The sequence below is a fragment of the Notamacropus eugenii genome, chromosome 4 (genome assembly GCF_028372415.1).
Source record: "Notamacropus eugenii isolate mMacEug1 chromosome 4, mMacEug1.pri_v2, whole genome shotgun sequence".
In the NCBI taxonomy this organism is placed as follows: Eukaryota; Metazoa; Chordata; class Mammalia; order Diprotodontia; family Macropodidae; genus Notamacropus; species Notamacropus eugenii.
The window spans coordinates 85243473-85385642 of record NC_092875.1 but is presented as its reverse complement, the minus strand read 5'-3'; the positions used below and the strand labels follow the sequence as shown (position 1 = coordinate 85385642).

The 142170-nt window shown below is 44.9% G+C and overlaps 3 protein-coding genes across 29 annotated transcripts; all 3 read left to right on the top strand.

The window, feature by feature from the left end:
* Positions 1 to 3817: 3817 nt before the first annotated feature.
* NRBP2 (nuclear receptor binding protein 2) lies at positions 3818 to 16128 on the top strand. Its single transcript, XM_072602612.1, has 18 exons — positions 3818 to 4005; positions 5538 to 5660; positions 5750 to 5851; positions 6123 to 6212; positions 6385 to 6425; positions 6892 to 6986; positions 7109 to 7132; positions 7238 to 7321; positions 7526 to 7581; positions 7853 to 7948; positions 13085 to 13217; positions 13495 to 13597; positions 13763 to 13813; positions 13912 to 14047; positions 14572 to 14625; positions 14823 to 14886; positions 15195 to 15250; positions 15411 to 16128. The coding sequence occupies exons 1-18, from the start codon at positions 3892 to 3894 to the stop codon at positions 15477 to 15479; spliced, it is 1491 nt and encodes a 496-aa protein (XP_072458713.1). The 5' UTR covers positions 3818 to 3891; the 3' UTR covers positions 15480 to 16128.
* A 6227-nt stretch (positions 16129 to 22355) lies between these two features.
* On the top strand, positions 22356 to 58903 carry PUF60 (poly(U) binding splicing factor 60). Of its 7 annotated transcripts, none has more exons than XM_072602605.1 (12): positions 22356 to 22535; positions 41653 to 41721; positions 48489 to 48584; positions 49408 to 49497; positions 50784 to 50834; positions 54504 to 54665; positions 54829 to 54921; positions 55562 to 55775; positions 55901 to 56091; positions 56331 to 56466; positions 56743 to 56978; positions 57407 to 58903. In XM_072602605.1, exons 1-12 carry the CDS (start codon positions 22512 to 22514, stop codon positions 57704 to 57706), a joined length of 1662 nt encoding a protein of 553 aa, XP_072458706.1. In that variant the 5' UTR covers positions 22356 to 22511; the 3' UTR covers positions 57707 to 58903. The 7 variants fall into 7 exon arrangements, with proteins under 7 accessions (XP_072458706.1, XP_072458709.1, XP_072458712.1 ...); XM_072602606.1 differs by having other exon boundaries at positions 22414 to 22535; positions 41656 to 41721; XM_072602608.1 differs by lacking the exon at positions 50784 to 50834 and having other exon boundaries at positions 22382 to 22535.
* Positions 58904 to 61672: 2769 nt separating this feature from the next.
* Positions 61673 to 134349, top strand: SCRIB (scribble planar cell polarity protein). Of its 21 annotated transcripts, none has more exons than XM_072602587.1 (41): positions 61673 to 63161; positions 65158 to 65275; positions 66285 to 66363; positions 66567 to 66656; positions 66788 to 66844; positions 67033 to 67096; positions 67219 to 67293; positions 67791 to 67935; positions 68292 to 68410; positions 68937 to 69136; positions 69274 to 69440; positions 69743 to 69873; positions 70174 to 70299; positions 79742 to 79963; positions 82679 to 83035; positions 84256 to 84318; positions 89134 to 89223; positions 90816 to 90893; positions 100521 to 100841; positions 101280 to 101360; positions 101677 to 101910; positions 103400 to 103510; positions 103905 to 104081; positions 104254 to 104370; positions 104707 to 104895; positions 106606 to 106716; positions 108414 to 108500; positions 113596 to 113655; positions 121325 to 121375; positions 121790 to 121831; positions 122075 to 122194; positions 123000 to 123047; positions 123146 to 123305; positions 123431 to 123557; positions 123925 to 124011; positions 124200 to 124388; positions 126811 to 126953; positions 127206 to 127243; positions 127780 to 127854; positions 133088 to 133139; positions 133321 to 134349. In XM_072602587.1, the coding sequence occupies exons 1-41, from the start codon at positions 63003 to 63005 to the stop codon at positions 133464 to 133466; spliced, it is 5106 nt and encodes a 1701-aa protein (XP_072458688.1). In that variant the 5' UTR covers positions 61673 to 63002; the 3' UTR covers positions 133467 to 134349. The 21 variants fall into 21 exon arrangements, with proteins under 21 accessions (XP_072458688.1, XP_072458685.1, XP_072458687.1 ...); XM_072602584.1 differs by lacking the exon at positions 123000 to 123047 and adding an exon at positions 122722 to 122835; XM_072602586.1 differs by lacking the exons at positions 84256 to 84318; positions 123000 to 123047 and adding an exon at positions 122722 to 122835.
* Positions 134350 to 142170: the final 7821 nt, after the last annotated feature.

Sequence of the window (142170 nt, the reverse complement as noted above, 5' to 3'; positions counted from 1 at the left end):
GAACTGTGAACTAATCCAACCATTTTAGAAAGTAATCTGGAATTACGCCCAAAGACTTGCAAAACTATGTATATATTCTCTGACTCCGCAATAACATGATTAATATTAATTAATAACACAATAACTGTTTCCTGAGATGATCAGGGAAAAAAGAAAAGAACCTATATGTTCTAAAATGGTTATAATTCTTTTTTGTGGTAGAACTGGAAATTAAAGGGATGCCCATCAATTGGGGAGTGACTAAGTAAGTTGTGATATGTGATGGAATACTATTGTGCTCTAAGAAATGATGAGTAGGTTGATTTTAGAAAAATATGGTAAGACTCGCATGAAATAATGAAGAGTGAAATGAATGGTACCAAGAGAATGTCATATATCATTAGCAATAGTGTTTGAAATTCTGAGCAAGATGAATATTCAAATCAATTACAAAGGACCTATGAAGGAAGATGATATCCACCACCAGAAAAGGTATTGTATGGTTGTGCACACACATACACATATATGTATGTATATGAGCTCACAATGTAACAAAAACTAAATTATTTTTAAAAGAGATGACTTTATTATTAGCTTGGCCTTATTTGAGGCTTCTTAAACTTTTTCCACTCGCGACCCCTTCAGTGACCCCATATGAAATTGCGACCCATAATTAAAGAAGAGAAGGCAGTTCCTCTGATAAAAGTCCATATTCTTGAGGGTCAACTAAAAGCAAACCCAGTTACTGGAGAATCATCAGTGGGGTTGCCCATGTCTTCTTAACTAGAGGTTAGGGCACAAAAAAATTATAGATCTATAGCTGGAAGGGAGTTTGTAGGCCATCCAGTTCCACTCCCTCATTTTAGAGGTAAGGAAGGAAGGCCCTGGGAGACTTAGGGACTCACCCAAGGTCACATGGGGAGTAGGAACTTCCATGGAAGGTACTCCCTTACAGCACAGGTCCACAACACATGATCTCATCAAGTTGGTTGGGGAAACTCATTAAACTGATCAGAGGTTCACCTCCCATTACAACTAGATCTCTGAACCAATGATTTCCTCTAGCCAATGACTAGTCAGGTGGACATTTTTTTGTTCTCTACCCAGATTGTTGCATTCAGGAGATAGGAACCGCTACAGTCAGGAAATGAAATTCCAGGGACACTGTCATTAATTATTGTGCCTACCACAGCAGTTAAAAACCCAAGGAACTGGGCTGATTTTGGGACATCAGGCCAGAGAGGAAAAGTCCCATCAGGTGGCCAGGTGGCAACACATGTGAAAGAAGTGACATAGAGAGGGTGAATTCACCCAGTGGTAGGGCAGGGCACTCCATCTCTCCCTCTTTCTCACTGTACGGGAGTCATAATCCTCCTCTGAAAACATAACCAGACAGCAGAGACCTGGGGAAGCAGGGCAGAGATAGTATGACTCCAGTGCTGAGCAAAGTTCACAGGGTGGGAACCAGAAAGCATCTATCTCTGGGGAGAAGACAGCTACTCACCCTAACGCCTCGGATCCCTGATGCAGTATCTTAGGAGCCACTTGGGCTCCTATTCCACCAAAAGCTTCTGGGAGAGTTTAGGGAAAATGAAATTGTGAATTTATCTATTATAGGGGGGGTTGTATGTTCTGGGAATGGAAATGGCTGACTCTATACCTGAGTGGCAGGTGATAGTTAAAAGTTTAAATACTATGTCTTTTGAAATTAGGATGTCTTTTCATAAAGGTATTCTGGAGTGTAATCAGAATGTCTTTTTCTTTTGGTTCGAAGTAGGTGAAAGATATATAAGGATATTAATGGGAAATGAAGTATGAGCTATATTTGGAGACGATCTGACTTGTGATAATTTTGTAACATATTCTGTTAATAAAAATTTTACATTTCAAATCTTAGACCAAGCTGAGGAGGTAGATGCTTCCACATCACTTCTCATCTGCTGCTAGCATTTAGGAAAATTTCCTGAACTATCTGCAGTTACAGAATCAGTCCCTTTGAAGGTATCTAACCCATCCCTTTCCATGTCATTAGATTACTAGGCTACCCCTCCTCATTAAGTGTAAAATTCTGTTGAGGGAGGGTGTAGCAGACCCCAGTTCTGACCCCTTTCTATACCAGGAGGATATAGGAACCAGAGGATGGCTCCTATTGTATGGTCACTTGTGGCTACACAATGTACCGAAAATGTACAGTTGAGAGTAGAGAAGAGACTAGGTGAGGATGAATATTTAGGTGGGAAAAAAAGAAAAGTGTGAGGACCAAATGTGGGTGACAATATCCCCCAGCTGAAATTTTTTTCTATCCTCAAATTTTTCGTCCTTTTTTGGGGTTCCTATCAAATTCTATCTTGTATCATTCCTTATTTGTGCACGTCATATCCTCCTTCCCTTATAAGTTACTTGAGAGCAGGAACTAAATTCATCAGGGTTTCCCTTATCAGTCTTGCTACATTTGTATCCTTGCGATATATAGTAGGAGGCAACTAAGTAGATACAGTAGAAAGAACTCTGGCACTGGAATCAGTCTTGGAAACTTACTACCTGTACAAGCCTGAGCAAATCACTTAATCTCTATCTGTCTCAGTTTCCTCTTTCGTAAGTAGGGAATAACAATAACAAACAGGGCAGCTTGGTAGGACAGTGGATGGAGTGCCAGGCCTGGATTCAGGAAGAGTCATCTTCCTGAGTTCAGCTAGCTATGTGATCATGGGCAAATTACTTACCATGTTTGCCTCAGTTTTCTCATATGGAAAATGAGTTGAAGAAGGAAATGGCAAACCACTCCATTATCTTTGCCAAGAAACCCCCCCATGGGGTCACGGAGAGTCTGACAAGACTAAATAACAGTAACAATACCATCTACCTCTGAAAATACAATAAAGCACCAACAACTGAAGGCTGCCGTGAGGATAAAATGGGATATTTATAAAGTACTTGGGAAACCAACCTTGAAGTGCTACATGAATGTTAGCTACTATCATCATTAGTAAATGGTTTGTTAACTTGGTTTCAGAGGTGCTCTGCTGCTCAACGATCTTTTGCTATCTTATATTGGAAAGAGCACTGAATTTGGAATCATAAGATATGGATTCAAAATCTGATGCTGCCACTTATTGCTGTGAGACCTTGGGTAACTTTGCCTGTTTGGCAAAAGATGAGTTTCCTCATCAATTCACCAATAAGTATTAATCCCCTACTATGTGCCAAGCCCTGTGTCACACAGTGGGAATACAAAGATATAAGTGAAACAGTCCCTACCTTCTGGAAGTTTACATTCCTCTGGGGGATGGGTGGGGGCACCGACATTTGGGGAGATTAGAAAAGATTTCCAGTTACGTTTCAGAAAACCCCCCTGCAAAAGGTGTGTGTGTGTGTGTGCGTGTGTGTGTGTGTGTGTGTGTGTGTGTCTGTGTGTCTGTGTCTGTGTGTGTGTGTGTGTGTGTGTGTGTCTGTGTCTGTGTCTGTGTCTGTGTGTCTGTGTGTCTGTGTGTCTGTGTGAGACTGTGTGTGTGTATACACAGAGACACCCACCAGGCACCAGGGCACACTCAGACACAAGGGTGGGGCCGCGGGCTGGGGGCTGGCCAATGGGAAGGGGCCCCAGGCCGCGACGGGGGCGGGACGAAGTGGCCTAGCCAGCCCGAGGCGGACCCCGCGGGGCGGGACCAGGAGGGCGGAGCTCCCCGGCCGCTCCCAGGCTCCCGCCTCGGCCCCGCTGCAGCTGCGGCCGGAGCGCTGCAAGAGGAGCCCACAGGGGATCCAGAGGAGGGAGGGGCGGGGCCCTGCCCGTGGCCGTGGCCGTGACCGTGACCGTGAGCGAGCAGAGCCCGCCAAGCCTCCGGACTGGCCCGCGCCGGCCCCAGCCCCGGCCCCGGCCCCCGGCCCCGCACCGCTCCCCGGGCGGCCGCAGCCATGGCGGCCCCGGAGCCGGCGCGGCGGGGCCGGGAGCGGGAGGACGAGAGTGAAGACGAGAGTGAGATCCTGGAAGAGAGTCCGTGCGGCCGCTGGCAGAAGCGCCGGGAGCAGGTGGGGCCCGGGCCCCTGGGGCTGGGAGCGGTCGCGCGGCGAGGAAACGAGTAGGACCTGGCCCAGGTTGGGAGCGAGCGCTAGAACTAAGGGGACTCGGAGTCCTGGCAAGGGGGCTGTCTGAAGGAGGGACGGGGCTCGTGGGCCCTGAGTTGTGAACGAGGACTCCGAGAAAAGGAAGACGCTAGGACCCATGGGACACGTGGGCCTTGGGCTGAGGAAGGGGTGCTGTGCTAGGGGGAGATTCTAGGACCCGAGGGGTTCGTGGGCGGGGATCATAGAGCCCTTGGTGAAAAGCAGACTGGACCTCAAGGGGCTGGGTAGGCGGGGCCCAGAGCTTTCCCGGGGCTGCGGCTTTTGGATAGGGGTCTGTAGGAACCAAGGATAGTTGGGGCACTGAGGGCGGGGTCGACGGGTAGGGGGGTAGGTAGCTGCTGTTTGCTGTGCCTTTGGGGCGGGGGTTCAAAGCGCGATGTGATGGGAGGGACCCAGCAGCAGAAGGCTGCCACCGAGGGGCTATGGGGTGGGGCCTTGAGGGGCTCGAGTGAATGGGGAGCTAGGCTTCAGGCTGCTTTGGCTCAGTGCCCAGGACTTGATCCCTCAGTCCTATACCAGCTCCTACTTGCCCCACCTCCCTTCCCCGAGCTCTGCAGGGCCCCTACTTTTTGCCTCACTCCGTTTAGAACAGGGGGAGAAGCAGACAGACACATTCTCCTAACAGAGTAGGGGGCGAGAGGGGACAGACACATTTTTTCAACATGTACAAGAAGGAATTGCTTAGTACCATCGTGGGTTAGAGTGATAAATCTCAGTAAGGCCCCTACTTTTTGCTTCATTCCCTTTAGAGCAAAGGGAGAAATGGGACAGATCTCCCAGGGAAGGGAGGAAAGAGGGGGCAGACAGAAATCTCCATTCCCCACCCCCATGCAGTGTATACAAAGAGGAAAGGCCACAATACCATGGGGGGAGGTCTGGATCTGTCACAGGCTGGGGGATTGGGAGACATATGTACAGCAGACATTCCTAGTTTGATTAATCCTCCACTCCTGCTGTTTTCCAAATCCCTGGATTCTAGGGAAGTTGATGGTTTTGGGGGTGGGGTGAAGGGAAGATGGGTACAACTTGGGGCAGAAGCCACCTTTATGACTGCATTCTCAGTGAAAGGCAGGGTCTTTTATCTAGACGGTATCTTAGGGGACCAAATGGGCCCCTGTCCCTTAGTTACTTCAGCTTTCCCTTTTGGATCAGGCGACTTCTCTGTTCCCTCCTCTCCCCTCCCCTTCCCTTCTGAGTCCAGGCTAGAGATGAGAGGAGCCTTTGTGTGACCCAAGGGGGCCAGGGAAGGGAAGGGGGAGGTGGGGCTGGCATGGGCCTGTGTCTTTGCCCTGCCTGTCCAACTCCCCTCCCCTTGGCCCTGATTCCTGACTTGACTGGCCCCCTTCATAACCACAGTTTGTGCCCCTAACCTGCCAAGCCCCTGCCTTGTACACTCCTCGCTTCTGGTACCATGAATGATCCCACTCCCTCCCCAGGTCAACCAGGGCAACATGCCAGGGATCCAGAGCACTTTCCTAGCCATGGACACAGAGGAAGGTGTAGAGGTTGTGTGGAATGAACTGCACTTCACGGACAGGAAGGCTTTCAAGGCCCATGAGGTGACCCCTCCTTCCCCCCAAATCCACTGATTGGTATCACCTGCCCCTAGTCTGTGCTTCATCTCCCCCTCAAACCTCTGGTCCCCCAGGAGAAGATCCAGACCATGTTTGAACAACTCGTGCTTGTGGACCATCCCAACATTGTCAAACTGCACAAATACTGGTTGGACACACCAGAATCCAAGGCCCGGGTGAGCCCAGTGTCCTGCCCATTACACAGCCTGCCTCTTGACCTGTTCCCTTCCCTCTCCCCCAATCCTTGAGCCACTGGGTGGGAAGGGGCAACACTAGGGACTCAGCCTAGACCAGCACCTAACTTCCTTCTGCTGCTCCTGCTCACTGAATAGGTCAGTCGTCATTAAGCTCCTCCTGTATGCCAGTCCTCACTGTCAAGGAACTCCCCAAGCCCCCTGGGAATATGAGGAGAGTACCTAGAGCTGAACCCTGGTCTTGCCCATCTAGGTCATCTTCATCACCGAGTACGTCTCCTCAGGCAGCCTCAAGCAGTTTTTGAAGAAGACAAAAAAAAACCATAAAGCCATGAATGCCCGGGTATGGGGGCTCTGGGGGAGGGGGCTGTTGGTATTGATGGTGAGGAGCTGGACTCAGATGATTTTAACTCCATCTCTGAAGACCTTCTGGTGCTTAGTGCCTGGTGGGGAATAAGCTAGCTGTTTGCCTGAAGTAGCAAAGACTTAAGCCCTCTTCTTCCCTCTGCCTGCAGGCCTGGAAACGCTGGTGTACTCAGATTTTGTCTGCTCTCAGGTGAGGTGGCCGTGGCCCTCAGCCCGCTTACTTTGTGTTTTCCTCACACTATTTTATAGCCCCATTCACCTCTCTACGTGGCTTTCAGTTGCCCATCTACTCCCTCCAATCTCTCATTTCCCTAAGTATCTAATTCCCTGTCCGACATACAAGCCATGTGACCATGGGCTAGTCACGTACCTCCCAGTGTTCCAGAAAACTCTGAAATAATGTATTATAGATGAGTTGCCGATCTGCATTGATAGAGTTTCTTCACTGGGAGTTCTTCACACCAATGAAATCATAGATTTAGAACCCCACTCGTGGAAAATGCAGACACACATGCATATCACTCACACACACACTCTCTCTCTCTCTCTCTCTCTCTCTCTCTCTCTCTCTCTCTCTCTCTCTCTCTCTCTCTCTCTTTAATACCATATCCCCTTAGCCTCTAGCTCTTTCTGAGGCTGGGTCTGTGTCTCCTCAGCTTTCTTCATTCCTGCAACCCTCCCATCATTCATGGCAACTTGACCAGTGACACTATCTTCATCCAGCACAATGGCCTAATCAAGATTGGTTCTGGTGAGGCTGCACTGGAGGACCATGGAGGGGGGAGAGCCAGAGAAGAGGAAAAGCCTACCTTTTTGCTGGCCCTGTTCCTCCCCACCACCCATTCAGATTTTTCTCTTTTTTTTCTCCCTCAGTCTGGCATAGGGTATTCTCCAATGGTGAGTTTCAGACAGGGGTGGGTGGGAATAGATGGGGGTAGATCAAGTATTTTTCTGGGGAAAGTCCTTTGGGGCCACCTCAGTCTCTCAATTTATTCCCTCCAGCAATTCCAGATGATCTCCGTAGCCCCATACGCATTGAGCGAGAGGAACAGCGAAACTTGCATTTTTTCCCCCCGGAGTATGGCCGTGAGTGACCAATGGGACCCCTGGGGCTTCTTCCAGGCCTCATTTTTCCTTACAGTTCTCCATACCCACTCCCTTGTTCTCTTACCCCTAACCTTTATTCCCTGCACCATTTTCCTCAGTCCCTGACCCTGTGATACCTTCTCCCTAAACTTCAACCCTGTGGTATACACCCTTCCTCCCCTACCCTTGCTTCCTCGATTTCAGAGGTTGCTGACGGGACAGCTGTGGACATCTTTTCATTCGGGATGTGTGCACTGGAGGTATTGGCCCCTCTCCCCTTGATCTCCCCAGCATGGCCTTCTTGCTCACATCCCACCCTGCCCATGCCCTTTCCTCCCAGCATGCCCTTTCCAGTCCATCCCTAGGATTCTCCACCCTCCTTCCTTACCCTGAGCAGAGTCCCTGGTCATTCCTTCCTCTTTTTAAACTCCCATACCTGCCCTCTTATCCTGCTTCCTGCCCCTTCCCCCATTTCTCTCTCTTACATTGATCTCACTCAGGCTCTGCCTCTGATTTCTTCCCCTTCTCAAGATGGCTGTGCTGGAGATCCAGTCCAATGGTGACACCAGGGTGACTGAAGAGGCCATCGCCCGTGCCCGACACTCTCTGAGTGACCCTAATATGCGGGTAAGCGCTGGCATCTCCTCCCATTTCCTCCTTAGCATTCTTCCCATGTTCCACCAGTCATATATCATCTCTAAATTTTATTTGGTGTCAAACATGGCTTAGCTTTTCTCTTTCTCCAGTGAAGTCTCTTTCTGGTTTCCAACATTGGAGAATGGTCACAAGAGGGTCAGTAGTCAGGGATCATAGATTTAGGTCTGGACGGAACCTTAAGGGGTATCTGGTCCAGTCCTCCCATTTTTCAGGTAAAAAAAACTATATCCCAGGGATGTTAGGTGACTTGTTTAAGGTCACACATGTGCAGTCAGGATTTGAACTCAGCCCCTCAGATTGCATTGTAACATATTCTTTTCTCTGACCCAGCAGCTCTGACTCCTCTTCACTTTCCTGCCCAGTTATGTACAGTCTCTGTGGAGTGTTCATGTGATTTATTATTTGCTGAAACGTTGCTGCATACACTTATGTTCCTGCTTTTGGTGATACTTTTTTGTATCTTTGATCACTTCAGTGGTCAAGGGCAGCCCTGTCTATAGCCTAGTCTTATTTGGGGGGTGGGAAAGGCAACTGAGATTAAGTGACTTGTCCAGGGTCACACAGCTAATAAGTACCTGAGGCTGGATTTGAACTCAGGTCCTCCTGACTCCAGATTAGAGTCAGTGCTCCATCCACTATATCACTTAGATATCCCTTGCCTAGCTTTATTTAAGAGTATCATGGCCCAAGTATTTCCTATAATGGTCATTCCCTCCCACACTTCACCTCACTATCGTTCTTTCCTGCAGTTCCTGACAAGACAAGTTAGCTCCTGCCAACCTGGAGAGGTACAGGTACCCTTTTTTACCTGGATCTCAGATTTTGTACTCAGTGTGAAATTAGTTCCTTTGTGCCCTTTTTGGGGTCCCCTTCCCAAACATAGATGCTGGAAAACAGTTATTTCCCACCTGGCCTCCAAAATCCATCATTCGTCTATCCTCAGGCCACCAATATGCATCTTGAAGACACTGCTTTCCTAGAGTTTTTTCCTCTCTTTTCCCCTTGGTTTGTGCTCTCTCCCTACTTCCTGCTTCTTTGGTCCCAGCTTGCCTCTCTAAAAGTCCTTTTCTATTTCTTAAAGTTGGCTGTGATTCATGAGGGTGGTCAGTCTTCACCTTTCATTCTGGGGAACCATCCCAATGCAGTCTGCCCAGAATCCATGAACAAGATCACAGCTTCCATTGTGACCCATTTTCTTTTTACTTTGATAGCTCTTAAGTAGGTAAGAAATGATCCCTTCCCTTCTTACAAAGTATTACCCTTCACAACAACCTTATCAAGGCTGTAATGCAAATGTTACTCTCCTTGTTTTTTGATGTGGTGCAAAGGTCAAATACCTTGTCATTGGTCCCACAGCTATTAAGTGTCAGAGCTGGGATTTGAACCCAGGTTTCCTGACTCCTCAATCCAGCGCCTTTTTCTTCTAGGTTACCTTGATTGAAATATATAGCTCTACTTATTTCCCTAGGTGTGAACTGATGACCTCATTGTCCCAAGTGACTTTTTATACTGCTGCCTTGTTACACTGCCATCATTCCTTGAGCAGTGACTTACTAAGCACTTGTTATGTTACAAGGTTGGAGTGCTGAACGCTAAGAATCCAAGGATAAATAATGATGTCTTACCTAGCCTTAATGAGCTTAAGACCCTAAGATTTTTTTCAGATGAACTGTATTTTCTGATTATGCCTTCCCCTGCCTTATATTTATCAAGTTGATTTTTTTTAACCCAGGTGTAGAACTTGAGGTTTATATCTATTAAATTTCATCTTTTTAGATTTGACTCCTTTTTCTTTTAAGAACTTTTTGGATGGTAAGTATGTGATCCTGTGTTGGTTGGCCCTACCAGCCTTCATCATCTGCAAATCTAAGTCATTGATCAAATTGTTAACTTGTCAAGGACAAGTCCCTGAGTCACTTCTTCAAGTTGACAATCAATGAAACAATCAATAAGCATTTCTTAAGTGCCAGGTACTGTGCTCCAATGTGGTAATACCAAGACAAAAAAATGAAATTGTCTCTGTCCTCAAAGAGCTTACCTTCTATTGGGTGAGACAACATATCCAGCATAGCCATACAAATTAATTAAAGATGTTGAGCACTAGCTGATGAGGTGGCTTCAGGCATGAGACACAGCCAATTCGAAGGTCCAGAGACAGAAAAGCATGTCACCTGGGAGGAACAGCCATCATGACAGTTCAGTTGGACTAAAACATATAATATGTAAGTAGCCTAGAAAGGGAAGTTGGAGCCCGGTTGTGAAGGGTTTTAAATGTCAAATGGAAAAACTTAATCCTTGAGTCTAGAGGTAATAGGGAGCCACTGAATTTACTGAACAGGAGAATGGTATCGTCCAACCGGTGCTTTTGGAATATCAATATGGCAGCTGTGTAGAGGATGGATTAGAAAAGGGAAACACCTGGAGCAGGGAGACCAATTGGGAGGCTACTGCAGTAGTCCAAGTAAGAATCGACAAGGGCATGATTTAGCTGATATAGCCTTGTGAGAAGAGAGAAGGGGATAGATGTAGATGATGTTGGGGAGGGAGACTTGACAAGACTTAGAACTTACATTTATGTGCGCGTGTGAATGTATACATATATATATGTGTGTGTACGTATGTGTGTCTGATGGAGAGGAAGGAAGGGAGACAGCCAATTAGTGAGTAATCGTTAGGGCGGGTCACCCAAGGGGTTCTGAATCTACCTGCCCTTACTATCTTCCGTCTCCATTTGTTTGTCATGGCCAAAAGGAAACCATGAGACACTTGGTTAAGGATGGCGTTTTGTAAATAGAAATAACAAGGATATAAGCTAAGGTTTGCCCATCCCCCTCATGGTTCTGTAACTGTTTTAGTGCTTTTTTTCTCTTTGGCACCATCTTTTTGGTACATGGGATGCCATGTAGGGGCTGCCAGAATGTGCAGGCCTATTTCCACTTCTGGCATCTCTGGCAAAGTTTGGCATCTCTTTTCCTCATTCTCCCATGTCTCCCTTTTTGTTCTTAAATAGATATTTTAGGGGTTTTTTCTGTTACATTTTCCATTGTGTCCCTCCCCCACTCATTCCCAGAGAACTGTCTCTTGTGAGAAAGGGTCAAAAAAGAAACAAAAGTTCCATGACACTAACCAGCATCCCAGAGAAGTCTGACATTCAGTGCAGATTCAAAGGTAGAAGAGGGGTTGGGGACAAGGTATCTGCTCATGTCTTCCTTGGTGCCAGGCTTGGTCGTTAGAGTTTTTGGACATTCCATTTTGATTGTTTTGCTGTTCTTTCCATTTACATTGTTGCAGTCATTGTGTATATTGTTTCCTGGTTCTGCTTACTTGCATCAGCTGATCCAAGTCTTTCCATACTTCTATACATTTATCCTGTTCATCATTTCTTACAGGCAGATAGGTAACATAGATTGGGATTTCATACTGGACTTGAAGTCAGGAAGACCAGAGTTTGAATCCTTCCTTAGTGAATCTGGACAATCCCTTAACTCTCCCCAGCCTTAGTTTCTTCATCTTTGAAATGGGGGTAACAATAACATCCACTTCAAAGGGTTATTTAAGGACCAAATGAGATAACATAGGTAGGGCATTTTGCAAACTTTCAAATCACTCTATAAATGCAGGTTATTATTATTATTGTAACCCAGTAATATTCTAGTACTTTCATGAGTCATGTGCCATTTTCCAGTTGATGGGTGTCTGCTTTGTTCCCAGTATTTTGACCCCTTCCCGTGGGGTCTTTGTTGTATGCAGAAGTGAATGCCTTTTGTGCATGGGTCCCTAGGATTGCCTCCTGAATGAGATGGGAAGATCTTACCTATGAGCCAAGAAGTAAGAACTCCTAGAGCATTAACTTAAAGCTGGAGCCCCCCCTTGATTTCCCATTTCTCCAGCCCTTTTATAAAAAAAGTACTGTCCTCACGACAGCCCCACAAAAGAAGACTGTACAGGTATCAGTACTATTCAGATTCAGAGAGAAGTAATTTGCCCTTGGCCACATGGTAAGTGCTAGAGCTGGGATTTGCACCCAGATTTCCTAATTGTATCTGGACACTGTTGCCTCTAGCACCTTAGAATTCTTTATTACATGTTAAGCCCAGGGAGTACAGGGGTGAACAACCATTTTATAGAGGAGGAAGCCAAAGCTCCAGTGATGAGAACCATGGCTACCATTTATAGAGCACTTGGAGAGGTTGCAAAACTTCTTCCATGCCTTTCATCTGAGCCTCTTAGAGATTCTCCTTATTTTACAAATGAGGAGACTGAGGCTCAGGATTAAATACTTGTTTGTGGCCACCCTGATAATAAATGCCAAAAGTGTATTGGTCAGAACCAAGGTCTTCCTCTCTCCAACTCACCATTCTGTCTCCCCTACCATGATATCTCCTCCACCTGACTCAGGTTACGTAATTGTTCAAATCTGGGCCTCTGACTCCAAATCATAGGCTGTTTCCACTATGCTACAGGGTTACACAGTTGGAGAGAGTTACAGAAGAACAGTCTTACAAAGTCTCTGATGATTATAGTAATACTGACCATTTATACAATAATTTAAAAGGTTTGCAGAGCACTGTACGTATTTTTTTTTTGTTTGACTCACCATAAGCATGTGAATTGGGTATTTTTATCTCACTATTGCAGATGAGGAAACAGGCTAAATTTCAGATTAAGTAACTGGCCCAGGGTTAGTTAGATAGGATCTGAGTCATGATTCAAACTCGAGTCCTCCTGCCTGACTCCATACTGTGACTGTGCCACCTCTTGGTCTCATGGAATAGTGAAGGGAGCTTGGTACCTAAATTATTCTGAGAGACGCAGTGGGAATGGCCCAGTCTCTCTGTGGCTGCCTGACTGGACCTGCACTTTAAGGAAGGTCCCATCTTCGGTTCTTCCAGCCTTTTACCCATGAACACATGTCCAGGAGGGAAAGGCAGGTGCTCATAGATGCCAGCATTGGGTCTTTGGGGACAACAAATTTCATCTCTATCTCAGGAGTCCAGACTATCTATTTCTCTTTGCCTTCCCAATTCATTCAAGTCTTCCAAGTGTCTCACCACTGAGCTTTCCAGCTTTCACTCCTCTGTTCCTCATATGCCCTGTTCCCTGCAGGAATTCATCCTGTCGTGCCTTGTCTTGGACCCAGCCTGCCGACCTTCTGCTCACAACCTTCTCTTTCACCGAGTGCTCTTTGAGGTTCACTCACTGAAGCTCTTGGCAGCTCATTGTTTTATCCAGCACCAATGTGAGTGACATGGGGCATGGGGAAATGTCCAGTACTGTTGAGAATGACCCAGGGATGGAAGGCATCCATCATGGGTGGGTGGGGTGGGGTGGGGTGGGAGGGAGTATATGTGGGTATTTGGAGTGGTGGATATGGGGGAAGGTGACTGGGGCCTGGGGTGGATTTTGGATTCACCTAAGTGCAAGTGACTGAAGGTAGGGAAGGTATTTGCTTGGCACATGTGAGGTGGCAGGGAGTACTGATGGCCTGTGTGAGTGACTATAAAAGGCCTCTTCAGATCTGATGCCAGAAAATGTGGTAGAGGAAAAGACGAAGGTGATTGACCTCAATATGGTAATGGCTGAGATTCATCGGACTGGCCGGCCAAGGGTTCAGTGGCGGTGAGTGTTTTTGCCTTCCTTCTCCATCTCTGCTTTCTTCTGGGCCTCAGGTCCTGACTATCCTGAAGGGGGAGGTGTCTGTTGAGATCTGTTCTTGTCTCTGAGGACTCCTTCATATTTCCATGAGTGTATGTCCTTCCTCTCCCTGGCTCCCCCTTCCCCCAGGTACTCTGAGGTCTCATTCTTAGAGCTGGACAAGTTCCTGGAAGATGTCAGGTAAGTAGGTAGCTAGCTAGCTGGTGCTTTTGATGAGTGGGGGAGGAGATAGGTTAGTGAATTCATTGTCATTATTTGACCTTTCCCTGGTTCCTCAGGAATGGAATCTACCCACTCATGAACTTTGCTGCCTCTCGGCCACTGGGGCTTCCCCGGGTCCTTGCTCCTCCCCCCGAGGATGCCCGAAAAGCCAAGACCCCTACTCCAGAGCCTTTTGATGTGGAGACCAGGAAGGTGAGCTTGGGAGGATCCCAGAATCTCAGAGCTGGTGGGGACCTCAGAGGCATCTAGTCCAGCCCTCTCCCCCTTTGCCTCCGGCAGCATCTGCTCCCATTAATAGAACACCTATTCAGTCATTTTTCAGTTGTGTCTGATTCTTTGTGACTCCATTTGGGGTTTTCTTGGCAAAGATACTGGAGTAGATTGCCATTTCCTTTTCCAGTTTATTTTAGATGAGGAAATTGCAGCAAATGGGGTGAAGTGACTTGCCTAGGATCACACAGCTAGTAAGTGCCTGAGGCCAGAGCTGACCTCAGGAAGATGAGTCTTCCTGACTATGGGCCTTGTGTTCTAGCTACCTAGTTGCTCAAGAGTACTAGAAGTTGAAATTGGAAGTCTGAAAAGCCCTTACAACTACTTGCATTCAGCCATTGTTTGGAGACCTCCTAGTGAAGGGGAATCCACTGGGAGGGGAAGGGGAGAGGGGAGGAAGGAGGATTTTATCAAGAGTACAGTAACTCTTGTACTTCCTCCCCCAGGTTGTACAAATGCAGTGCAACATGGAGATGAATGAGGACAGAGCTCAGTGGCATGTAAGTGTGATCCAGGAGAGCCCCCCTTCCCCTAATGTGGGCAGACACATGGGTCACACACATACACACACACACACACACACACACACGCACACACGCACACACGCACACACGCTTCCCAGCACTCACATGACTGCGGCTCCGCCTCTGTGATCCTACCAACATGTGTCCTGGGCTGACTCTGTCCATTTCTTCAGCTCACTTTGCTCCTGGTCTTGGAAGACAAGTTACACCGACAGCTGAGCTATGATCTCCTGCCAAGTAGGCACTTTGCCCCTATCTTTCTTGTGCTCTGCTCTCCTCCTCTCAGCCACATCCCTCCTCCTCTTCTTCCCCTTGTCCCTTTTTTCCCCTCCCAGCCCAGGCTTGGCCATGGGCTCTTTGGCTCTGCTCCTGTCCAATCCCAGCTTAGCTGTGGGTTCCCTGGAGCAGTGTTGGCACTTTCTCTCCCTACCCCTCTTTCTGCCTGGCTTGCCCTGGTGGGGGGAAGGGGTGGTTCTGGTGGGGTGTAAGGGGAAGGAATTTGGCAGGGTGGGAAGGGGCCTTATTATGTCTTCTGGTGCTTCCAGCGGACAGTTCCAAGGATCTAGCCACAGAGCTGGTTCATTATGGCTTCATTCATGAGGTAAAGGGGGGTGGGGAGGAGCCTGCATCGGGTCTCAGAATAAGTTGCGGTGGGGGTGGGGGTGGGAAGGAACCATGGGAAAGGCATTTACGGGAAGGAGATGAAACTTCTTTTTCCCCTGTCTTCTTCCCCATGGCTGTCCTCATCCCATTTCCCCCAGGATGATTGTGAGAAACTGGCTGCCTTTCTGGAGAGTACCTTCCACAAATATCGTTCAGCCCCACCCTGACCTGGGCCCCATTGTCTACCTGCTGGGCCCCTTCTTCCTGTAGCCTGGGAAGCATTTTCCAAATATTACCCAGGAGTTCGAGGGCACAGGAAGTTCACATCCTGCCCCAGTCCAGGGCCACAATTTGCTGCTCCCCAATTCTGAAAGGGACTTGGGGATGGGGATGGGGGATATAGGGCTATTCTGCTGGAATTGGCTAAAAGAGTGATCGAGATGAGGCAGAGGTGTGTGGGAGTGTCCCCTAGAGGAGGTGGGGAGGGGGTGTACTGATGCTTCCTCCCTGGTGAAAGACTTGGCAGAGGTTAGACTTCCTCTGTCCCCCACCCCCCTCCCAAAGAACTTCAGCCAATGAAGTTCCTGTTCCCTTCCCCCACTCCCCCAATGCACACATCTATTTGGGACCAACACCTCCCCCTCCCTCAAGAACCTTGTTCCCTCTCCAGGCTTCTGCGTGGCAGACTTGGGATGCCTTTGGCCCTATCATTTTATCCACCTCTGTGGGCTCAGGGCCTATCCTGGGGGATGAGGGGGCTTGTCCTTCTCCCTGACAAACCAATGGTGTCCTTTTCCTCCCCCTTTTCTCTCATTCACAAGGGGGTATCCTGTGTATTGTTCACGGGATGATGAATAAACAATGTACCTGCACGGATCCTAAGGCCTGCCATTCTTCTGGGGGATTGGATGGAGGGTCAACAGAAGGAGGAGAAGGGACTGTTGGGCACAGGGGAGCTGGAGACAAGGGTCAGTTCCAAGCAGGTGACAGAGCACAGTGTAAGGAGGGTAGATGTGAGATTCAGCTGAACTGAGCTCAGCTTTGTCACACACCTGTCTCCTCAAGCAAGTCTCCTAACCTTTGGGCCTCAGTTTTCTCATGAGATAATGGCACATGCTCATTCTTGCCCTCTGCACCTCATAGCCAGCTCATAAGGTATTTAAAATCTGGCATATACTGTCAAAAGGGAAGCAGTATAGCATAGTGGGTAGAACCTGGAAGACCTGCATGTAGGACCTGTCTCTGACCCATACTTCTAGTGTGACACCAGCCAGTCACTTAAGCCTCCAATGCCGCAGGCAGCTCTCAATCTGAAATACACAATGGTTTCTGATGAGCAGTAGTGAAGACAGTTGGTGTACTGGGAGGTCCTACCTAGCACTTCTGTAAGTGCAGTCTAGGCAGAGATATTAATTGTACATGTGTTGAGAAACCTATGTGCCTAGCACATGTTTAGCTTCTCTAGGAAAGATAAAATTAAGATAACTCCTTGTTGTCAGGGAGTTAAAAGGATCCTAAAACTGAAAGACTCCTCAAATCTGCCAGTTCAGCCTGCCTCTGAGCATGAAGCCTCATTTGCAGCATCCCTGACATACAGGTATCTGGCTTGAAGACTTGAAGTGACAGGAAGCTTCCTACCACTCAAGCAGCCGATTCCATCTTTAGACCATTTAGATTATTGAAAAGGTTTCTATTACATTAAGCCAAAATCTGACTTCTTATAATGTGTTCCCATTGCTTAGTCCTGCCCTTTGTGGCTGAGCAGAACAAGTCTGATCTGTCTTCCCCTGGGCAGATTTTCAACTACTTGCAGAGCAGCCCATCCCTCTCTGAATTTGCTCCTTTGGCAATGCCCTTCCTGACGTATGGCCCCAAGAACTGGCCACAGTACCCCAGATATGTTCTGACCAGGACTGAATTCCAGTGAGGAAATCGCCTTCCTCATTCTGGTCCTAAATGGAGCTGGTGGCACAGCAGAAAACCTGGAGTCAGGAAGACCTGAGTTCAAATGCAACCTCAGACACTTACTAGCTGTGTGACCCTGGGCAAGTCACTTCACCTCTGCCTGCTTCATTTCTCTCAACTAAAAAATGGTGACTACTTACCTCCCAGGGTTGTTCTGAGGATCAAATAAGGTATTTGTAAAGCATTTAGCACAATGCATGACACATAGCAGAAATCACATAAATGCTAGGTATCATTATTAGCTAGATGCTACCCAAGGTCATTAGTCTTAGGTAGCTACATTGTATTTCTGACAACATATCACATCGAATACGGTACACAAGTGTTCTCACTTGAACTCTTGACTATCCTGCTTTCCTGACCCCACTACTGATATACAGTCCTTGTAGCATGCACCTTTTCCCAGATCCTGCCTTCCCCAAGTCTTCACAAACGTCCCGAACACCCTGGGGAGAAGGATCGACCTGGGCACTATTAGTAAGTAGCATCTTCATGTATTAATACTGTGATCTACAGAATGCTGCACCATATGGTTTCCTTCTATCTCAGGGGGCTCTTGGCAAGCATCCTTATAGTGGGATTATCAGGGCTGAGTTCTGAGACGAAAAGAGATGGGCTAGGGAGGTAAGGGGTGGTTATGAGTATGAACTTAGTTATTAACAAGCATTTTATTAAGCACTTAAAATGTGCCAGGAACTAAGGTGAATACTGAAGATCCAGAGAAATGCAGAAATCTCTGCATGAAGGCTCTTGAATTTTGATAAGGGAGACAACATGCAAACAATTATGTACAGATGTGATATATACAGAGTATATGGGAGGTAAGCTCAGAGGAAAGACACTAGCATTAAGGGAGATGAGGAAAGGCTTCTTAAAAGGATTTTAGCTGAGGCTTGAAGATGTGAAGGGCTATAAGGTGTAAGAACAAAAATAGGAAAGGTCCAGATTATGCAGGACTTTAAAAGCCAAACAGGGTTTTGTAGTTGATCCTAAAGGTAATAGGGACCCACTGGGGTTTATTTTGAGTAGTTGGGGGTCAAAACTTTAGAAAGATCACTCTGGTGGCTGAGTGGAGGATGGAGAGGAGTGGAGCAGAGCAGAGCGGGAAGAGACTTGAGGCTGTAAGTCTAATCAGCAGGCTACTGCAGTAGTCCAAGTATGAAGTGATAAGAAACAGTACCATTACTGTATCAAAGGAGAGAAGGCAGCATACAGAGATGCTACCAAGCTATAATCAACAGGACTTTGCAACAGATTGGATCTGCTATCAGCTTGGTTTCAAATCCATCATGCTCCTCCCAGGGTAAACTTACCAGGGAATTGCCTTCAGCTTTGCTATTCATACCTTATCAGCACCCTAAGTTCCTTCTGACGCTGATTAGATGGTTGGAGGATAGAGCCTCCAGCTGCTGGGCTAGGTTTTGACTCCATCATCATCTTCATCATGACCTAGTCCAGGTACCCTCTGACACTTCCCCCTCCCCTTTTCAGCTTCCTTTTTTTGTGTTGTCTTCCTCTTTTGACTGTGAGCTCCTTGAAGGCAGGGACTCTTTGTCTAATTTGTATCTTCAGCACTTAGCACAGTGACTGGCAGATTGTAGGCTTATATTATGGCGGGGGGGGGGGCGGTGTGTGTGTAAGAGAGTGAGAAGTTGAGGATGACAAGTTGCAAGCCTGAATGATGGAGGATGGTGGCCCTTGATAGTAATAGAAGGGAGGGCTTGGAAAGGAAGAATAATAAATTGTTTTGGATATTTTAACTTAAAGGTATCTATTGGGAAATCCATGTTCAATATGGATTTAGTAGGCAGTTGGAGAAGTGAGTTTGGGGGTTAGGACAGGACAAAAAGATCTGAGAATCATCCAAAGATTATCACTGAATCCCATGGGAGCTGATGAGAATACCAAGTGACGTAGTAATAGAAGGAGAAACAAAAAGGGCTCAGGACAGAGCCTTGGGGACACCTACAGTTAGTGGACTGGACCTGGAAGAAGATCCAGCAAAGGAGACTGAGAAGGAACAGACAGATGGGAGGAGAATCTGGGAGGAGTAGTGCCTGGAAAACTAAAGAGAAGAGACTATCCAATAAAAGGATGATTGACTATCAGAGGCTGTAGAGATGTCAAGAATGATAAATATTGAGAAAAGGTCATTAGATGTCTCATTTATGGGATTATTGGTAACTTTGGAGAGAGCAGTTTCAGTTGAATGATTAGATTGGAAAGCAGGCTGCAGAGTTAAGGAGAATGAGAGGAAAGGTAGTAGAGGCACAAGTTTGCTCAGAAACAATGTGAAACAAACTTCTCCGCAGCCAGTTAAGGAGTGCCCTTCTAATTTACCATCTACACCGTTCACTTAATATCAGCCATTACTTTGGGAGGGATCATTGCTTATCTGATTTGCAGATAACAGGAAGTTGGGAGGGAAAGTTAACAGGGATCATTGCATCTTAGGTAGTGAGCTGGGAGGAACCTCAAAAGCTGTTGAATCCAATCCTCTCCTTTTACAGATGAGGAAACTGAGGCCTATGGAAGTTTAATAACTTGCCAACTTGTGTCCAAGGTGAGATTTGAAACCAGGATCTCTAAATCTAAAGTGATTTTCTTAAAGCTAAAAAGCACACCCCGACACATAAATGCAAATGGCTTTCCATTGCCTCTAGGATCAAATAAAAACCCTCTGGTGTTCAAGGCCCTTCATAACCTAGCCCCTTTCTAGCTTTCCAGTTTTCTTACAACTTATTTGGAGGCACATTCTCCTCAATCCAGTGATATTGGCTTCCTGACTTTTCCACAAAGAATATCATTTATCTCTCACCTGTGGGCATTTTCTCTGACTGTCCCTCCTGCTTGGAATGCTCTCTCTCCTTTTCTCTGACTACTGACCTCCCTGGCTTCCTTTAGGTTCCAACTGAAACCCAGCCTCCTAGAGGATGCTTTCCCAACCCCTCTTCATTCCAGGGCCTTCCTTTGGTTAATTTCTATTTATCCTGTACATTGCTTGTTTGTATTTTGTTGTGGTTTAGTCTTCCCCATCAGATTGTAAAGTCATTGAAGGCTGGGATTATCTTTTGCCCCTTTTTGTATCCTCATTGTTTAGCTCAGGGCCTGGTATGTAATAGGTGCTATATAAATATTTAATGACTCAATAATCAATTGATCAACATTTACTAAGCACCTAGTAGGGTCAGGCACTGTGCTAAGAGCTGGGGATACAAACACAAATGAAAACACAGTCCCTATTATGCCCAAAGGGCTATAAACATGTGCATACCTTTTGACCCAGCACTACCACTTCTAGGACTGTATCCCAAAGAGATCATAAAAATGGGAAAAGGTTCCACATGTACAAAAATATTTATAGCAGTTCTCTTTGTGGTGGCCAAGAACTGGAAATCAAGGGGATGCCCATCCATTGGGGAATGGCTGAATAAGCTGTGGTATATGAATGTAGTGGAATACTATTGTGCTATAAGAAATGATGAACAGGAAGACTTCAGAGAGGCCTGGAAGGACTTATATGAAGTGATGTTGAGTGAAAGGAGCTGAAACTAGGGGAACATTGTACACAGTAACAGCCACAGTGTGCAAAATCTGTTTTTGGTAGACCTAGCCCTTCTTAGCAAGGCAAGGACCTAAAACATTTCCAAAGGACTCATAATGCAAAATGCCATCCACATCCTGAGAAAGAACCATGAAGTCTAAATTCAGAGTGAAGCTATTTTTTTTTGTTTGTTTTTTCTTTCTCATGGTTTCTTCCATTCATTCTAATTCTTTTATACAACATGACTAGTGTGAAAATATGTTTAATAGGAATATGTATGTAGAGCCTATATCAGGTTGCATGGCATCTTGGGAAGGAGGGAAGGGAGGGAGAGGAAGAAAATTTAAGAGTTATATGGAAGTGAATGTTGAAAACCAAAAATAAATAAACTAAAAAAAGAAAAGAAAAAGAAAACACAGTCCCTGTCCTATAGGAGCTTACAATCTAATAGACTACAGGATGATCGGATACCAAAGGAAGTTGAAAACATAATGGAAAATTCCAAAGAAATCCAAAAAAAACTTAGCTGGTGGCAAATGAGGGGTGGGATAGAAGGGAGGAGAAAGAGACTGCCTTAATAAAGATAAAAGCTAGCGTTTACATGGTTCTTACTATGTGCCCAGAGCTCTACAAAATCTCATTTAGACCTCACAACAGCCCTAAGAGGGAGGTGCTATTTATCATCTCCATTTTACAGCTGAGGAAACTGAGGCAAACAGCTGTCGGGTGACTTGCTCAGTACCACAAAGCTAGTTAAGTCTCTGAAGCTGAATCTGAACTCAGGTTTTCCTGATTCCAGGTCCAGCCATGTACCACTTAGCTACCAGGCTAGTTGTAAGGAAAGCTTTTTAAAAAAGAAATCTTAACTCATGTGTGAATGTGAATTTTAAAAAATGTTTTTGGGAAACACTGTCACAAACTGACTGAAGAATAACCTTAGGAAACTTCCCGACCATTAGATTTTGTCGGGATTCTTGACCCTGGCTCCACGAATTCATTCTCTGAAAATATCATAGGTAGCTTTTATGATCACAATTTAAGATGTACAAAGATCTTCACAAATACGAACTCATTTGACGTTCACAATCCTGGAGTAGGGTGCTAGATGAGGAAAGGTAGGCAGGCAAAGGTTAAGTGACTCCCTCAGGGTCACACTGCCACCAAGTTTTGGAGGCTGGATTTGAACTTGGGTCTTGCTGACTTCAGACCAGGGGCTCTCTGTAATCGTGCATCTGAATTTCAATGTAATTGGTGTCCTTTGTAATCCTATATGTAATCTATGCATTTAAAAAACATGATTTTGAGAAGGGGACGGTGAGGCAAAAATGGTGAAGCACCTCCGAATGACAGCCCCCCTCGGCTGCCTCCTAAGGTAGCGAGCGGCCCGCCATCAGAGGTCTGCCAGGGGCTCTGAGTGACGGCCTGGGCTTCTCGGGCTCCCCGGACGGGGGCGGGATGACGAGATCGAGCCAAGGCTCCCTCTCTCTCGCAAAGAGCTCTACCTTCTCCCGGCGCTCCGCCTCCCTCCTGCCTCTTTCTTTGTCCCGCCTGCTCAGAAGCCTTAGCCTTTAGTCTCAGGCCGGAAGCAGGTTCTGGGACATCCTCTTCTCCTTTTCCAAGGCGGAGCCAAGGACCTCTCGCGAGTTTACCAAGTCTCACCTTCCGTTACGTCTGCTGGGAGGAGCTCTCGCGAGAGCGAGCAGAGTAGTGGGAAGAGTGAGGCGCGCGCGGCGGCCGTGGCAGACGCAAGATGGCGACGGCGACCATTACTCTCGTAAGTGAGCCCCTCCCGGAGCGCAGTCAGCGGCGAGATGGGCGCGGGAGGGCGGGGGGAGGGCCGGCTGGGGGCCCGGGAAGGCCATGGCAGGCGTTGCCGCCGTGTCCGCGGGTCCATCGCGTGGATCTCCATCTCTAGCCTCCCGGAGACGGGAAGGCGACGGGGGGGCAGGGCTACTGGCTTCCCGGCGGCGACGACGGCGGCCTGGAACTACTAAGCCCAGACTTCTTTGCGCCGGAGCACTCGGGGCACCGAATCCCTGTCGTTCCGCTTTGCATGCCGGGGGTAGGGGTAGGGGTAGGGGTGTAGTTTTCGCTGGCCATCGCGGGGCATGCTGGAACGAGTCGTACTCTTCCCCCCATCCTCCCATTGCATCCTGGGATGGGCATTGGGTTCTAGGGGCGGGGTCCAATATTGCACGTTCCCGTCCCCCTTACCTCTCCACCCCTTCACCCTCCCGAGTGTGCCTAACAGCTTTGTCTGTGGGATCCCAGTTGCATGCTAGGAAGCTGCAGTGGGGATGATCTTGTTGAAGGCAGTCTGCTGCCACGTGAGCAGCGAAGCTTGAAAGAGGGCTTTCTTCTGGCTGTGTCATTTTCCCTCCATATGAGCCGAAGAGGGAGGCAGATTGGCCTCCTTCTCCCAGCTAGGGAATCCAGGGATCCCCAGCAAAAGATGTGGATTGGCCGTGTGTTATCAATGTAAGCAATTCAGTACAACACCTGTGAAGTGTATACTTTGTCTAAGCCCCAGGAAAATCAAATGAAACTGGGCTCATGAAGCTTAGCGTCTAAACGAGGTGTTATGACATGTGCACACATATGCGATCCAAAAAGTAAAATGCCACAAGGGCAAGGGAGACGTTCATTCGAAGTGATTTATAGAAATGGAGGGAGGTGAGTTCACTTCACAATCAAGGAACACTAGAGGAAAGAAGTGCTATCTTAATTCAGACGTTTATTTCTGTGGTTTGCCTGTGCGTTGATCCAAATCATCCATTGATTTTTGTCTATTCTTTAATATATCATCTGCGGACTAGCTATCTACCCAGTGGATTAGAGGCCTTCTTCAAGGTCTTTTGGTAGTTGCTCAATATCTGCACTATTTAGCACACCTGTTTGTTTAATCCTTCGCTTTCCATACCTGATTGACTCATCTCACGACTAGAAAAAGTTGTGCATCTTTGATGATGTCTTTGTAATGTTACTTCCTCTAAGCCAAAATCTGTTTGCTTAGAATTTTGATTCTGCTGGGATGAGGTTCCATGACTTTCAGACAGTCTTAGCAGCATCACTTGGAAATGCTAGCTATTATTACTGTTGAAAATCAGGCAGCCTAAAAGCATTTATTAAAGTCTTAACTACATGCTGCCAGTCACTGTGTCAAGTGCTGGGACTCTAAAATACAAGCAGAAAGAGAGTCAGGCTCCTGAAGCTTACATTCTGATGCTGATGACAACACATGAAGAGGTGGTGGTAAACGATGGTACCTGGTAAGATGCATAATACAAAAAGTATCGTGGAGACAATGCACAGTGTGCTTGGAGAGGAATGAAAGTCTGGCTGTCCTGGGCTACTTGGGAGGAACCAGCTGATCAGAAGGTGAGTCCTCAGAGGCAGAGAACACTTCCAATGTGAAAAATATTCCAAGTAGAGTGAGCTTTCTGGTTGAAGAGGTTTCTGAGGCATGGAAGATCATGCCTCCTAAAACTCTTCATCTTGAAAGATCACTTTAGCTCTGAAAGTCACATCTTGGAAATTATCTTCAGCCCGCTGGACCTCTTTTCTCTGGATGGCTCTTTCCAAAACCTCTGTTTTTTAAAAGAGTGCCCAGGTTAGCTATCCCTTCGTTTCTCAGTAGGCTACAACCTAGGCTCTTCCATCATGCCTCTGTACCCACTTCAGCTTCCTTTTATGTGTTTTCTTCCCTTTAAAATGTAAGCTCCTTGAGGACTGAGACTGTTTTTGTTTATATTTATATTTCTTGCACTTAGTATAGTGCCTGGGCACATACTAAGTGTTTAGTAAATATTTGTTGACTGACTATTGAACAAAAGCATAACCTTTGTATTAGGAAGCAACTAAGATCCTTCAAAGCATTGAGAAGTTTCCCAGAAGCAATCTCAGGTTGATTTCTTACTCATTTCTTGATGTGTACTAATAGAATAAATGAGTAGACTGTTCATTCAGCTACATGTTCTAATCTGGACAGTATTCATTCTTCATTAACTTTTTTCTTGGTGTAAGTTGCTAATATCCTTTTGTCATTATGGATTGCATTGAAAAAGGCCTTTAGTATTCTAGAGTTCAATATAGTTAGCATATCATTTGCAAACAGGAGCATCTGGAGAACCTAACCACTTAAGGATTCCATTTGCTTTAAATAGGACATCCTCCATGATACTATGTTTACGTCTCCTGTTTTATTTCTCACTTGCTAATTATATTTAGGGAGTCATTAAGTTTCATCTTGATTGACAGTGATGGAAAAGGGGACAAATGGTTCTAATAATCACACAATTTTTTTCGTCCACTTTGTTTTTTCTGTGTAAATTGCTAGGCCACCCTTTTTGAGTGTTATGAATCATATTGAGAGGCCCTGTTTAGCAGTTAAGAATATCTGAAAGAATTTTGTCCGGATTATGCCAGTGAGAGCAATATACACCTGTGGTGAGCACGTGTTCCTCTTTGTTTTATATCTTGCTTGATACTTCTTTGCAGAAATTACTGAATAAAGATATCTCTTTGGTTGAAGTTCCCTTAATGGGGATCTTGAATGATCTAATAGGTATAGGGGAGGCACCACATTGTAATTGAGGCTTTTGGTCTACTAAGTCACTTTGGTTTTTTGTAATCAAAAGGTTTGTTTCCTGTATCTTAACTTTGATAGTGAAGATGAGGTCTGCTCCAAAAAAAAAAAAAGTAGCCTTCAAAAGCCTACTTTTCCCCTTCTCTTACTTTCATCTAACATACTCTCAAGATCTGTATAAACCATTATCATAAAAGTTTTGTAGATATAAAATCATCATCTGGTTTGATAGTTGTTTTGGGGGAATAATATGGTCCATAGTCTTTTTTTGTTCTTTCGGAACATCTTTTATGAATTAACTTGAAAATCAGTCCCTGAATACCATTAAAATTGTTACTTCAAGCATAGATTTCTTCCTTATATATTTGGTTATATCCAACCGCTTCCCCATTTCACTAAAGTGTAGTTGTCATTTTCTTATAGCAAGGACATCAGGTTCAGTAGAATGAGTCCAAATGTGATAATCACACTCTTATCAGTGGTGACAGTATATTAACATAGAAACATTGTTCTATGTATTTCATTTCAGATCTACTGTCTTCTTTTCAATTTCTGCAGTGCTCTTGGGATGGATGATACAAGTCTCTTACCTTCTTTCTTTTGGCTATTTACCCCCCTCAGTTGCTTGTTGCTATTCTGCAAGGCAGCAGTACTATTCATTTGTCATCCTCTTGCATGATATTTTGCAAATGAACTTGTACTGTAAATCAGCATTCCTCTACACTCTTGTAGGGAGGAGTCTGTGGAAGAGCTCAAATGTTTGCTCACTAAGACTGAGTTTTTTTACCCTCTTTGGTTTTGATGTTCCATAATGAAGGATTTCACAGGAAAAATGAATATCTTAAGGAAGTTGAGAATCAGAGGGATGAATACAAAATATATGTGAATAGAGGACTCCAGAGAAATGGGTACAAACAGAAAACTACATGGGCTAGTCAGATAGAGAGGGGTAAGAGATGAAGCTTTCATGCATCTCGATGGCCCTCAGCATCTTGGGTGGTTCACTTGTGAAAGATTTGTGGAAAAAATAGATGAGTTGCATAAGGCAAGTATGATGTATTATGACCTACTTACCTCTTCCTTCTGTTTTTAACTCATTTTGACCTTTGCTATAATGAGTGGATTATCAAGCTATGAAGACACTTGAATATGAAATTATACCAGTGCTTATAAACAGTTGGTTCCTGTCAAGACATTTTTATTTTTGGTGATACTGTTTGGTACTTGCCACATCCATTGAGTACCAGCTCTCCTTAAACAGAGTAGTCATGATAGGTGGGTAGACATGGAGCTTCTCAATTATTTTTCAGGCTTTTTCATTACTTGATCTTGAGCTGTAGCCCATCATTTTTTATTTTTTGTGCTAACTTCATTGAGTCCAAAAGTACATGTTAAATTCATTTGGAGGATCCCATCCTAATAGATTTTATTACCTCATCATCCTTTGCATTTTGTTGTTTAAGTCTGTCATCTTTGTGTTTATGTCTTGAAAACTGAAATGTGAGATGACCAAATGTCACCTAAGAAGATGTTTCTTACTGCCTTTGGATAGATACTAAGATGAACTCAGCCAACTCCGGATCCTAGGATTTAGAGTTTGAAAGTAAATGTGATATTGCCCACCTCTATCATCTTAGAAATGAGAAAACAGGTCCTTAAAGTAGGAAGTCACTTGCTGTAAGGGCACACAAGTGATTATTAGTAAAATAGTCTTTCTACTACACAACATTGTTTTCAGTAGAACATTTAAATTGTTCTTCCATTTAGTTGTACATTCTCTATGTCTTCTGGTTTCATTTATAATGAGAATGATAATGCAGATATCATTTATTTCCTTTAGCACAATACCAGCTTACTGGCCATTTTACAGCATTAAAAGTAAAATTAATGTTTATAGTTGGACTAAAAAACTATGATTCCTAGCACTCTTTACCTTCTTTTCTATCATTATGCTGTTGTAGAAACAGAAGAGACCAAAATGTTGTAGTTAACAGTACCTACACAGAGCTAAGGGATTGTTTTGCATTTTTCTTTGGCCATTGGTTTCCTGCCTTCCCCCCCCCCCCCCCCCCAAAAAAAAAGTTCATCATTTAGTGGTCAATCTGGTGCTAGGCCCTCTTTGTACTTAGCTCAGCTAATCCTTGGGCAGAAAACTATATTTCAATTTGGTGGACCCTGAGTTTATGTTCCAGTGTCAAAGCCTTCAGAAACCCATCTCCACATTATAGTGGTCACCTCCACACCACAATGAGGCCTTGGGAAGAGCTTTGATGGAGGCTATAATAGAAGAGAAGGATCTCAGTGGGTGCAGATGAGCAGAGATAGGTTCTGGGATGGGTCATAATTCATACTGAGAAAATCTTTCTCTTCTAGAAAGAGGTGGTGGGGAATCAAGATGGAGGGGAGTGGGAGCAGCAGCAGCAGTAGTCCAAGTAAATCGCCATCAGACTCTGGTCCTTCTGGTCTAGAATACGCTGAATAGAACGGCCAGTTCAGTTGTTGGCCATTTCTTAACTAACTGTTCAGCCATAGTCATATTAAATTGCTTCTCTTTGCATTAAGAGGAAAGAATGAATTCCAGGCTCTCAGAGCTGGGAGTCAGTTCAGCAAATTCCTGCTTTTCACATCACTCTGCTAGGTTCTTACAGAGATGTAAATTAAACAGTTTTTGCCCTCCACACACGAACTTTTTTATTATTGGGAAGGTGCACAAATAAGTACATCACAAGGAAAATTGAGGAGTCCTTATCCCAGAGCAGGGTTCACTGAAAGCTTCAGTGAGGAAGTAACTTCTGAGGTGAATCAGATATACATAGAGACAGGAGAGGACCCTTGGGAAAGGTAGTAGTCCAACTTGGCTGCAGTTTAAGAGTTCATGAGTAGGATTAGTTTGTTATAAGTCTGAAAAGATGAGAGCCAGATTGTGGAGAGTCTTAAGTGGCAGGCTGAGTCTGTATTTTAGCCTATGAACAGTCGGGAGGCATTGAAAATTTTTAGTAAGAGGAAGACATGGTGAGAATTTTGTTAGAAAAACTGTTTTGGCAGTTACGTGGAAGATAGATTGAAGAGGGCAAAGATGAAGCAGGGCAGCCAGTTGGGAGCAAGCTATTAGAATAGTTAACATGGTACTTGATGAGGATTTGAACTGGCATGGTGGCCATGTGAGGAGGAATAAGGGAAACAGTTGCAAGACTTGTTACAGAGTTAGACTCTGTAAGGCTTGGCAATTGTTGAATATTGGAGAGGGGGTGGGGATGAGTGAGGATTGGGGAGAAGGAAGAGTCAAAGATGATCCTGGGGTTACAAACCTTGATAATTGGGACTATGGTGGTGCCCTGAACAGAAATAGAGAAGTTTATTGAAGGTGGATGGACAGATTTGGAAAGAAGATGAGTTCTCTTTTGGACATTTTAAGTTTGAGATGCCAGATATCCAGAAGACAGTATTCAATAGACAGTTGACAATGGGATTGGAATTTAGGAAAAAAATGAAAGAGTTCTTTGTAAGCCCTGAGGAAAATTATAGAAAATGGGTGATAATTCTACAAAGAAAACATTAGAAAAATCACTTAGTTAGGCAGAAAGTAAAAGCAGTAGCTCTTTGCTGTAAGGGAGAAGAGTGTCCAGAAAAAATAGATGACTGACAGTGTCAAAAACTGCAGTGAGATCAAAATGTCGTTGGATTGAACAGTTAAAAGGTTGTAGGGACCTTTGAAAAGAACACCTTAAGTCTGGAGGGAGGGCTGCAAGTCAGATTGCAAGAGCCATCTTACCTGGCTATCAGGTCCAAGTCAGGCCTAAAAGAGAACTGAGCCCCTTTTCAACAGACCTGGCAGTCATCTAATGTCTGCTTGAGATAGACCATTGCACTTTGGTTAGCTTTATTTGGGGGAAGTTTTTCTTTAAATTAAACCTATATTTGTCCATAAAATTTAAGCTGCAACTTCTGTCATTTGCCTCTCTAAAACCCCATCCTGGGTCCAACTGACCTTTCTAGCCTTCTCATAATATTCACTTTCATTGTATTCAATATTCCAGACAGCTTGGACTACCCACTGCCCTTTATCATAGTGTCCTCTGCTGTTTCTTCACTCCTTTTAATAATATTTCCATGCCTCTTCATCTCCGTCATTCAGTTTTAGTCCATGGGATTTCAGCTATCCTCTGAATCCTTTGAAATCTTCTGTTCCAAAACTCAGGGTGCATTTTAGACTTTTACCCAGTTTTCCTCTCCTCTATCACAAGTTGAGTGCAGGTGGGGGCTTGCAAATTCTTTGTTACTAGAATCCCTTTGCAGGGATAACAGGGAGCTCCCCTTCTTCAAGTTTGAATTTGTACAGTAAGAAATTACTATGTGCCAGGCACTCCCCTGTTTGCTGAATTAGTCAGCCAGCACTTATCACCTTCTTTTTTCCAGGCATGCTTAAAAAAGATAAAGACAGTACTAGCTCTCAGGTTCACAATTTAATGGAGAAGATAACATGAACACAATTATGTACAAACAAGACAGATATAGAATAAATTAAATATATTCAGTTGAGGGAAGGCACTAGTATTCAGGGGGATTAAGAAAGTAGTAGGGAGCACTAGAGTATTATTTAGCAAGGAAGTGACATGGTCATCAGATCTGTGCTTTAGGAAAATCACTTCAGCTGCTGTGTGGAGGATGGATTAAAGAGGGGAGAAACTTGAGGCAGGCAGACCAATTAGGAGACTATTAAAATGGTTCAGGTGAGAGGTATACATCATTAAAAGTTTTACTTTTGATGTTACCAAGAAATCCATAGGCTTATCTTATCTGGTGCTGTCAGATGGGTTTTATGTGCTTTCTCATGAAATCTTTTCTGTAGGACATTTGAATTAACACCTGTTTTGTAGGTTGGTTCTGTGAGGTCACATTGGATTTGGGTATAAACAAGTGTAAATTTCCAGCCACCAATCTTCTGGGTAAGTTTAGCAGTGGAATAGCCCTTCCATCCCCAACTAAGACTGGCTTAGAAATGTTCTTTCACTGTAGTAAAACACAGACAAGAAAGTGTTTCTGGAAACTAACTTGCTTTCTGTAAACTACTGACAAGTGGGACATTTTTGGAAACTCTAAGACATTTAAGTTTTTTGATTACTGAAGGTTTTATCATATGGGTACTTATAGTATTAGCACATACGTAAAGAGAACAGCCAAAGATTTCTGAGTTAGACCTACCCTGGGATGCTTGATCTTCCAGTACTAGCCAAGACAGAATTAGGCAGGCTAGTTCTGTCAGCACAGACCTGTGTATGGTCAGTGATGTGATACAAGTCTTGGGTATGAGCTCTCTGAAACAACTCCAACATGTTTATCTCCTGTTGTTTGTATTTGGTTTTGGGTGCTTTGGTGTGTTTTTTTTTTTTTTTTAACCAGCTAGGTCCAGCCTTCTAATGCTGTGTAAGGTTCACACAGCCTTACTGTGTAAAGCCACCTTGTGGATTATACAACTGAGAGAGCCCCATTTTCTCCAAGCAAGCTTTTGTCTTTACATGAGCAGTGAGTCAGAGATGGTCAGGACACCCTCTGACCTTTTCGCTAGAGGAGGAGTAAAATACGTAGCCAAGAATACAGTGGGGATTTGTTTTGCTGCCAGCCTCCCTGTGTGTATACTCCTATCTGGTCTACAGTACTCTGCTATGTTATAGCTGACCCAGTTTTATCTAATCTAGGACTTCTTAAACTTTTTCCACTCATGACCCCTTCAGTGCTTCTTAAACTGCAGCGTTCAGCTGTGGGGTTGTGACCCACAGTTTAAGATACTGATCTGACCTGGTGGGTATGCCAAAAGTGCCACACTGCCTGAATCCATTTATACTGTATGCGACTGGTGAAGTGAGTAGGACTTGGCTTGCCTTTTTTCCTAAAGATCTCATCCTCTCTATTCCCTTACGACTTGGGGATGTTGGCCTTTGGGAAATGGTACATCAAGGTGTGTTCTTAGTGCCCTAGCATGTACTCTTTGATCCAGTGACATTGGCCTCTTTCCTGTTCTACCAAACAAGACACTCTATCACTTGGCTCCACTTTCTCGCTGGTTGTCCCTCATGCCTAGAATGCTCTCCTTCTTCATCTTTGCCTTCTGGCTTTAAGTCTCAGCTGAAATTCCATCTTTTATTGGAAGCCTTCCCCAACCCCTATTAATTCTGCTTGCCTCTCCTTCTTTGATTGTTTCCTGTTTTTTCTGTATATAGCTTGTTTATGTTTGTTCGCAGGTTGTCTCTCCCATTTGATTGTAAGCTCCTTGAGAGCAAAGACTCTTTTTCGGTACTTAGCGCAGTGGTTGGCACATAGTAGGTGCTTAATAAATGTTTATTGACTGACTGAGATTTGAATAACCACTAGTCTGTCTATTGTGGAGCTATTTTTTCTTGTCTTTCTCACCAACTTTCTGCCATGCTACCAGCTTTTGATATTTACCATTCCTGTTATTACCTTATCATTACATTATCAGTTCTGTTTTCTTCTTTTCTCTTATCTGTCCCCTTTCTGTCTTTAAACTAAATTTTATTTTGTTTTGTGCCAGATCGATTTGGCCTTTCTGCTCTGGCTAATGAAAAGTTTACCTTCTGCTGGCAAGCTGTATTTAGTGGGATGGGGAGGGACAGTGAGCTTAAAGGTTGAGTGTTCCTTGTTGTCACCCATCATATCCTCTGAGATAATGCTTTCTTGTTTTTTTGTTTCTCTGAATAAGTTACGAATTGTTTTGATAGACACTAAAACAGAATGTCACCAATGATTTAATTGCACCCTGACTTTCTTCATCTTGTTTTCTTGGTCTTTTGCTCTCAAATATTTGCTTAACTTTGCAAGTCTGGGGCACTAAGTGCTAGTCCTGTAACACTAAGCACTAGTCCTGTGGCGGAATAGCCAGGGAGATTTGAGCTTGGGCATACAGTGGAGTGGGAACATTAGACCTTTGATTGTAGATAAGTTAGTAGTATGTTGTATATATACATGCTGGTGTTATCTAAAAGAGAATTTCTTTCATCTTGCTAGGTTCTCATTTGACAAATGACCCACATGACCCTAATAGTGGGAAGTGTTTTGCAGTGGAGATGTTAATATTGAGTCTGGATTTGTTTTTGGACTTCCTGTGGGATTCTCTCTCTCTCTCTCTCTCTCTCTCTCTCTCTCTCTCTCTCTCTCTCTCTCTCTCTCCCCCTCCCTTCCTCCCTCCCTCTCTCCCTTTCCCTCCCTCCCTCTCTCCCTTTCCCTCCCTCCCTCTCTCCCTTTCCCTCCCTCCCTCTCTCTCTCTGTCTCTCTCTCTCTGTCTCTCTGTCTCTCCCCCTCCCTCTTCCTCTTCCTCTCTTTCTTTCTTCCTTCCTCTCTTCCCTTTCTGTCTGTCTTATCTCACCCCTGCAATGTAGGTTTTAGACTGTCAGCCCCAGATCTGTTTTTCATGATGGTCCTATCTTCTTGTTCCAGAAAGGAACACCTCCATTTCACTCTGCCCCTGTTTTTTCCTGTTATGTGTCAGATCCTTCTGGAGTTTTCTTTGCCTAAATGGGAATCACCCAGATCTATATGCTTAAGAGGAAGATGGAGAACTCGATTCATGCCCTGGGTTTTATGAAAAGTCAAAAACTATATAGGTTCCCAAACACTTATTTGTTGAATGGGAGTCTGTACTTTTCTTCTTTCATGGGTATACAAAGCTCTGGACCCAACCCATCATAGTCCAAGTAAGGTAATTCTGAAGAAGATAGAAATGCTGAGGGCTTGAAACTGGTCTGGAGGGTATGTGGGGGGTGGGGAGTGGGCACTATTAGCATTATGGGAAATGGCAGGGGCACTATGGGTCTTATCCTGAAACTTCTCAGTGTCTTGGGATTTCTCAGCCTTCATCAGTATACCATCCCCTCAGCCCATTCACCATGGCATGCCCCTTTCTCCCATTGGTGAGTTCCTCATGGAGTCTGTATTTTATGAAGGAGTCAAAGCTGGCCTGCCTTCATTCTCCTTCCCATCATCCGTCACCTTTTTCCTCCCTTGTATTTGTTTTCTTCCCTCTATAGATTGTAAACTCCCTTTGGGCAGAGACTATCTTTTTGCTTGTAATTATATCCCCATTGCTTAACTCTGTGCTGAGAACATAGTAAGCACTTAATAATTGCTTTTTTCCTTCCTTTCTGAGAGCACTGATCCATCCACATGTATATTTGTGACACTAGGGTATTTTGAACCAGGCTGTAAGCCTCTGACCAGTGTTTGCAAAGGCTTCTGGTGGCTTATGCCCAGGTCTTTTCCACAGCTGTTGGTATTGTTCTCTGGAGATTTGTTTGGAGACAGCTTGCTGTTGCTGGAGAGCATTCAGAGGAGTTCTGTGGGCCCCACGTGGGAGCTGGCCTTTTGAGGAAACAAAGCTACTTTCAGCCTTTAGTGATTAGACTGGCAGGGCTACAGAAATGAATGGTTGGAGCAGCCATTTGAATTGCAGTTTGAACTAAGTGACTTTCCCAACAAAGGTATCAAAGGCATATCTTACTCTCCTTGCCCTTCTCATGCCAGGGATATTTTGTGAGGTGTGGTGAAGGATTTCCCCAGGAGAAAGGGACATAGGGACTGATTTGGGTCTGCATGGATTCATTTTTACTAGAAGCTAGACCCAGACCTAGTCATAGAATCTCAGATCTGGAAGGCACCTCAAGGTCATACAGTTCTGTCTTTTGTCTGAGCAGACATCCCCTCTACATCTCTGACTGGTACTCTGTCCTTTTTTGAAAACCTCCTATTCAGTCCATTTTATCTAACACCTTCATACCTTTGCACCTTTTCACTAGCATGCTATGCAGTCTATCTTAACTTCTCTGAGTGCCTAACTTCCTTCAGCCCAAAGTCTTTGTTGATCTCCTTGATGTTTGTGCTTATTCCTTTCTCAAATTATCATGCACGTTCTTATTTATTTACATGTTTTATTCCTTCACCCTTTACAATGAAAGCTTTATTTTTTCTTTGTATCCCCATGTTCTAACGCAGGGAGGATAAGAGAAAACAAGCTTTTATTGCCTACTATGTCCCAGTAATTGTGTTAAGTTCTTTAAAAATATTATCTCATTTGTTTCACAGCACACTATAGGTACTCAACAGTGCATTAGTGTGCCTATTTTCAACTACTCCAACAATGACTATTGCCATATTTTGTTGTCTCCCCCAATTTGCAGGGTGTGAGTTGAAACCCTGAGTTGTTTTGATTTGCATTTCTTTTATTGTTAGTGATGTGGAACATATTCTTTCATGTGGTTAATAGTTTGCAACTCTTTTGAGAACTATTTGTTCCTAATCTTTGACTCCTATCCATTGGAGAATGGCTTTTGGTTTTTTATATGTGTGTGGATGGATAGATACAGATATAAACACAAATATATCTCTACATGTACATGTATCACAGAAATTTTGAAAGAAAGTTTTGTCTTTTATATTGCCTGTGTTCCTTATTTGCTTTATTATATATATCTCCTATCTATTACTGTGAAAGAGGGATATGATCTATTTCTATTTTGATTTTTTTATAGTATGATCTTGAATATATCCATTATGTATCCATTTATAATGTGTTGTAGAATATGGTATAAGGTGTGGGTGTGGCCTAATTTCTGCTAGATTATTTTCTAGTTTTCTCAGCACGTTTTATCAAAAAGGGACTTATTTTGTTATGAAGTTTTTCCATACATTCTGCCAAAATTTTATCTTTTAACTAATCTCTACCATTCTTCCTAATACTGCCCTCCAGAACCAAGTAAGTCATCTAATCTATTTTACACTTCATAGTCCTTCAAGTGTTTTGAAGACAGTAATTATGTTCCCCTTAGGTCTTTTCTTCTCTAGGCCAATCATCCCTTCTGCCTTTGTTTGACTTTGTTTGAAATCGTTTCGTAGTTATTTTCTTCTGAATACGCTTCATCTATGGACCCTCTGTCCTAAAATGTGATACTCAGAACCAAACATAGTAATTCCTGTGTGGTTTTGCTAGAGCTGAGTACAATGGAGCTGTCCACTCCCTTGTTCTGGACCAGTTACTTCTTTTAATCTAATCTAAAATTGTTGGCTTGTCATATATCAAACCATATTAAAACTTCTTTGAGGGAAGGGAGGTAGGGAAGGTCATTTTCACATGAATTGTTGTTTTGACTCATCTTCTTCTGTCCTGTACTTGCACTGTTATTTTTTTGAATCCAGGTGTAGGATTTTATGTAATCCCTTTGAAAATATTTCATACTAGATTTGACTTATCCGTTTGGCTTGCCAAGATCTTACTGGACCCAGATCTTTTCATCCAACGTATTAAGTAATCTACCTAGCTTCACATATGTCATCAAAGAAGCCATGTTCAACATAGCAGTGCTAAGGACAGATCACTGGAACACTGTTATATTAGAAAACTTCCTCCAAAATGACATTGATCAAATGCCCTTTGGGTTCAGTCAAGTCAGCCAGGTTTAGATCTACCTAGCTACTATCATGTGGCCCAATGGTACACATCCTGTGGGCCCCAGACTCCTAGAGACCCCAGAATTACTTCAAGGGGTCAGGTATCTATGTATGAATTCATAGCTAAGCAAACACAACTTCTTTAGATGAAATAAATATTTTACATTCAGATGCTATTCAAGTCCAGCCTCTGACATTAGTCAGTGATCATGGTCAAATCATTTAATTTCTGAGCCTCAGCTCTCTTGAGATTTTTCTAGTAAATTACATAAAATGTAGACAATTTTGGTCTACATTGATAAGAGTTCCTAGACCAACAAGATCACACATTTTTGGTGCATAAGTGCTATAGGAATGACAAACATCCAAATTAAATTGTAAAAGTTATTGCATTTATCTTTTTGTTGGGTTTTATCAGTCAATAGCTATAATTACATGGAGGCTTCTTTAAACTTTTTATACATTTTAAAAGGATTCTTCAACTTGTAAAGTTCGTTAACCATGATCAGCTCATATCTCATCATCTGTCTACAAGTTCTATTTCTGGAATTCCCCAAATATAACAAAGAACTTTGTCAAATAGGGAAATAAAGTTAGTCTGGTACAACTTACTCTTTATGATCCTATGCTGGCTCTGATGATCACCATTTCCCTGTTCAAAAGCTCTTCAAAAGCCACTTAAAAAATAATTACATTCTGGAATTTTCTTAGAGTCAGAGGCAAGGTCACTGGGCTACAGTTTGGGAAAGCTACCCTCTTCCCTTTTTTGAAAATTGGTCCAGCATTTGCCCTTCTCCTAACCTGTGGTCTTATCTTCCTGATTTAGAGAAGATTATTGACAGTGGCTTTATAATTACCTCTACATCGTTGTTCCATACCTTGGGATGTTGTTTGGCCAGGCAAGGTCATTTGAATGGTACTTCCCAGTCTGGTAGTCATTCTCCTTGGTAGAGCAAAGAAGAAAGTAGGTTTGCTTTCTCTCCCCTGTCTTTTAGTATACACCCTGATCAACAGCAAGATAATATCTCTTCTTTGAGCTTTCTTTCTTTTGCCCCTCACACATCTTTAAAAGCCTCTTTGGTTGTCCTTAGAGTTCTTTACCAGCCATTGCTCATTTTGAACTTTCTTAAGTGCTTTTGACATTATACTATTGCGCCACTCTATTGTGTTCATTCTTAGTTTTCTGGTCTTCCATCTCTTTTTACGTGACTTTAAAAAAATATGCATTTATCTTTGTAGCAGAGAGTGACTCGTCAGTTGGGAGGTTGGACATTGAATTCTTTACTACTATTGCTTCTTCTGCAATTATCTCAATTATCATCCTAAGGAGTGAAACAGTACCCAAACATGTCAGAGATGTCTATACCAGTTTCCTTGACAAGTCTACCTGTCTGTTCTGGATTTAGTCTGCTCCTAAAACAGCCTTAGTCTGGACAGTGCTGCTTGCTGGTGGAGTACCTGGGATTAGCCTTGTCCTTATTCTTATTCCCCTATCTTACTTTGATTAGGAGGCAGGTAGCGATAGAGTAGGTAGGGGAGAGATTTCTTGCTTTGGGGCTGCCATCCCTTCTCAGGCCATTAGTCGGGAAAGGATGATATCTACCATAGATCCTGCCCTTTTTGCTTTGTCCCTCAATCAGAAAAGGAGAGGAGAATGAAATCATGTCTCTTGTAGTTTGTTCAATCCTGTCCAATTCTTCAGCACCCTGTGGACCATACTATCCATGGATTTTGTTGTTTTTTTTTTTGACAAAGATGCTGGAGAGGTTTGCTATTTTCTTCTCCAGTGGATTAAGGCAAACAGAGGTTAAGTGACTTGCCCTGGGTCACACATCTAGTAAATATTTGAGGCCTGATTTGAACCCAGGTCTTCCTGACTTTAGACCCAGTGCTCTGTACCCTGAGCCACCTAGCTGCCTCCTTGCTAGTACTGATTTTGTACTCTAGCAGGGAAGATAAAACAGAGAAAAAGTAGAGGAAACTGCCTTGTATTTTTTGAGAAGTGTCAAGTTACAATGATAGTTTAGAGATGGAAGGGAACAGTATACACTAAGACAATCAGGAAAGTTGGGTTAGGAGTAGGGTGAGGTTGGAGCTGAAGGTTGGTCAGGGTTTGGCAAGGTGAAGTAACCCTTCTTACCTGGTGTTGGTAGTTATGGTAGGTCTGTGGATTGATTTTTGTGACTGTCTTCCAGAGGAAAGGAGAGAGGATAGGGACCTGGTGAATTGAACCTGCAAGTTACATGATCTCTCCATCCTCCTTCCACTTCTCTCCACATATATCATTCTCCCTTCTTGCTTTGGCCTCTTGATTCCTCCTACCCCCTCTGAGGTGATCCTGAGCCTATTCAGAGCTATGGACAAGTAAGGCATCAGCTGCCTTGGGGATGAAGGACAGGTAGACTGGAGGAGGATAACAACGAGGTGAGACTGGCCTGTTTCATCATATGGCAGCTAAGTGTATATGTGGGGTATTTTGTGGAGGGATAGTCAGGGGAGGATTAGAGGGGCAAATTCAGCAAACATTTCTTAAGCATCTCTAAGGAAGGTACGCTGCTAGATGTTAGGTCATAGGATTGTCAGTTTAGAGTTGGAAAGACCTTAGAGACCTTAGACCTAGAGTGAAGTGACCTTGGTGGTTGGGTGAAATTTGAATCCTGGTCTTCTGATGTCACATGAATTGTGTGATCTCAAAAAACTTTTAATCTAAAGAGGAGAAAATACATATATACAAATAACTCTAAAATAAGGAGGAATGTGATAAGGGCAAAGATAAGATTAAGACAAAATGCTATGAGAAATTTGAGGAGACAGCGATCTCTTTTGCCTGTGAGGGGAAGGGAGGATGCTGTGGGAGGTTTCATGGCCCAGGTGGGAATTGAGGCAATTGAACCTTAAAGAAAGAAAAAGATTTCAACAGTAGAAATTGGAAGGGGAGGTCCTTTCTAGACTAGGCATGAAAAGCTGTGTTAGTGAAGACACAGAGTACAAGAGGGCAGGATTAGAATGGGGAATAGAAAGTAGTCCAGTTTGGCAGGAAAATGGAATCAATGAACAAGAATAGTTTAAGGTAGGACTAGTAAAATAGCCTGGACACAGACTATTGGGACTTTTCAATATCCACGTCTGAAGTTTATGCTTTATTTGGTAGACATTAGGAGACTTTTGGAATTTCTTGGAGTGACACAATGTGTCGAATCTATCATGGCATTTAATAGGGATGAATGTAAAATCACAGAGCTGAATGCAGAGTCAAGCTGTACAATTAAGAGCAGGATGGAAGGAGGTAAGCTTTGACTACAATAAGCATTGATTTGAAAGTTTCTCATGGTGGAGAAGGGCTAAACTTGTCCTGCTTGACCCCAGAGGTAAGAACTAGGACAAGTGGGTAGGAGTTGTAGAGAAGAAGATTTAGAATTGACATCAGGAAAAGTTAACAGAGCTTTCCAAAAGTAGCATAGGTCACCTAGGGTGATATAGTGGCTTCCCCTACATGGGAGACTGGAAGACTACTTGTTGGAGTTGTTGGTACTGTTCAGGTGTGCATTGGAGGACCTTTGAGATCTTTGAAAGTTCAGATTCTCTCAGTTGGTGATCTGGGTATTGCAGTAGGAAGAGTATGGGGGTAGCTGTTAGAAGGATGAATTGGAGAGAAGAGAATAGAGGCAGGAAGAAGACTGGTCAGGAAGCTGTTGTTAATCAACAAGTATTTCTTACAGCTGTTATATCCCTGGCATAATGCTAGTTAAATACTGGGAATTCAGGTACAAAAAAATGCAATATTTCCCTACCTGCTGTGAACTTACATTCTAAAGAGAGAGGCAAGTCCAGCTAAAAATATGTATGGCATAAATAGAAAGTTTTATACATATACACATCCAGACAAATCTAAGATAATTCGGGAGGGAGAACACTGTCAGGGCACTTAAAATCTGAGGTAAGAAGGGAGTGCATTCCAGCCTTCTTGAGATGACCATTTCAAAGACACAGGAGAGACAGGAAAGAAAGTGGTGTATTTAAGGTACACAGAGAGAAGCCAGTTTGGCTGGATCATAAAGTATATGTGTGTTGTGGGGGTGGGGAGGGTGTTACTGATTGTGGGCAGAGATAATGTCCATTGAGGCTGGAAAGAGAGGTAGGTACCAAGTTTGAAGGACTTTAAAGAGAAATAGGAAGCCACTGGAGTTGCTTGAGTAGGGAAGTTATAAAATCAGTTTTGTATTTAAGAAAAATTACTTTGGCAGAAGTGTATAGGATGACCTGGAGTGGGAGAGGCATGAGGCAGGCAGACAGTTCACGTTTTTATAGCTTTATAACATTTACATAGTGTTTTCCTTATTTACACCCTGTGAGGTCAGTGAGTCCTGAACTTAAGTAAGGTGTTTAAGGCAAAACACAAAGTAAGATTGTGATAAGACCTAAGCCTGAAAGCGCCAGGGTCTCACATTTCCTCCTGGACCATTTCCAGTTGTCCTGATGAATATCATGCCACTGGACCTAGATGACTCAGGAGAAGAAAGTGAGGTTGGTGACCTTGCACAGCCCTCCCCCACTCAAATCAAAGTCAACTGCAAGTCATGTCATCATCTTGATGTCGTGGTCCTCTTTGAGAATGAAGAACAAACACAACAAATCAACAGACTTGGTGACTGGGACAGAGGGAAAGAAAGGGGAGAGCCCAAGGTTACTCTGAGGTTTAAAGCAAGTGGAATATGGTAAAGTGATTTTGGGGGTAGGTTTTGAGGGAAAAATGAGTGGTTTAGCCCTGGTTTGTTGAGTTTGAGTTGCTGATTTGACAGCTAAACTGAATGTGTCTTGTAAGTAGCTGGAAATTTCAAATTGGTGCTTCAGGGAAATACCGTATTTGGAGATAGTAATTTGGAAGTCATTCAATAATTGGAGTCATGGTGATAAATGGAATTTTCCAGGAGAGGGTTTGGTGCAGTGAGAATAATTTACATTTAAAGGTTAAGAGGAGGATAAGGAACTGGTAAAGGAGCCAGTGTAACCCTTTCCCAGTGCAAGGACTCTCAATTAGGTGTGTGTACCTCCTTGCATCTGGCCCATCTTATTATTAGATGTTCTAACTTGCTCCACTCCTTCCCTGGCCTTTTCTGTTTGTTCCTAGACTGTGGGCAGAGGAATACTCCTAGATTCCTTGGCTCCCGAGAGTAAGATAGTTGGGACCAAGAACCAGATGTTATCTGGGATAGTTTATCTATCAGTCTAAACAAAACAGTAAAGGAACACGTTAGTGGAGAGTATTAATTCTTAGGTGTTGTAGGGTCTATGGGATTGTGTTGTCTGTCAGCTTTAAGGGGGAAAGGGGAACTTACTTCCCCTTAAACTTTCTCAGAGTGAGGGGATCGCTGGGGGAGAGCAATTGCTATCAAAATGAGGGACAGGGGACCTGAGTAAGGGAAGTAGGGATAGATAGCGTCTATCAAGATGAGAAGTTCAGGTCTTCCTCAAAGGACGCTGGTATCAATGAAGTCTGTGGTGGCCTTAGTGATCGGTGCAGAGCAGTGAGGAGTGTGATTTTGATTGGGTAGACCAAAGCTCTTCATGACTTGGTACCTCCTAAACCCCTTCATCTGCCTGTGCTTGGGCTGTGCTTGTTTTTGCAGTGGCTGGTATGGGGGGGGGGGGGGTGGTTCATGTGAGTTCCTGAGTGTGGGGGCTGGGTTGGGCTAAGGCCTTCCCTTCCCTGGGGGGGTGAAGTGAGGGGTGAGGGGTGGTGGAGGTGGTGGTGGTGGTGGCGGTGGCGGTGGTGGTGGCAGCTCTGGGTGCCTGGGCTCTGTGAACAGTGATTGAGTGCCTACCTATCACAACATCTCATTCCTGCCTGCAGCAGGTGAATGGCCAGCAAGGAGGGGGGCCCGAGCCATCGGCAGCGGGAGACAAGTGGAAAGCTCCACAGGTATTGCCTTTACCATATTCTCTCTCACTTTGGAGCACAGATTTTATTATCAGTGGGGGATGCTTGGAGGCCTTCTCAAGCTGTGCAGAAGAATGGCTGTTTCTTATCAACCATTGCAGCCGCAGACCATCAGGGCTCTATTAAGTTATACTCTCAAGTCAGAATTTCTCGAAGGACAAATTAAACACCCTCATAGATTCATACTGACTGGATGGTCCTTAAGACTGACACCTTTTCAGGAAGTCTCTTCCTAGAATCTGGTTACATTAAGGCCATTTACTAATACAAGGAATTAAGTTCTCTGGCCTCCAACCTCTTTCTTTTCTGCAGTTCTGGGCCATGCTCTATTCTGTCCTCTTTAGTCTCCTTTTTTGAGCTCAAAGGCTCTAGACTCTATTTCTCTTTTCTACTCTTAACTTAGGTTAGTGCAGCCTCCTAAATTAACCTACACTCCTTATCCCTAGTCATTCCTGCATAGGATTAATCTTCCTAAAGCCCAGATCTGATGGCCCAGACTTCTAGAAAATGACTTACTCCTCATGTGTGAAAGCTGTTGTATACATGTTCTGAACTCCAAAGAGCTACACCCTAAACCCCTTCTGTGTGGCTCCTTTTGGGAATTAATAAGACTGGAAGTTTGCCCTTTTTTGCTCCCTTTTATATATTAGGGAAATTTCTTGTAGCTGTTATTGATTTTCCTGGGACCAGAGTCTGTTTGCCCATCCCCATTAGCATGCAAATGCCAGTGCCTCTCCTTCTGCCTAGCACCATTAGCCCTGGTGCCACCTTGGAGTCCTTTCTGGAAGCCCCTGGACAGCTCAGAGGGAGAGGAGAAAGGGAAAGCCTTGGCTGCAGATGTCTCTTGAGGTCTGGAAGAATTTGAGGCCAAGTGCTTTTTTGTAGGGACAATTGTGAGGTAGGTTGGAACGAAAGCCAGTATGTGGGCCTGGGCTCTTTGTCCATAGGGGAGGGGAAAGGAGAAAGGAAGAGGCAAAGGGAAGTGTTACCATAGGCCTAAACTTTGTAGTTGAGAGACCCCAGTTTTCTGCTTATGGGGGAGGGGACAGCAGCAGGGAGTATCAGTCTGCCTCATCACTCCTCTGACCTCCTCTGAAGCACTCTGTCTATTGGCTGAATGGAGAAGGGCCTTTTGTTTCCCAAGACAAAGGATGAATTGAAGGATTTCAATCCTCCAACCCTATGGGGTTTAGCTACTGGTTACCATGGTGAATGGCCCCTGTCCTGTAGCCCCCACATAGCTGTGAGGGTCTTTTTTTTTGCCTTAGAGCTGAGACTTAGGCTGGTGGTAGGGAACAGTGAAGGGAAGAGGCAGGTGAAGATCAGAGAGGGAAAGGAGAAAAAGGATATAGAGGAAAGGGGAGGCAGAATTGACTTTGGAAGCTGGTGAGGGGCTGGACTGGATGACAATGGAATCTGGCAGAGGCCTAGGTTGGTCCCAAGGGTGCAGGACCACAACCACATTTTTACCACATGGAAAAAGGAATGTACAGGTTGTATTTTTTTGTTTGTTTAAGATGCAGCAAAACATTTTCTGCCTATGAAATGTATGTCCTGTAGGCCAAGAGGCAGGCAGGGCAGTATGTGGGAATAGACAGTGGCTGGGTTGGGTGTGCTCTACAGAGCCAGAATTCTCCTACTATATTACATTGGACTACTCAGCACAATTTCTTTTCAGACAGCTCTTGTTCCTGCTTGAAGGGTTTGGAATTTGAATTTGTGTAGCCTAGGACCTTCCTTCCATTTACCTCTCAGGCCCCAGGATTAGCACTGACAAGAACAATGGTGGCCTATGTTATGATCTACATTTTCATTTTTGACAAGGGTAGCTGATAGTTATTGGAAAGAACCTGGGCCCCACATCACTAATCCACAGTTGCCCATGCCCTGCCCTTTTTTGCTCTTGTGCTTTTTTGATTCATCTGTATGGGATGCTCTTTTCCTTTCCCACTTACTAGTGACTTGGCTGTCACCGAAAAAAGTTCAGATCTGCAACACATGCCTTCTAGGCACTCTGCCTGCAGTCTGGCTATCTTTAAGTATATTGGGCAAGTCAATTTGTCTATTCTGAGTTGCAAAACTAACAGTATTACTATTAATTAAGCATTGATGGCCTAGATTTCTGGACTAACATTAAAAGAAAATGCCATTGGGAGTGGGATAAGAAAAATAACATCTAGACACAGATTGGTACTTTCTTACTTTAAAAGTATCAGTAAATTTCTCATTTACTCTTTTTGGGGTTAGAAATGATGACATGAAGACTTGAGGATACGATCGCAGTGTTCAAGTATATGAAGGACTGGCATGGGGAAGAGGGTTTAAGCTTGTTCTCCTTAGCCCCAGAGTGCAGGACAAGGACTTATTTTTGGGAGTGTGGGATGGGAGGGGTCCTGAGGAGGCCTGTTTGGGGTCAGTAGCAAGAAAGACTAGACACTAGAGCAGGATGCCTAGAGGAGTTTGTGGATAAAGTCGCCATCAGTGGAGTTATTCAAGCAGAGCAGTGGATGGATGACTTGTCAGTGAGGTAGGAGAGGGAGGGGGGTCCCTTTCTAAGAAGGGAACTCTGTCTCACCCAGCTCTCAAAGTCATTCAGGGCTGTCCTCAGTGCTCTCCAGGGTCATGCACTGTGCTACTTTGGCTCGATCTTCCTCCCCCTCCCATTTCTGGTCTGAGTGGACTCAGCAGAGTCCTAGCAGATGAGCTTTTGTTCTTCTACATGTCTGATTAGAGCCAGGTGGCCTGTTGGCTGGCCCACCATCCTGGCTTTCTTCCTATCTGTCCCTCTACTTTCTTTCCTGCTTACAAAGCAGCCCTAAAGAAAAGCTTGGCAAACACACAGAGTACTGACCACTGGCCTGTTCCTCCCTGTTGAGATCCTAGTGTGCTTTAGTTACTTTTTGGACCATTGTACCTCCCTGCCATCCTTTGGAAAGCTGAGAGCTCAGGGAGCCCTGCATTCTGTGAATAACTATGAAAGCTCTCCCTGCTACAAGGCTCCAAGCTAAATTATCTTTTCTTTCTAAAGATTTTTTACTACATTTTTAAAGGACCAATTTTAAATGACTTCCAATATTGATTTCTTCCCATCATCCTTCGGGATCCAAGGCTGACTTCCTCTATGACTACTCAAGCTCACAAAAATCTCTCATTTGAAGGCATAGAGCATTTCTTGGCTGCCTCCTATCATCTAGCCCTTGATCGTATGCTGCCTTGTATATTTAATTTTTCCTGTGGGTGAGGCCTGTGAGCTCCTTGAGGGCTCAAACTCAGTTTCCCCCTCCCTTTTCTCTCATTGTGGTGAAGGCCCAGAGGTGTTCAGTGAAGACATATTTTCAGTCAGCAAACATTATGATGGTACACACGCTACCCAGGGCTCTGGACTAATAAGTATACATTGCTGAGAAAAATAAAGATGGTTTGAGATGGGAACCTCTCAAGTAGAGGGAACGGAAATGTCTAAATGAGGGAAAATGGGACAGTTGGCTTTGGGGGATGAATGTTCTGGGCTCTGTTCTTCATGCAATGTCAACATCAGGAAAGAGGTTGGGGGACAACTGTGGAGCCTGGGAATTGGCTTTTATATATGGTATAAGCCCTAGTGGAGCTGCAAGGATAATATTCTGTTTTACAGTGACCTCACTTGTTATTACTAATACTCTTCTACTCAGGAAGTTTCACTGCCTTGCCACACCCTCCTCCCAGCCCCCCCAAATTCCTCTTAGAATAAAATTAAAATTCTGTTTGGCATTTAAAGCCCTTCACGGAGAGTCATATCCATATGGAGTCATATCCAGCCTATCTTTCAAGGCTGATTACATATTAATCCCTCTCATACACTCTATGCTACAGACAAATTGACCAACTTACTGTTCTATGCCTTTGTATGTCTCCCGTACCAGGGATGCTTTCCCTCCTTATTGTGAGGAGACACTCCTTATCCCTTCAAGGCTCAGCCAACATGGTACCACTTGAAGAGAGAATTTCTGTTTTCCCCAGTTGCTAATGTCCCACCAATCATATTTATTTTGTATTTGCCCTCTGTTTATCTATGACTAAGGATTTGATAGAATATCATCTTGAGAGCAGGGTTTGTCTTCCTTTTGTATTTGTATCCCCTAGCACAATGCCTCTCGACTATTAGATGCTTAATAAATGTTTGTTGATTGATTAATATGGTTATGATAAGGGCATGACCTTTAGATATACAAAGGTGGATCAGATAGGTGAAGGACCCAAATGTTCCAGACTGAATCCAGAGGGTCAGACTAGGAAAAATGAATAGAAGCTTAAGCTCATCAAATTATACATGTATATGTGGGAAATTGTCCTCATAATCTGAACTGTTCAACAGTGGAATGAACAAACCAGGATAGATCACCATCATTTAGGGATATTGCAGACCACTCAGACTAGATGCTTTTGAATTTTGTTTGAGGTCCCTTCAAGCTCTAGATTCCACTAAACTTGAGACCACTGCCCTCAGCATCTGCCCTCAGCTCCCAGAGCAGGTGTGGGGCAGGGTCCTCTTGATGAACTGGAAATGATATCTGGGGAATTAAATGAACAGGAATGAGGCCCTAGGCGTCCTTTGGGCAGTGAACCATTTCCAGGTCTCTGTTCTTTTAGGGCTTTCTATTAGCCATTTGAGTGGTTTGCTCTAACGCTTCCCTTGAACCTGTGTTAGCATTAACCTGAACTAGGTAGGATAAGGAAAGACTCTTGGGGTGGTTCTAGGCCTTCAAGTCAACTGCTGTGCTGACACAAGCATATACAGTACAAGTTAATTTGAGTAGAGACAGACCACTAACACCTGGGCATTTGAATAGAGAAGACCTTCTGAAGAAGGTGGTGTTTGAGCTGAACTTTGAAGTAAGACAAAAGATGCGGAAGTAGTTTGTTCTAGGCAAGAGGGGACATCTTGGGTGGAGGCACAGAGGTAGTCAGTTGGAGTTTGGGGTTCAGGGAATAACTAATAATCTAGTTTGATTGGATTGTAGAAGTTCATGAAAGGGAGAAGATATTAGCTGGAAATCAGGTTTCTGTCCCCTGTTTCCCTGAGGAGATATGTTCCTTTTCTTGTCTCCTTGGAAATTGGGGAGGGAGATGGATGCTTCTCTTTTATGCCTGTTCTTGTTCCCTCAAAGTAAGCTAACTCCTTCTTCTTCTTCATACTAGCAGCCTCCTTCTTTCAGGCCTCAGAGGTGGGAGTCATGGGGAGAGTCATGGACTAAAATGCTGGTTGCCATAGAACACAAAAACCTTCATCCTGTATAGTTCATTTATTTTCTAGCTCTTGAGCTCTTTATTTCAGTGCTATACTCCTTACCCGTCTTCCCTCCACCCACTTTGTCTTTGTGTGCATTCTCTGGGGGCAAGGACAGATGGAAAGAGAGTAGGAGCTTGATCTTTGGGCCAGAGAAGCAGGGAAACAAGGCCCTCAGGTTTGGTCCCAGTTGTCCTGGCTTTAGGCCAAGTCGGGGAGCTTCTCCTAGAGAAAAGAAGGTATCTGGGTGGGAAGGGTTTGAAGTTTTAGGCAGAACCTGAAACCTCCCATTGGAGTGTGACCCTTGGTGGCTTCTTTTAGGTATGGGACTATTAAACTGCTTTTAGAGGGTATGGGTATGCATCAACCCTCTCATTGCTCATTCTGGACTTGTTTTGACTAGGTTTGTGTTATATTTTTAACCTCTGCCTGGAGAATGGTAGGGAGGGGGGTACTTCTGGCCTTATCTTCTTCAGGACTTTGGTCATAACGTTATTGGACCACAAGGGGAGGTGGGGCAGATGTATGAGTTTTTTTTCTCTCAGTCCCATCTGGGTTACTCTGACTTTGTGTGACCTGAAACAGCTTTCAGTTGCCTAGGATTTGGGAGCTGAGTAAAGGATCAATATCTGAGTGTTACCTTTCTGTGTGTTACCCTCCCTGTCCCAGTGCTTGGAGGAGAGAAAAGAAATGGTGCTAAGCCACTTTTTGGTTAGGCTGGATTTCCAGTGTCTGGTACACAGTTGACACTTAATAAATGTTTATTTATTGATTGGCTTGGCCATTGGCTGGTCTGTGTCCTCAGACAGTTGTCACACTGGCTTCATTATTTTCCAAGGGACCTGTGGATGAGGACAAGGAGAGCAACAGAGAGAGAGAAAGTCTGTGTGCTTTGTCCACTTGGCCTGGGCTTCAGCCCTGTGGAATGATTCTGCTGGAGTCAGGGTGGCATGGGCTGAGACTGTATAAAACACATCTAGGCAGGAGGCCACAAGAGGTTCTTAGGTCTGGGTGGGCTCAGCCCTGGCTGAGGTAGAGATGTCTTGAATACTTGGTCCTATTGTCTGGAAAGCTGAAAGAGTGGGGGTAGAAGGGAAGAAAGCAAAGCATCCTGAACATGTTAGCCGGGGGAAAGAAGTGTCCAACGGAAGTTGAAGGAGAGTAAGAAGAGGGGAAGGGAGGGATTGATGTCCAGGAGAGGCACGTCCAGATCTTAAGGATTCTGGTTTTAGGACAATAGAAGGTATTCACCCAGGCAGTTATATTGTGATATCACCTGTTCACATCAATAGAGATTTTTGTATCATTTGTGCCAAGAATATAAAAATGAGGGGAGATGGGGTTGTTAAGAGTGAGAGTGTGTATAGTCTCTTGTCTGGGGGATGGGAGAGAGAAAGTAAGGAAAGCTGCAACGCTATCCCTAGGGTTTGTATATCTGTATGACGAGGGTGGAACAGTTGATCATGACTTTTGTGTCTCCCAGGGCACAGATTCCATCAAAATGGAAAATGGGCAGAGCACAGCAGCAAAGCTGGGGCTGCCACCCCTCACACCCGAACAGCAGGAGGCCCTCCAGAAGGTGAGTAATCCTTTCTTTCCATTCCCCTAGTCCAGAAATGGTGCCTTGTATAACTTATCAAAGCCCTGTAGACCCATTATATGGGCCATTGTTGAACTTTGATGACTTTCCCTTACTCTTAACCTCCTTGATGAAATGGTGGCTCAAGATTTTACATCAACTAGGGAAAGGATGTCAAGGGGACCTTGGGTTGGTGGATACTGTTGACAAGAGCTGAGATGGTAGATCTCTCACCCAGCCAAATTGTGAAGGAGCTGGCCTGGGGCCCCAGAATGGGAAGGGATGGCCACAGTTTATCAGATGAAGGATTTGAACTAGGTACTTTCTAGAAGCCATCTCAACTTTGATGGTCTAGGAGTCCATGTGTCTACATCTGCGATGATACAGTCTTGGCCTCTTAAAGTTTATCTTGGGTATAGATTGGGTAGGGAAAACCCTTAGGAAAGGGATTTTTAACCTTTTCTATATTGTATACTGCTTTGGCAGAAAACCCTTCTCAGAAAAATCTTTTTAAATGCATAAAATATATAGGTTTAAAGAGAAACCAGTTATACTGAAATACAGGTACCAAAATATTAAAAATATTAAAAAAAAAGGTTATGGATCCCAGGTTAAGAACCCCTGCATAAGGATGTAGGCAGACCAGGATGGGATCCAGCTGGTACTGGGGCCTCCCATTCCAGGCCCCTTGGACAGGATGGGTCTTTCTTCAAATGTGACTTTCACTCCTGTAGCTATTGGGTGCCTGACTTTTGGTGCCTGGATCTGTGGGGGGAGTAAATGTTACATACCCTTACTATACTATTGCTTGCTTCTCTGATAGGCCAAGAAGTATGCCATGGAGCAGAGCATCAAGAGTGTGTTGGTGAAGCAAACCATCGCCCACCAACAGCAGCAGCTCACCAACCTCCAGGTGAGATACCCTCCTTCTCATGTTTCACCTCCCTTCCCTGCCCTGAGGAGCCCAGGTTCCAGGGAGCCATAACAGCTGGCTGGCCCCCAGGCCCCAGGCCTCTTATTGCTGTTTCCACAGTAAAATAATCCAAGTGTGCTGTGAAAAGTGTGCCCCAACCACTCAGATTGGGGAAGGGAAGCTGCTGCTGCCTCCTCCTCTTCCTCCTCCCCCTTCCTCCTTCCTGTTGAATCCTGAGAATTTTTACAAACTCTCTTAGCCCTTATTCCTGGAGCCCTCTCTAGCGATTCCTGGGCCTTCCCAGAGATTGATTTACCTACTTGATTCATCTCCACTTCCCCCACCCAGTCCAATGGACTTTCTTCTCCCTGATGTTTTCTCCTTTTTGCCCTCCTTTCTCCTTGTTCTCCTCCCTACTTTTCTTTTTCACATTGGTTCTGCCCTGTATTGTTTGAGCCCATAGTACCCTTGTTCTTTTTCCGTCACTCTGGAGTCCCACTCTTCTACTTTTTCTAATCTCATCTGCTGCCATCCCGTCTTCAGTGCTCACTGCTCTTCCCTTCCCTCCCTTTTCCCTTTCCTGGGCTGTCTGCATGGCCCGCAGGCACACATGGTGTGTGTAATGGCTCTCCTTGCCCCTAAGCCTTGGGCCATAAGGCTGAGTTCTATGTAATGTAGCTATGTCCCTCAGCCTGCCTGCCCCCCTCCCTTTAGCAGGAGGTAGGGCTGTCTGAGCTTGGCCTCTCCCCAAAAGTTCTCCTCCCTGGGATGGGAAGTTCCAGTTTGGATTCTGGGGCCAAGGCACATGCCTAGGAGAGGCAGCTCTGCTCTGCTCTGCTCTCAGGTGGCTGGTGTGGTGGTTGTGATGTCTGTATGAGGGGCTCCTTATAATGCCAGGGGTGAGACAAAGGCTGTGATGACCAAAGGCCATAGTGCCTTGAGGCCCTGCCTCCTTCCTCTCTCCCTTTTCAATCCATCCCTTCCTCCCTCTCTCCCTCCCTCCCCTGCTGGGAGAGGCTACTGCTCCCTCCACTGCAGCTCCCTCCCTCCCTCCTGCCCTGGCTGGGCAGGCTTGGAGAATTGGCATATTGGGCCCGGCCAGCCCGGGGCTCTGGAGGCCCTGAGGGGGCAGGCGGTGCAGGCGGTCGGTCGGTCGGCGGTGAGGGGAAGGAAGGCAGGCCCTTCCAGCAGGCAGGGTCTCCGTGCCGCTGTCTGCGTGAGTTGTTGACAATAGCGGGAGAATGCTCAGCTCCAACAGACTGAACTCTGTCTTTACTGTCTTTCAGATGGCAGCAGTGACAATGGGCTTTGGAGATCCTCTCTCACCTTTGCAATCGGTCAATAGAAATACTCACTTCTTCTGGGGCACATTTCCTTAGTCAGGGCCTAGAGGGGGGCAGTGAGGCCCGCGTGGTGGGGACCATGCTCCCCCAGCCCGCCAGCTCTGGACGAGCCGAGCAGAGAGCCGGGCGGGGCCGGGCCCGGGCAGCAGCTGGCCAGCTGTTTGGGAGCACACCCCCCCGGGACATTGGGGGACAGCCGTTTCCCTAGGGATGCCTCCGTTCTGAGGGCCCGCCTTAAAAGTAACCGGCCAGGTAACTCCGGAGGGGCAGCAGCCGCCTGGGAGGGCAGCAGCCAGCCACGCACGCACTTGGGGCCGCAGAGGGCAGGCTCCCTGCACAACTACGCTCCCTCCCGGCTGGCCTGTCTCTTGGGCCGTGGTTGGGCTTCTGGTGAGAGAGGGGGGACCCCATGGCATCATATTAAGTCCTGGGTGGGAGGGAGGATGGGAGGGAGCAACATAACCAACCCAGGGGCTGGGGGAGGTGGGTGGAGGGTGAGGGAGCAATAAAGTTACTGGAGGATTGACCTTGGGCTTTGTGGGCTTCCATTAATGGGTTGTCATGAACAGAGAGTTGCCTAGCCACCAGAGAAGGCCACCACTGGGCCAGAAGCAGCCCCTCTTTGGGATCTGCCCAGTAAGTGGAAAGCCTTACCTGGCCCTTAGGGGATAGGAATTTATAAGAAGGAAGGCACCTTTTCCACCAGCCATTCCCATCCCCCTCCATGTCCCCTCCATTTCCCCCATCTCCCCTCTGCCCACCCTCCCCAGCCTCAGTATGAAATATGGGCAAAGCCCTGGGCTAGGGGAGCTTTAGAGATAGAGACAGGAAAATATGATAGAGTCCTCACCATCAGGGTGCCCCTATTCTAAGAGGGAAACAGCCCCTGGTCAAATGTAGTTGGAGAGAGCCCTTAGTTTGAGTGATGTGGCCCTTAATTTTAGGGAGCCCACCCAATCTGAGAGAGAATTGTCCCTGCTCTGATAGGACAGCCCCCTGGTTGATTAGCAATATTGCTCCCTTGGGGAGCTCCTGGGCTCAGGAGAGACTGTCCTTGGTTTGGTGGTATAAAGAGAAGGCCCCACCCCAATTTGATAAGAGAACTTGCCCCTGCCCTCAGGCAGCCCCTGATCTGAGGGAGATATGGCCCCTGCCTTCAGGGAGACCTTGCTTCGAGTTGGGAAAGAGGCCTCCTCAGTTTGATGAGAGACTTGGTCCTTGCCCTCAGAGATAGAAGGCATGTCCCCAGCCTTCAGGGAGTATCCCCTCTGAGGAAGTAGACTTGGCTTGAAAGGGAAGTCCTTGCGCTCTGTGAGTGCCCTTAGTCTGGAGGGAGAGACGGCATCCCAGTTTGATGAGAAATAAGCTCTTGGGCCCTGTTCTCAGTAAGCCATCAGTCAGAATGAAGAGTTCCTCTCCTTTGGGAACCTTCGGTTTGAAGAGGAAAAATAAACCCATCTTTGGGGCTTTAATTTTAAGGAAGAAGGCATAATGCATAATGCCTGCCTGCAAAGAGACGGGGCCTTTGGTTTGGAGAATTTACCTATAGTATCCAAACAATTATGTTGGTCACTTTTTCATAATGACCTCCAGGCCCTGGGTGTTGCCCTTTCCCGTTTATCATTTTTCCCCCTTCCCCAAGAACCACTATGGTTTTGTCTCAAGCCCTATACCTTTGGGGTAGGTGGGTCAAGTACCAAAAGCACATAAACAAGACTGAAGGTGAGGAGTGCACTTGAAGGGTTGACCTGTCTGAATTATCTGTGGCTTCCAACTCTCCTGTTCTTCCCAAGGTGGCCCTCCTTAGTCAGGAAAGGGCTAGCTGCAGCACTGGGCCCTTTCATGTCCTTGGAACTGTTCTTTAAGGAGGACAGTGTGCTTCCCTGCCTCCTCCCCCACCTTTCTGATATACGCTGAGTCCTGAGAGAGGAATAAGTACAGCTGGTTCTCTCCAGCCCTTTCCCACGAGCAGCACTGTACCTGGCCTAGGCTGGTGATTTGGGGAATGACGGTGGAAGTTGAAGAGACATTGTGATATCTCAGAGCATGGTGTGCTTGAGTCTATGATGTCTCCCAGTCAAGGGTGTCTAACAGACAGTTCAGCCCCAGTGTTAGTGACAGCCCTAGTCATATCCTAGGAACAAGGCCTTTCCTGTCCTCTTGCTATGGCCACTATCTTATCTGTCTGTCGATCTCCTTAGCCCCACAGCTGCCGGACGGAAGTCCATTGCTCTCACATTGTGAGGCTTTGACCCACAGAGACAACCCTGCCAACCTAGGGGGTAGGATACCAGCTCCTCCCTCCACCTCACCAAAGGAATTCCCCAAGTCTCTTACTGCTCTTGATGCAAGCAGTTGCTACATAGTCATTCTGGGTCACTAAAGGGTGAAGTGGGGAGCCGGCCTATTGGGATTGCATTTGCCCTCCCCACTACCCCCTAGCAAAGACTGATTCTGCTTAATGGGGGCCTGTGCAGGGTTGGTCTTTGGCATACATGTGGTTTGTGCTGTGGACATGAAGAGTCCAAACCCCTTGGCCAGCCCTCCTCCCCATCTCCCCCTAATCCTCCTGGATTCTGTAGCTATGGAATCCTTGGACAGGACATAGCTGAGGGAAAGCCACTTGGGCTCTGCTGCCATGTTCCCTCCATCCTCTCTGCGGGTCTTTCTTCTCAAGAGAACCTGCTACTAGAAGGTGTTGACCAGAGCCAGGGCCAAGACCAGCTCAAGGTTTCTGCTTTGAGCTCCTCTTCCCACTTTCGTAGTACCCTGTTCCTGGATTCTGTCTGTTAAGCTGGGTATAATGAGCCTGGAGGAGGAGCAGAAAGCAAGGGAGTTGGGCCTATGGTTTGCTGAAATCAGAGCTCAGCCTGTAGTGCCCCAGCTTCTGGAGAAGACCCTTGGGGCTCTGGATTCTCCCTTTTAAAGCCTAGGCTATAGTTGTGCGGCTTTCAGAGGTAGCCTCCCAAGGTGGGAGTGCTTGATAGAGGGGATCTCCCAGCCTTAAGTGTTGTAGGGCTCTGTCTAACAGGACTGAAGGATAAGGCTCCTGGGACTGCCCTACACCTCCAAATCCCTCAGCTCCTACTGGCTAGGGCCCCAGCATTGCCTGTCTGTTGCCTGTATTTTAGGCAATCAGGGCCTGACCGGGTGGGGAAGGGGCTGGGGAAGTGGTAGTGGTTGGTGCTTTTGTTGAATTCTCCCTGCCCCCCACCCCCAACAATCTGGTTTTCTTTAGTCCTGGCTTTATTTTCTTGAGCCAGAGCAGTACTGTTGTACTGAATTCCCTATAAATGTGGGAAGGAAGTAGGGAATGGGGGAAAGGTATGGAGATCCCAGGCCTGGCCACCTGAAGCAGACATTGCAGAGGTGATTGGTCAGCATCAATGTGTGACTGGGAGCTGGCCCTTGTGGGGGCTAGCAGGGGGGAGGGTGGATTGGGGGCCTGCCTGCCCGCCCGCCAGCCTGCTGCCACCTTGCCCTGCACAGCCTGGCCAGAGCCTGCCCCTGCTGCTGTGTTTGTGTGCAGGGTGAGCTGTCTCCCACAGCTCTGAAAAAGGGTGTTGGGGTTGGTTTGGGGATGGGGGAGAAATTTTTCCTGGCTCCCTCACTCTTCCCCTGTGCTCATGGGTCAGTGGTTCTTTCTCTTTCTCTCCCCTTTAGATGGCAGCTCAGAGGCAGAGGGCACTGGCAATCATGTGTCGGGTATATGTGGGCTCCATCTACTATGAGTTGGGAGAAGATACCATCCGCCAGGCCTTTGCCCCTTTCGGGCCTATCAAGAGCATAGACATGTCCTGGGACTCAGTCACCATGAAACACAAGGTGGGCCTGGGCCTACTCCTGTTTCCTTACATGCTCCACTTCTAGCCCTGGGTGGATTAAGAAGAAGACTTTGGCTTCAGGGGGTGCTAAGTGTAATGCTGGGACTTAGCTCCAGGTCCAGGGCTTCCCATTCCCCCATAACCCAGCTTTTCCCCTGCATTAGGGTTTTGCCTTTGTGGAATATGAGGTGCCAGAAGCAGCGCAGCTGGCCTTGGAGCAGATGAACTCTGTGATGCTAGGAGGAAGGAATATTAAGGTGAGGAACTTCAGGGGAGTAACCTTCCCCTTAGAGTGGGGTGACCAGGTCCAAGAGGTAGGTGAAGGGAAGCTTTCAGAAGCAAGAAAGACCTGAATAAGACTGAAAGCTCTTTTTCGCTTAGTATTTATTAAGAGTGGAGGGTCGAAGGGAATGGATAGGGTGAATGATAGAGGGCCCTTCCTTGCTGAAACTTGGGCTCTAAACTGGACTTATGTGGGCAAGATCCTTGTTCTTTCATACTGACATTAAATCTCATGAGGGCTTGCAGACTTTCACAACCACAACTTTATATGAAATATCTTGGGAGCATTTTCAAAGGCAGTTAAATGCAGACGTGTGGAGTCAATGTTTCTCACTTTAGCGGGGAACCAATAGGAGAGACCTGAACGGTGGCAGTAGCTTGGACCTGGGCTTTGACATAGCTGCCACATTGATAGTTCTGGGATTCCTTACCGCCTTGGCCTACCCTGATAGAAGATTTAACCATGGGGTTGCTGACTACAAAGACTTGCCCTTTCTGAGTCCTAGTTCCATGCTAGTTGGTGGTCAAGAAATGCATTAGGGGTTGTGCTCTGCTTGGCCTATCAGTGCTTTGAGTGGTCTGCCTAACCTGCCCATTCATGCCACCCACTCTCAGGTGGGTAGGCCCAGTAACATCGGACAGGCCCAGCCCATCATTGACCAGCTGGCTGAAGAAGCCAGAGCCTTTAATCGCATCTACGTGGCCTCAGTGCACCAGGACCTCTCAGATGATGACATCAAGAGTGTGTTTGAGGCCTTCGGCAAGATCAAGTCATGTACTTTGGCCCGGGACCCGACCACAGGCAAACACAAGGGCTATGGCTTCATTGGTGAGCCCAGGGAAGAGTAAGGGGAGGGATAAGGGCCATTAGCAAGGCCCTGACTCAAGGGAAAGGTGGAAGAGGGGGCCATGGAGAAACTGCTACAGTTCTTACTGTTTTTTCTATCCTTGCAGAATACGAAAAGGCACAGTCATCTCAGGATGCTGTCTCATCCATGAATCTCTTTGACCTGGGGGGCCAGTACCTTCGGGTAGGCAAGGCAGTTACACCACCTATGCCCCTGCTTACACCTGCCACCCCTGGGGGTCTTCCACCTGCAGCTGCCGTAGCAGCTGCTGCTGCCACAGCCAAGATCACTGCTCAGGTAAGAGCCATGTCAGCAGAACTAAAACTGGGGCAATGTGATTTGTATGTGTGGGTCTGTTTTGTTTTTTTTTTTAAATCTCTTTTGTCTCATTATTGGAGAGACCAGGGGATGACTTTAGAGTTGGGGAAAGGAGGAGGTGAGGTATGAAGCTGGTCTGGGGCTAAGGAGGAAATGTGGGGTGGTTGGTCATGAACTGTGGAAAATCTTGGCCTGAGCTCTTACTTATTGTGTTGTAGGAAGCAGTGGCTGGTGCAGCTGTGCTGGGCACTCTGGCCACTCCTGGGCTGGTGTCACCAGCACTGACTCTGGCCCAGCCACTAGGAGCTCTACCACAAGCTGTCATGGCGGCCCAGGCCCCTGGAGTCATCACAGGTAAGCACCCCAGCCACCCATATCAGTCTGTTGCAGGATCCCCTGTTTTCTCTGGGCCAGAACTATTTTTTTTTCCCCAGCTTCGTTGCTTTTAATAGACTTCCCTCTTGGCTCCGTTATTATTCCTATCCAGTGTCACCTCAGTTTTCTCTGTTAGGACTTGAGCAAATGGTTATGGGAGAAGATGTGGGGGTGGGGTTGATCAGCTTCCTGACTGGGAGATTGGGGAGAAGGTAACTTTAACTGATAACCCATAGTTATGTTGTTTTGTGACAGGTGTGACCCCTGCAAGACCCCCCATCCCTGTCACCATTCCTTCTGTGGGGGTGGTGAACCCCATCCTGGCTAGCCCTCCAACACTAGGCCTCTTGGAGCCCAAGAAGGAGAAGGAAGAGGAGGAGTTGTTCCCTGAGTCAGAGCGGCCAGAGATGCTAAGTGAACAGGAGCACATGAGCATTTCAGGCAGTAGTGCCCGCCACATGGTCATGCAAAAGCTGCTGCGAAAGCAGGAGGTAAATGAGACCCCCAGAGCTCAACCTTTCCCTACTTCTCTATCCCATCCATTCCCATCACCCTAGGTCTTGCGTCCCTCCCAGATCCATATCCTCCCACTGCAGGAGCCCATCTTCACCTCCATAGATTTTTGTCCTGATTTTTAATGATTCCAGGCACCATATTAGCTCCTAGGAACCAGGTTGGGGATCTTTGGGTTCCATTTGCTGCTCCTTTGAACTAACCATAGCTGTGTAGGAGAAGGGTAGGTGGGGTATGTGGCAAAAGAGTTACAGCAAAAGTAGAGGGGCAGCCTGAAGGTCGGTCTGTGTTAACTGCCAGTATCAGGGTGGGCAATGCAGAAAAGCATGAGAGAAAACCCTCCCCACCTGCACCTGTGAGGTAGAGGGCACCTAGTCCCAGTACTCACATCCTCTTCTTCTCCCAGTCCACAGTGATGGTTCTACGCAACATGGTGGACCCCAAAGACATTGATGATGACTTGGAGGGAGAAGTGACAGAGGAGTGTGGCAAGTTTGGGGCTGTGAACCGTGTCATCATCTACCAGGAAAAGCAGGGTGAGGAGGAGGACGCTGAAATTATAGTGAAGATCTTTGTGGAGTTCTCCATGGCCTCAGAGACACACAAGGCTATTCAGGCCCTCAATGGGCGTTGGTTTGCTGGCCGAAAGGTGGTGGCTGAGGTCTATGACCAAGAGCGCTTTGACAATAGTGACCTGTCTGCGTGACCTCGGCCCTGCTTCTCCCCAACCTCTCACAGACTTGAATTTTCCTCTTGTCTCTCCCCTCCAGTTTGTGTAGAAAGATATATGGGGCTGAATTCAGCCCCTTCCTGGCCTTTTTGTGTAGTTTGGATAAAAGTACGGATGCTGCTGGCCCCCTGTACACACCGTGTGTGAGATCATATGCTTGCCGGCTCTCCCCAACTCTCCATGGACTTTAATCTTCCAGGGCCTCTTCCTAGGCTTTGGCAAGAGCTTTCTGGCCCTTGTGGTGCTTTGAGGGGCCATCTAGCCTCACCCTTTGTGTCAATTTTTTTCAGTTCAGCAAATGTTTGCTCTGTGTTTGGGGAAGACGGGAAGATAGGGTCTTCTCCTCAAGGACCCCATAGCTGGGTAAATGATGCACACACAATGAAACAGAATGATGCAAAATAGTATCTCCTCCCTGTTTTCTGCAGAAAGGTAAGGGACTATCCCTTTGAGGTGGACCCAGTCCTACCTGTCCTGACTGGTTTAAATAAAACCATGAGGGTCATACTTCAAAATCTTAAGGGGGTAACAGTCTGGGTCAATGCTTTACAGAGGAACAGGATTCTGGTTACATGACGTCAGGGTGATATTTGGTTATTGGAGGTTGGAAACAGCATTCTCAGGATAGAAATAGGACAGGTGTTGGTGTTGTCTCCTGGAGGAGGGACACAAGTCCATAGAGAAGTTGACTTCTAGGGGAACAACTCTTTGACTATTACTACCTGTAGCAAAGGATTGCTTTGCCTTATCTAGGTCAGTGAAAAGGAAGAATAGAGAAAAGTTCTTTCCCCTTCCCCCCCAAGAGGTGCTGTATCTCTGGCTTCACTCCTCCTTCCTGCCTTTCCTCCTTTTCTAGTGTTAGCTCTCTTGCCTGCTCTGTTTCCTCACCATCTTTTACTTTCCAGCTGTCAGACTCCTCACTAGAGACCTCATCCTATCATGGGATTGGCTCATCCCCTGTGTATGGCTTTTTTCTTCACTCCCTTTCTGACTGACCCGCTTGAGGAGGGTAGGAACATTGGTTTAGATCCTCAAATGAGCCTCAAGATTTGGTTCTACTTAGGGTTGACCTAAACGTTGGAATCAGTCTACAAGTAATTTAGGAGTATCTACTATGAAAAAGGCCTATTTCTAGGGGCTCAAGAATTAAAAGTATAGGCATACCCAGAAAAATGTTGCCTTGCTCATCATTTCTCTATAGCATTATGTTTGGGAGTAGATGTCATTTGGCTTTACAGAAGCTTTGTCACATAGTTCTACCAATTACTCACTTTGAACATTTCCTAAGGACCTAATTGCCCCTGTAACATCATTTTACCTGGTCAGTTTAAGTGCCTAAGTGCCTGTCCCTCAAGGAATCTACAGTTTAATTGAAGTAATATGTACATACTTGAGAAGTTTTTATGTGACATCTTGTGATGTTGCATTATGTTAACTTTGTATTTCCTTTGGAAACCATTTCTCTTCTCACAAAATCTGTCACCCTTTTTACCTCAGTTTTTCCAGATATAAAGCAAATGCCATCAAAGAAATGTATGGCCAGTAAAGAAAAAGATGGGCTAGTTTTATAAAAAGAATGAAGGACAAGACTAAGGGACATCTTGCATGTTCTTTTCATTTCCTCCAAATTTGAGAACTTGAAAGAGGCACTCATCACATTGGATGGCTCTCACCCGTGGTGAATTTTTAAGAGGGTATGGGTGGAGTGAGATCACATTATTGAAGGGAATACTCATGTTAATGCAGTGCCTCTTATTATAAAATTGAAGTTAAGCAGTAATGTAGCCACAAAGAAAGAAAAATGTGTTAAATAATAATCGTTAGAAGTCTTCAAATGGGTAAGATGACCACATAACAAGGAAAAACATTCCTTTCAAGCATAAGTTGGACTAGATGACCTAGTGAGGTTTCTTTCCAACTCTGCAAAGAATGTCCCTTCTGCAAATACTCCCTTCTACGGTGTATTCCAAGAAGTAATTCAACCTTTACTACACCTTGAGGCTGCAGGTTCCCCATCCCTGGAAAGACTTCTTGTGAGGGAACCCATTCTCTTTCCTTTCCTCCCCTTCCTTCACCTAGCCAAGGGTTCAATCCTCCATACCCTTCACCATTTTTCTTGTGCTCTAGACATTCCTAGTTTATCAATGGCTTTTTAAGACGCACCTGGAACTGAAAACTGTTCCAGATGTGGTCTGTCCAAGGCATATAGTACAGGACAGTTTATTTCCACTGCTTTAGAGACCCTGTCTATATGCAGCCTAAGGTTGTTAGGGATTCTTTTTTTGCCTGAGCACAGTTGATTCATTTTAAGCTTTGGACCTTTTTCAGATAAACTGCCAATTACAATTAAGACCAACATACTAGCCAATCAAGATATGTTTTGGATTCTTATTGTCATCCAGTGCATTAGCTGTCTCTTTTAACTTTGTTTAATTTTCAAAGCGTAGTATGGGGAGAAGAGCCCTGAATTTGGACTTAAGTTCAAAAATCTGAGTCTGCCATGTGCTGCCAGTGTGACTGGGTAAATTACTTCCTAATCTTAAGGGAGTTGGACTAGATTTCTGAGAGTCCATCCATCTCTCTTAGTAAGGATGTTCAACTAGTTAGGAAGCCACCTAACTATTCCACAGTTAGACCTCTAGTGAGGCCATCATTCTGTATAGTCCATAGTTCTTTTGTCCATAAGAGTCACATGAGAGCAGGCTAAATGCTTTATTTTTTTTTTACCTTTTATAGGTAAAACTTAGCCACAGCAGACCCCGGAAGAGTCTAGCAACTCTAAAGGAACATCAGGCTAATTTCAAATGATTTATTGACAAACCCATGAAAAATCATCTCTAATACATTATAGAATTTTGCAGGGAGTTGAAGATGCCACCATCTTTTTAAAAAAGGGGGAGATGACACAAGATTTGTCTTCCAGTCTGACATCATCCCTCCCATTTTCCATGATCTTAAGATAAGCCACCTCATTTCCCAGTACCCTAGGATGGAGAAATGGATCTGACAACCCGACCTTAATCAGAACGCGCCATTAGCCATTTCCTGCCCTTTCCAGTCCAATTTTTAGCAAGATGAAATGAGGAAAATGAATAGTGCTTCGTTCCCTCTGCCCTTTTTTTGTCCCATTCTTAATTTGAGCTTCATCTTTTTTCCCAATACAGCTGTTTTTTTAAAAATCCCATTTGTTGTCCTTGGTGTGTCTCCCATTCTACTTTAGAAAGATGAAGGATCAAGATACTGGTAACGACCAGAGCTAGACTGCAGCCTCTCTTTAACTTGTCTCTTGTCCATCAGGAACTATAGTTCCCATAATGCTCGGCGTTCTAGCTGTCGCTTCCTTGGATTGGCTAGAAAGTCTAGACTACATTTCCCTGCATGCAAAATGAAGAAAGGGCATGGGAAAGGCTTTAGAAGACTTGACAGACTGAGAGTGGGCGGGGGGTTGGGTATGGGTCCCTGGAGGGGCCAAGAATGTAGGCGAGGCCGCAGGGTCTTCTGGGAAATGAAGTCCTCCACTGGGTTTGGGACTGGGACGGCGGGGGAGGGACTCGCCTTCCCGGCAGGCGGCGCGGCGAGCAGGCGGTTGGGCGGCCGGTGGCGGTTCCGGCGGCGGCGGCGGCGGCGGCGGCGGCGAGGACGGACGGAGGGACGCCCGGACGGACGGCTGGAATCGGAGCCGAGACCGAGATCGAGACCAAGGCATCGCCGGGGATCCGAGAGTAACACGGAGCCGAGGGCAGGCGGGATGTGGGAGCGGAGCTTCAGCTCCTGAGCGCCCAGCCGGGGCCGCGCCCCCCGTTCCCCCCCGCCCCAGGCCTCTCCCCACCCATTTCCCGGGCCTCGCTGCGCTGAGCCCAGCGGGCCGGTGAGGAGACGCCCCCGTCCCGCCCCGCCTTCCCGGGGAGCCCCCCTCGGAGACGTCGCCCCGCCCCTCCCCTCCCGGGAGCCCCTTCCCCCAGCTGTCCGCCGAAACCTCGACTCTGATCCCGAGTCCCTGGCTGCCCCAGCTCTCCCCCGAAGTCCACAGCTTGGGAACCCCGGCTCCCCCAGGCTCCCTGCAGACCCTCGCCTTTGCCTCTTGTCTCCTCCAAGACCTGCCCCTTTGTCCTAGACCGAGGTCTCAGCCCCCTTACACACATCCACACTTTCACGCTCTCCACACCCACCCCACTCGCCCTTACTCCGCTCTTGGGCCCCTCAGATACTCCCCATTCCTCCTTTCCCAGAAGAATTGGGAAATCCCTTTTAACTGTCCTCAGGGACTTGCCCACCCCTTCCCCAGGCTGTCATCAGGAACCCATCCCCAATCCCAGAAACCTACCTCCTCACTTTTCTTCAAAGATTCCCTTTCCTCACAGGAATCCCTCTTTCCCATATTAACTTTTTTCAAAGATTCCCTCCTCCCGTCCCCCCAAACAAACATTTCAGCTTGGGGAATTTCTAACAAGGACAGTCTTCTCTCATAGTCCTTTCTTCAGTGGGGATTGATGCCTTCTTCTAAAATCAGCTTTTAGAGGGACTCCACCCTCCTAGAGTAAAAATCTCAAGATTTTTACCCTCGAAATCTAACACCTTGTTTTCATTTTTTTTTTAATTGAGGAGTTTTCTAAGAGACCTGAGTTGGATCTATCATATACAGAACTCTTCTCACTCCACCTCCTATAGAGAACCCAGCCCTTCCCAGGGACTTCTTAGGTCTGCCCTCTTTGGCACTTGAAGATTGTTTGTGGGGATCCTCTTCAGAGATCATTGCCTCACAATTTCTTCCTTCCCCACCACCTATCAGGTGCTTTCAAGAGAACCTTTGAACTCCTATCAGGGGTTTCTTGACCCCAGTGTCCTTTCCTCTGGCCCCCGTGTTCACCTCATAGGGTCCAGCTCCCAGCCGGCTCAGGCCTGGCCCCCACCTGCCCTCCCGCATGCAGCCGAGAGCTCTCTCGAAGCCCCCTGCCTCCCAGTCCCTCCTCAGAGGCTGCCCAGGGCACCTGTGCCCAAGGCAGTACCAACACCAGACCTTGCTGATCCTGGCCTGGCCTCACCTTCCTGCTCCCCGATAAGAGAGGCCAGGGGCTTCTGCTTGTTGCCCCCAGCTCCTATTCTGTGCCTCTCTCCTGATGCCTCCTGCCCAGACCTGCTTGGTTTTGGGTCCTGTAATCCTTGTCTAGGGGCCCCTTGGCTTAAGCCTGTTTGACCTTCCCTTGCCTTCCCGAGTCTCCCTGCTCTCTTCCCTCTTCTCCATCCTGGGGGAGGGGAACCTTCCTGAGGCACCATGCTGAAGTGCATCCCCTTGTGGCGGTGTAACCGGCACGTGGAGTCAGTGGACAAGCGGCACTGCTCACTGCAGGCTGTTCCAGAAGAGATCTATCGCTATAGCCGCAGCCTGGAGGAGCTGCTGCTTGATGCCAACCAGCTGAGAGAGCTACCTAAGGTGAGGGGCTTGGATAGTTATCCCAGGAGGTACAGCATCATGAACTCATTGGGTCCATACCCCTACCACCAGTATGCATGTGGGAGGAGGAGCTACTTGTCTGTTCCTTCATGGTGTCCTTTGTTGTCACTGTGGAACCTAGGCTAGGAAGCTTGGACATCATTTTCTCTCAATACCTGGGACAAAGGGTAACCCATGTGTGATGACAAAGAGCTGTATGGCAGGCAGCACAGTTTTCTGGATCCCGTGAGAGCCATATATCTTGTCTGGAGGGATTCCACTGGTTTTGTGCTCTGCTCACTCAGGACTGGGCTACTGTTGGATTCTCAGAGGCTTTCAGTAGGGAGTTTTCTATTCTCAATAGGGCCTCCCTGGGGGAACTGAGGGTTGGGTAATGGGAGTTCTGAGGAGGAGCTTTACTAGGAAGTTCTCCTGAGAGACTCCTACATCTGTATGTCTGGGTATCTTCTCTGACACCATTATCATGTGTCACTTGTCAGTCATCCACATTTCATCTGGGGAGGAGCCCCTGGAAATCACTTCTACCATCCTCACTTTTACTTAACTGAGGGTCCTTAGGTTGAGTCACTCATTGAGCTATAGTCTGGAAGAAAGTATGTGATTCTGTCCTTTGATCTCTGAGGAGTCTGTAGAAGACACTGGCAGGAGGGTCATCTCCTTGTCTTAGGTGTTGGAGGAGCTTGAGTCAGAGGAGGCCCTACTGAACCAGCCCTGCCAAGTCCAACTGGTTCCTGCTCCACCTGAGCTCCTTCCTTCTCTCCTCCCCCCTCTTCCTCGGGCTACCTGCTGCTGGGAAGGCAGCAGGTGGCACCTGTCACCAGGCAGCCACTGCCCATCTCCCTGGCAGGGGAGGGGAGAGAGGGAACTGAGATGTGAAACCGGAGCAGGAGTCAGTCAGGCAAAGGCTGTGATTGTCCTAAGCAAATCTTCTGTTCAGGCTGATTAAAAGAAGCTTTTAATTTGCTTACATCCAGGGAGGCCCTAAGTCTACTCCCAGTAGTCCCACCCCTTCTTCTTGGGCTGCCTGGGTTTCCCGTCCCTAGGGCAGGGAAGCATCAGCCTGTCCAGGCAGGATAGGGGTTGGGCCCTTGGGATTTTGGCCTGGTTCTCTTTCCTTCTTTACTTTCCCTCCCCCAATGCAGTACCAGCCTTTTCCCCAGTATTCCTATAACTGATCTATCCTGTACCCACTGCTTTTTTCCCTTTTGTTTCTTCTCCTCTCCCCTTGGTGTCATTGTCTAGGGTCCTGAATTCCTAGGCTTGGCTCCTATGTTTTTCTTGTTCTAAACTCTTGCATTTCTACTTATGGTGCCCAGACATTGCCCCCATTTACGTTGTCCACATCCACAGTCCCTCCCTGGAACTCCTATTCTCAGGGCCTACCCTGGTTCCCATTGTTAGAGGTCCAATTGTCCTCTGCCTACTTAGTACCTTTGTCAGGCCATTGTGTACCAGAGATGTGGGTGGGAACTGTTATGCTAGTGTCTTGGGAGGGAGGGGGTACTGTTGGAGAAGCAGATTCCAAAAAGCTTTGAGATTCCTAAGTCTTGGTGTTAAATGGCCGGAAATCCGTGTGTTGTACATCACAATGGACAGCCGACTCCCTGGCCTTGAGCTGGCAATCCACAAACTTCCTACCTTCCCCATATGTGTTCTTGGGGCCTGTGGTCTCATTTCTGTGGGAGTGAGACTGTGTCTGTTAGGAGTAGTAACAAACTGAGAGGGAGAGGAGGAGATCAAGCAAGCTTATTGGTTTATTTTTCTCTAAGATGGGATGGGCTTTAGGGTTCTTCAGGGCATTGGTTCTAGGGGAGCTGGTGGGGGACGTATATGTGTAGGATGTTTGTAGGGTTGGTTGTGAAGTGGGAGAGCCTGAGAAGCTGCCTTTGAGATGCACTTGTTCCCTTGACTTCTCCTTTTAGCCTCACAATCTTGATGAAGCCCCCATGAAACACTCTTTTCCTTCATTTCCTAGCCTTTCTTCCGCTTGCTGAATCTTAGAAAATTGGGCTTGAGTGACAATGAGATTCAGAGGCTGCCACCTGAAGTTGCCAACTTCATGCAGCTGGTGGAGCTTGATGTCTCCCGAAACGGTGAGAGGCCTTGGGGAAGGGGCTCAGGAGTGGGGAGAAGAGATTTATGTGGTAGGGATTACCCTGGGGGTGGGTATGGGGAAGATGTCTGAGGATGGTAGTTATAGTTGAAAGGAGGATCCTGAAATCCTCTGAATTTGATGGGAAAATTAATAAAATTTTGATCTGGGCCCCAGGATACTTAGTGTACAGTGCGCAAAAGAACACTGAACATCAATCCAAAAGGACTTTCCAGAGGAGGTCTTACTTCAACAGTTGTTAAAAAAGGGGCAGGGAACACCAGAGCAAGGAAACTTACAAATCTACAGCTGAGCCTTGGTGCTATGGGCTGTGTTACAGAGGACGACTTTGGGTACCTCAACTCTACCAACATACCATTTGTAGCCACAAACTTTTTTTCAGTGTTGGATTATTTAATATAGTAGTGTTTTGTGTGCTCATCTGTTTCTTTGTGTTTTGTGATTTTCAGTTTTCTCACTCTCTCAGCAAAAAAAATTTTTGGTAAATTTTAACTTTGTCTCAGTTGAAACTGCGAAAATAGAATTGGGTGGGTTTTGGTTTGTTTTTTGTGGGGTTTTTTTTGTTTGTTTTAATCTCTTAAAAATTCTTCCCACAAGTGAATCAGTTTAGGGAAACAGGGTCATTTTACTTTTTGGATTGTAACTGCTAGTGTCAGATCTAATAGAATTGGGAACAGGAGGAATAGGGCCTGGGTCACTTGTGGTTCCTGGATGCCCTTCCTACCTTGGCATTCCTCTGATAGGAATGATAGGGGGTTACTGGGATGACAGGTTCATATCTCACCTCAAACACTTACTATCTGTGTGACCCTGGACACGTCACTTAACCTTTTTTGCCTCAGTTTCCTCATCTGTAAAATGGGGATAATACAGCACCTACCTCCCAGGATATGAGATAATAATTATAAAGTACTTAGCACAGTAACTAGCACATAGTAGGTGCCATATAAATGTAAGCTATTATTATCTATTTATATTCTGTCATGCAGACATCCCTGAGATACCTGAGAGCATCAAGTTTTGCAAAGCCCTGGAGATTGCAGATTTCAGTGGGAACCCCCTTTCCAGGTAAAAGGACTAGGGAGAAGTGAGGCTTAAGATCTGCTATGTTTTTTGGGGGTTTCTGAGGGTTCTGTTTCTATGGGTCAGGAGTGGGATGGGAAGCTAAGGATTGTCTAACCTAGTGGTGGTGTATTTAAGGACCAATCTTTCCTTCTAAAGAGGGTTGTCTGGAGGTCTTTTCTTCCTGTTCACTCTCCCAACCTCTATAGGCTCCCTGATGGCTTCACCCAGTTGCGCAGCTTAGCTCATCTTGCCCTGAATGATGTATCTCTGCAGGTGCTGCCAGGAGATGTGGGCAAGTGAGTGGATGAGGGGATCTGGGCAGGGTAGGAGAATTAGATGATGGGATTCTCTAGGGGAAGGGAGTAGCAGTTTGGCTAAAGTAGGAACCACCTTCCATCTCTTATGCTTACTCTAATCTTTCTTCCAGTTTGGCTAACTTGGTGACTTTAGAGCTTCGAGAGAACCTGTTAAAGTCCCTTCCCACGTGAGTTTCAGCAGAACCCTTATCATATCCAAGTCTTCTAGGCAGTAAGGCTTTAGTTATTTACAGCCCTAGTTCTTTGGGATGCAGTTTGAGCTCTTTCCTTCTCTTTCTAGTCTCCTGTCCCTTCAGTTGCCTTCCACCAAACCCTTAACCTATGCTATCCCACACTCCTGCTCTCCTACCTGCAGGTCCCTGTCCTTCCTTGTCAAACTGGAACAGTTGGATCTAGGTGGCAATGACTTGGAAGTGCTGGTAAGGAGCAGGGCCTAGGCCCCGGAGACTGGAGGTGGTGGTGAGGGTGGAGATGTATGGGCAAAAGCAAAAGCATTCCTAGTCTTTACTTATACATCTTGATTTGTCCTATTCTGTTATAGCCAGACACTCTGGGAGCCCTTCCTAATCTGCGGGAGCTGTGGCTAGACCGAAATCAGCTGTCTACACTGCCTCCAGTGAGCAAAAGGGAGACTGAAATCAGGAACTTTTTCCCTGGTCTCTCTGTTGTTCTGCTTGCTCCCTGCTTTCCCTCACTCAGCCCCTCCCTACCTTTGAGCCTCCACTTTTCCTCATCCTTTACCAGTCTTCTCTCATTTTTCTTGTCCCTTCCTTCTCTGTCTTCCCCATCTTTTCAAAATTCCCTTATTCCGTTGTGTCTCTCCTTCTAAACTCTCTAACCTTTCCTCATTTCACCTGGATCTAGTCCTTCCTATCTCCTCCATTCTTTTCCCTTCTTAACTTTTCATCATTTCCTCTCACCTTCCTGTAGCTTCTCTCTGTTCATCTTCTCTCAGCCTTTCCTCTGTCCTTGTGCCTCCTATCCTTACTTTCAGCTCTCTGTTGAGTTCTTCTCTTCCAACATTCCTCAGCCTGTAGCTTTTCTTTCTCCATTGTCCTTCCAAATATCTTTATACTTTTACTCCATCTCTCGCCATTTTTCCACTTTTTCTAGGAGTTGGGGAATCTTAGGCGCTTGGTGTGCCTGGATGTATCTGAGAACAAACTAGAGCAGCTTCCAGCTGAGGTCAGTGGGCTGACCCTGCTCACGGACCTATTACTGTCTCAGAACCTGCTGGAGCGGCTTCCAGATGGCATAGGTATGTGGGTTAACATTTTCATGGTGAGGAAAGGCTTAGGTAGGGGAAGAGAGAAAGGCAATAAGCATTTCTATGGCACCTTCTCTCTGCCTGGCACTATACTGTGCATTTTACAAATATCTCATTTGATCCTCACAACAACTCTGGGAGGAAGGTACCATCATTATCCCCATTTTACAGATGAAGAAACTAGGACAGAGATTAAAGGACTTACCAAGAAACACAGAAGGTCTGAGGCTGAATTTGCATTCAGGTCTTCGTGAACTCCAGGCCCAGCACTCTATTCATTCTGCCACCAGCTGCTCTTGTTGGGAAAATCTCTTTACTTTATTTACTCTGTACCTTTCTGTCCCCAGGTCAACTGAAGCAGCTCTCCATTCTGAAGGTGGATCAGAATCGGCTTTGTGAGGTTACTGAGGCCATTGGAGAATGTGAGAACCTATCAGAGCTCATTCTCACAGAGAACATGCTGACGGTATGGACCATAGAGCCTGGACCTCTCATACATACCCACCTGATTCCACAGGCTTTAAATCCCCCTTGTGATCCTGGCCTGTCTGTCATCCCTGGATTCCTTGCCCTTGGCCCTACTGATTCTGTCCTAGCGCAGTAATAGGTCTTGCCTTCAGACCCCCTGATTCCAGCCTTGGAATCCTTAATTTCTGTTCTTGTCATTTCCATCCTCATAGTCCATGATGCTTTACCCACTACCCCTGACTCCATAGGCCACCTACATTTGTTCCTGCAATCCCAACTCTGATTCCTGTAATGTGTTCTCCACACTCTTCTTCCTTCTTTTGTCTCTGTGGAAGTCCTTTGCACACCTCCTGCCCTGAACACTCACTTGGGTCACTAGAAATCACCCATGGGACAGGGTAGGAGTTTCAGTGGGGAAGGGGCTGACCCTGTGATCCTACTGACAGGTTAGACAGATGTGTCACTGACCCCTTGAAGAGTGACTTGGAAGCCCTAGGTTCATGGTCCATATTGTTCCTTGCCAGGCACTTCCCCGGTCCTTGGGGAAGCTAACTAAACTGACTAACTTGAATGTGGACCGAAACCGGTTAGGAACGCTCCCTGCCGAGGTTGGTGGCTGTACCAGTCTGAATGTGCTTTCTCTTCGTGACAACCGCTTGGCCTCTCTACCTCCTGAACTGGCTGGCACCACTGAGTTACATGTGCTGGATGTAGCAGGGAACCGGTAAGTAGTAACCCTTCCTGTTCCCAGTTCCCACCTCTTCCTCTTCCCCTTGCTTAATGGAGAACAGGAGAGGTATTAAAGGAGGGGCCCTTGGCTCAGGGGAGCGAGGCCTCTCTCAGTAGACCCCATCCCCTCAGGCTGCAGAGTTTGCCCTTCGCCCTCACCCACCTCAACTTGAAGGCCCTGTGGCTGGCAGAGAACCAGGCTCAGCCCATGCTCAAGTTCCAAACAGAGGATGATCAGAAGACTGGGGAGAAGGTGCTCACCTGCTACTTGTTGCCCCAGCAGCCCTCACCTAGCCTTGGTAGGACATGATAGTATTCAGCTCTCCATTTCACCCCAACCCTGCCCTGGGTCCACACCTCCCTACTATTCCCTGCATTCCTGCCTTGCCTTCCCCAGAGTTGACCCTAACTCCACTCCTTTTTCTTCCCCTGCCCCAATTTCTTGCCTCATCCCACCCTCCCCACCCTCCACCCCACCAGGTCTCTGCCTCACCCCATCTCCCATGTTTTTCCCCTGACTAGTCCAATTCTTATCTGCCCTGGTCCCCCTCCCTTCGTGTCTTCCCCTGGCCCAGTCCCTGCTTCCTCTCTGCTCCTCCAGACACCTTGCTGCAAAGCAGCCTGGATGAGAGCTGGAGTGGCAGCCACAGTCATGTGAACCGGGTCAGCGTAATCCAATTCTTGGAGGAGCCTATGGGTATGGAGGATGAGGAGCCTGGGGCAGAGAAGAGGGTGAGTTGAGGGGCTGGAGTGTTTGAGAAGCACTAATGCTTTGAAAGACAAGTTCTCATTCCCCTTAACTGTTAAGCAGTTGACCCCCAGAGCTACACCACTCACTCAGTCTCCTCCCCGCCCCCTTTTCCTTTGGTTTATCTTTCCCTCAACATTAACACCTCTAACTCTTTTTGGTCACTCTTTTTGCTAGGGTCACTGTCCTCCTTCCATTCCCTCCCATCTCGCTCTTCTCCCCTAGGCTTTATTCCATTGCCCAGGCCAGGGTCCACTTTCCAATTATGGCCACTCTTATATTAGGGTCTGCAGCGAAGAGCTACTCCTCACCCCAGCGAGTTGAAGGTTATGAAGAAAGTGATTGAGGATCGACGTAATGAGGCCTGCACAGCAAAGCCTGATTCAGAGCAGATGTTGCCCACTGAGGAGGTGTGAAGAGGGAATGGAGGGGTGGGAGAGGATAGAAAATTTTGGAAAAGTGTGGGGTTAGGAGAGATGGGAATGAAGAGTAAGAGACATGGAGTAAGGGTGGTTGGGTTTACTCATCCAAGAAGGTTCTGCAGCCTCCCCTGCCGATCCCTTCTTTTTCCTTCTCTGAGCCAGCCTGACCTGAGTCTCCTGATTCTGCATCTAGTCTGATGGCTGCTACCAGCATAGGTAGCTTTCTCTCTGGGATGAAGTAAAGAAATTCTTTCCTTTTGGGTTTCCATCAGGATTGGGAGGTGGCAAAAAGGCTGTATTTGAAGTCAGACATCCTGGATTCAAGTCCATTTCTTTCACTGACTTAGCTATCTGACCTTGAGCAAGTCAACTAAACTTTCCTGTGCTTTGGTTTTTGTATTTGTACTATGAAGTTAATAAGACTTGTGTTGATGGCCTCATAAGATTAAAAGAGGCTTCACAAACCTGCAAGCTTACATTTCTGTTGCAGCATAAACTGCAGTAGAAGTGTGGCATTGTGGAATAGTAGTTGAGTGCTGAGCTTATAGTCAGGAAGACCTGAGTTCAGATCTCACCTTTGACACTGCGTAATCCTGGTAACCTGTCTGTGCCTCATAAAACTCCCTAGGACCAGAAGTGTGCTAGAACTAACTCATCCTATCCTGTGGGAGCTGATTGTTAAATTTTCACTGTGAGCATTTGCACCTTGGAAGTTGACAAGATCTACGCATCAGGGCTTGATTTATTGTCTTGTTGATTGCCTAGACTTAAAAAAGTGATAAAATTTAAATAATATAGATAAAACTTAAAAAATATGTTGTACATTTTTGGAAAGCTAGTTGTTAAATATTTATTTATCAGCATACCCCTTCCTAAGACTGTTGTACACAGATTGTGCTCTGTCTTGATGGAGGGAATTTCTCATGCTAATGAAATCACAGATCTTTCTTTTATTCTGGTATTATTAAAGACAGGATTAGATTTTTTCCAAAAGAAACTTTTACTACAAATCAAATGGAGCCAGAAAATAACAAAAACATAGACATGGAATTAGAATGATTTTTGGCTATATTTCAGAAGAAAAGGAAACTAGGTGGTACAGTGGCTAGAGCTCTGGGCCTTGAGTCAGAAAGACCTGAGCTCAAATTCAGCCTCCCGACACTTGCCAGCTATATGATCCTTAGCAAGTCACTTAATTACTGTCTGCCTCAGTTTCCTCATTTGTAAAAATAGTACCTACCTCCGAGGGTTGTTATGAGGATCAAATAAGTTGGGATAATATTTGTAAAGTGCTTTGCAAACCTTAAAGTGCTGTGTAACATTATTGACTATTACAGTATCCAAAGTGAGAGAGGTAATAATACTGCTGTTACCTAGTCAGACCTCATCTCAGAGTATTTTATTCGGTTCTGGGCCCCACATTTCAAGAAAGGATATTGATAAGCTGTAGCAGGTGCAAAGGAGAGTGATTTGAATAGTGAAAGAACTGGAAATCATGTTATATGAAGATTGGTTAAAGGAACTGGAGATTTTTTTGTTGGCAGGGGTAGGGGATGGGGAAGGAGAGCAGGAAATCATCATTTTCAGATAGGATGTCACGAAGGCAACACATATGTCCTTTTCAGGTCTAACAATGTGTGATCCTAACATGAACTGATGACTAAAAATTATGGGGAGTCAGATCCCTGGTGTATATGAGAGAGAACTTTTTAGCTTTCCAGCAGTGAAAAAGGCTGTCTTTTTTAAGTGCTAAATTCCATGTCACTGGTGATATTTAGGCTGAGACTGTATGTATTAAGACTTGTCACAAGTGTTATAGTAGGTGTTCCTTTATCAAGCAAGTGGACCTGGGTGACCCCTTCCCAACTTTTTAGATTCTGGGAATTTACAGAATATAACCATCTGGATCTCCCATGACTAAAGTCTAACCATGGGCTGGGCAAGAGACATTTCCTGAAACACTGAGTCTTACTTTCTTGCCCTTTCTGGGGATCTGTACCCAAAAGTACCTTTTAAACCTTTTACCAAGGTTTAAACCTTGGGTATTTCCCATTCCTCTCACTTTGTCTTTCTTAAGAAAAATCTTCAAACTGGTGCTCTGGTTCTTCATCTTATGGGATTGTAGACCCATGTTGGAGAAAGAAACTATTATATGTTATAAAATTTTAAAAATGAAGTAATAACTAGCATTTATGTAGCACTCCATTTTGCAGGGAACTTAAAAATGTCATCTCATTTCATCTTCATCTATATGTCCATGCGTCTGTCAGTACCTTCCCCACCAGGGCCTCATAATGTAGTGAATCTTGACTTCTATTCCTCAGGACTCACCTTTCACTCTTGTTAAGAGTCTGGGGTCATTGCTTCATAACTGTTAGTGTGTGTGTGTCCTCTGCTGCCTGGTCTAGACTGCTCATGCCTGTGTCTTCTCCTGGGTAACTCAAAGCAAACCAGTGAGAGAAATAATAGCTTTCATTTCCAAAGCAATGGTTTAAAGGACTTTTCTTAGAGCAAATATGATGAGGTAGAAGTTAGTAGAACAATTATTCCCATTTTATAGCTGGGGAAACTGAGGCTGGAAAGATTAAGTGACCCAGGGTCATATGACAAGTACAAGAGCCAGTAACCAAATCTAGGTCTAATGACGCTTAAGCATGGTGCTTTTCCTGCTAAACTGCACTGACTATCTTAAAAAGAGATCTTAAGGTGAGAAAGGCATTGGAGGACCTTATCGTTGCTGCTCTGGGTGTTTCCTTTTTGCTTGAGACCCAGTCCTGGAGAATTTCAGGGACCTTAAGGACTAAATTATAGAATTCAAACTTCAGATCTACAAGGAACCTGGATTGTCTGTTTATTCTCACCTCAGACAGCATCCCCTGCAAGTGGTCATGCATCCTCTATAACCTCTCCAATACCTAACTCCCTAGGCAACCTATTTTATTTTATAGCAGCTTTATTTTTTTGGGCAGTTTTTCCTTATGTTGTACTGAAATATGCTTTTTTGCAGCTTCTAGTTATTTCTTTTTCTGCCCTCTAGGCACAGGTAAAAAATTACTTTTCTCCCTCATGATAGTTCTTTACTTGAAGCAATTATGCCCTCACCTAAATTCTTTCTTCTGCCAAGCTAAGTATCTCCATTTCCTTCCTCATATGGCATGATTCTGTATCCCTAACAATTTTGGTTGTCATGCCCTGAATACACTCCAGTTCCTCAGTATCCTTCTAAAAATGTGCTAACTAGAACTGACCACAGTAATCCAGGGATCATCTGACCAGATTGCAGAAGGCAGTAACTCTCCCCTCCCTCTTCTGAAACAATATGTTGCCATTAATACAGCCCAAGATCTCATTCTTGTTTTTGGTTGCCATATTGCTGTTGGCTCAGATTAAGCTTTACTTGTTGCTCACTCATTTCAGTCATGTCCAACTCTTTGTGACCCCATTTGGGGTTTTCATGGCAAAGATACTGGAGTGGTTTGCCATTTGCTTCTCCAGCTCATTTTACAAATGAGAAAACTGAGGTAAGCAGGATCAAGTGACTTGCCCAGGGTTACATAGCTAGTGTCTAAAGCCAGATTTGAATTTAGGTCTTCCTGAGTTCATGTCTGGCACTGTACTGTGCTATCTAGCTGCCTCAGATGAAGCTTGCAGGCCACTAAAACCTCCCCAGGTCTTTTTTCAGAACTGCTGCCCAGCCATACTTTCCCCATCTCATCCTTAGGCAGTTGAATAAGTGCAATACTTTACATTTATCCTTAACATATCCTTAACAAACCTAGTTTGTCCCATTATTCTAGCCTGCCAAGATATTTTAAGATTGTTATTGTTATCCAACAGGTTATCTTTTAAGCATTAGTAAATTTTGTAAAGAGCCAGGAGTCCTTCTGCCTTATTTGTCCTTTTCAGATTTTAGAAAATGAAGAAATAGTTATTCCCTTACAAGGTATGAGGGCAGTAAAGTGATGAAACATAGTAGTAGCAGGATGTAGGTGAAGGAGGACATGGTTAGAAGTGTCTGGGGAAATCTGGTGACAAGGTACCCCAGGGTGGGAGAGGGGGGTGGGAGGTCTTCCTCTCTAGTTATTTTGTTGCCACTATTCTATGTGGATCTTTTCCTGTCTTGAACTATTCTTAGACATTTCATTTCCTCCCCTTATTGGCTGCTGCTCCCTCGGTTTCCTGGCTGTAGCCTTCGTGTGCTCCCCTAAGGTGGCTCTGTTCTGCCTTTGTGTGCACTGGTACTATTTGGTGTGTCTCATTGAGCCCACCACTTAACTTATCAAGCCATTTGAATCTGTAGGTGCCAGGGCAATCATCAGAGACACATTGACTTCCAGTAATATTTTCTTCATTAGAGTTCCTTCCTGGCAATATTCATCTCTTTGCTCACGTCAGTGCTTCTGGACTGTAAATTTCCTTAGCCATAATGTAAGGGAGTTAGGTTAGATCAGGGATGGGGAACCTGCAGCTGTTCTAGGTTCTTGGGTGTGGCCTTTTGACTGAGTCCAAGTTTTATAGAACAAATCTTTTTATTAAGGGGATTTATTCTTTGAAGTTTGAATTCAGTCAAAGGGCTGCACTTGAGGACCTAGAGGGCTACCTGTGGCCTTGAGGCTGCAGATTTCCCTCTTTCCCTACCCCTCACCCTGGGCTTCCTTCTATATTTATATTCTGTGATAGCCTGTGCATTAGCTATCTCCTTGCCCCCTGAACTTTGAGCTTCTCCAAAATTCCTGTCCAAGTTACCCTCACCAAGGACAGGGATTTCTTTTCACTTTTTCTTTCTGCTCAGGATTGGAGCAACCTGAAGGCGGAGATTATGTCTCCCCCTTCTGACCTCCTAGAGGTAGGAGGCTTTTCTAGGGTGAGGACCATGTCTTCCCCCTCTTACTATAAGAGACCAATGGACTGTAACTCCCTCTTTAGGAGTGTTTCTTGAGTGGAACTGTGTTTCTTCTTGTAGCCTAGTCCATCCCTCCACATTTGGGTGTTGAGTTGAGTACCGCATTGAGTACCTGCCAGCATAGTGTCTACTTGTATTCCCACTATGCATGGTTGGGGTTTGTGTTGTTCCCTTGTATTGAGAATAATTCAGCTAGCTTTTGCTGAATATCTTCTGTGTTTGAGGCCATGTGCTGTTCTACGCTGTTGGGAAGACAAGCTAAGAGTAAGATAAATTACCTGTATTTGAAGACTTCACAGATTGCCTCCCCCTTCACCCTCACTGAGTAGCCTTTCCTCCTCTGATGTTCACTCTCCATATATCTCTTCTGTTGTAGGTCCTCTTGGCAACTCTCTACCAACTTCTAGGTCATTTTCTTTTCTTAAAGAGTTTGGTAGCTGGCTTATAGTTTTCTCTCTGTTCTTGCACTAAGGGATTTCAGGCTTATTTGTTGACATTCTCTTGATCTTCATGGCTTTCAAATACATCAACGTCCTCAACTCCCATAATTATACCTTCACTGTCCCTCAGCCACAGATAGGAGGGACACGCTTGATCTCATTGCCTCCCAAAGTATAACACTCAGATAGTAAGGAGTCTTTAAGTTTCTGGATCTCACTGTAGCCTTTTATTCCTTCTCTCCTTATTGCCTCACCTCCTTTCAGTCAGTCATTTTATTATGGCTATCATGTTCCCCACATTGACTATTCCAAATCTTTTTTTCTCAGTCCTTCAGAGCTTATCCCATCCTCCATTTTCCTTTCCTTCTCAGAAGTGGACCTTGATTTTTGCCTCATTTAATAACTAGAAATTATTCAATTTGAGTACCTAAAAGCTTTTGACTTCATCCCCCCATTCCTTTTCTCCTTTATTCCAGCCCCTGAAGAACATGTGGCACTACTCACCTAGGCCAACCTTTTGCTTGTGTTCTTGATCTCTTCCTTTCTGAAATCTTATCTTCTCTCTAATATTCAGTTTCTCCTCCTCTACTGTTCCCTTCCCTGCTGCCTACAAACATATCCATGATTTTCCCATCCTTAAAAAAAGATCCCTCTCTTGACCCTCTCATCCTTTTAGTCTGTTATTCTGTATATCTCTTTTCACAGCCAGCCTCCTTGAACAAGCTCATTCATTTTCTCCATTTTCTTTCCTCTTACTTGCTCATCTATCCCTTGTAGTTTTCTGGCCTCATCACTCAACTGAAGCTGCACTTTCCAAAATTACCATTGGCCTTTTTAATTATCAAATTCAATGGCCTTTTTTCAGACTTCATCCTTCTTGATATCACTGCATCATTTGATAATGAACATTGACATTCTTCTTCTGAATAAATACTTCCTTGCTGTGTTTTCATAACACTGTTTCTATTCTCCTTGCGGTTTAGCTGTTCCTTTTAGGTCTCCTTGGCTAGATCATAAACCAGCCAACCCTTTCTAACCCTTCCTTTTTTACACTCTGATGTTAAACCCATCTAGCCTCCTTCCAGTTCCTCACATTCTGCATTTCTGTGCCTGTGCGCAAATTGTCCCCTATGCCTCCTTCCAGACTCAAGTATCACCTTCTACATAAGGGCCTTTCCCAATCTTCCACTATGTACTTGTACCTCTGACAACCAAAAAGGTCTCACATTGACTTTGTACATAATTTACATTTACTTATGTGTATACGTGCTGTTTCTTTTAATGGTAGACTCCTTGAGTAATAGGAAGTTCCTCTAGGGTAGAGACGATTTCATTTTTGGTTTTGTATCTAGTACCTAGAATAGTCCCTGATATTCCGCTTAATTATATTAATAATTACTTGTTGATTAATTAAAATCAACTTCATGTTCCATAAGGTTCCCAGAGAGAGGAAGTATCTTATACAAGATCACAGCTAGTAGTGGGAAAGAAGTTTGCAGAGGTATATGGGTATCAAGTGGTGGATTTTGAATGCTAGACTAAGAAGTTCAGGTTTTATCCTTTAAGCAGAGGAGAGACAATAGGAGTTTTTGAGCAGGTCTTTGATATGATCAAAGTATTTTTAAGGAACAGCAGTCTAGTGACACTGCCTAGGATTTTTGAAAAAGTAAAGGTCAAAGGGAAACCAGAAAAACAGCTATTGCAGTAGTTCAGGAGTGAAATATTGGGTCCCCCAGAAGATGCCATGGTGCACAGAGCCCTGTCCTGAAATCAAGAAGACCTGAGTTTAGATGTGGCTGTGGGACCCTGGGCAAGTCACTTTAACCTCTCTTTGCCTCAGTTTCCTCATCTGTAAAACAGATAATAGTAGTCCCTACCTCCTAGGGTTGTTGTGAGGATCAAATTAGGTAATAATTGTAAAGTACTTAACATGGTGCCTGGCACCTAGTGAGCTCCATATAAATGTTAGCCATGGTTATTTTTATTACTTTTATGATGATGATGTTAAGGACCTAGATTAGCGTGATGGTAGTAAGAACAGATGAGAGACTTTTGGAAACGTTGACAGGATTTGGTAACCTGAAAGGTAACGGTCCAGCATAGTCCTGAGGTTGCCAAGTTTGGATAGTGGTACAATTCAGTTCAGTTAATGCTTGAGCCTGCTATGTATGGAAAGACACTTCTAGATGTTGAAACAGAGAAAGACATAAAGTCCCTGCTTTCCTGAAGATTACTTATTGTCTAATAGGCACATAAGACATACATATGAATAACTATAATAGAAATGATCATATATCCAATAGCTACTTCTGGGCTTTGAAGTGTGAAAGAATTTTAAGAGGTGGGGATGGGGGAGAAGAGTATTCTAGGTATAAGAAAGCATTGGATGATCAAAAACCACTATGTCGTTTAGCCTGAAGTGTGGAATAGTGAGGCTGGAAAATTAGATTGGAGCCAGATTATGGAGGACCTTGGAAGCAGGACTAAGAAGGTTAGACTTTATTTGATGGGCATTTAGGAATCAATATAGGTTTTGATCTGGAGAGTACACAATAGCTATGGGAGGTAAGCTTTGAAGTGATGAGGCAAGCTGTAGGATGCAGTTACAGTAGTCCAGGTAGAAGGTAACAAGGCTCTGAATTAGGGCAGTGGCAGCAGCAACAAACAAGAGGCAACTGATGCAAGAGATTTTGTAGAGATGTTGGCAGTGCCTTTGGTATTATTGATCAGCTTCTCCTAAACCAAGTTTTCTTTTCTTTGACTTCAAGGACACTATACACTTGGGTTCTCTACTTTCCTAATTACTCCTTTGCTGTCTCCTTATCCTCTTGCTTTTATTCCTTAAGGAGAGGGTTCCCTAATTTTCTGTCCTTGGCCCTGTTTTCTTTCTCCATCCCCTATTCCTTAGCACACTCATCTTGACTTCAACTACTAGTTTTATGCAGAGGAATACCAGATCCCCTTTTTATCCTCTGTTTTATCTGAACTGTATATTTTCCCAAATACCTAATATAAGAACCTAATAAGTGTGCGATGAATGAATGAGTAACAAGATAACGACATAGTAGTAACTCCCCGACATTGGAGGCACAAATGGAGGGTGTCAAAGATGATACAAAGGTTTCAAGTCTTCATGGCACTATTACTGGAATCAGAAAAAGTCAAGAAGTAGATTTGGGGGGGGGAGGCGGGTAGAAGATTTTAGTTTTGGACATGTTGGGTTTGAATTGCTCCAATATCAAACTAGAGGTGTTTTATAGGCAACTGGTAATGCAGAATGGTAATTCAGGAGACAACGCCTCTCTGGGACCTTTCTTTATGGATGGGGTAGTTGAAATCTTGGGAGTTGGTAAGAAAGAGGGTGTAAAAAAAAAAAGATGTTTAGCAAAAAGAGGAGTGAAGACAGAGTTTTGGAGAAAACCTACCTTTAGAGGATTGGAGGCTTTAGAGGAGCCATTGAAAGAGACAAGAGGAGGAGCTGTCAGAAGAAGGAGGATTGGTGGAAGAAACTGGGCATGTTTCCAGTGGAGAAGATTCTGGGGAGACATAATTATCTTCAAATATTTGAAGAGCTCTCATGTGTGGGAGGGATCTTGCTTGTTTGACTTGGCCCCAGAGGGCAGAATGAGGAACAGTTGGTGGAAGTTTCAGAGAGGTAGGTTTCTTCTTGATATGAAGAAAAAATTCCTAAGAATTAGAGCTCTCTAAAAGTGAAATGGGCTCCAGTTCTCTTTTCCCTTTCCCTCCTATCTCCCTTAGAAGTCTTTTAAGTGCAGTCCGAGTGGCCACATGCTGAATATGTTTGAGAAAAGATTTAATTTAGGCCGTCTAGGTTCGATTAGGTGGCCTCTGGCATCACTTTGAGTGGAACTGGAGCTTAAGAGACAGGTTAGGACTAGAGATTAAGATTTATGAGCCATCCACAGCCTGGTAGTAGTTGAGAACATGATTGTTGACAACCTTTGTGATATAGAGATTCTAGATCAAGAATAACAGAGGACCAAGAGCTGAGTCTACCCATATTTAGGAAACATGTGAATGAGAAGGAGTAATTGAAGGTATAATCTCTAGATTTTCTATATTGCAGGAAAAGAGGCTGAGCTCTCAATCCCACCAGAGCATGGACTCACACGTGTCTACCAGCACAGCCTCAGCAGGCTTCCTGGAAGAGGAAGAAGAAGAAGATGAGGAGGTGGAGCAGAAGCAGGGGCAAACATTAGAAAAGGAGACAAGTCACAGAGCCAATGAGGAGGAGGTGGAAGTTATGGCAACTGGCCATGAGGAGGAAGTGGAGGAGGAATATGATGAGGTATGAAGAAATGGGGATGAAGGGGGTAGGGGTGAGAAAAGGGATGGGAAAAGACAGGGGGAATGGGTGGGGAGCATTACTTTTCACCCTAGCCTATTAGAGTTGAAGGGACTTAGTTCTTCTGTTGTGTTACTGTCTAATACTTTTCACAAGCAAGAGGCCAATTGATGTTGGGAATTTCTTTGAGATTAGACCTGTAGTCTTAGGGTTCTTGTGTCAGTTAAAGGGGGTACTTGTTGCTTAGTCTGTCAAATCCTTCTGCTTCTTACTATAGACAAGGATATCCTATCTCCATCTTCCTTATCCCTGGTCCCAGCTTGTAGCTTTTGTACATGGTTGAATGAGGTTTTTGATTCCTTAGTGTGAAAGACTCTGCTGAGAGTCAGGCTTCCTGGAATGAAGTCCTGACAGGAGAAAGCACTTGCAAGTTGGTCCACTTCTCCATAAAGGTTGTTTTGTTTTCAGATGGTAGGAACAGTTTGCTGGGAGAGGGGGGCAGTTAGAAAGGGGAGATGGACCTGTCCCAATAAGGCCCAACTGTAGACACTTAGAATTTTTTTAAACCCTAAGTGTTGTCTTTGTTCATTCAATTCCATAAATATTTTTTAAGTACCTACTATGTGCCAGGTATTGTGCTAAACGGCTTTTATCCTGTTTGGGGGTTTGTTCTTTATCATCTCCCCTTCATTTAATATGCGAGAAATCTTAGGTAGGAAAGTATTTGCATTCCTCTCGTTCCTTGTCCTGAATTTTTAGTTGTCCCTCTGCCCCAGTCCAGGAAATTGGGATAGCTATTGCCTGCATCCACACCCTGCTTCTCCTTGGTGGACTAGGGGTAAGCAGAACCCCTTTCAGTTCAGCCAAGGTGTAGCTAGTCTTCTTCCTAAGGGACTTGCACTAAACAACCAAGGGAAAAGAAGGCAAAAATAGCAAAGCAGAAGAATGGGCAAGGCTGGAGCAAAGCACATTGTCGCATATCATTCTGGCATAAGCAGCATCTTGCTACAGATGGGCTTGACTGGCATAGCATTCAGGGTTCTGTGCCTTTCTCTATAAATGGGCTCTGTAACCTAGAGATTCTCCTCCTCCTCTCCCTTCCCTGCAGCTCCAAGGACACTGGGTGCCACTTGTAAAAGAGACTCACTTTGGGAAACTGGAAGCAACCAAAAGAATTGGGGGTGGCTGGGGTCAGTGTCTCAGTACTAGGAGGTCAAGGCACAACTGGTCAATTCAGTTTTGCTAAAATGGATAGTTTATGAAGAAGAGTAATATGAAATAAGGTAGGTGGGAGGAAGGTTATACAGGGGCTTAAAAGACTGGTTAAAAAATTTGTGTTTTATGCTAGAGTCACTGAGGAGCCATAGCAAGTTTTTAAACAAGTCTTGTCAGACCTGGACCTTGATCAACAAGCATTTATTAAGTGCATACTGTATGCCAAGTACTTAAGATTATTTTCACAGTTGTATGGCCTATAGATTAGAGAGGAGAAAGACTAGATGAATGAATGAGAGGTGATGAGGCTGAATTAGGTGATTGTGTGAGTGGAGAGAATTCCGGAGTTATCATGGATTTAGGGGAGAGAGGTGACTCAGTGATAACTCCAAGGTGATGAATTTGGGGAAGCAAGAAGATGGCAGTGCCCACAACGGAATTAAAAAAGTTTGGACAAAGTACAAATTTGAAGAGATGAGGAATTCTGTTTGGGGCATACTGACTTTTTACATCTGAAGAAATAGAGCCTCTGAAAGAGGAATTGACTTACCTTTTGTTGCACAGCTAGTTGGTGAAGGAATCGGGACAAAACCAGGCCAATGATTTTATTTTTCATTCCTGGGATGCATGGTTGCCTTGCATTTAAGGTTTTGAATATTTCTTGTGTGAACTCACACTGTATACTCTGGCAATGATTGAATAAAAAAACTTCTAAGTGCTTACCATATGCTAAACATTGTACTTTGCTGTTATGAAGTGCCTTGAGGTAAGAGCCACTCACTCCAGAGCTGAGGAAGCTAAGCAATGCCGAGTTCGTATATCTGATTTGTTATACGTAAGTGAGAAAGTGAGAGCTGAACAGGAGTAATAGACAGGAAGGCATGAGAGTCTGAGGGGCTGATATCCCAGTGAGAACAAAGGGATGAGGCCGTGCAAGGCAGAAGAACAGTGCCTGTATTCTCTCTCTCAAGTTTTCTTGGAGTGCTTTAAGTCTCCTTTGCAATCTTTATTTCCTACTTTGTATTATACCCACCTGTGTATATTTTATATCTTCTCCCCCCCCCCCCCCCCCCAAAATGTAGTAAGCTCCTTGGAATCAAAGGCTGTGTCCTTTTTCATCTTTAAAGGTGCTCTCTTGCTGTCTGTGCCTGTCACAGCATTTTGCACACTCTAGGTACTTATTAAATGTTTGTTGCGTTGAATTGGAGGATAAAAGAAGCTAGGATTAGGGATTATGGGTTCAAAATGAAATAAGTAATAAATTCTGGTTTATTGTATAGTATTGTAAAGCATAGGTCTGAAAATTTTGTGAGGGAAAGGAAGAGATTGTAGGTTTTTGAGGATATGGAGTGGGGAGGAATATTTGAGAATTACTTCACAACTCAGCCAGTCCCCATGTCTTCAATGGATGTAGTTTCAGGAGAGGCCCCAATAGTCAAGAAGGAAGAGGATATAACTTTCCTGGTAGCAAAATCAGGTTTCACATTTCTGGTCTTCTTACAGCCCACCGTGCACTTTGCAGAGGACACACTGGTACGGAGTGAAGATGAGGATGAAGCTGAGGAACTGCGGCCCCCACCTGGGGAAAGGCAAAGGCTGATCCGGAAAGATACTCCCCATTACAAGAAGCACTTTAAAATCACCAAGCTGCCCAGGCCTGAGGCTGTGGTGGCCTTGCTTCAGGGGCTATCAGGGGATGGAGATGGGGAACTAGCCCCACCAGGCTGTAGCAATGGCCCCCATGCTCCACATGAGCAGCGGCCTCTCCCTTGGGGCCAGTATGCTGAAGTGAACAAGGAAGAGGACAATGAAGCTGATGAAGAGAAGAATGGGGCAGTGGCTGCCCCACCTTCTGTCAAGGTAGGGCCCCAAGGGCCTGGGTACCCTCAGGGGGCTTCTAAGGTAGGGAAGGCTCTGCAGAAAAAAGCCTGAAAGCCGAAAACTCTGCCATGCTGTGTTGGGAATTTCCCTCCCCAAGACACACCAGGGCTCTTCATGGGAGGCCTTTCCATCCTTAAGTGGTAGAAAGGGACAACCTGGGTGGGATCTGCCAGCAGTGGGATGCCTCTGTTGTCCCCTGGCTAGTTGTACTGTTGACTGACACTATCTTTGGTAGTGATGATCCTTACTCTTCATCCATTTGTTGCCAGCTCTAAGTTGCTTTTTCCCTTTGCCCTCCCCACTGTGAGATTAGCTCTCTAAGATGATGCTGACAACTAATTACCTTTTCTCCCCAAACCTTCTGTTTTTTTGACTAGGAGTGTGGGATTGAGGAGTTGCAAGATTGTTGATTCTCTTTGCCAGTCAGTGAATACTTAGAGTATCTGCCATATGCCTGACATTTTAGCTGTCAGCTGTAAGGGAGCAGGAGGGGCTACTAGACACATGTCATCTAGTTGGTCACTTACCGATGATCAGAGACATGTCCCCATGTCTGTCACCTTTTAGAGAAAGGCATAGACATATATCTGAGGTAACCACTCAGGGCTAGTCAGAAAGATTCTTGTATTGGGTCATTTATTCAGAAAGACATCCCTATTTTGGATTTTTACTCAAACGTTGGCTATAGATAAGACCCTGCTCTGGTCACTCAGGATTCCCTGAGATACATCTTTATATCAACATTTGTTGCACTTGGCCCCTCTATCCCTAGACTTAGTACTGTTCCCTCCTCCCACCTATATTGGCAGCAGTAATCCCCATGTTATCAAAATAATCATAGGGGTGAGGGAATCCTAACCTTCCTTTCAGTGGGTCTATTGCTAGGAAATGGGTTTGTGTTTGAATCTCCCCCAAACAAAGGAAAGAGCCTGGGGAGTCAGCATTCTGGTGGAGGAGGGGATTTGGGCCCTAGGATACTGGTGGCTACACTTCACATTCTGGCATGGGTGAGCTTGGTGGTTTTCCTTCTCTCCTCTCCTTTCTGCCTCGTGGCTGGAGCTGGTGCTGGAACAGACAAGGCCCCAAGCAACGTCTCCAGGAATGACTGTGGGCGTATTGGTGGTGGTGGTGGTGGCGGTGATGGTGCTGGTTTGGGCCCCACTAATCTGCATGCCTCTTTGCTGGTCCTGTCCTAACAGGGGGTGTCGTTTGACCAGGCCAATAACCTGCTGATAGAGCCTGCTCGCATTGAGGAGGAAGAGGTCTGTACTGCTCCTGTTGGGCTCACTTACTCACTCTCCCCTGAACTCCTCACACTGCTTAACTTGCTACCTGGGGTTCTGGCAGACTGACCCTATTTCTGAACCTACCATGCACAGTGATCTATCTTTCCTTGTACTTTTTTCCCTCCTTTACAAATGATTCTTTCTCTACCTGAAAATCTACAGTCAGCATCAGCTGTTGCAGAGTTGGGTTGTACGTATACGTTGAGGAGCTACTTGCGGGAGAGAGGGTCAGCATCCCCTCACCTATTTTTCAGGCCATAATTTGCCCTCTGAACTATTGTGAGAGTGATTCACTTCAATCCCTTTTTTCCTAGGTGTTGGGGTCAAGTTTTCCTCCTTGAAGCAAGTCTCCTTTTCATTTAAACTCTGGCTCTCCCAGGAATCTGACTGAGCACAGTGTAGTCTGAGCCCAGTAACCACTCTTCTGACCATTTGTGACAAAAACAAAACACCCCCAGCTGTCCTCCTTGTTCCCACATACCTCCTGCCTTCACCAGGAAAAAGTATTATATTATTGCAAGCTGCAGGGGGATCTCAGAGATTAGAACCTAAACTCAGTCTGATTTGTATTTGAGCAGGAACCCTCATCACAAAATTACCAAAAAGTGGTCATCCAGACTTTGCTTGAAGACTTTTACTAATTGGAAAATTAGTCTTTAAGGCCACTCATTCCTTTTTCAAACCTATTGGGAATCATTCTTCTGTCATAGTCCAAGGAATGGCAGTGTTTTTCTCTAGGGAGACAATGGGACCTCGTGAAAGCCTTCACTTCTCCCCAGTACTTCTTATCCCTCCTTAACAGCATTTTATACTGTCAGCTTTTTTCCCCTGGCTGCTTTCTTTTCCCTTGACTTCATAGATTCCTGTTTAGCCCTCCCTTCTGTCTCCTTTCTTGGCTTCTTGTCTTCCTGAACCTTTAAGGCTGGTGTTCTTAACGGGTCTATTCTTGGACCTCTTCTTTCTCTATGCTCTCTACCTTGGTTATCTCATTGATTCTCCTGGTTTCAATGACCAACTCCTTGTAGATGACTTCTAAATTTTTGTCAGCCCTTACCTCTCTCATCTGAACTTCATACCTTCATCTCTAATTACTTATGATGTCTCCACTGTCACTACAAACTTAACATGTCTAAATCCAAGGACATCATCTTTCCTCCCAGGCATGTTCTTCCTAACTTCACAGTTTCTGTCAGTGATATCATCATTCACCCAGTGTTTCATATTTGGTGTTGTGTTTCACTCCTCTGTCTTCATCACTATTCCTATCCAACTTACCAAGTCCCTACCTTTAACAGATCCCACAATTACAACACTCCTGTATCTTCATGTAGTATTTTGTTTTGCCTACTCTCTGAGCCACATAACATCTAATATTGTATGTTATAGTTATCTGCATTTGTATATTGTCCAAGACTGGTCTCCGTGCTCCCTGAGAGGTGGAAAATAACTGATCCAATCCTGGTATCTTCCCTAGTACCTAGCAGAGTGCATACTAGCCAATTAGTAAATGTTTTCTGAATCAAATTCACCACCACATTTGCTTAATCAACTAGTTAAGAAGCAAACACAATTTAATGTAATGTAATAAAATCTTGAGTTTCAAAATGTGTACATGCTAGGAAATTACAGAGTCTAGTCTTTAATTATGCTTGGCTTACATTAATGACCTGGTCAGGTTTTTTATGAGGTTTCACTGCCTCCTTTATTCATTATTCCTATGTGCGGGACGTGATACTAAATTTAATCGAGATGGTGGAATTTGAGCTGGGATGTGTGTGTGTGTGTGTGTGTGTGTGTGTGTGTGTGTGTGTGTGTCTCTGTGTGTCCGTGTCTGTATGTGTGTGTCTGCGTCTGTGTGTGTCTGTGTCTGTGTGTAGAACCAGATCTGTGCTTTCATCACCATAACTAATTCCTGACCAAGACAGCTCTCCACCTGCCCTGTCATTGATGGGGTTACAAGGTGAGGCACTTTGTCCAAGGTCACTCTGTCATTTTTGTGTGACAGGCAGGGCTTGCTCCCAGGTCTTCCAATTCCAGGGCTAGTTATTAGGAGGACATTTTAAACACAGGGAATGTTCAAGTAAAGCTACTGAAAAAGTAATTCTTTCTTGGTAACCCTCTTCATGGACTCTTCCTGATCTCTTTCTCCTTCATTAGTCTTGCTGATCTCCTTTCTCGTTTATCTGGTCTTTTCTCTGACCCTTAACCCAGACTGTTTGTTCTAATCTCCTTCCCTTAGAGTCCCAGGTTGACAGTCACCCCATATTTGGGTCTAATTCTTAGAGATATTCCTGTACCTCTTCCTTTCAGTGTTGCCCTTCTTTATTATAGATCTGTACCTCCTTCCTATCTTGTTTAATTCAAAAAACATACTGGAAGACCAGTAAATAGGAAGAGTTAAGGATTGGGGTGGGGGGGAGATAAAGCTCTTTGTCTCCTTAACTTTTCTTTGTCTCTTAGTCCTCCTGTCAGCCTGTTGCCTCTGATAATAGCATTTCTGAGATCACCTTTTACATTTGATAATTATTTTTGTCTACTCAGAAGCAGAAGGCTAACATGCAGATAAACAGTAAATTGGAGATGCAAATATTTCTGTAATCAAAGCTGTATAATTGGAAGTATAGATCCCTAAAATGCTAAACAGGGTCACTGTTCCTCTGTTCTGTCATTGAAGCTGCCTTCTTTCTTCTCTACCCCATCCATATCTCTTTCCATTCCTGGTGTTATCACTCTTTCTCTTCCCATTACTGTCCCTGGAATTATTTTCCCTTGTTCTATCACTTCAGGGTCACTACTTCCAGTCTCCTGTCCTTTAACCTTGCCCCTCATCCAGACACTACCTTTTTGCCTGTGGGCTGTTCCCTTTTCGAGTTGGTGCTGGACAGGTTCATCAAAGCCTTTGGTTTTTGTTTTTGTGGGGAAGAAGAGAATAAATTTGGCTTTCTTACTGTTCTCCAGGTAGGCCCCTTGCCATGTCCTATTCAGTACAGCATAGGCTGTCTTCTGAGTTTGATGATGATGACAAGTGTTTTGTCCCATCATCTTTTCCCCTTTTCTTGATCACACTGGATATGTATCTCTTTGGTCTATCCTAGACTCTTCCTGCTTCCCTTCCTAAGGTCAGCTTGTGTCTCGGTCCTTGAGAACAGTCGGTAGAAAATTAGCTTGGCATGTAGAACCCGCTGCATCTGTGGCTACCAAGGCTGACAAACAAGATGACTCAGGAAGTTACTGAGTTGACCTCTCAGTCCAAGTTCCCCTCCCTCTAACCTCCAGTAGATGTGTGGCTTCTCATACCACAGCAGGTTAAAGGCATTAACTTCTTCCTTAGTCTCTTCCTTGAGCTTTCTGTTAACTGACCTTTCCTCTTGTGGGATTGGTCTATTCCTAGACTCTAGGCTCATTCTGTCTTCCCTGTTTGAGTCTTGGTTTTAATACTCCTTCACCCTTTATTTGGAGATGTCCAAAATTTGGAGAATTTGACTCTGGTCTCCATTTATCTCCTTTTCTGGATATGGTCTGTGCATTGTACTTGGCTCTGGAGAAAGATGAGATATTTCAGAAGGTAAATGAAAATAAGTTTTGGAGACCTTAGAGGGGGAAATGTCTTGGTCCAGCAAGTATATATAGAGTCCAGGAAACTGGGAAATTGTCTGACTGATCAAAGCACATCTGGGAGAACAAGAGTAGGGGATAGAGAATGAGCACAGGTCTGTGAGCCTTCGCTCCTCAATATGTATGCTTCCCTCTGTTCACTATAGTACAGTCGCTGAGATGGGCAAATGAGGGATCATGTAACTAAGAATTTGTTGGGGGCGAAAGTTGACTTCAGCACTGCCAGAGTATTGGGAGTGGGGGCATTCCATGTCAAAAGTGCCTTTTATCGACAACCCTACACAATTTCAGCAGGTAGAGTTATAGTTTTGTTAAGGGTGTGTGTGTGTGTGTGTGTGTGTGTGTGTATGTGTATGCATGCGTGTTTGAGGTGTGAATCACCAACTCTGCAACAGTTATTTAGGTTTACTTGCTTTGACCTCAGGGAACCTCTTTGTATGGATCCCTCTCCCAAGATAATACTCACTTTCCAACTGTCATTTCTAATCTCTCCATTCATTTCTCTTTATCTTTATCACTTCTGGGTTCCCCCCTAGTAGATCTCTCTTGCTTGAAGATTCTTAACTCATAAATCACTGTTTCCTCTTTTCCTTCAACCTTGTTCCTTGCTGCTGCCCACATCCTCCCCTTGCCTCTCAGACCCTGTGGGGCTCCTGGCCTCTGTGCTGGTAGCCCTTGGCCCACCCCACCAATACCCTGGAGGTCTTAGTTCATTGTCCAGAGGAGTTGAGTAGAGAGGCCCAGGCCTCCGCCTTCCTCTCCTTCAGCTCCTGTTGTTATCTGCAGAACCCCCCTTGCTAGAGGGTGGCCGAGGTGAGAGGTATGGGGGGAGGGAGGGGTAGAGGGAGAGTCCAGTCACGTGGGTGTGGAGACAAAGGTCTGTGTCCAGGGGAGCCATTGTTGGGGTAATAGATGACAACATTAAGTATAGGATGGTTCACAAGTGTCTGGAGAGGAAGCTGCATGACCTGGGGAGAATGTGGTTACTAGACTTCCGTGTATAGGTCACATGTTATCAGGATGCAAAATCCTCTTCACACTGATTCTGCTAATGCACTGAACATGCCCCATCTCCCATCCAAGGCTCATATCTACACATGCGTATACATGCACCTTGCTTCCCTTCCAGTACTTTTCCCTGCTGTGTGTAACCTCTGCCTGTACTTCTGCTTCCAGCTGACACTAACAATCCTGCGGCAGACAGGTGGCCTGGGGATCAGCATCGCAGGGGGGAAGGGCTCCACCCCATACAAGGGAGACGACGAGGTAAGGGAGGCCTGGGCCTTCTATCTGTGACCCACTTTGGGCTGGCAAGAGGGCCCCAAAGGCCTCCTCCCTTGACCACCCCTTGCCTCTCTCATCCTTCTCTTCTCTCTGCCCCCTACCTCTTCCTGCTAAGCCCTGTATTCTCTTCTTTCACTATTACCCTCACCCCTACCCTGTAGCATTTGGCCATCACTTGATAACTTAGATTTTCATCTCTAGAACTTGAGGCTGGTCTTTTTTAAAGATGCCTTTCTTGTGGTTGAGTTAAGCTACCATCATTTGAAACTATGTACCTTAGTTGTGGTATTCATTGCATGGTATATGCTTTGCTGAGATCCCATTGCAACCACAAAGTCCTCATGTAACACTTAGAGCCACAAAATCCCCTCTTTCTCTGAAATGTTACATTTTATGAAACTAATGAATTGAATGGATACTGTATTTTAAAACAACTTCTAAAGAAATGCCTTTGGTATATACAGTGTGGTACCTTTCACTTTTACTTTATGAGCTCACCTTGAATCTTGACTTGGCCCATGCTGGACGTTGGCCTTATTTCCTTTATCTTCCTCTGGGGGGGGCAAGTAGGTGGTGCAGTGGATAGAGCACCAGTGCAGGAGTCAGAAGGACTTGAGTTCAAATGTCACCTCACACACTTGACATTCATTAGCTATGTGAGTTTGGGCAGGTCGCTTAACCCCAGTTGCCTCATCCTGGGTCATCTCCAGTCATCCTGATGAATATCTGGTCACTGGATTCAGATGACTGGAGGAGAAGTGAGGCTGGTGACCTACACAGCCCTCCCTCCCTCAAAACAAAGTCAAGTGCAAGTCATATCATTGTTTCTCTGATGGCATGGTCTTCTTGGGCAACGAAGGACAAACACACACATCTTCCTCTGGTGTCCTGACCACTCATAGCAAAGGGGAAGTCTTTAGTTTTGCCATCTGATACTCAGGACATACTAAAATGTTCTGAGCAGCTGCCCTTATGATTCCCAGGAGAATGTTCTTCCTAGTACATTCTCTTATGGTGAAAGAAAACAAGTAAGCACCCCTCCAAAAAAAAAAAAAATGGGAAATAAGTAGGCAAAGCTACGGTAGCATCTCTGCCAATAGCAATAAAGTTCAGTGATTAGGTCCCTTATTCTAGAAAGATTTTCAGTTATTTGGTCCTTCAGTTTCTGCTTAATTAATAACTTACCTCCAAGCGATGACTTTCTATCCTTTTACAGAGTTTGCTTCTAGCAAATTTTAGTTCACAACTATTTACACATTACTTGGCAGAAAATTTTAACAAAGCTTTAAGAGTTCCATACACAAACCAGAATTTTTAACATATTTTCAAGGAGGCAAGAGCATTAACATGGTTTCATGACATTTTCAATGCCACCCATCCTTCTACCTCTTTGGCTGCTCAAGTAAAGCTAGTGGAAGGACCTAAACAGTTCAAATGGAGTGGTATGTAGCAGTGGCATGGGCTATGAAATCTTTCCCTCTCCTCCTTACGTGTAAACCAAAGTCTGACTTTCTTCTCTCTTTTACTCCTAGAAGATGACCGCATTCCCCAAACCATTTTTGTCTTCTCTTCAGGGTATATTCATCTCTCGAGTGTCAGAGGAAGGCCCTGCGGCCCGGGCTGGAGTTCGCGTAGGGGACAAACTGCTAGAGGTGAGGGATATATATATGAAGGATGAGGATATGAGTGAGTATACAAATGTATATGTTCTCTGGTTCTCATCATATGTCTGTGGTTATGTCTCTCTTTGTGTCTTAATCTATGCATTAAGTCTTGCCTGCGCATCTTTGTTATGCTTTGGTTTTGCAGAAAATGAAAGTGTCTAATACACAGTCCCTCTTCTTGGGGAGCTCTAGATTTGGTTGGGGAGTTATGACTAAGGCATTGCAACAGTTTGAGAACCTGTTGTTGATCTGGATACTAAATACAAATGTTCTAAGAGTCTGAGGAGGGAGCAAGTCTCTTGGGCTCGAGAAGTGAGGGAAGAATTCATAGAGGAGGTATGAACTAGTCCTTTAAAATCTGGCTGTCCTGTGGAAAATGACAGCTGACATTTATGCATAAAAAAATACGTATAGTACGTCATTCCAATGTTGCTGATCATTGCCCTGTGAGATAGATGCTATTTTTATTCCCAGTTTTCAAATGAGGAGCTTGGGCTCCAAAGTCATGTCACATAGTGGATGTAGTGAGAGTCAGAGTCATAAAAATGTGAGTTCCAATCCTTGTTCTCTTAGGAGCTGTATCTATGGGCAGATAATTTCTCTGAGCCTCAGTTCCTTCATCTGTAAAATGGGGATAAAACGTTTACTGTCTGTATCATAAGGTTGTTGAAAGCCTCAAATGAGAACATAAGTGAAGTGCTTTGCCAGCTTTAAAGCACTGTTTACATGTCAGATATTGTTGCTACCTAATGAGCTATGCATTTTGCAAACCTTGACCGGCAGTAGAAGTGTAATTATTGTTAAGTGATTTGCTCAGGCTCACACAGATAATTCAGGGACTATAAGGAGGAGAGCATGCTATTTGTTAAAAAGACATGTTTGGCTTACTAGATTATAAACTCACTAGGTATCACAAGTATAATATGGAAGCCACAAAATGATTGTAGTTTTAGACTATGTTGAGAGGCATTGCTCTAGTACTAAGCAGGTGATATTATCACTGCCCTTTGTCCTAGTTAGATCACATCTGGAGTATTGTGTTCAGTTCACAAAGGGCCATGTTTTAAGAAACATGTTGATAAGTTGGAGGGGTGACCAGGATGGTAGAAAGCCATGTGATTATACCATATTAATAGTAGTGGGAACAGTAGATGATATCTAGCATTGAAAAGCGAAGACTTAGGGACGTTATAACTGCTTTTAGATATCTGAAGGACTGTCATGCATGGAAAAGAGACTGGTCTTGCTCTGCTTGGTCCTAGAGTGGAGAATGGGAAACAAGAAGTAAAAGTTGCAGGGGCAGATTCAATTCTGTTGGAAAAGTTTTCTAGCAGTTTGAGCCATTGAAAAATGTAATGGACTGATTTGGGAATTAACAGGTTTCCCTTCACCTTTGCTTTACAAGCAAAAACTGGACGACCACTTGTCGGGCATATCAAATATGTTATAGTTTTTGTTTAGGTACAAGCTGGACTAACAAGGTGGTTTCCAAGATCCCTTCCCAACTTCAGATTCTATGATTCTGTTTTTATAGGCAATAGGAATGGGATTCTGGAGCACGGTAGTGTTATGGTGAAATTGGACTTTAAATAAAATTAATATTCTTGTGATCTGTAAGATGAATTGAAAGAGTAGAGAACGGACAGAAAACTGCTGTAGTGACTGAGGAATGTTGTGGTGTGGCGCTAGTCTGGGTTCTAGAGGTGGGAAGTGATTGATGCAAGAGGCATTCTGAAGGGAAAAATGATAGGATTGGAAGAGAAGTTGCATGTGGGGAGAGAAAGCTAAAGATTTCTTCAAGGTTTAAGGAAAAATGGTAGTGCTACTGAAAGAAATGGAGCGGTTTCCCATTTCTATCTCTCTGATTGCTTCTCTTTCTCCTCTGCTGCTTCTTCATCCTTGTCCCAACTTTTTAATTCAGGTAACCCCCTAATCCACAAATCCCTTCTGCAGCATACTTGACAAGTGGTCACCTGTGCTTGTAAAGCTTTAGTTGGGGGAACCTGGTAATTTGTGGGGCAGCCCATTACACTTTTTAATAGCTCAAATTGTCAGAAAATTTTTGTAGCAGAGTTGAAATCTGCCCATTCAGCTTGTATCTCTTATTGCTCATGCTCTACTCTGGAGCTCTCTAGTCCCTCGACTCTCTGCCCAGGTCTTGTCCTCACCTTTCTCTTCACTCTTCACCTCCGCAGCCTTGTCTGTTCTCATGGCTCCATTTGTCACAAGCTACACAGATTTCTCCCAGATGTGTCTTTAGCCCTGATCTTTCCCCCAAGCTTCAGACTCAAGTCAAATGGTTCAACAGCAGAAACAGGAATTTGTTAGTGGGAAGGACATTAAATAAGAGGCTGCACCCCAAAGACTGGGATCTTTCCTTCTGACTTTTAGCTGAAATCTACCATCTGTGTGTGTGCAATAGTGAGCTACTTAGAGCAGGGACTCTTTTCTATTTGTATCTCTAGTGCTGTACACAAAGTAAGTGCTTAATAAATGCTTCATTCATAGTAGGAAGGAAGCATTTATTAAGTGCCTCCTGTATTCTAGGCATTGTACTAATTGCTTTACAAATATCTCATTTGGTGTTCAAAACAACCCTAGGTTATCATTATTATTATTCTTATACACATTTTGTAGTGGAGGAAACCAAGCCAGATGATTAAGTATCTTGTCCAGGGTAATACAGCTGCTAAATGTTTAAGGCTGGATTTGAACTCAGGTCTTCCTGATTCCAAACTCACACTCTATCCAAGGGTGAAGAACCTGCAGCCTTGAGGCCACATATGGCCCTTAGGTCCTCAAGTGTGACTCTTTGACTGAATCTAAACTTCACAGAACAAATCGCCTTAATAAAAGAATTTGTTGAGGGGCAGAGCCAAGATGGCGGAGTAGAAAGACGCACATACACATAGCTCCGAACCCACAACCCATAGAACATCTACAAAAAAGTAACTCACGGAGAATTCTGCACCCAGAGGCCACAGAACATTGGAGCGAGGGAGATTTCTGTTCCAGAGACACCTGCAAACCTCTCGCAAAAGGTCCTTCGCGCCGCGGACTGGGCACCGGGACTGGGAGCTGAGTACAGCCCTGCCGCGGCCGTGGCACCGAGAGGAAAAGATCCGAGCAGGCTTCAGGGACGGGATCTCCAGTGGCCACGCGGGTCCCTCCACCCACAGGTGACAGGGGTTGGTGAGAGGGTCTCTTTGGCGGGTTGAGAGGGGAGTGGGGTGCCCCCATAACTCAGGCCCCCTCTGGAGGCAACAGCGGAGGCCGGAGCAGACCGGGGCTCCCCAAGCAGGCAGGAGCCCAGATCCATTGTTGAAGGTCTCTGCATAAACCCCCTGAGGGAACTGAGCCCCTGAGGCGGCCCTGCCCTGACCTGAGCACCTGAACTTAATCTCACACTGAATAGCAGCCCTGCCCCCGCCAAAAGCCCTGAGGCTGGGAAGCAGCATTTAAATCTCAAACCCCAAGCGCTGGCTGGGAGGATCTGGAGGAGAAGTGAGTGTGAAGAGAATACTCAGAAGTCAAATCACTGGCTGGGAAAATGCCCAGAAAAGGGAAAAGAAATAAGACTATAGAAGGTTACTTTCTTGGGGAACAGGCATTTCCTCCCTTCCTTTCTGATGAGGAAGAACAATGCTTACCATCAGGCAAAGACACAGAAGTCAAGGCCTCTGTATTCCAGCTCACTCAATGGGCTCAGGCCATAGAAGAGCTCATAGAAAATCAAGTTAGAGAGGTGGAAGAAAAGCTGGGAAGAGAAATGAGAGACATGCAGTCAAAGCATGAACAGCAGATCAGCTCCCTGCTAAAGGAGACCCAAAAAAATGCTGAAGAAAATAACACCCTGAAAAATAGGCTAACTCAATTGGCAAAGGAGGTTCAAGAAGCCAGTGAGGAGAAGAATGCTTTCAAAAGCAGAATCAGCCAAATGGAAAAGGAGATGCAAAAGCTCACTGAAGAAAACAGTTCTTTCAAAATTAGAATGGAACAGATGGAGGCTAATGACTTTATGAGAAACCAAGAAATCACAAAACAAAACCAAAAGAATGAAAAAATGGAAGATAATGTGAAATATCTCATTGGAAAAACAACTGACCTGGAGAATAGATCCAGGAGAGACAATTTAAAAACTATGGGCCTACCTGAAAGCCAGGATCAAAAAAAGAGCCTAGACATCATCTTTCATGAAATTATCAAGGAAAACTGCCCTGAGATTCTAGAATCAGAGGGCAAAATAAGTATTCAAGGAATCCACAGATCACTGCCTGAAAGAGATCCAAAAAGAGAAACTCCTAGGAACATTGTGGCCAAACTCCAGAGTTCCCAGATCAAGGAGAAAATATTGCAAGCAGCTAGAAAGAAACAATTCAAGTATTGTGGAAATACAAGCAGGATAACACAAGATGTAGCAGCTTCCACATTAAGGGATCGAAGGGCGTGGAATAGGATATTCCAGAAGTCAAAGGAACTAGGACTAAAACCAAGAATCACCTACCCAGCAAAACTGAATATAATACTTCAGGGGAAAAATTGGTCTTTCAATGAAATAGAGGACTTTCAAGCATTCTTGATGAAAAGACCAGAGCTGAAAAGAAAATTTGACTTTCAAACACAAGAATGAAGAGAAGCATGAAAAAGTAAATAGCAAAGAGAAGTCATAAGGGACTTTACAAAAGTTGAACTGTTTACATTCCTACATGGAAAGACAATATTTGTAACTCTTGAAACTATTCAGCATCTGGGTACAGGGTGGGATAACACACACACACATGCACACGCACACACACATAGAGACAGAGTGCACAGAGTGAACTGAAGAGGAGGGGATCATATCTTAAAAAAAAAAAATGAAATCAAGCAGTGAGAAAGAAATATATTGGGAAGAGAAAGGGAGAAATGGAATGGGGCAAATTATCTCTCATAAAAGAGGCAAGCAAAAGACTTATTAGTGGAGGGATAAAGACAGGAGGTGAGAGAAAAACATGAAGTTTACTCTCATCACATTCCACTAAAGGAAGGAATAAAATGCACACTCATTTTGGTATGAAAACCTATCTTACAATACAGGAAAGTGGGGGATAAGGGGATAAGCAGGGTGGGGAGGATGATGGAAGGGAGGGCACGGGGAGGAGGGAGCAATTTGAGGTTGACACTCATGGGGAGGGTCAGGATCAAAAGAGAGAACAGAAGTAATGGGGGACAGGATAGGATGGAGGGAAATATAATTAGTTCTTACACAACACTACTATTATGGAAGTCATTTGCAAAACTACACAGATCTGGCCTATATTGAATTGCTTGCCTTCCAAAGGGAAGGGGTGGGGAGGGAGGGAGGGCAGATTGGCAGACAGGGGCAATTAGAACGCTTGGTGTTTTGGGGTGGGGGAGGGGACAAAAGGGGAGAAAATGTGGAACCCAAAATTTTGTGAAAATGAATGTTAAAAGTTAAATAATTTAAAAAAATAAAATAAAATAAAAGTTTACCTCCGTAGCTGGGAGGTAAGATTAACACAATAAAAATAAATAAATAAAAAATAAAAGATTTTGTTCTGTAAAACTTGGGCCACACCCAAGGACCTAGAAGGCACATGTGGTCTTGAGGTCACAGGTTCCCCACCCCTGCAGTTTATCCATTGTGCCACCTAGCTGTCTGTTAAGGAGAGTGCCACCTAGTAGGCGTATAATAAATGGCCGTTGAATTTTGTTGTAGTGGCACCAGAGGTGGGCCTTGAAGGAAGGAGAGAGTTTCAACTAGTGGAGTTGAAGTGAAGATTTTTTAAAACATGGAGGATGACCTACATTGAGATGGGAGAAGGAAAACTGAGATGAGGACAAAGTGTTCAGTTTGTCAGGAACTGAGTCTATGTGAAGGAAACTGAAGTGGGAAAGGTAGTTGCAGGAAATGCATGCTTGACTAGTGGATTTTGTATTTTATCCTAAATGGGATCAAGAGGCACTAAAGGTTTTGATCAGGCAAAGAAAGGACATGCCCAGAGTGGTGGCCTTCAGAGGCAATGGTGGGTGCAAGAAACTGAGGCAGTAAAGCTATAGGAGGTTTTTTTTTCCACATTCTATTCTATTTTATTAAATATTTCTCAATTACATTTTAATTTGACTCTGGTATACTCAGGAGTGTGTTGCTGGCTGCCAACTCGTGGTATGCTTGACACCACCACTCTTAAGTCTCTGTGATACTAATGTGTACTAATAGGGATGAGCAGATTCATAGGGGCACTCTACCAGACACCTCTTTCCAAGATGTTGGGCCACGGGAATGGAGGCAACATGCTGAGGTAGATGTGGCATCACACTTGAAGTCTGAGACTCCAAATCTGCAGAGACCTGTGTGACCTTGGCACTTGGCTATTCTAGGCCCCAATTGTGTCATCTATATGTTAGAGACACGCTTGACACTACTGAGGTATAAAGGAAAATTTATTACAGCACAGTTCAGAGGAATTGAACACTTTGGCCAAAGTGGACCCCCAACCTCTTTTCAGGAGGAAGGATCACTGAATACAGAAGTGAGATGAGCTGTATACTGTTAGTTCAAGACAGAGCCTCTCACCAGGAGATGGATTGGTTCATTCTCCATTAGGTCACCATCTTCTTTACATAACCCATTACCTAACTCCCCTTAGTGTGATCCCCCTCCCAAACATGCTCCAACATAGGACCCATGATCAGAAAATGGAGGGATAATTTTATGTGGGGTGTGTCTGCTTATGTACATGTTCATTAAGCAAATGCAGTGAAGAAAAGCCTTCTCCAAGTAACTGTAGGACATTTTCTTGGCTAGTTCCAGCTAGCTGTAGATTTGGTTCCTTTATCAAGAACTTTGTAATTTTCCGAAGGCCACTGTCTGTCTCCTGATTGGTTGAATCCACCTGCAGTCTGCCGGCCTTCTTATTATTGGACTTATTCTCAATGACTCCATCAACTAATAACTTCTGTGAAAATTTAACTTTTTGCTGTCTCTCACATGTATCAGGGGGGCTTGGACTAGATGCCACTGAGGACCTTTACTGAGGCAGTGATCATGACTATTTCTTTTTTAATTCAATCATTCAACCAGGTCCAAATCCATCCAATTGTTATGGTACCGTCTGTTGCTTGTCCCTTCATTCTCTCCACAAGAACAGAAGGAATGAATATCAAATGTTTCACTAAAATCTAAGTGAGCTAAATAAGCTATAGGAGTTTTAAACTGAGTTTTGGGTAGGCAAAGAAGATAGAATGAAAGATAGCTGAGGTTGTAAAAAAAAGTTAACTGGGAGAATCATGGTGCTATAAACCGTAATAAAGGAATTGGGAGAAGTGGAAGGTTTGGGGGAAAAGATGATGATTTCATTTTGGACGTGTTGAATTTTGAGGTTCCATTGGGACAGATAGGTAATCACAGATGTTCAGAAATTAGCATAGTGCCTGGCGTACAATAGGAGCTTAATAAATCCTTGTTGTCTTGATTTGACCAAGAGCCCTAGGGAGAGACCAGCATGAGAGAGAGACTGATTTTACTCCCTACAAAAAGTTATTTATTGAGTCTTATTTATTCTGTCCTTGAAATAACCTCAGAAACCTCTTGTCTTTCTTCCTTCTTCTCTCCCTCCCCCCCCCACCCCCCCCCGGCCATCATACCGCTCCTTGACGTTACATGGATGTTTGGTTCATACTTTTTTTATGCATTTCTGCATGTGTCATTTTATATTAATTATTTGTGCACAAGTCTTATGGACCATGATCACTGAAAGGGCTGTCTCCCTGGCACATATCTCTTTCTGGTCTTTAGGTGATTAATAATTGTTTGTTCAGGTTGACAATTACCATTGGGGGCTGTGGGAACAATCATGAGCTTAGTTTTGGACACTGAATTTGAGCTGCTGGTGAAACATTAAAGTGGAGATGTCCTGTAGACAGTGAAGAATGCCTTTAGGCAGGTCTGGAGCTCAGGAGAGAGCTCAGGGCTGGAGATAAACATCTCAAAGTCATGTTCCTGCAGGTGACAAAGGCCAAAGGTGATCCCTAGAGAGAAAAGCAGAGGATAAGGCCATTTCTGAAGCTCTGTATTTTTGAGCAAGGTGGAGAATAAGGAGGAAAAAAAGGAATTATCAATGCGATAGAAGAACCAAGGCAAAACTATTGTAGAGGCCAAGGTCAAACAGAAATCAAGGATGAGGACTAGAGTCAGTGAATTTAGCCATTAAGAGGTCATTCATTCTGCTTTTTGACCACTTAATCTGTTTTTTTATCTAGTAAAAGTTTCAGTTACTCTAGTGGATTTTCTCTTCAAATGGTTATATATTGATCTTTCATGAAAGAATATTATTTTATTACTTTTAAAAATTTAATACAAATTTAAATGTAATTGAGAATTTCAACCAATTGTAATTGTTAACTTCTTTAAAAGTTACAGTCTGGAAGAAACTGATTTATTATATTATACTTAAGAAAATGAATGATATTGAGAAATACAAAAAAATTAAGGTTCCTGGGATTGACAGACAGAGTAATGACCAGGAATAAAATCCAAGTTGGTAATGGACAACTGCAGCATATTGTTTTAGCGGTTTTTTCTTACTTTTATTATTACTTATGGATTATGGAACAGTTGAATTTCATCCTATGACATCCTGAATCTAGCAGGAACATGGTATCCTAGACTGGCTAATCCAGGGGTGGGGAACCTGTGGCCTTGAGGCCATATGTGGCCCTTTAAGTGCTCAAATACAGCCCTTTGAGTCCAAGTTTTATAAAACAAACTTTTATTAAGGGGATTTGTTCTGTGAAGTTTGGAGATTGATTTTACTCCCCACATACAGTTATTGAGTCCTGTTGATTCTATCCTTGACATATCTCAGAAACCTCTTCTCTTTATTCCTTCTTTCCCCTTCCCCCTACCACTATCATACCTCCCCTTGACTTTATGTGGATGTTTGGTTGTATGGAGGCCTGCATGCTAATCCTTATTCCTCTCTTTAACTACCATATAGAAATGGTCTTGCTATATTCCCTTGCTTCTTTTGGAGTGTTCCAGGTCAGGCCCGTCCCACAGAATAATGCAGTATTGCTTCCTTTCCTCTCTAAACATCCCTAATTTCCTTCAAGGCCTACCTCAACTTCATTATTAGGCTTTTCTTGAGCTCCCTGACTGCTAGGGGGGGATAAAAATCTTTTTTTTTTTTTCTCTTTTGTGTTGTGGCAAGAAAACCCCCTCTATTATATTTGGAAATACAAGTCAGTAAAAGATTTATTCTGTACATTGTTACAAAAGCCTAGGGGGCAGAAAGGCATCAGTTGACATCTAGAGAAATATATCTGTCTTTCTGGGGCCAGTGGGCTTCTGAATACAGGAGATTTTCTTGAAAGTATACATTATACATGATGCTAGGGTCACAGCTGGTCAGCCATTGGCTTTGGAGGCAATTGTATGTCAGGGGAAGGGAAACATGGTCTTTGGGCTACTTTGAAAGTGTAATTTCAGTAGGATGTTAGGAGTAGAAGGAAAATGCAAAGACTAAAAAGTTTCAGTAGAGTGATGAAGGGGATGTGTATGTGTTACTCTTTCTGTGGCTGTTCTTTGACTTTCCTTTTGTCTTTCCTCCACAGGTGAATGGTGTAACCCTGCAAGGGGCTGAGCACCATGAGGCAGTGGAGGCACTTCGGGGTGCAGGTGGGGCTGTATTGATGAGAGTGTGGCGGGAACGGATGGTGGAGCCAGAGAATGCAATCACAGTCACTCCTTTGCGTCCTGAGGATGACTACAGTCCCCGGGAGAGGCGGGGGAGTGTCCTTCGTCTGCCTGAGCCTTCCAGCCCTGCTGGCCCTCCTCGACAACGGCATACTACCTTCCTGGTCAGAAGCGAAAGAGGCCTTGGTTTCAGCATTGCTGGTGGCAAAGGTTCTACACCCTACCGAGCAGGAGATGGGGTGAGAGGATAGAATGCAGGTTGAAGGAGTGGGACGAGGTGGAAGGTTGGGATAAGAGTGAAAGATCAAGGTTATAGTTAAGGGTATGGTAGGTAGGTGATGAGAAAAGAGGAAGAGCCTGAGAATAGGATAGTCACTTTTCCTATATTCCCATGAAACCTGAGTCAGGAGCTGGGAATAGCCCTAGTGACATTGGATCCCCCCCTCCACACCCACTGGCAGGGGTATTTTGGGACAGTGATTCAGAGGTAAGATTTTCTCAAAGCTCTTGGGTTAGTCTGCTGGGAAGGCAGGGAGGGAAAGGAGGGGCTGGAATGAATCTGAGTAAGTAAAGGTAAGGAGAAAGATGGCCTCTGAGGTTCCTTATGATTATGCAGTTGTGTGAAGGAGGGTGTGAGGGGTATAGAGCAGGAGCTAACTGTTCTGTCCTCTGCCCAGGGAATCTTCATCTCAAGGATTGCTGAAGGTGGGGCTGCCCATCGGGCAGGCACATTGCAGGTTGGGGACCGAGTAATCTCAGTGAGTGGCCAGCTCTCAGGGATCTCTTCTTTCCTCAAAACTTGCACATGGGCTCTTGTTTAGCAATCTTTCTATCTCACTCTGCTTTGGGATTGCAAGATTATGGGGTAGGGGTGTGGCTGCACTGAAGGGCCAAACCAGCCCAGTTGGGGGGGAGGTCTGTTGGAGCCTCTGGCTGACCAGGGTGGTAAGAGCTGGGACTGTCTCTTCAGCGCTGCTTCTGTCTGTTCTGGCCCTTGTACAGGAATGGGGGGTCAGGGATAGCTGTCTTGCTTCTCTGGTCCCTGATCTCTGTTCCTGGGGGCAATTCTTCCAGATCAATGGGGTAGACATGACAGAGGCCAGACATGACCAGGCAGTCGCACTGCTTACTGCTGCCTCCCCCACCATCACGCTGCTGCTGGAACGAGAGGCTGATGGGCCTCTCACCCCTGCCCCACCACTCAGCTCCCCTCTGCCCCCCAGCCCTGTCACACCCATGGCAGTGGGGGAGCCTGGGCCCCCTCCTAGCCTCATGGCTACCACTCTTGAAGGACCATATCCTGTGGAGGTGAGGAGCCCCCAACCCTCTCCCTTCTTTGTTCCCTAGTCCCCACCTGCCTTCATTTCTTCCCTCACACATCTTATTTTCCTCCTACTTCCCTCTGCCTAATGTTTCCCCTTCCCCTTCTAAGGAGGTCAATTATTCCTTTCTCTCCTATGAATTTTTTTTTTAGACCTCCTAGGATCATCCCTGTTATATACCCCTTAAACCAGGATTTTGTCTTTTGTAAGCATGGGGAGGCTATATTTGTCCTCACATCCACACCTATGTCAAAGATGTCACCATACATCTCTTGCTCTGTTTAGTAATTCACAGCGATCTCAGGATTTATTTAAAGTTTTTGAATCTCTGTCTTCAACTAGTACCGATACTCAGTATAATTAGTTCCATAAATTTACTCTCCATTGTGTGATGTAGGTCTTCCAGTTGTTAGACCCAAAATCTGCCTCCCGTCATGCACAGAGAGGCATGAGCCTAATGTCTGGAATTTGATGAGTAAGCTGCTTCTCCCTGGCTTTCAGATTTTTATAGACTTGGATGCACTCTCAGCTTTGGTCTTCAAGACTGAAAGGGCTGAGATTCTTCAGTCTGTCTCCATATGTTCTTGTCATACCCAGCATCTTTCTCTCCTACCTGCCATTTCCCTCTCTTATGCCTAAATCACTTTAGCTATCCTTGGGACTGTCTCAGGTGGCCCTATTGTATTTTCCTTGAGGTTTAGAAGCTAGACCTACACACAGAATCCCCTGTGTATGAAGGGGAGACATGTCTCTTCCCTGTCCCTTCCTTGTAGTGCCCAGCATTTTTGATCCATTGGGCTGATGATGGTCTTTGGAAAACAGTTCCAGGTTGAGGATTGGGAGACAGTCTCGACAGGGCTACTAACTAGCCCTGAAGCCTTGAGCAAGTCGCTCCTTTCAGACTCCTCCTCTCTATGATGCGAAGAATGAGTTGGATAGTCTCTGTGAGCCTTTCCAACTTCACTGTCGCTCTAATGCCAGAAGTTTCCAGTGGCTTCTAAGGTCCCTCTTATCACAAAGAGTAGTCTTTTCATCCTATAAGAAGTTTGGGTGATATCCCCAGATACCTTACCCTACGCTAGACCAAATGGTTTCCTTGCCATTCTTAGGCTCTTTCACCTAACTTCAGAAGTTTATATTGATGTTTACCTTCACTGGGTTAGCATTTCACTTAAAAGAGCTTATTGTCATCTACAACCTTGGAGATTTCATTGTGCAGTCTCTCTGCCAGATTATTTATAAAAATAGGTCTTGATTACTTTTCCTTATCCAGAGAAAGCTCATACTCATAATCTGCATCAGGTACTTTGTATCTATAAAAGTGCTACAAAGATGTGAGCTTCTATTAAGTATATGAATCCTACCTACCCTTTGCAGTATTTTTTCCCAAGACAATTCCCCATCTGTGGCCCAGTAGCCACAGTCTTCCTTAACTAACTTGTCACACCTTCTTCATTGCCCTTAAATATCTCCAGGAAATCTGCTTAGTGAAGGCTGGTGGGCCTCTGGGGCTGAGTATTGTTGGAGGCTCTGACCATTCCAGCCACCCATTTGGGATCCAGGAGCCCGGTGTGTTCATCTCTAAGGTAGTGGAACTGGGGGGACGGGAGGAAGGGAGCAAATCATGTCTATGAAAAGTGGGGCTGTATCTCAGGAATACCCCACCCAACCCCATGCCAGCTTGTCAGTGAGGATAGTGTTTGCAAATGGTAGATATATGTGCTATGAGTATGGCTGTACACTGCCTGGATGGAGGGATGTTGGATTGTGGAATCACTGAGGAAACAGAATTTCTAGAATCTGAGGCTAGAGGAAAGACAGTCCAAAAAAGCCAGCACGTGCCATTTGATGCTCTTATTTGGCTAGGCCTGTGCAAGTATCCTTCCCCTTCCTAGTTTCTGTCATTCAATTCTATCTGACTGCCCTATTCCATTGAATTTCCTGTACTGCCGTGTACCGCTACTATTATGTTTCTGCCAGGTGCTTCCTCGGGGATTGGCTGCTCGAAGTGGGCTGCGTGTGGGTGACCGAATTCTGGCAGTGAATGGGCAAGATGTTCGGGGGGCTACACACCAAGAAGCTGTGAATGCCCTACTCAGCCCTACTCCTGAATTGTGTCTGCTGGTGCGGAGGGATCCTCCCCCACCAGGCATGAAGGTATATATCTCCAACCAGGCTATAATGGAGGAGGGGCAGAGGGCTGAGTCTGAGGATACAAGTGAAATTTTGTTGGGATTGGAGAGATGTGGCATTATAGGAGCAACCTTCTGATGTTGATGGATGGCTTCTTTGGCCTCTTTTTTTTTTTTCCCACCTCTACTACCTTTAGGAGATCTGCATTGAAAAGGCCCCTGGGGAGAAACTGGGGATCAGCATACGAGGTGGAGCCAAAGGTCATGCTGGGAACCCCTTTGATCCCACTGATGAAGGTGTCTTCATCTCCAAGGTAAGGACTCCTGAAACCTAGAGGAATCTTCTACCAAAACAAACATCTCCAAGATCCTGGGGGTTTTCTTACCCTGCTCTTTCCCACTAAATCTTGGCAAGTTTCCCTTTAACCATATCTACTCTCAGAGTCCCCTTTGACCCCCAAGATCTGCTTTTTATATAGATGTGTTTTGTGCCCTGTGCTTCCTGATGTCAGAGCCTGACTCCCCCAGTGCCATGTGCTGTAACATTTTTCCATTGGCATGAACACTTGGCAGTCTGCTGGGTTTTCCCTTCATCTTCCTGATATCCCTAACTTCCATCTTTATTCTTTCAATTTCCTTTTGTCTCCTAGGTGAGCCCAGCAGGTGCTGCTGGGCGAGATGGCCGTCTTAGAGTGGGAATGCGGCTCCTCGAGGTGAATCAGCAGAGTCTGTTGGGTCTGACGCACACCGAGGCAGTGCAGCTACTTCGTGGCGTTGGAGACACCCTCACAGTGCTTGTCTGTGATGGCTTTGACCCTGTCGCTGCTGCTGCCCTTGAGGTCAGTCACCCAGCCAATGACATGGGAGAGAGCTATGTGCTGTGCTAAGTTGAGTGCTATGAGTATAAATGCAAAAGTCTCTACCTACAGGGAGTTTTATTTCTAATGGGGGAGAAAACCCCTGGAGCGCCTGAGAGGATTGATTAGGAGAGTAAAATGGCAAAAAGTGCCAGGGTGAAGAGGATATTCGTTGGTCTTAGAGAGGATCTGACCAAATGGCCTGGCCAGGTCATTCATTTAACCTCTCTAAGGAGCCTCCATCTTTCATCTGTAAAACAGCAGAAAGAATATCTCTGGAAGATATTTACTTAGTGACCTGAGCCTCCAAACAGTCCTTGAAATCCTCACAATCAGCAGCCCCCAGCTTGCTCACGAAATAGGCACAGGTTTAGTTTCCCTCTCTTAATATACACAGTATTCCACACTATTAACTGATACCCCAGGTGACTGCTCACCCACTGATTCAGATTCCAGGTTACTTGCACAAGTGTTAGGCTTCCAGTGATCCCTAACATTAAAATAGGCCAGTTTGGCTGAAATAGAGAATAATTTCTAGAAAGGTAGACTGGAACCAGATTGTGAATGCCAAGCTGAGGAGTTTGTATTTTACCTTATAAGTAGAGGGCACCCCTGATGGTTGGTAGAGGGAACCCCTGATGGTTGAGGGGTATCATGGTCAGGAAGTTGATTGTGGGAGACTGAATTTTACAAAAGAGGAGAGCGGAGACCAAGAGCTGAATTCAGATGGTGTTGCCTTAATTGAGGTGAGAGGTGATGAGGGCCTGGACTTGCTGGAGACATGGAGATGGAAGAGGAAGCTGTTATAAAGTAGTGTTGGAAAGACTTGGTAACTGCATAGAAATGTTGAGTGACAGAAAAGAAAGAGTTTGGGTTTGATTCTTGGTTTGGTGCTGATTGGGCACAGCACCCTTGGGTTATCCTCAGCCTCAGAAGGCATTTCAGTAGCTCTGGGAGGTTCTCTTCCTGCTCTTGAAGTCATTCCGATCACCAAATTAAAATTAAACACTTACTGAGACACTGCCAGACATTCTAGGCTCCAGAGCCCTTCCCTCAGAGAGCCTTCCCCTTGTGTACACATATAGAAGAAGTAGCCTAACACACCCACAAGCTGCATGTAAGTGAGGTGAAAGGCCTTGCAGAAGCACCTGGCCCTAGGGCTCAGACTCGGCTCTGCCACAGTGTGCTTTGTAAGCTGAAGTTAGGTGGGTCTCAGTTTCTTCCTCTGTAAAATCAAAGGGTTAAGCTTCAGTTTTTGGAAGCCTATGGGCCCCTGTTCAGAATTAGGTTTTTAAAATGTACAAAGTGGGCATGGAGTCAGGAGAGACCTAAATTTTAATTCTGGAAACTGCTTATCTGCTTCCTGACCCTAGACAAGTCACCAAACCTTTGATCTGCAAAATAATAATATTTGAATTACCTACCTCAGAGAGTAGTCATGAAGAAAGTGCTTTATTAATCTAATAGTGCTATAGCAGTGAGTTTTTGTTTTTGTTTTTTTATTAGAGTTAAATATTTTAAGATATCAAAATTAACCTGATACACAAGACAACCCTCCTCAAAGTTTACACACTTGTAGTACTACATCTATGCAGTAGTACCTACCTTGGCTTGAGATCAGTCACAAACAGGACTCTCTTTCTGAAACTGGGTCTTCACATACCCCTCCCTTTTTACTTTCCCCTCCCCCAGATGTCCCCAGGTGTCATTGCCAACCCCTTTGCTGCTGGTATTGGGCGCAAAAACAGCCTGGAGAGTATCTCATCCATCGATCGAGATGTGAGCCCTGAAGACCTGGACAAGGTCAGTATGCCCTCTAGTCAGCCTCTACAGGGTCCCTTGAGTGGCCTACTTCCTCTCACTGACTGACAGGAGTGAGGAGATTTCCTGGTGAGTTGATGAGTTAGTTGTTATCCATGTGGCTGCTCTCAGGAGACAGATGCTCAAAAAAGAAAACTTGAAATCAATAATGAGCATAGTGAATTCAGATCAAATCTTTAAGGCTCTTTGGGAAAGAGACTTCTCCACTCTCCTCCCTACCCTTCTTATTGCCTTTTCCCTCAGCCTCATAATGTATTGGCTTAAATGATCAGTGCTGGTTTGGGACATACTGAGCAACCTAATCAAAAGCTCAGCTCCTCTTCTTTGACCTCTAGTTTGTGTCTGTCTGTCTGTCTGTCTGTCTGTCTGTCTCTCTCCCTCCCTCCTTCTCCCTCCTTCCCCCCCGACCCCTCTCACACACACGCACACACACACACACACACACACACACACACACACACACACACACACGCAAAGGGCAAGAAATAGGTGTTGTAGGCTCTGCTCTTTCCCCTGGCCTCCAGTCTTTTTGCTTCCTCCTGTGTCCTCTTGCCCTTCCTGCCTAAATCCTATGGCCATGGATTGGTGCAGGAGCCTGTAGGTAGGAAATAGACAACAGGAAGTACCCTTGTAGGCCTTTGAAGAAAAAGAAACATGCATATATACATACACACATATGTGTGTTGGTATATACACATATATTCGTGTGTGTGTGTGTGTGTGTGTATGTATAGACAGAAAGAGAGAGAAGAGGGGTGAGAGAGAGCATGCGCTAAGAGCGAGAGATTACTCAATCTTTTGGGCCAAGTCTGTGGGTCTAACCCGTGATTCTTCCTGCTTGTCTGTCTATTAACTGTCTCTCTATCTGAGATCTTGCTTTCTACAATTTTCTCAGTATATTTATTCCCATGTCCCCTGTGTCCTAGAGCCACCAGCTAGCCCGTGGCCAAAGATCAATGCCAGTTCTCCCTAAGACTTCCTAAAAATTCCTACCCATTCTGGCTCCACCCTTCATACATACATACACTCATGCACATTATTTACACACCTATATGTGTTATAGAGAGATCTCTGAACCACAGAATTTCATAATTGGAAAGGACTCTGGAAGATAATAGCATCCAACTCTCATCTGAAAGGAATTACTTTGACAGTATTACTGACAAGTGTTCATCTAGCTTCTATTTGATGACCTCCAGAAATGGAGGAACTAACTAGAACAAGGTAGCCCTGATTCCATTTTGGAATAGCTCTAATTGTTAGGAGGTTCTTTCTTACACTGAGTTGAACTCTGTAACTTCTCTTATTTCTCCTAATTTTTCTGAGGCCAAGCAGAGCAATTCTAACCTCTCTTTGACATGGTAGTTAGCGTGACAACAGTCATACATACAGCCTCACCACCACTAAGTCTTCTCAGTTAAATTCAACAAATATTTACTAAACATTCCCTCCAAGTAAACTATTATACTAGGTCTGGGTATATTAGTACAAGACTGGAATAGCCTCTGCTTTCAAATAGCTTCCTTTCTGGGGAAGGACATGTATACAGGCATCCCCTCTGCCCTACTGGTTGGATTGCAAGGTTTCTAAGCTTATCATTCTGGTCAGTGTTACATGTTCCTTCTCATATAGACACATGCACTTTCTCACAGGTATACTTTCTTTGGATTTTCTTGCAGGCCCTTAGTCCAGAACCTCTGAGGCTGGATTACCGAACCCTGGCTGCTTTGCCTGGGAGCAGCAGTATCCAAAGGATCAATTCTAGGGTGAGTGATTGCCATTCCTCCTCCTTTTCCAGTACTTTAGCACTTGTGTGGTTTCTCTCTCTCTCCTTCTTCCTCTCCTTCTCTCTCTCTCTTTCTTTCTCTCTCTCTCTCTCTCTCTCTCTCTTTCTTCCTCTCCCCCCCCACTTCTTCCTCTCCCTCCCTTTCTCACTGTCTCTCTCTTTCTCCCTCTTTTCTTCTTCCTCTCTCCATCTCTCCTCCATCTTTCCCTTTCCCTCTCCCTCCCTTTCCCTCCTTCTATCTCTCCCTCTCCCTAAATTCTACAGTGAGCTGTATGGGGGTGAATACGAAGGGTGGTAGAGTAGGGGACAGATGTCAGTGAGTGCTGAGGGGCCGCAAAGAGTTTGGGAGAATCAATTAGGGCTTCTGGGTAGAGATGAGCTTGAGTTGGAGCCTTAAAAGACAGGTAGGATATAGGATGTCTAGAAGTAGGAAGGATTGTCCAAGCTGGAGGAATAATATGAGCAAAGATGAGGTCAGGAATTCACAGGGCATTTCTAGACACAGTGAGGAAACTGACCAGCTGAAGCTGAGTATGAGGCAGAAAGGAGAGACATCCAGAAGGTTAGGTTGGGCCCAGATTGCCAGTGGCTTTAAATGCCAGGATGAGGAAGGATATGGAATTGGTCTGTAATAGACAATGGAGAGGCCAGTAAAACACTGGGCATATAGAAGATATTGGTAATTGATTGTAGATTGTCTAACCTGGTAAAAATAGTATTTTAAAATGGATTGAGAAGGAGGAGAACTGGAGGTAGGGGGTAGGTTAGAAAGCTAGTGCCATGGTCTGAGTAAGAGACACTGATAAGGATTCCCTGAGGGTGCAGCAACAATAAGCTTATAAGTACCTGTAGATAGAGTATGTAGAACACTGGAACCCGACCTTAGGGATGTGCCAGGTGAGATAAGGCAGAGTCCTTTCCCTGGTGGTCCCTTAAACTTGGTAGAGAGATGGATTGTGAAGGGATAAATGCTAGAAAGACTGTGGAGGCCTTGGTGACTTACAGAGTGCTATAGAAGGCCACCTTCTGGGCTTGGCTCAGCCCCTGGCTCTCCTCCTCACTAACCATGGCCATGGGCAAGCAGGTCCCTTGACCTCTGTGGGCTGCAATTTCCTCCTCTATAAAATGAAGAGTTTTAGACTAGATAACTTTTAAGGTTCCATTCAGCTCTAAACCTGGGATCCTAAGGAGAGTCAAAGAGAGCTTCTGACAGTGGTAGCCCAGGTGACCTTGATGTTTTCAGTTTAGCATATGTAGACAACAGAAATGGCAAGTTAGGAAGATATTTATTAATTAGATGTGCTGGAGCAACTAAGCCATTTAGTGACGCTGGCACTTAGAAGAGTGGTCAGGACTAGTGATGTAAACTGATGAATTACATGCTAAGGGTAAAAGTTGAGAGAATAGCAGAGGGTTGGAGACTGTTAGGACACAACCATAAGTCCTAACCTGATCCAGAGGTTGGGAGAAGGAAGATGTATCAGGAAAAGAGGAGTCAGGGAGGTCAGAGAAAGCCAGGACAATATATTATAGTATTATGTTATAGATAGATAGATAGATAGATAGATAGATAGATAGATAGATAGATAGATAGATAGATAGATAGATATAGATGATATAGATATAGATATATAGATATATAGACATAGATATCGATAACATTATAGAGGTTGAAGAAGGATCACTGGTATTAAATGTAATGAGGTTTTACCAAAGTCTCCCCATTTTCCCAAATCTGTTCTTGTCCATTAATCTTTGCCTCAGTTCTCAATGCCTCTCCTTCCATATAGGGTGTTTCCCACAGCTCTATTCCCTCCTCATTTTTTTCCTCTCCCCTCCCCCCAGATAAAAATAGCTGGCTGGGTGGGTGTGATCAAGGGCAAGCCAACAGCTGGGAAGCCCAGGACCCTCAGGAATGTTGAAGGGCTGGTGAAAGGGGTGTAGCCCAGGGCAGCTCTAGTCCTGGAGACCAGTGTTCTCCAGAGGAGGTGAGGAGACTGCAGCTCTGTTGGGGATCTTGGGGGAGGATTTTGTGGGTACCTGTACAGTAGGGCGCAGGGAGGGAGATCAGTTTAAAGGTGGGTTGTAAGAGAAGAGGAAAAAGTGGGAAGGGCGCAGGGGACATAAGCAAGGTTCTGCTGCAGAGAAGCTAGGGATTTAATTTTAGTACTAACCCCTTCCCATCACTCTCCCTGATCCTGTACATTTCCCATTCTCCCCCATATTCCTCTCTCCTTTCCTGATCTTTCTGCACCATTCCCTTATCTTTTTTTCTCAAACTCACTCCCTCTTTCCCTTTGATCATTTTCTCCCATTCCTTTCTCTTCCCTGTCCTTTTTCCTGCTTATCCCTTTTTTCATGTTTTCTGCTGGTAATAACACAAAGATTTTGAGGAGGACCTTGCACAGGGACCCCAAAGCCATCAGAAAGCGGGTCCATAAATAAGCTGATGAAAAAAAGGAAGCCATCAGGATCTTTGAAGCAGGTCGTTTGGTCAGATTGCCCAAGGTGGGCTCCTGAATGGGAAGGGAGATTTTGTGCAGCCAGCTCAGTCACGTCTGTGCCCTGGTCTTTACTGAGGGAGGGTAGCAGGGAGACTCCTAAACTGCCTTTTGGAAGAGCACCTGAGTCAGCAGTAACAGATCAGGCAGTGGTAAAAATGCAGGATGTTCTAGATCCAATTAACACATTAGATTTCGGTGAACTCTCCTGGACAGGCATTGGAAAGTTTCAAAGGAATTCAGGCATGAAATTGGGGAAGGCTTGTTGAAAATGTGTAATGTGTCCTGACAAAACATGCGCTGTTCAGGAGGCCTGGCACACAGCCATCATGCCTCCCGCTGAAGATGGTGGTTGGAGCCTGGATGCCGAAGAAGACAAGGCCAGCAGCTGTCCAGGGCTCAACAAGGGGAGGACACAGCCAGACATACTTGGACATTTTTTTTAAATGAATGTACATTTTTAGTCACAGACAAATTTTTTCCATGGCCTGTTGTTATTTCTGTGATAATTTAAGTCAACTGTTAGAGTGAAGGCTCCAAGCCTCCAAAGGCAGTAACATAAAAGAGGTGTTGTTTTTAAAACTTCTATGGCCATAGATGAAGAACTGTGATTAGTGGGGAAGGTCTTCCAGAGACGTGTTCAAGGACACATCCTAGCTAACCTTTAAAAAAAAAATTACCTAGAAGAGGAACTATACACTAAAATAGCCAAGGTGGCAGATGATTTTCAGCTTTGGTGGGGAGTGAAATGTTGCTCTAATAGACTGCACTGAGAATTCTTGAAGCTGAACGTGGGACTAGGGGAGCATTAGTACAAGCAAATACAGAGTGATGTTTGGGAAGAATCCATTCAAACTCCAGGCTTCTGGACTTTAGCTCACAGAGACTACCAGGAGAAGGACCTAAGAATCGTTATAGAGCAGATTCTCGTTCAGATAAGGGTTCGACTTGAATGGCCTTTATAAACCCTTGCAGTTTTGTGGCTATCCCTTGAGGACATGCGCTAAGCATGTAGTGGTTAGATAGGTGGCCAGTATCAGCAAGGGCTGGGAATAGGGACGCTAATATTCACCTGCTGTCAGCTTCACCTAGCCCAAAGTGCAGGCCTGCTGCTCGGTAGACATCATGCAAGACGTAGCAGGACCAAAGGATGTTCAGAAAAGAGCAAGACCATAGGAATGAGGGAAGATGGTTGAAGACAAGGTGAAAAGCTCAGGCCTTGTAATTTGAGGAAGCTGAAGGTGAGAGAGTACAAGGTCCAAGTCAGTAAATTCCTCAGACAAATAGAGCAAACATGAACTAACGGATCAGAGCGCAGACTGTGGGTTGTAGGGTCTGAGAGGGACTTAGGTAGGACATGAAACAAAAAAGTCATACACCAAGTGGCAGCTGCAGAAGCTGGGCCAGGCTGGAAATGGAGATTTAAATAGAATTTTGATAAATCATCAAGTTCCAGTTCCACTTGAGAGAACTATAGGGATGTCTCTAACATTCAGAAACAATATGTCTTTCTAAGCCATCTCTTGATAACCTGGACAGAGGTGGGACGCTAGGCTGGCTGAATCAGGGGCAGGGAGCATTGTTTTGGGTTCTATTACACTTTGTCCATCATCTTTCCTCATCTCTTCTTCCATCTCCCTTCCTCACTTGTTCTCCTTTTCTGTGTGTCTCATCTCTGTCGGTCTGTCTTCCATCTCTCTCTCATGTGAAGCTCCAGTTTTCCTCTCTCCTGCGTGACAATATCTGGGAGCCCAAGGCCAGCGCGATGGACAGAGCCCCAGCAGACCTGCACAGGGCTGAGGGCAGCTCAGAGGTCTCAGCCTTGACCCAAAGTAGCAAGGGTCTCACTAGGTTTACCCCAGTCAAGAGTGCCTCCCCAAGAAGTCCCGAAGAGCCCTTGGGGGAGGGGGAGAGCCTGGTGGATTCCAAGCCAATTCCGTTTGGGGAGAACCCTTTTGTGCTGGCCAACCGGGGAACGTCATGCCTAGGGGGCCCTCCCCTGGGATATGGCCAGGGAGGGGTGCTGAAGACCAGCCTCTGCATCCCCAAGGCAAGCAGTCCTTCACCCTTACCCCAATAACTGTGTCATGGAGACTAACCTGGGAATTTGGGCTGGGGACTAGGATGAATCTAAGAGGCACTAATTGTGATCCCTAATTTCCAGCCCTAGAAAAGGGACTGGAGGAAAGAGAGAAACTGGGGGACTCTAACCTCTCAACACCTTCCTTCATCTGTAGGTCTCACAGTATCTTCTTCCTCCTATTCATTTGTTTCCCTATTATCCATGAAGACACCTACAGAAGATACTTAAAGCCTTTTCTGTCCCACACCCAAATCACTTAGCCTGCCCTTGACCCTTCACCCCTTCAACTTCCTGTACTTTTCTCTGTCCTAGCCTTTTAACTCCATACCCATAAAGACATATATTGATATATGCATATACATTTATACGTATGCATAGACTTATCCTCTGTGGGCCTCACGAAATTATAATGACTGCATCTGTGTGTCATCCTCCTGTCTCTCTCTTTTCCCCTCCATCACCTCACAACTTGGTCTCCTTGTCTCTTCTAGGTTTCTCCAGGGGCCATAGGAAACCCTACTGATGCCCCCCGCTCTCCCAGTAGCCAACAGGTGAGTGTCAGTGGGGGATGAGACCAGGAGATGATATTGCACTGGAGAATCTATAGTAGTGGGAGGGAGAGCCTGGCAGGAGAATCTTTTTTTCCTGACTTTAATCAAGACTCCTCACTCTTTAGGAGCCCTGGGTAGGATGGCAGAGGCCTGCCCCCTTTCCCTTCAGGAAATCCTGATGTGATTGGAATGACAGAACACTCATTAAGTAACTTCCAGTTGCCCACACCTGTGAAACTTCCTTCAGCAAACCTGTACTGAGGGCCTAGTGTGTGCAGAACACTGTGCTGTGGTGCTGAGGGAGATAGATTAGGTAAGGCAGGGGCCCATCCTCATGCACTCACTCACAATTCAGGAGAAGAGTGAGACAAGCACAGGGCCTGAAAAGGCAGTCTTCATGTCACTTGTGCAGACATCTGTGAAGCATTGACAGTGTCAAAGTCACATGCTCAAGCTACCCTACATACAGACACAAAAGAGAAGTCAATGCAGATAATTTGAGGAGTTAGCAACACTAACAAACAAGAGAGTTCAGTGTTCAAAAAGGATCCAAGAATTAGAACCTCAGAGTTCCTGTAGGCCAACCCCAGATGGAATAGAGGATAGACCCAGATGGGGCTCACGTGACAGATGCCACATTTAAACTTGAGTCCTTAGAGGATACTCGGTTCAAAATATGTAGGAGGCAGCTAGTGGTGAGAGGCTGGTCATGTCTCAGATCCTATCAATTTCTGATGCTGAACCATTTGACAGCACCAAGGCTTTGGTGGCAAGAACTTTCCTTTCTGAGTGTTCAGTAGCTATAGCTGTAGCCCCGACAGCATCAGTTACCCATCTGCATCTCTAGAGGCGTTTCCCAGGATGACTGCAGACACGGGTAGAAGCATTGCTATTCCCAAGGTTCTTGGGTTCAGTCAGTCAGCAGTCATTTATTAAGTGCTTTAGCATTTCAGGAACTGTGTTACATTCTGGAGATAACAAAAAAAGGCAAAAAACAACCCAAACCCTAGTCTCTGCTCTCAAGGAGTTCCCAGTCTATTGGGGGAGACACTATGCAAACAGCTATGTACAGATAAGATATACAGTGTGTCCCAAAAGTCTTTTAACTGCACTAAGGCTTTTAGGACACCCTTTACACAGAATAAATTGGGAATATGCAATAGAAGGGAAGATGGTCGTCAAGCTAGTAGGGGAGTGGCTTGACTTGTCTCACCCATGTTGCTCCCTATCTCTACCTTAGAGTACATTGTTACTTCAGCTGAGTTGTCTTGCTTGCCATGTGAGTTAGTTGGTAGTTGATGCAGGTGGCTATCCCCTGTTCCACAACATTACTTTCCTAGATGATGGCTCTGATGGCTAGGCTGGAAACAGAACTGGGGATTAAGGGGAATGGGGTGCAGGGAGCGGAAGGGGGCAGGGGCAGCAGGCAGAGAGTGCTGCCTCTCCCACATCTGCCTGTCAGTGGCAGTTGGTGAGCAGTTGTTCTTGGCAGTGAGAAGGAACGTGGGCCTTTTCTCAATAATGATTGCTTTTCTCAGTGATCAGATCCAGGACTGGGTTAGAAGCAGGTGATTTGAATGATACTCATCTTCCCAAAGCTCTTGGGTTCAGAGTCCAGTAAGGTATAAGGGGAGATGGTGGGCAGAGTCATGATGATTTGAGTTGCCTGGCACCAACTACCTTCTGTGATCATTTGTGAGGTCTCACGCCAAGAATTGTTGTAGAATTCCTTGAGACAGATGTGTTGTTTTTTCTTTCATTTTTTCTGTTTATATCAAGTGCTTAGTACACTGTCTTGAATATATTAGGTGTTTAAATAGTAAATGTGTGTTAGGTTGGATTAAGGAGGAAGATATTCTTATATCTATGTATAAAAAAGATAAGGCTGGTAGTAGTAATGAAGGATGGATTGGGGAAGGAGGGGAGGGACACAGAGTAGAGGTAGGAATTGCTATCAGGAGGCAATACTAGATAGATAGTAATGAAGACCTTTACCTAGGATGGTGGCAGTGGAAATAGGGAGAAGTTAAAGTTGAATTGGAAGATTTGGGTAAGTGATTGGGATTGAGACTTAAGGGAAAGAGAGGAGTCAGATATCATAATTTTGAAAGGAACAATACATATCATAGAGTTTGTCCCCTCATTTTATAGAGTAGGAAACTGAGGCTCAGAGGTACCTAAGATTTCCAACATAAATAACGATGTGAGTGTAAATTGTAAAGTTGGAAGGAAGAACAATTTTGGGGGATAAAGAGGAATATGTTGGGTTAAAGGTATAGGTGGAAATGTCTTGTGTAGGCAGTTCCTCTTCATTAGAGATCTTTAAATAATAATGATCATGATGATAATACTACCTAGCATTTATATAGCATTTTATATGTCATTTGAACCATATAACAGCATTGTGAGTCAGTAGGTGCTATTATTATCCCCATTTTACAGATGACGAAATTGAGGTTGAAAGAGATTAAAATGACCTTTCTAGGGTCCTACAGCTAAGAAGTGTCTGAGGCAGGATTTGAATTAGGTGTTCCCGACTCCAAGTCTGACCTTTCTATCCACTTCACCACCTAGCTGCCTACAGAGGCTAGATCACCAAAATATGGTTGGAGAAGTAGTAGAGAAAATTCCTGTTCAGGTATAGATTGGGCTAGATAATCTCTGAGACTTCTTCCAATGCTGAGTTTCTGTGTTTCAGTTATAGATAGAGACTCAGAGCTTAGAATCAGTGTTAGAGTGATAAACATAAATGAGGTGGATATTGACTTTACCTTCATAGAGATGTCATTGAATCTATAGGAGTGAATGAGATTGCCTCAGAAAAGAAGAGGGTCAAGTGCAGACCATTAGAGAACCATCTGCCTTATAAGAGATTGGATGGAAGATGAGAACAGTTAGAGGCAAGAGGAAAACCAGAGAAGTATTTTTTTAACTCAAGAGATTCTCTAGAAGGTTGAGGTGGCCCACAGTGTCTGTTGTTTCAGAGAAGTTCACTATAAACTTGGAAAGAACCCAACAGACAAGCATGGGATTGAGGAGGTGGGATAACAAAGGTAGAACTTTGTAGAAGTTTAGCTATGAAGGGGAGGAGATAAGTGAGATGGCAGTTTGGTGAAATCAAAGGGTGATTCTCTGATTTTAGCAAGGGTAAAAGAATGAATGACTCTTGGACTGGGGAGGCCAGAATGTATGTGCCAGAGAATGGGAAAGAGTCATTGGACAGTGGGAGATTGAAGACTACCCTTGAGGGAGGGGAATGCCCATTGAAGCAACATGCTGGAAGAGCCAAGACACAGGCAGAGGTGTTAGCCTTAATGACCATTAAGTGTCTTACCTTTTCTTCCATGAGATGAAAAACAGGTAAGAGTAGATGCTGCTTTTTTTTGAGCATTCAGGGAGGGGCTGTAGAAACCCACTTAGGACTCCGCCTTCTCAGAAAAGGAGCATGTCATTATTTGGAGGAGGGGATGAAGGAGGGGTTAGATCTGAGAGAATCAGGTGTGAGTGAGGCTGAGAAGATAAGGTTAGTAATAACCACCGTGGGGATGAGGTTTTCATCAGTGAGATTGTCAAGTAAAAAGACTGACAAGTAGTAGGTAACGGTGTACCCTGCTGAGGATATACAGCATAAATTTGTAATGAATGAAGTCAGGTAAATTTTGTGATTTTCTTTAGTGTGACAGTCAAGAGGGAGGAAAAAAATCGAATGATGAAGAGCTAGCAAGGGATTTACATGTGTGAGCAATAGAAGATCTTCTGAGCAAGGGATTCTAAGATGCTGGCTAATGAATCTTTTTTTTTTTTAATTTTATTTTATTTATTTATTTATTTTGTTAATGTTTAACAATCACTGCCATACAATTGAGATTTTATCCCCCCCACACCTACACCCCCACCCCCCCTCCCTCCCCATGACTGCATACAATTCTGTATAGGTTCTACATATACTTTCCTATTGAGTACATTTTCACTATAGTCATGCTATGTAGTCAGACTAAAATAAATGGGAGAAGTCATATAACAAATCAAAACATGATACACAAAAACACACACACACAAACATGATCTGCTACATTCTGCCAATGACCTCCATATTTCTTTCTCTGAGTGTGGAAGGCATTTTGGCTAATGAATCTTTAAAGTGATTGATCCGTTTGGGATCAGTGAGTGTGAAGTCAGAGTGGAGGAGATAGATGGACTGGGAGAACAGGTCAAGGGACCAATGGTCATAAGGACAAAGAGAAAATAAGTGTAAATAAGATGGAAAGGCAAAATAACAAGGAAAAGTGGGATTTGAGAATTGTAGATTGTGAACATGGTGTAATTTTGTGATCCAGTGAGGGAGAGAACCACTCGCATGTTTGAAAGGCCACAAGTTAGTGAATGCATAGAACTCGTAGTTGACGTTTACACTCTGTAGTGCTTTATTTACCAAGCACTGGATAACCATTAAGTCATTCAGTCCTCAGTGTCTCAGGTAGTTAGGCCATCAGAGGTGTGCTAAAGCCAGCTTCTCCTGAGTCACGAGAGCCAGTTGTTAAACTTTCAACGTGAGTTTTTCTATCTGGGAAATAGGCAAAAGCTACAAATTGGGATTTAATTGTTTTGTTGATCATCTAGACATAAAGTGGTGGAGAAAATGTTAATAATGCAGATTAAAGCTAAAAATATGCCCACCATGTATGTTTTCCCCAGGGAGTCACTTGTTAAACATTTACCAGCATTACTGCTGTAGATAGCACAAGTGATATCCCTGTCTTACTGATGAGGGAAACTGACACTTAGAGAACAGCCTGGAAGTCTAAGCTTTTCACAAGTCAGTAAGTAGAAGAGCTGAGGCTTACTCCCAGGCCTCTTTCCCCTGTACCACAGTGAACTATTCAGTGTAAGTGGGGAATCTACTTGGGGATTAATCAGGCAAGGCTTAATAAAGAAGCATATCTTGAGTTGTGCCTTTAATAATTATCATAATTGTCATCAAATAATCTTTGTACGGCCAATTATGGATCAGAAACTAAGAGTTTTTGACTCTGTAAAAGAGAATGGGGAGGATAATTCAGGAAAGGCACAAGGACCAAGTGTTCAATAAAGGCTTTTTGTCCTTAAAGATGACTGGCTGTATGTAGGTGGGATATACTGTGACCTTGTCTGTAGAGAGGAATGTCAGAAGCCAAAGTGGTTTTTGAGGTCAAGCCTCAGGCTAAAAGAAATCCATTCACTGACACTGCCTTGGGTGAAGCAACTAACATTCTGCCACACTTGTGGCCAGACCAATAGCAGCCTTGGGGGATACCAAGGGGCAGAGCAAAGTATATAAATAAGGGCCCATGAGGCTATGACCCTGGGTAGATGGGAGGAGACCTTGCTCTTGTAGTTTAAGGACAGAGATCTGTGTAGAGACTAGGCAGGAGAAGAGCACACCTATTGACAAAGTCAGAGGCCACCTGAGGAAGAAAAGTTCACTTTACAGAATGTCAGTATTATCCATGACAAGAGGGTAAGTTGAGAAGGAGTCTTTCAGAGGATGGATTAGGAAAGGATAACTTAAATTAAGTAGGACAGGACAAATCAAGCCAGAAAGTGTGAGGAGGCCCTTATAAACAGCTCCAAAGCCAGTGAAAGGAGACTTTATATAGCATTAGCTGGAAAAAGGAGGAAGCCAATTAGAGAATCTGTGGCACAGATCCCTTAGTATTGACCCTTTGCCCAAGATAGACTTATGAATTAGAAAGGAATGGCATGATTGAAATTTTTGTCTTTGACTTTAGTGAAGATGGTGTCAGTAAGTTTCCTGCACCCCACATGACTTGTGAACAGCTAGGTCATGTTTCATGTCAACCAGTTCTAAGGGTGTGGTTCATTCTAGATTTAATTTAGCTATATAACTTAAATAAATCTCCTCAACTGTGTGATATCAGTGTCAGAACTTTGAGGAAAAAAAAAAAACTCAGGGAAGAAACTGTGGAACCATCAACCAAAATGTGGAACTCGTCTTTTCAGATGATCTTGCCAAAGGCGCACAGATGTCTTTCAATGACTGATCTCTTAGCACTCTCTGGAGGCTAAACGGTTATGTGAACAAGACAGGAACCAGTGGCTATGATCCATGTAGACTTTCCAAAAGCCTTTGATGTGGTTCTACACCAAAAGTGAACACCATGGCACTAGGGTAGGGGAATGTTACTACCTGTCATAGAAGCTTCCCCAAAGAAGCAAAGTCTAGGGGAGAATGGGCACATCTTTGGATGGATAGTTGTGAGTAGTAGTATGGGTCCCTCAAGATTACTGTGAGGATTGGTCTCTTAACATTTTTATAAATGATTTGGGAGTAGGCCTCCATGGATACAGAGGGATAGTGGGACAGATGGCAGTGAGAACTATCACAAGGGAGTCAGAAGTAAAAGTGATACATTGGGGAATGAGTTATTAAACCTTAGTTTTGTAGGAACCTGAGAATCATTGGAGACATTGACATGTGCTTATGGGTTCAAATGGCCAGCAAAGAGCTAGGCCTTCTCAGGAAGGGATTGCAACCAGAACTACAACTTTCTTCTCTTATACAGCTTGGGGTGTGGGTTGCAGGCTTAGCTACTACACCTAACTAGAGACAGAACAACAGGAAAGGGCAGCTAACATGACCGCAGTGATAAAGTCAGAGAACTCAGATGTTCTGTAGTCCAAACCTTATCCAAAGCATGAGTCTTCTTGGTCGAATTGGTTTTGTGTTGGGGGTTATGTCATATGAAGATGAACCAAAAAGATTAGGCTTCCTCCTTCGGGGGGGAGGATCCAAACTGAGAGGAAGGAATGTAATTAACCGTGATAAAACTATAAAGAGGCTATTGCCTGGAGAGCTAAGAACAGGGAAGGAAGGTACCCAGAGGAAGAGAGTTTGGTTTGATGTAAGGAGCAGCTTCTTACATTTAGAGCGAAAATAGAATGGACTACCTTATAGGGTCATGAACTCCCTGTCACTGGAGTTTTTCAAGTGAAGACTGGATGGCCACCTGCCAGGAATGTATCCTACTGTGGACAGGAGGTTGAATTAAGTAACCTCCACTCTCTTTAGAGAGTCTGTAGTTCTAGGGGAAAGATATACTTGTTACCAGACCCAAGGTCCCTATTGGCAGTTCACCCAGACCCTAAGCATTTGCCTCTGCCCTCCTGAGCCCTTTGAGCCTTTTCCTCCTAACCCTTCTTATATTTCCCATCTTCCTCAGAATGAGTCCTTGATGACTCTAGTCAAGCTGCTCTCTTGAGAGGGCAACATAATTTTCATAGCTCCCTAGCAGGTTCTGAAACGAAGTAAGGATGTTTGGGAGTGCCCCTGATCTAAAGTAACAGGGAAGCCAGTTGCGTTGTCTCCTAGCAGTCCCCAGGCTCCTAAGAGAGATAGACTAGTGAGCTTGACTTGAGGGTTATTCTGATGGTCTGGAGGGTGGGAGTGAAGCTGAGCCCTTGAGAGACAGAGCCTAATAAAGTCTGAGTTTAGGCTAGTCTTGAAGATCTAGCTTGAACATGTAGTAGTAGGGATCAGAAGCAATTCCTAGATAGCTCTTTATCTTCTGGATTCTCTTAGTTAGGACCCTGTGGTTCATAGGGAAGGGCCCCTCTGATCTCTTCCTCTCTTTCCCATGGATCCCTCTGTACCTGTTTCTGGTGCCCTCAGCCACCTGCCTCCCCCCGACCCTTCCACCTGGTGGGCAGGGAGACCCGCTTTGTAAGTGTCTTATGTGCTGCAGCTCCTTCTGCTTGGCCTTCCCTCTGCCAGATGGTCTCCAGTGCCTCCCTGTCCCTACCTCTGTCTGTGTGTGTGTGTTTCTCCCTCTCCCTCTGGCTCTTGATTGGGAGGAGCTACTAGCAAGGCATGTGCTTTGGGGCTTGGCCCCTGAGGTCTTGGGGTAGGCCAGGGCCTTCCTTCTGAGCCTAATATGGTCCCTTTCCAGCCCTTTTATTAGTGGAGCTTTGGGGAGGGCAAAGAAGAGATGACTTGAGATTCCCCCACCCCAGCTTTGCCCAGTGGGCACAGGGTACAGCTGGAGGGGTGGCAGGCTGGCTGCACTGTTGGCTGCTAGCTTGTTGGGGGGGGGCGCATTGAAGGAGGAGAAGCCTACCAATTCTTTCTTTGTTTCAGGCCTCCATCAGCTTCCTGCCCTCCCAGGAGGAGCACAAATCTGTGAGTGTCCTTTCCTTCCTTTGTCCTGCCCCTAGGCTTTGAGGATGCCTTTCCATAGCTCCTCACTGTTACTCCTACTTCTCCTGTTCTTTCTCCTTACTTTCTTCCTATCTCTCAAACTGTGTCCCACCACCATTTACTCTCCTGCTCTTTCCAACTTTTCCTTTTTACTCCAACTTCTCTTTCTCCCTCCTTTCTTTTCTCCTTCCCTGTGTCTTTTCTTCCTTACTGCCACCCATACAGACTAAACCTGGGGTAATCCAGCCTCGGCCATGGCCAGCGGGAACCACCGCATCTGGCGGTAGAGACAGCCCCAACCCCTTCCAGTCTTCACCCCTGCCCCGGGCCTACAGCCCCAGCTCTGTAAGTTTCCCATCCAGCTCACTCTACTGGTTGGGGAAGGGGGACATCATACCGAGGGAGGAAGGTTCTCCTCTTTGTTACCTTACCCCATTTAGCCCAGATGCATGAAGAACTAGACATCTGCCTTGGGAATTTAGGTCTGGGTTGGGAGTTGGTGGGGAGAGAGAGGAGGAGAGCCTTTAACTAGGAATGTTTGGAAAATGGAGGAAACCAGGGGTAGAGACAGGGCCTGATCAGAGGAGTCATTTTCTGAGGACAAAGCTTCTTTGGGGAGGGTGAGATTCATTGGGGAGGACTTAAAGGGGCCATGGAGAAAGGCATTTTAGACATCTTCGATCAGGCTGTGAATTTAGGCTCAGTAAACAATTTTTCATGGCCCTGTTATTCATCCTGTCTCCTTCCTCTGCCTTCTCCTTCCCCTCCCATTCCTGCATTCCTTTTTACTCTTTCTCCCTCTTTTCTTCTTTTTCCCCACCCCTATCCAACTCTACCTATTTTTTCTCCTTCTGTCCTCCTGTCCTCCACAGCCTCGTACCTGTCCTCCATCCCCACCCTCCCCCAGTGAATTTCCTGTCAATGTTAAGCAGGCCTACAGGACTTTTGCAGCTGTGCCCCCCCCTCACCCTCTGACAGAGGCTCAGGTATGGCCTGACCCTTGGGGAACTTCCAGAACTAAGTCTAATTTCACCTCTGCCCTCTCTTTAAGGCTTCCCACTCCCACCTAAGTAGCCAATTATTTCCAGTTTTCATTGGGCACCCCCTCCCACTGACTCCCCACCTCCCCTCCACCTGGTTTTCCCAATAGGAGCTGCACAAGCGGCCAGGCCCAGAGTGGCTACAAGTTTCCCCAGAGGTGAGGGGGCAGATGGAGAGGTGGTGAGCGTGTAAGCTATGGATGAGAGATGAGCATGTAAGTGGCTGGAGTCAGATGTCTTCTTCCTCTCTCCCCAGGTGGTGCCTCCTAGTAGTTCTGCCAGCCCCGAACAGTTGTCTTTCCGTGAGAGACAGAAATACTTTGAGCTGGAGGTGAGGCCTCCCCAGGCTGATGGTCCACCAAAAAGGGTATCCCTGGTTGGTGAGGATGACCTGAAGAAGATGAAGGAAGAAGAAGGTAGGAGAAGGAATTGAGGGGAACTGAGTTGGGATCAATTCTAATTTGGGGGATTGGTGGGGAGGAGGTAGTCTAGAAGCCTCCACTGAAGCTTTTTATCATTCTCTTCCTTCCCTCTACCCTAGCACGGAAGCTCCAGCAGAAACGGGCCCTACTTCTTCAGGAAGAGGAAGAAGAAGAAGCAGAAGAAATTGTACCAACTGCCCCTGCCCCAGTGGAGGCTCCAGAGTCCCTGGGAGAACAAAAGAGCTGGTGAGAGCTTGGGCTTTTACCTCTGAAATCCCTGTTCTTGTGGCTGGAAGGAAAGTGTGGTGAGGGACCTGTATTTTCTGTTCCTTGGGTGAGAGAATTTATTTATGCCTTGTTCAAGACAAGGGGCTTCAGTCAGGTTGGACTAATTATCTTTTGTGGTCTGGGGGGTAATAATACCTTTGGGAATTGAGAAACTCTTTGTAGATTATCACAACCACTGGCAGATCAACCCAGGGTGAGAGCTGGCTCATCGACTTCTACTAGAGGCTTAATGTTTTCAAACTTCACCATTATCCATAAGCAACAAGAAAAGAACTTAGAGACAACTTGAGCTGTGGTAACTGATTTTTCTCCTTTGCCCTTCCAGCCATCCTCAAACTGAGCCCCCCGATTCCCAGAGGAACTCACTGGAAGAAGGATCTCAACAAGAGCCACGGCCCAACTGCCCAGCAAGGTAAGCAGGGCTACAGAAGGTTCCAGAGTGGGGAACAAAGTTAGGGGATGGACTCAGGAAGGGTCTGGTGCCCAGGGTTGGGGCATCTATTACATCTTAAGAGCCCAGAGGTTGGGGGATGCTTTCAACTTTCGTGCTGCCTTTTTGGCACTGAGTGTTCTTCAGGTAGATCCTTGTGTCACCTACAGGCTGAGCCCCATGTCATTGGTGGGCGGGGAATTGGGAGCCCCAGTCCGGACAGCTAAGGCTGAGCGACGGCAGCAGGAACGGTTGCGCATGCAGAGTCCAGAACTCCTGAGTGGGCCTGAACGGGAGCTATCCCCTGCTGAACGACGAGCTCTGGAGGCAGAGAAGAGGGCACTCTGGCGGGCAGCCAGGTGCCTGACCCCCTTCTGGATTACTGTATAGTCCCACACCTCCCCCATGGTACCTCAAGGGAGCTTGACCCTGAGGGGGAAAAGAAAGCTGGTCTCTGCTGGACTTGCTACAGTTAGCTTTATTTTGCTGGTTAGGATGCCAGCAGGCCAGAAGGGATTCCTTTGATTAGCACCACATTAGTGTAGGACTAGGAGGGATGACAGGTGCTTTGAAGCACTCACTACTTAGATAAGTGTTTCAGGGCATATAAAATTTGAGCTGAGCGCATGGTAATGTGCTTTTGGTGAAGATGGCTTTGGAATAAGGAAGACCTGGGTTCCAGTCCTACTGACAGGCTCTGTGTCCCTGGGCAAGTCACTGCAATTACCTATGACTGTTATAGAATAGTTGTCATTCTGTTTTGTTAGTTTCTTCCTCAGGATTTTCCTCTATCAATGTAGTCACAAGTATGGACCCCCCCAAAAATGTAAAGAAGTGAATCCAGGGGAATATTACTGGGTGTATAGCTGTAGGAGAGGTATGATGTCTATGGCATAAGCTTGTGAGCACACTTAATGCCTGAATGAACAATGGGGGCATTCCTTGTTATATGTCTGTGACTCAAGTGTGAGGTCTGGAATTTGTGCATGTAGCAGAGAAAACGAGCTCAGAAGGATGTGGTTGATGTGATGTGAGTGATGATTATCAGAAGTATTTGAGTTGGGGGTTAATTGAGATGTGTATGACTCTCCAAGAATATGGCTGTTAGAAGAGTATACTGAGGCCTGGAGATAATTGTCTATGGTGTGTAATTGTGGGAATTTGCCTTGGATTGGAGGATGAGATTGACTGAGATTATTTTAGGGTGCCTAGTACACTATTTGGGTTTGGGGGCTCTGGGTTCTCTGCCTCTGCCCTAAGGGTCAGACCTCAGAAATGTAGCTTCTGACCCCCTCTCAGGATAAGACTGGAGCTCTAGCCTTGTGCCCTCTGGCCCAATGTTTCCAGGGCACCCATAGTTGTGCCAGTGGTTGAGGCATTTCAGGGCACAGAATGTTGACAGGATAGCTCATTACAGTTATAAAGCAGAATTACCCAGACGTTCTTGGTCACCTTCTTTCCTCATTGCTCTCAGAAGTGTTTCTTACTGTCTTTGTTGGGTCCCAGTTCCCAGTCTCCCCAGCTTCAGGACCAGATTGCCCTGATATGCATCCCCTTCTTGCTGGTTCATTTCACCTCTGGCCCAAAGAACTCTTGTCCCCTTGCTCTCTCTTCTCTCCCAGTCTCTGTGTAAACTCTCACTTAATGTATCATGGCAATTCTGTTTCTCCTTGGGTCTGAGCTATTCAAGGCCAATCCAGTCTCATCTCCTATTCTCTAAATCCACAATATTTTGGGTCCAAGGATTGTTCTATCCTTGGTTATTCCTCTTGGTTTAAGAACTTGGTTTAATTCTGTTTCCTCTCTCATTTCTGAGACTCATAGTGCCCTTTCACTACCTCTTATTTCTTCCCTCCCTGATCTGAGGCTCACTGTTCACATGTGGACACTGTGGGCTTCCGTATGTTAATAGCATCATTAATAATTCTGAATATTTGCATTATCCCAATGTGCCCCTTGTGGAAAATATAACTGTAGCTTCTCTCTGAGCTGTTACTGGAACAAAAGATACTCTGTGTGCCTCAAAAAGTACTATGCCCAGATGCCCATATTTCATGAAATCTTTCCAGAATTTTGTGACCCTGTTTGGTTGCTAGTTGAAGAACCTGTCCTTGGTCACATACTGCCTTTTAAATTTATTTTATTAAAGCTGAAACCTTCTTTGACTCCTCAATGTGGGGCTAGATGCTAGAGTCAAAGCTGGTATAAGACACATGTGTTATGTGACTGATTGACTGTGACTGTTAGCAGGGCGTGGAAATTTGGTTCCTCTGCTCCTTGTTCTATTTTCTCCTTGCTTTATTTTAATCTTCCTTCCAGCTCTCTGGTCTTACTGTGCCCTTAACTGATCCAAAGGGATCTGGCCTGGTTGCATTGTTTTCTATTCTCTGTCTCTCACTTGCTTTCTGTCTCTGTCTCTGTCCCTCTATCCCTGTGACCCCCAGACCCTCAACTTTGGACGACAGCCTTAGGGACTACGAGCAGGACCTGGCCCGTAGACTCTACCGGGCCCGCCAGCAGGGGCTTGCGCTCAGACCTACCCCCCGAGCTGGGCCAGGAAGTCCTGCCCCAAGGTGTGCATGGCCCTGCCTCCCAGCTGCATGCCTTAGGTTCTGGGCCAGGGTTTTGGGTACTCCATGGGGGCTATGGGACAGGGGAGAAGCCATGGCTCCCTAGCACCTCTGGATCTTTTCTTGTCCATGTTCCTGAGTGGGCTGGAGTTAAGGAAAAGCCTAGTCCTAACTCTTGTCTCCCCTGTCCACCCTTACTCTTTCTTTCCAGGATGAAGTCCCTGGAACAGGATGCCCTACGAGCCCAGATGGTCATCGCCAAATCTCAAGAAGGAAGGGGAAAACGAAGCCCCCTTGGCCAGCTGACAGAAGCCCCTTCACCTGCACCCACTCCCTCACCGACACCACTTGAAGGTGGAAGGGGTGGGGAAAGTGGTCGGTTTGGATTGTCTGGGGCTGGGGGTTGGGAATGACCAGAGAATGGACAGTAATATTAAAAATTAGGACTGCCTGGCAATTCAAGTAAGGAGTCCAATACAAATCTTTCTGGGTGTAGAGGGAGGCATCCCAGAGAGAGGAAGGGAGGAAGAGAATGAATCACTGTCCCCTGGAGAATAGAGAGACATTGGAGGGGAACTAACCAATCTCTTCTTTCTCTTCCCCCAGATCTTAGCCCCAGAATCGTCACCTCACCTGGAAGACTGGTAGGGATGAGTCTTACATCTCCACATTCTCCTCCTCCTTTATATCATTTTCTGTCTTCCTCACTCCCCTTATCTTTTGCCTTTTTATTGTTGCCTCATATATTTTTCATTCTTATGTTTATTATTTCTATATCTACCGTTTCCCCCCCTCCACCCACCCAGTTCTTTCTCAAGACTTTTTCTGTGTCTCTGTACAGGTTCATGTTTCCAAAGTCATGACATCACCCCCAGAAGCCCTAGTCTGGAAACATAATCTGTATTGGAGTGCAGGGCTGGAGGGAGGTGGTCTAGAGGGATGGCAGTATCCAAGGAAAAGCTCCCAATGGGACCAAAACCTTAGCTTCATCCACCCTTCTCCCCTTCCACACCCACCCACTCTGTCTCTCTGAGTTCTTTCAGTAGTAACAGCAGTGATGTTCCCAGCCCTATTTGAGCCTTGAGCAGCCTTTTTCTCACACCTGTCTCTCTTTCCTCTCCCCGTCCCCCTCCAAACTCCCTCCCCCCACTCCTTTTCACGCTGTCGCTGTCCCTTCAAGTCCTTATCTGAAAAGAAGTTTGACTACCGGGAATTTGCTGCTCTTCCTTCTTCCAGGCCTGTGTATGACATCCAGGTACCGGCAGAGTTGTCTGTCATCCCTTCTCTGACTGTGCTTTTGTCTGTCCCTCCTGTTCCCACCCATTCCTCCCCAAGGATACTCTTAGTCATCCTATCCCTTTGCTCTCCCCTAGTGTCTCTGTCCCTGCTCCCCAGAACTCAAGCACAGGAATGCTGCCACATTAACTATCAGAGAAACATGTAGGCCCTAGGCTACCCTACCTGTCCCATCCCAGCTTCCACTACCCAGTCTACCACCCCAGGCTTCCTTCCAGGCCCCTACAGAACTGAATATAATCTATGTGTCTCTTTCCCTCCTGTCCCTGAGGCAGCACACAGCCTTGGTAGGGAAGGGGAGGACTGAGAGGGGTTACTGTTTTTAAACATCAGGAAACAAATCCTTCCCCTGCTTCCCCACTCTCCCCACCAAGGTTGGGAGTAGGCAACACATGTAAGAAAGGTACACAAATTTTCATAGAAAAACTGCTTGCTGGAATAAATGTCAGGATCTGAGTGTGATTTCTAGACCTCTTGTTCTTTAATAACGACATCCTATGCCTTGACTTTTGTGCTCTAAGCCCACTATGGTCCTGTTGGAGCCTGGAATTCAGGGAACACTTCCTAGAAGAAAGGCAGGCTCAGGCCCTATCTGTCCTCTCACTGTCTGTCCAAGGCACTCTTAACTATCACAAACCCTTTGTGGCATTGTTTCAGTTTGTTGTATTTGTATCCCCACTGTCTAGCACAATTACCTTTTCTAGGTCCAACCTTTACTTGAGCAAGAGTCTTCTCTGTAATACTCCAGCCAAGTGGGCATCCAGGTTTTGTTTGAGTATCTCAACTGAGTGGCAAGTTTCACTTTGGTATCAGAGTAGTTGTTAGGGGGGATTACTTCCTTGTATTGATCTAATATCTGCCTTCCTGTAATTTTCACCTAATAATGTTGGTTTTCCCCATAAATCTAATCTCTGTGATACATAAAAGCTCTACAAATCCCCCCCCCCAAACAGCTGTTATCTCTCCCTTTTCTCCTTCCTTTCCCCACCCCATCAAGTTTCTCACGATAAGATGTATTCAGTTTCTTCAACATCATATGATATAATTTTGAGTTCCTTTTCCACCATGGTTATCCATTGGCCATGTTTCAGCTTGTTCAGTATCCTTCCTAAGGTGTGGCTCCTATAGCTCCAGATGTGATTTGACTAGGGCATAGGCAATTACCACCTGCCTCATTCTGGATATACCATTTCTCTTAAGGCATTCTCTTTGTGGGACAGGAATTGAAGTCAGTTTCATCTGTTTATAGTTTGAAGAATCAATCTGCTTTCCCTTTTTTGAATATCTAGTTAATAGCTATTTATCTCTCTTCTTTGCAATGTTCTCAACAATTATTTAAAAGCAGCTCAATAGTTTTGCCTGTAAGTTCTTTCATTACCCATGGGTATAGTTATTCACTAAGACCTAGTGGCTTGAATTTGAGGTGCCTAGGTGAGCTTTTCTTGTCTCCTCACTTACCTTGAAACTAATTATTTTCTTTTCCTGGTAAAGAAGGAGAAGCAGAAGTAAGAATTTGGCCACCTGCCTTTCCTCTGGTCTGTGTTATATTCAGAGATACTGGAGTGGTTTGCCATTTCCTTCTCCAACTCATTTTAACTCATGAGGAAACTGAGGCAGAGTTAAGTGACTTGCCCAGGGTCACACAGATAGGAAGTGTCTGAGGCCAGATTCAAACTCAAGAAGATGAGTCTTCCTGACTCTAAGCCTGGCGCTCCATCCACTGTGCCACCTAACTGCATGTTTTCATGCTCAGTTTTATTTGCTGTATTGGTTGGTGCCTTCACAGAAGTTCTAGTGCCTCACAGTATGGAGGCTACTTTGGGTTCTCAAAGACTCTGCCAGTCAAAATACAAATTCTCATGGGCTTCTCTGAGGAGCCAGAGGACACTGAAAATAGTTCTGGTGACAGACTAAGTTTGTTGTCTATGATCCAGTCTAGCTGAGTATGGAGCTGCTCAGTAGCAGTAGGGTGGCTATTTGGTGACCACGGAAACGGATAAATACAGAGAAGACCTGAGTCCTGCTCATTCCCTGCTCATGCCATGTGCCAGCGGTAGGGTGGTGCAAAAGAGAAGGAAGTTGGCGAGAATCAGAGTTCTCAGGACATATACTTTGGGACTCTGTGTGAGATGTTTAGATTACATTACTGAAGGAACTAAACTGCACCCATATCCAGATTCTTGCCGTAACTAAAATCAGAAGGCTCAGAAGTTCTCCTTGGAAAGGGAAATAAAAGAATTCATGGGATCATAGATTTAGAGCTAGAAGGGGCCTTAATATCCATCAGATATAAGCCTCTTATAAGGAACTTCCCAAGGAAATTAACTTGCCCAAGGTCACTCAAAAAGTAACAGTCAGGGTTTGAACTTAGCTCCTCTAACTCTAAATTCAGTTCTTTTTTCACAAATACGTGATTTTTCTGTGAATTGGCAGAGCAACAATAAACATCATGGAACGCTTGTTCATCCAGCTTGTTCACAACGAGCATGATGAGCCAAGTTACGAGCTTGTGACAGCTGTTTTAGGTGGTGAAGTAGAGAGAAGTTCTCTGAAGAGCTTGATAAGTCTTCAAACTAGTCAGTACATTTAATAGTACAGTCAGTACATTGATAATGTGGTGTATTTAGAAAAATGATAGACAGGGAGGATGGCAAAAAATGCTGGAAAACACCATTCGAGATCAAGAAATAAAAGTGATCCAGATCAACTAATCAGAAGGTTTTCACTTGTACATCATGAATGTTTTCTTTAAGAAAAGTTAAAAGTTACTGGAGGAAACGCAGCAAAAAGCATCTCTCTCTTTTACACACACACACGCACGCATGCACACACGCATGCACGCACGCACACACACACACACACACACACACACACACACACACACACACACACACACACACACACACACACACACACACACCCCTGAAAGGACAGGAAATAACATTAACCACATGGAAGTCATTTCAGAATCAGCTGTTTGTGTGTCTTCAGGTCACTATTGCTCCAGCCTCCATTTGAACAAGTGTCAACTCCAAAAACTGCACAAGTGACAAAAGTAAACTTGAACTCTGAATGCCAGTTTATTAGTAAGGCAGAAACAAGGAGACTGAAAATAAAACATTTCAGCAAACACCAAGATGAAAGACATGGCAGCCCTAAGCACCACTGGTGTAGATGACAGCTCATTTGCAAAACATTATGGCAGAGAACAGAAAATGATAAGTAATATTACTTGACAAGACAGAACAAAGAACCTGAGGGGAAAACAAGCTTTCAAAGGGGTCAGAGTGAGACCCAGTTAAGTTTGGTTCTCCTAAGCATTTTAGATGAAACTAGGAGAAGGACAACAGATTAGGAAAGGAGTACGTATATTCCCATTTTAATTATAATCTGTTCTTAACAACGGTGACCATGGAACCACATTTTTGTTTTATTATAGTGCTTGATGTACTGTAACAACAATAATACCTAGCATATAAGGTTTGCAAAGTGGTTTCTAAGTATTGACTCATTTTTATCTTCACAAAAACTCTGCAATGTAGATTATATATATATATCTCAATATACAGATAACTGAGGCAGAGAGTTTAAGTGACTTGCCTGAGTCACAAAGCTAGTAAGTGTTTAAGAAGGGATTTGAACTCAGGTTTTTCTGACTCCAGATCCAGGAGGTCCAGTTCTTTCTACTACACTGCCTCCTAGTTTGTGAGGAAGTAGCAGTGATAGAAGAGGAAGTTGAGAAGAGAGAACCTAACTTCATACATACAGTGGACCTGACTGCATACTACGTAAAACAGAAAACAATTGTGCTGGAAGTGATACAATTTTAAAAGCATTCACGCTAATGACATGATATTGTGCTGTAAGAAATGATGAAGGGGATGACTTCAGAGAAACCTAGGAAGACTCATACAAACTAATGCAAAATAAAGTGAATAGAAGCAGCAGAACAATTTATGCAACAATAATGATACTGTAAAAACAGAGAACTTCAAAAGACTTAGGATCTCTCCTCCACATGATGAGTAACCATGATTACAAGAGAACAGTGCACCTCCAGATCTAGAGATGATGGACTCAGTGGGGATTGAAGCTTTTGGTTTTTTAACCTAGCCAGTGGGATTTATTTTCTTGCTTTTTTAGTGCAGGGACTGAGGAAGGGCAGGGTCCAGGGGAGAGAATTTGAACCTGAAAAAAAAAAAAGACATTAAGAGACTAATGTTCAACAGTGTTAAAGAAAGGAATATTGGAAAAGAAATGAAAAGATCAGGCCTTTTTTTTTTTTAAGACATCAGTAATAATCTACGCATACTTTCACATGCTGCCTCTGTACCTCTCAGCAGACACTCATCTACCACCATGATGCTTCTTCCTGAGTCCAGTAGTAGATGGTTTTGATCTTGGTGTCATCTGTGAATCCCTCTTAAGCTTCTGCGAAGTTATAAATGTACTCTGCAAAAAGTCCAGCCCATTCTATGGAAGGAACCTATTATATCTCTTCAAAGGTCCCAGAGTCACAGGATTTGAGTTAGCAGGGCCCATCCATAGCTGCCAACTAATCCAAACCCACATGCTAGAAGTGGTCAGTCAACAACATCTGCTTAAAGATCTCCAAGGAGAAACCCATCACCTCTCTAAATAGCCCATTCAATTTTTGAACAGCCTCGTGGTTATTCCTCTAGCTTTTTCATCTTTTCCTTTTCTCGAAGACTGATATTCATTGGATACTCTTGACCACCACTTTTTTTGGTTTATTGGTTCATGTGAACCCTTCCCCGGGGTCTTTGCTATACCCTCAAAGTCTCATTCTTGAGACTAGGGTTCAGAGCCCGCTCCCAGAAGGCAAGCCGATTCTCACTTCATTCTGTCCTCCTGATTCTCACCTTTCTCCTTTTTTTTACACAGGGATCTGACAAAAATGAACACAGGTTCTAATGGTAGCTAGCATGTCCTTTCTTTTTTCTATCCTCACCCTCTTTTAGGGACTAGGATATAGAACCGGACCAGTACAGGTGGGACATTTTGAGGATTTAGGAAATCAAAATAATTACCTGGAGCCCTGAGCTAAAGACCTTAGTTTGGAATTGATGGTGAAGAGGGCATACCTACAATAGTTTTTCTAGATAGAAGTGTTCAGTTGTAATTCCTTATTAGTTCCTCCTCCAAGTTTGCCTTATCACTGTTTGTTTCAGTCTCCAGATTTGCCAGAGGAGCTGAAATACCTGGAGGACAGCCTCAGTCCTGGTGAGCCTTGGAATGGGGGAATGGGAAGGGTGGGTGGGGAGGGGGTTGGGTAAGAAGGAAAGGGGAAAACTGATTCTCTTTTCCTTCATGCTATTGAATCCTTTTCCCTGCCGCCACCACCCTCAATCCCAAAAGACTATGGGATTGCCCAGACTTGCCTTGACCCACACTTCCTTCTCAGGCCTCCAGGAAGAGGATGGAGAGGTAGAGCAAGTGTTACTGGGCCCTCCTGGACCCAGTCCTCCAGCCCTGGAGGAAGTAACTCTCTGCAGCACCCGTCGGAAACTTCGGCATGAACGGCGTGGCCTGGACCCTGTGCCCTCCTAGGCCCCCTAAAGGGGAGAAGGATTAGGGGAGGGCCCTGGACCCTGTGTCCTCTTAGGCCCTCCAGAAGGGGAGAGGAACCTGAACCCGTGCCCTCCTAGAACCCCAAGAGGTTTGAGGGGAGTGACGGTGACCTCTTGGCCCCAAAAACTCAGCTGGAGTAGGGGGAAGGAGAAGGTCTAGATCCCATGCTCTCCTAGACTTCCAGGGCACACTTTCTTCCCCCATCCCCACTGAAGGAACTTATAGATGTTGGGAAGTTTGTAAAATGTGTCTAGGGAATGAGAGCAAAAGTCTGTACCCTGACAAGAGCCACACTGTGCTGGCCCCTTCCTCAGCATCTGATCTGGTGTGTAAGGGAACCAGCCAATGGTAGGGTCACAGTGGATTCTGCTTTGTCTGGGCTCCATGTTAGACCCCCGGGGGTAGCGATGAACAGGTTCAGCCCCCAGCCTCAGACCTTTCTGAATTCCCTTCTCCCCCAGCTATGGTTGTTCCTTTGAACTGAATCAATGGTGACCTATCCCCACGAAACTGGATCATTTTAATGGGATTTTGGTTTCCCTTTGATTGGGGGTGGTGGTGGGGCAGGCATTTATCACAAATCATTGTTCATTGCTCCCCCTCCCCATTTCCCTCATCCCTGGGAGCTTTTTCTAACTTGGTTTTAGCATTTTAACTCAAACTGTTGGGAGCCCCTTGGCTCAGCTTCAGTAACTAACTTGTGTCTTCCCTTATTCCCCCCTCTCTTCCCCCCAAAAAAAACCTGGTACTGGGCGTGTCACACGCCAGGGAAGCTAGCATCAAGACTGTAACTAGTGACATTTGTACAACCAAAGAAATCTATTTTGTGGTTTAAGGATAATAAAGTTTACTTTACATTTTATTGCATCTGTCTTCTGTGTCCCCTGCTATAATATAATGCTGGGAAGTTCCAGGTCTTCCTAATCAGAACTGGGTTAGGGTCGGTGTGGGTCAGCAAAGCTTCCTGGAGAATCACCTGGAGCAGTGGGAAGAGGTGGGACTTGCCAGGAGGCATTGGCATGAGCAAAGAACAAAAAAAGTGGTAGCTGTCTTCCTCAATACCAGCTCTCAGGACTGTCTAAGCAGTGTGTTAGCATCATTCGCAAAAGACATATATTTCATAAAAATGAATACCATCAGAGTTTAAAAATACCTGGCTCTTGGCTCTTATCAGAATAGTTGCTCTTTCCAGAGGTGCCAAGAAAAGCACTTGTCTTGTGTGTTTCTTGACTGTGTACCTTCATAAGTCTTCCACAAAAGAATCCACCCAATTTACTGAAGGTCTTTTTCTGGTACCTTAAATCTCTACCCAGTGGAGGTTCAGGAGTACAGATAATGAAATGTACAGTGTGGTGAGGGACAACTTAAAGAGTGTTGTATGTGCATTGTCAGATAAGATCAGATATTATTGTTTGTTTTTCTTTGTTGCTGGGGAGGGAACCTGTTGGGAATGACAGGTGTAAAGACAAAAAACATCTATACAACAAAAAAATACAAAGGGGTACCAAGGTAGCCTTTGAGTTCTGTTTCCTTTACTAAGCACTCTGTACTCCTTGGTGCTGAGGATACAAAGATTAAATGAAAGCAGTTCTTGTTCTCGGGGAGCTCACTTTCTACTTGTAGAAACATCATGTACACAGGTGGGTAAAAATGTCAGTGTGCTTGGCCAAATTTTTCCTTTTAGTTCTGCTGGCCCAATCCTGAGGGTGCCCCCCTCCCAAAATTGGACAGTGTAGGGACATTTTGTTATAAAGGAAGTCACCTAGAGTCTTATTTGGAACGTTTTAAAATAAAATTCCCTGCTTTACAGAAAAATGCCCTAGAAGTACAATATGGACCATGAGTTTGCAGTTCTAGCTTGTCAGGTTATTTGCTTAATCTGTTTGGTCTTGGACCCAGAGCCTGGAAACAATATTAAGTGATGTTGGAAACTGCATTGAGATTCTCTGGTGAATATCCTGCTGGTAGGTGGAGGGAATAACACTCCAGTAGGGTATGGAACAACAGACCTTGGGAAAAGACTGTGATGGCTTTTGACCTTGGAACTTTCAGAGAAATAGAATATCAGATATGGAGCCCCATATCTTTATTACATATAGCTTTATTTTCTTTTTGAAAAAATTCAACACGTTAGTTTTAAAGGTGGCCTATTGGTCTGCATCTTCTTCTGAAGCTTCATCTGTTTTGAGATTTAGAGTTGGGAGAGAGGTTCAGGTGTGAAAGAATTCACTTAGACCTGTGTAACTGTTCATCAGGTAAGCAAACATGGGCCTCCTTGGCAAGAAAGCTAAGTGAGACCCTGAAATTTGGGAGAGTTAGGCTTATATAGAGCTTTCAGAATGTTGATTTTTTTTTAAAGAGGTTTTTATGGAGGTTAAATATTCAAGACAGGACAGGATGAGGGAGACAAAAGAGAATTTTTTATGACCAAAGGATTTAAGGACAGCACAGGGGGACACAGGTTAAAGATGAAAGGACAGGAAACACAGGAGAAGGGATACAAAAGCAATTCTTTTGATACAGGTTCAAGATAAGGGGAAAGGATTTTAGGATGCCTTCAAATTACAAAATAAGCTAGAAGGCTTCACAAAGTATTGGAAAAGCAACCCTTAATATTATTTTTAACCCTTAGGGTACTGTTTGTGTCCACATCAATCTGTTCATTTTTTTCAAATGAACCTCTTTCAAAGTGAACCTTTTTATTTTCATCATTACTGTTCCTTTCTCCCTCCCAAATCCCTTCCTATTAACTAAATGACCCTTGTAACAAATAAGTATAGGCAAGCAAAATAAATCCACATATGGACCACGTCTAAAAGTTTCTGCACCTGGAGTCTTCCACCTTCTCTGGAATCTTGGTTCTTCCTTGCGTTGAACAGAATTCTTAAATTTTTGAAAGTTGTTTGACTTTATTGTGTTATTATCATATAAATTTCTTCCTGTTTCTACTCATTTCATTCTTCATTAGTTCACATAAATCTTCCCAGGTTTCTAATGATAATGTTTAATATAAAATTTTGGAATAATCTCTTTGTTCTCTCTGAAGCAAACTCAGAGGGTGCCTCTTCCTATGTCAGCAAAAGTCAGCCAAGGCTGACTCTACATTCCTTAGGAGACCTTTAACCTAAGACACTATCTTGAATAATGGGACTTTCCTTTGTATCTTATTATCTATAGACACATACTGTGTTATGGCATATTAATGGTAAAGAAAATGTAGACATCTTAGGTCATAATTTCTATTGAACATTGTTTACCCTTTTCTATGTCAGTTATCTGTTTAGGGCAGGAAGCCTCCCACTTACTAGTGGTAGGATTTCTTTTCTTATCACCGAGACATATGCTTACCCAGCCTGGAATCTCAAGGCCTGACTAACATTGCTTTGTTAATTGTCCTGTCTTACTGAATTTATGATTTGCTTAATTAGGAGAGTTTCTTTCTCACAGCAAAATGTATATAAGCCAGAAGATTTCTGCACTGGGTAGCCAGAACATTTCTGGCTCCATAATGCATTATGTTACTGTTGTCTTTAATAGGGAATTGATTAATTAATTAATTAAATTATAAAATGTATGCATTTAGCCTGTTGCCTTTTCTTAACAAAGTTTTCAGGTCAACACTATGAATCCTTCTGTTTCATCATTTCTTACAATGCAATAATATATCATTACATGTATATGCCACAATTTGTTCAGATATTTACCAATTGAAAGGTTGTTTCCAGTTCTTTGCTACAACAAAAAATGCTGTTACTGCTGTGCGTGTGTGTATACAAATCTTTTCCCTCTTTCAAAACTCTTTAGGATATAAACCTAGTAGTTCCCCCCACCCAACTTCCCTTCTTCATGTTCCACTCCTTGAAGTTTTTTGTTTTCCTTGTGACTATTCTCTTATGCTACCCTCCCTCTTAACCCCTCATAGATCCTGTTTCTCGTTTGAGTTTAATGTAAACACAACTCTCTAAGTGTGGTAAATTGGGGGTGGGGGTGGAATACCATTACTCTAGCCAAAGTTGAAAGTCTTTAGAGGCTAAAAAGACAGACATTGAAAGGTAAAGGAAAAAGCTTTCAGATGCAAAATAGAGAAGGCTCGAATGCCTAATTGCATATGAAGAGGCCAGCCAAGCAATGAATTGCCTTGGGGAATACACTAAATTCACACCTTTGTCCCTAGCCACTCATCTACATAAGATTCACAGAGGTAGGATGGAGGCAAAAATGACTAAACTGAAACTAATCACTAAGGCAACTTTAAGTGATGGGAGGGAACTAACATTTGAGCCAGGAAGAATTTGTCTTCAGGACAGGCAAGGCTGCTTTCATCTCCTAGTTGGAAGTGACAAAACAACTTCAGAGCTCAAGGAATGAAAGGGAAGAGGCTTCGTCTGCCACTCCTAAACAAAGAACACTCACTCCAGCTAAACAACCAACCAGTGACTCACAGTGGAGAGCAAGCCCAGGAGATCAATGCAGAGGTGCTGCACCCCAGGGAGATCCCAGCAGCTAAGCATCTTGCCCAGCCTCACAGCAGCTTCCCAGGGCAGAGCAGCCTGCCCAGTAACAGAACGGCCTTCCCATTCCCATTCCCATCCAGCACCCATCAGCAAGTGGCATAGCTATCTGCTCAACCCTTGCCTAGTCCAGTCTAGCAGCTGTGGACCCTGGTAAGGAGCCAGCATAGTCACTGAGTGACCCTGCTCGGCAACAGATGAATCCATCCAGCTGAGACACTGAAGCCAGCCAGCCCAGCTGAAGAGCCAAGTGTTAAGAATACCCTTGACACTGAAAAGTATCAAAAAATTTATTAGAGTTTAGAGGAATTGAACACTTTGGCCAAGGTGAACTCCATGCTTCAAAAGGGGGAAAGCTAGATATGGAAGTGATGGGGTTCAGACTCTGGGAGCCTCCTTGAGCTCCCCTTGAATCTTCCCATTTAATCTGGCCTTTCTTACTCAAATCTAATCTTCCCATTTGTTCCAGCAGTCTCAGAAAGCCCACAGGCTTTTCATTATCATTTCAGGTCTCTATTGCACTCCCCACCCTTGATCCCATCAAAACCCCATTCCCCAGGCTGCTGACCACTCCCATCAAGATCTGTATCCATTCCCATACTGCCCCTATCACGATCTCTGGATTGCCCCACCTGCTTCCCACCCAAACCCTCCATTGTCTGATATCTCCTGATAGCCTCCAGCTGTTTCCAGCCTTTGACCCTCCTTGCATTCCCTTCTTGGACTTCTCCTCAAGACCCTTCCTAAACCCCTCCTCCCATCACCCTGGACTACCAGACCACCCCCCAGATCCCTCCTATACTCTTTTCTGTTTTTAAGTTCCATCTTGCCTCCATGCAGGTGCTCAGATGCAATCCAGCTCAGACTCTGTCTAGCTGGGATTTTATCTGGCCTGCTTGTGAATACAAGCGTTACAAATGCTTAGGCTCCTTAGGAGGCAACCCAATTTGGTGAATCTTTAATAAACTTTGTTTTCTTTGGCTTTAAGAAAGCTTGAGTTGAATTCATTCGAGCACGACCTGGACTGTCAGTATTTGGGGGTCCCCAATCACCCTTCAACCTCTTCAAGTTCACAACAATTCCAAACAGTCCTGGAGAAGTTAGCAGTCAGAAGAAGGGAAACATGCCTGTGGGTGTTTTGAGTCATGAAAAATCAATGGGCATGCCCTCATCCCCCACAACCAAGATTCTATTCTAACCTCTGATGATAAAGATCCCAGATGAGCCCCCAAGAATTGTTAGAAGTGAGTCTAACAAGCCCCCAACAGTGAGAAACATGCTCACCTTAAACAAAGAACAATACCTGTTGTGAAATCAGGAAAGCCTTTATTAATCTTTACGTCCATTTCCCCTGAATGGATGGATAGCCTCCCCAGGAAGGTTACAGGACACTACAACATGTTCAGAAAGATGGGGCTTCTTATACTGCTTTCCTAACTTTGGATCTCCCGCAAGACTGTCCCCTGGCCATGTGACTCTATATTCTCCTCTCTGATAGACCCTTCCTCATACAGCTCCTTGGGTCTGTGCATTAGTTTCTGACCTCTAACCTGTCCATGCTAGATCACAACCCTTATCACCTAGGAATGTGGAAAACAACTTTCTTGCTTCTCACAAGTATGTGATCAATCTTCCCCCTTTTTTCATATTCTGCATATATGTGGAAGTGATGGGGGTATAGGCTCGGAGAACCCCTATGAATTCTTGAAACTTCCCACTTGATTTGTTGTTTTCCTGAGGCCATAAGCCTTTCATTATTACTTTGTCCAATTGTCCCCAGCTATTTCCCACCCTTGATCCCATCAAAATATCTATGCCCAAATCTGTTACCCCTAACCTAGCCTAGCCCTCCATTGTCCGTTACCTCTGGATTGCCTCCAGCTGCTTTCCACCTTTGATCCCATCAAAATCCCACTGTCTTGGTTCTGACCTCTAGCTTCCCCAGTTTCATCAAGATCCTCCTTAGACTCTTCCTCAAGACCCTTCCTAGACCCCTCCTCCAAGACTATTAGACCACCCCTACATCCCTTCCATAATCTTTCTGTATATGAGACACATCTGCCTCCATGAAGGCACTCACATTCAATCTAGCTCAAATTCAATCTGGACTGCTTCTCAATACAAGTGTCACAAATACTTAGGCTCCTTAAGAGTCTACCCAATATGGCGAATCTTTAATAAACTATGTTTTTCTTTGGCTGAAAGAAGACTTGAGTCGAATTCATTTGGACAGAATCTGGCATGTCAGTATTTTGGTGCTGTGAACATCCCTAAATGTCAACAGAAGTATGCGTTAGTATTAGGGAATATGATTTGCAATGACTATTTTTCCTATGACTTTGTGAGTAAATATCTTTATAAAAAGAACTAATGGCTAAATACCTTTGATTTTGTTAGTAAATGTCTTTGCTGAAGAATTGAGTCATCTGGATAGTTGTTAAGGTGAAGCATACTGATGGAGGTTCATGAATTAGTGTATAGGAAGATAACTGCCTACAGAATTACCCTTAGCACCCTGGGAATAATAGTAGACACCCCACTGGGGACCCAGCTGACCAGTAGTGAGAGAAAGTGATATTATAGTATCATATTGATAACCAATTATTAATTTGTGATCCATCCTTTTCCTCCTATTTTTCTTAAGATCCCACTCCTGAAAACTTCAGTTTCTGAAAGGTGTAACTGAGTAAGATAATTTCCAAACTCCAAGGCATCTACATGAGTAGGAACTCTTATTGACAAAAGTAAGGGCAGGGACCCTTTTTGTTTTTATTTACTGTGTAAACAAATAGCCTCAGCTAGATCTTTTTCTGGGGACCTTTCTCCCAGTCTTTGATCTCCTATACCCAGGGTAGGGGGATCCACTTCATGTAGGAGAAAACTAGCCAGTGAGGTCCAGATGGAAATGGTTTCTCCAACTCAAATGGCTTGAGGCTGCTGAGTCTTATGATCAAGCCATGGTGTAAGCAGAAATTCACCAATCAATCAGGGTTGAGTTTCACTTGACAGGAGAATTTCATGTCAAAAGGTACACACTTGATTTTAGTTTCCCTTGGCATCTAGTAACTGGTTACTGAATCTCCTTTGGCATCTGGTTACTGAGAGAAACCACTGACTTTCAATTTATTGATTATTAGCTACCCTGATTAATAAATTGATTAATAACACCTGGAAACCTTGTCTCTTGGGTTTTTATTCACTACAGTGATATGTTTAGTGAGTGAGCCCCAGGGGCTATTATATGTGAATATACTGAATTCTCCATTTAAGATAAGAGTGAGCCTTTTTCTGTATTTGCATACTCTTTTTCCTCATTCAAATATGAGAAATAGTAAATGCTATCCCTTCTTCCTCTTTTCCTCCCTTATTTGTTTCAAGATCCCTCCCTTTTCTCCTTTACATCCATTAAAACAAAAGGGATCTACCCATATGTTTTATTTATCTCCCTTTATGACCCTTGAAAACATTAAGGCTTTAAAGCAGCACTTGAATCTTCTGCATCCATTTTGATTTAAGTACTTTATCATCCTAATGTCCATTCCATTAACTCATATGTATTTATCTTTCTAGGTTTCTCTTGACTCCTGTGATTATATTTCAAAGTATCTACTTAGTCTTGGTCTATCAGGAATGCTTGAAGACGTCTATTCCATTAAAGGAGCATTGTCTGAAAATAACCAAAAAACCATTGAAAATTAATGCTGGAAAAATTACAAAGATCAAATTACAAAATATGGACACAAAGAAAAAAGATAAAATGATGACTCCCTCCACCTCTTTGCAGAGACAAGAGGTCCATAGATACGGAACACTGCAAACATGGGAGGAGGAGGATGTATACTGATTAGTTTGGTTTTTTTTCTCTTCCTTTATTTATTTATTTAAAAAATATTGGTTATATGGGATGGCTTTCTAGGAATGGAAGAGAAAAGGGAGAAGGATACAGGGGAAAATTTAGGGGATATGAAAATAAAACATATGAATAAAATTTAATTTTCCAAAAGAGATCCACTTTCTCTCTCTAGGATTATACATGGTTTTGCAGGATAGGGTATTCTTGGTTGCAGGCCTTTATCTTTTGCCTTCTGGAATATCATAATCTAAAATCTTTTCTCCTTTATAGTGGTACCTGTTCAGTCATGGGTGATTCTGACTATTGTATGTTGTTACTT

Coding starts and splice junctions, on each gene's coding strand:
- NRBP2 (XM_072602612.1), top strand. CDS start 3,892: ATGGCGGCCCCGGAGCCGGCGCGGCGGGGCCGGGAGCGGGAGGACGAG. Junction 5,661..5,749: donor AGGCTTTCAAGGCCCATGAG/GTGACCCCTCCT, acceptor CTGGTCCCCCAG/GAGAAGATCCAGACCATGTT. Junction 15,251..15,410: donor ATTATGGCTTCATTCATGAG/GTAAAGGGGGGT, acceptor CATTTCCCCCAG/GATGATTGTGAGAAACTGGC.
- PUF60 (XM_072602605.1), top strand. CDS start 22,512: ATGGCGACGGCGACCATTACTCTC. Junction 41,722..48,488: donor ACAAGTGGAAAGCTCCACAG/GTATTGCCTTTA, acceptor TGTGTCTCCCAG/GGCACAGATTCCATCAAAAT. Junction 50,835..54,503: donor CTCTCTCACCTTTGCAATCG/GTCAATAGAAAT, acceptor TCTCCCCTTTAG/ATGGCAGCTCAGAGGCAGAG.
- SCRIB (XM_072602584.1), top strand. CDS start 63,003: ATGCTGAAGTGCATCCCCTTGTGGCGGTGTAACCGGCACGTGGAGTCA. Junction 63,162..65,157: donor AGCTGAGAGAGCTACCTAAG/GTGAGGGGCTTG, acceptor TTCATTTCCTAG/CCTTTCTTCCGCTTGCTGAA. Junction 104,371..104,706: donor AAGGTGTCTTCATCTCCAAG/GTAAGGACTCCT, acceptor TTTGTCTCCTAG/GTGAGCCCAGCAGGTGCTGC.